The sequence below is a fragment of the Notothenia rossii genome, assembly GCF_949606895.1.
Source record: "Notothenia rossii genome assembly, chromosome: 3".
Taxonomy (NCBI): domain Eukaryota; kingdom Metazoa; phylum Chordata; class Actinopteri; order Perciformes; family Nototheniidae; genus Notothenia; species Notothenia rossii.
The window spans coordinates 72,713,986-72,858,164 of NC_136901.1; the positions used below are offsets into that span (position 1 = coordinate 72,713,986).

Here is a 144,179-nt window from a genome sequence, read left to right on the forward strand (position 1 = left end):
TGCTCATATATTATGCAAGCAAATACATGCTTGGTTCATCTCTAGTGTACATGCATGCAGGCCATGGAATGAGAGAGAAATATGTCCCCATCAACACCTTATGTGAGAAAATGGGAAAAGACATAATAATAATAATAATAATAATAATAATAATAATAATAATAATAATAATAATAATAATGATAATAATAATACATTGTATTTGTAAAGCACAAACAAAATAAACAAAAGTTTAATCAAAGGCTTTTTTTAAAAGAAAGGTTTTTAGGCCTTTCTTAACGGCATCAAGGGTCTGGGGAGTCCTCAGGTGGTCTTGGAGGGAATTCCACAGGTGAGGAGCAGCTGCACAGAAAGCTCGATCCCCCATTGTGTGGAGTTTGGTCCTGGGGGGGCAAAGCAGATGGTTTGTTGTGGAACGGAGGTTGCGTGTGGAGGTTTGTGATGTGAGAAGTTCCTTCAGGTATGAAGGAGCGTTCCCGTGGATGCACTGATGGGTCAGTAGTGCGATCTAGTATTAGATCCTGAATGAGACAGGAAGCCAGTGGAGGGAATGAAGGACGGGTGTGATGTGGTTGTACTTTCTCACCCTCATCAGGATCCTAGCGGCACTGTTCTGTACGTATTGGAGCTTCTGAAGGCTCCCGCTAGGTGTCCCGATGAGGAGAGCGTTGCAATAGTCAAGCCTTGAGGAAACGAAGGCATGGACCAGTTGTTCAGCATCTGACAGGAGTTCTGCAATGTTCCTGAGGTGGTAGTAGGAGGTATTGCACAGGTGTTTGATGTGGGTGTCAAAGGTCAGATGTCAGTCAAATCTTACACCCAGGTTGGTAACTGATGCAGAGAGGGGTATGTTTTGGCCAGAAAAGGTGATGTGGGTTTTGGGGGATGACTGGACCTGGTTTGGTGTGCCAACTAAAATAGCCTCTGTTTTGGAGCTATTTAGCTGCAGGAAGTTTTGTTGCATCCAAGCCTTTATCTCCTCAAGGCAGGTGTTAAAGAATGTTGATGGGAACGGTGATGATGGTGACAGTGAGGATGCATGTGGGATAGGGTCTGTCTTTATATATAGCTGCGTGTCATCAGCGTAGCAATGGAATGATATTCCATGCTGGCTGATGTCACGGCCAAGGGGCAGAGTGTACAGGGTGAATAGAGTGGGCCCGAGGACCGACCCTTGAGGGACACCACGGGTGACAGGGTGTGTCTGGGACCTCGCACCACCCAAGGAGACGTACTCTGTTCTTCCAGACAGGTAGCACTGGAACCAGCTCAGGGCGGAGTCAGAGAGTCCGATGGTGTATTGGAGGCGCTGAAGGAGGATGTTATGGCCGACAGTGTCGAATGCTGCAGTCAGATCCAGGATCCAGGAGGATGAGGAGAGATGGGGAACCAGGTTCAGCCGCCATCAGCAGATCGTTTGTGACCCTGACCAGAGCTGTTTCATTGCTGTGGGCGGAACGGTAACCGGACTGGAATTTCTCAAAGAGGCCGTTTAGTTGGAGATGGTCCTGAAGCTGGGCGACAACTACATGTCTAACTGTCTACCAGCATGTCATGCACTCACTGGCTGTGGCACAACAAGTCGTTTGTACAGAATAGGAAAGACAACAACATTCACCAAACTCAAGACCCATCTCAGCAAGCTAAAAGATCTGGCCCATTTTGGCCAGTTTGGAAGAGTCTTTGCCAGTTGCAAGACAATTTGCACTCCTGCTGTACATATATATATAGACTATAAAGAGAGTTTCATCCCTCCAATTATATTCTATCTATCTATCTATCTAAATCTGTGGCAGTTTAGAGAAATTGCTTGAAAGATAATTACACTTGATACATAACATTTCTTAACTATTTAACTACATTTGAGCATTATTTGGAGGTCTGTCTACAAACATTTTACTATAGTCAAACAGGATTTCTCAATTAAATTACTATTATAAATTTGAGGCAACTTTTGATCAGTTAAGGACTTAAAGCCATGCACTCACTTTTTAATGCATCCAAGTAAACACACAAAGAAAGTCCAATAGAAAAACCAAAGTCAAGAGGAATAAATTTCTCTTCATCTTTGAAATCATAATTTAAAATTGGAAGAACAATAGATATTTTAAGGGAAGAAACAGCTCCGGCTTATAGCGGGGTCAAGACTTTAGTTTGGGTGGAGGTGGGTTGTTTTAATATTCAGCAGCAGGACAGAATATACCCTGGGATGACCCTTTGGCAGTAGGTGGCATCTAGTTACAGAACATTTATAAACCAATGTGTAAAAAACAAGCTAAAAAGAACAATTGCAGCCATCATCGACCCGTTTGGGAAAATTGTGTTTTTCCTCATTTAACCTTAAAACCTTGAAATACACAACTAACAGTAAAGCCAGCAAGCGTAACAAAAACAATGTGTGGGTAATTGTGTTGTTTGTATGTTCTTCTGATTTGACTCAATAAGTAAATGTCTGCATCAGAAGTGGGTATGCTGAGTCTTGCAATGTTACCCTGCAGTCTTGTGGGTAATGATATGAAAACAAAGAGAAACAATGTTCCTAATGAGAGAGTCTACAGCTGTCCATGCATTGTGAGCACGCACTGACAAAACAACTATGGGTCTTATTTAATAACCACAGGTGAACCTGATCCATTGCATTAGACATTCCATCTTATTACTTGCCTGCTCCCTTATTGGCTATGGGTGACTAAAGAACAAAAACAATGCTAATACCACCTGACAATTTTGGAGGCATACATCACAGGATCTGTTTATGGTGTGAGACAGTATCTCCAGCTCCAATTAAGCATGCCAGAATGAGTTGCAGTGTGGACCACAGCAGCCCGGCTCAGAGTTATGGATGAGCAGTCACTCTAGCAATGCCTGACCCTGAGCACTAATTAGATATGACATTAAAATAACATGAGCCAAAGCCAGGCTTGTGCAGAAATTAAAATGCCTTGCGACTAAGAGTCTCCCAATATAATGAATAAGGACAGACTTATTCAAGTTATTGAGGGTGTATTTACACTCACGCATTTTGAGGAAATAGCAAACGTTGTATATCAGATTATATATTTTTTCTATTACTATTATTGTAGCAGTACCATAGATGGGGTCGATATTTTTGAACATCTGTTACTTACTTTACTTCTGACATACAGTATCAATAAGCTGTCTAGTATTAAGTGGCTTCACAAAACTGCATGCATTGTGACCTATTGTGCACTTAATGTCATATTCTGTTTGCAGAGATATAAAAAGTGTGAAGCTTTTATGTGCATTTGTATGTACATTGTATACTGTTGTTACTAGCAACAACAAAGGGTGGGTGGTAAAAAACACAACCTAACGCTCTTCAGAAAGCAGCATTCAAAATCTTATTTTAATTTGTATATTTACTCCATAAACATTATTACAAAACTCAGCAAGTTACCAATATTACATTATCACCATACAGGCTTGATCACAAATATTTAAAACCTTTGCAACAGTTACAACAAAACAAAAAACAAAATAATACTCAAATAATTTACATGAAAATCTATAAAACAGCAAATTGTTCACAAATTATATATTTTTTCCAGGTTTTCATTTTTTTTCTTTGCTTATTTGTGTTTTGCACAGTAACACAACACTCTCACAACAAGATCATGGTCTTATTACAAAACTCCCAACAAAATGTAAATATTTCTAGTTTTTCTGTTGATACTTTCATATTTTGGTTTTTAAAACCAGAAACTTGTCGTTGTATATCCTTTCCACTGCCCATAGAGGCGCATAAAAGGTTACTCACACACACAAATACTTCACAGCACTTTCTAAGAAAAATATACACTTACAAAATATGTTACAAATTGGCACACAAAAAATATACAAGATTTTGTAGTGTCAAGAGTTCATTAAGATTCCTTCTGGTAACAACTCTAGACAGTATATATAAAGCTCGGTAATCTTTTAATGAAAAGAGCAAAAGTAATTTCAATCAATGTCAAAGAATCATGAAGTGAATACATCAAACATAACATTTCAATATACATTCATAAGAGGGTTAGGTACCTAATCTATTTTGCATTTCTTTTTTGTTAACTCTGGGAAAACAAAAAAATGAAAACGAAAATGAATAAAATAAAATAATTGTCAGCTTTCTTAGCACCATTAACATGAGGCAGCTCAACAGTGGCACATTATAAAAACAAAAACAAGAGAAACCAACAAAGAAACAATGAACTCAGAGAAGTACATTCAATTTGACAATAGGCAGAAATGAGAGAAGGCAGACTAAATGGGCGTGCAGCCCATGAGGAGCTTCCCATCAGCAGCTTGGTCCTAACCCTGATACACTGGAGAAAAGAAACAAAGGATCATGGCAGAGAGGATAGAAAAAATAAGAGACGGAGAAAGATTGATTTTGATTCTTGCCATATGCAATCAATCAATTACTATCACCTCAGAATGACCAAATCCAGTGTGACAAGGCCTGTTTTTGAATCAAGCTTCATGTGTCCGCACATCTCCATGCAGTCTCATGTAATTACTGCTATGTTTAAAAATGATATTCAACATTCAAAAGAAAGTGTAAATAAAGGCCTATTGTTTGAGGATATATTTATAAAAGATACTCTTGTAGCAAGTTGAAGTGGCTCTGCATTTCTCCTGAAATACATGTAGTATATAAAATCAAATAATACATCTGATTTAACATGATTGTATGGTTCATTTTAAGGTGGATTTATTTCAGTGCAGTGAGGCAGAGTGAGCCCATAGTAATTCATAAAAATGGCCCCGGGAACACACTGGATCCGATAGTATCAATACATTTTCTTTTTCAACGTGTGCCTTTATCTGGCTCTGATTTTCTAGTGATATTATTTTCTGCCAAAATATTGACCCATCAACAACTGAAATGACAGTTAAAGACACCATATAAAAAACGATCTTCAAAAAAAGAAGAAAAATTAAGACATTATGTGACAACAGAACCAAAATAAATAGACTGAACACACCAGTGGTGCAACTTATAAGGTATGGCAGTGTTAAGACACAAATTACATGAGAATGTCAAGAAAAATTACTGTTTAAATGACCATCTCAGGTAAGATAGAAGTAAGATTCCCATGTGGAGCTAATTCAAAGACATGCTTTCCTTCATTTACAAGATTACTGTTTCCATTTTTATCGAAAACTGCTTTCACATTCACATTAAATCTAACTGCAAAAATGTCATGTCCATTCACGACTGATGCGTGAATCAGAATCTCGATGGGTAATAAACTGCCTTGAATTTTCAGTACAAAACAGCTATTCAGCGAGGCACAGCCCCGACTGACAAATAGTTCCCCTGCTTACCCTCAAACATCTGCACTACACTCTCCGTGGTCCACAGAAAGCTCGGTTGAGCATCTCTTCTTTTCATCGTCTTCCTCTACAGTAGCCTTCAGAGCAGATCTCCCCTTTGCCTCTTTTTTGTTGCTTCTCAGCGCCAGGCGATGTTGAGGTAAATTGAATTTGGCAAACAAAGTGGGGGTAACGAGGAGAATTCAGAGTCTTTCTGATTTGGTTTAGTGAGTGGTGGCGTACCACTGCCAGCTGTTGGTGCCTTTCATCAGAGAAGAGAGAAAAGTCCCAAATAAAGAATTCCTGTAGTGGCAAGTCTCTGTAAGGAGTCTTCAGCCCGAGCAGCCAATACTCCAATGGATAGAAAAGAGGAACAGCCAATATTCACACATATATAAGAGGTCATTTACACAGCATTGTTACTTTTGGCACATTGATTTTAAGATTATAATCATCTTTTTTTGCAAATATTGCATGTCTCTGTACAACAACATTGACAAAAATACTCTGAGGGTGGAGCTTTTATGAATTTGCAAGGCGTAAAAATGTACATTTAGATTCCTCTAAACTCCAGAGGAAAAAGAAACGCTCGATAAAAGGAAATGGGGAGACGTTCCAACTTTGAGGGGGGAAAAAAGACGTCTGATATGTCATCAATACAAAATTGTCCCATCTTGTTTATTCAAGATGTCTCGGGCTTAAATTGGGCTCATTAATCGTAGGTTTCCTTCTTGAAATGAGCCAGGCAGTGTATGAAGGACAGCAACAACAGGACATCCATATTCTGCGTACAAAAACAGATGAGGAGGAGGGGTGCGTAGATGTCACTCAATGCATTTGTGTATATAGCTACATCTTTAGGGAAAAGGGGGATAAATACATTATTCAGGGGAGCAAGTTCTGCTGAGAAAGTACAAAAACAAAGTTCCTCAAAAAAGGCGACAGAACTTTTTTCAAGGCTTATTCTTTTTTCAGACAAAAGTAAAACAAAAACGACTATAAGAAGAACAAACAAAGCAGAAACAACAAAAGCAAGAAAAATGCAGCCATGGTCGTTTCAAATCTCAATCAAGCTTGACACAATCACTCAATAGGTAGTTTGCAAAGTACAAGAAGTTTTTCATGCAGATATTAATATCCTCTTCGGGTGGGGGTTAAAAGGAAGTGGGAGTAGTCAGGGGGGAACGTAGTACTCATGCAGCTCTGGCATAGCGTCAGTGTAGGTATGCTTGGGAGGGAGGGCTGAGCAGGTAGTGGGGGGGAGAGAGAAGGGGGTGCAACAGCAGCTGATAACAAAATATTACCTCAGTTTCTCAAAAGAGGTCATCAGTGCTATGTCCTTATTTGGGTCTCTCTCAGCTCGCTTCCCCTTCAGTGTCTCAATCCGCGGGAACTTTGCACTGGTCTTGTGGCGGTACAGCTTTTTGTGTGCGGGCCCAGGGTTAATAAAGTTGGGTTTATCAAACATGTTACAGCCCAGCGCTAGTTGAGGGAATAAGGGATGAGAGGGGTTGAATTTGGCCTGGTTTTTCCCTCCCTTTCCCCCTGCCTTCCTGCCTCTCCCGGCCCCCGTTAGCACAGCTCCTTTTTTCTTCAGGTCGGCCTCTGTGCCTGCTAAGATTTTTAGGGTCTTTAGGTTGAGGTTATTGGCCTCAGAGGGCATGCAGGCCTCCGACATGGGATTCCAAAGTGGCTCAATGGAAGCCATCATGAACCTTTGGACCTCTGCCATGCCAGAGACAATGTTGGACAGAATATTTGAGGGCTCCTCGAATTCTCTCTGGTCGTCCCCAACCAGGCTGTTGCTCTCGGACCAGCCGGCGCCAGACCAGTCCCCAGTGCTGCTACTGTCAGTCAGGCCCGGGCCACAACTACCCGCCTGGTTCTTCGCTGCCTTGCCCTCTAACATGGCCTTTATCTTTTTAGTAGAACGTGAGTTCTGTTTGGGGGTCTTGACCTTTTCTGACTTAGGAGCTCTGGGAGCCCGGACTTTCTTTGGGCTCTGTCCTGCAGCTGTCTGTTTGCAATTGCCTTTCCTCTTTGACTTAATGCTTTTTGCACCAGCCAACATCTCACCAGTCTTTTCATCAAATTCTTCCTTTTTGTCTAAGTGTAGCACATCCTGACTGTTGAAGTTGTGCAGCGGAAACTGTCTGTCTTCCACAGTGTATGCGTTTGCTGTGTGCTCTTGTTGCTGCATGACATCACAGTTCCACTTTACCTCTCTGTTGCAGTCCATGCTCATCTCATTAACATCCTGGTAGTCTCCAACGTTCCCCGCCATCTTCATCTCACGCCCCACCACCTGGGGGGACAGGTTGGGGGTCTCGGGAGGGGAGAGCTCCGACAGTGATGAGTGTCTAAACTTGTCTGGGGTGAAGTTGGAGATGTCCAGCAGGTCTGAGGACTCCCTGAGAGGGGTGAGGGCGTCCACACTCTGCTGAATCACCACTTTAGGGCTGCAATGAGCTAAGAAACTGTCGCGGCCCTCCTCCTCACCCTCTCGCTCGCAGGACTTGAGGCTGAGGGAGCTGTAATTGCTGGAGGAGGCTGACAGAGAGCCCACTGAGTCATAACTGATGAGCCTGCCGTTGTCTGTGCACAGGGACCCTCTCTGGTATTGCACCTGGCCCTCCACACAGGCAGACTGACACACTTGCAGATCGGCCCCAGGCTGCAGCCCTGCCTCCGTCAGGTAGTTCTTCTCATAAAGTAGCCTGTCAGCCTCGGGGCTCAGCTGGCTGTAGTTAGACACTGGCAGGCTGTCGTTCCGGGGCACAGCAGCTGGGAAGGTGTTGGGTAAGATGGGAGTCTCAGGGGTCTCTGGCCCAAAGCTCTGGCTGTGACTTGCACAGAGCTGCGTGTGCCACATCGGGGGGAAGCTGGGGCAGTTCTGGGGGGATTGCTGGAGCTCTGACTCCGAGGGGGGGGAGAGGACGCAGCTCTGAGCGAGTCGCAGAGAAGAAAACTGTTTCTCCTCAAGGGATAGCCCCAGAGGATACTGCTGCCTAGAGGGCTGCTGGGGGAAATAGGAGATAGCTGCCCCACTGGAGGAATCTGTGGCATCTAACAGGGTCTGCAGGTAGCCCCCCGGGATAACAGGGACCCCCGTTTCCACTGCCTCTGAGGGGGGAGCTTTGTCAGGAGAGCAAGTGGATGAAACAAAGGAGAATTTATCTTCCGATGTGTGAGCGGTGGTGGTATTGTCAGAGAAATGGGGTTTGACTGTAGTTGAACTGATGCCTGCCTCTTCCAACCCAGCAGCGGGGTCCTCGATATGTGCTGCAGCAACACAGACAGTTTCATTTGTCACGCTCCTCCCCTCCTCTCCTTCTGCCTCTTTCATTTTCTTGCTCCTCAGCCTGGCTTCGCTTTTGAATTTCCTTATCCTTACTGTTTTATTTCCTCCCAATCTCCTCCCCTCCCTCTCCTCCCTCTCCTGGGAGCGGCTCTTGGCTGTGACTGTGTGTGTGATGGAGTTTGTGTCTAATGTGACTGGGAGGCCTGGGGCTGCTATTATTCCCCCTACCGTGGGGGTGGCCTCTTCTTCAGTGACACCTCCCTGGCCCCGATCAGAGAGAGGAAAGCACTGTACTGTTGCTGATTGCTCCACAGCGTGAATCCTCTGAACCTTAAGCCTGTTTGCAATCTTGTATTTCCTTTTGGGATGACTAGAATTAAAAGGGCGATGACGGCGTCCGTTTAGATGAAAACCGCGTTGTTGTTTATCTCTGGCAGCCAGCTTCAGCTGTTCCTGTCTCTCTCTTTGCCTCTCCTGCCAGAAATCCTTCAGAGGAGCCAGTGTCTCATATTTGCTCACTGTTTCTGTGCTTAAGCTCACAGTATCCACAGGGTCCAACTTGCCCAGTTTCACCGACATGAGTCTCTCTCCTTTAAACCTGTTGATGATGATGTACTTGATGACCACTGGCGGCTCTTTACGACAGGATTTCCGACGTTTTTTGGGGCACCAGTCCACATCCTCCTCCTCTTTTTGACCAACTGGAGCTTTCTCTTTTTTCTCTGCGTTCTTTTCACTCTCAAGCGAGTCTACGTCATATAAGTAATCGTCACTGTATCGAACCTTTCTCTTGGAGCGCAAACCGTAGTTGAGAGGGTTGGAGGGGCTTAGCAATCTCTTTGAGTGTCCCTTCTTGAACCTGCCCTCCTGCAGGGTGTCTGAGGAGGAGCCGGTGCAGGAGCTGTCATCGCTGAACTCGCCTGACTCCTCCGTGGAATTAAAGTCCATTAGGTAGTTCACTTTGGGAGTGCACATGGGTGAGCCTTGGGAACCATCCAGGGGGCTCCTGCCACTGCAGTCTGCAGCTTTCCCCTCCTGCCCTGTCTCCAGGATGAGCTCATCAGATTTGGTCTCCTCAGCGCTCCTCCTCAAGCCTCCCGCTCCTTCCTCTTTCTTGGCACAGTTGGCCAGGACACTGGGGAAGAAGTTGAACTGTGTCTCCTCCTGGAGCACGTTTGTTTTCTCCCTCATGTTGTCCTGGAAAGACTCGTAGCGAATCTTCAGCGAACAGACATCACTGCTCAACGTTGAATCATCGTCTTCATCGTCAAATAGATTGTCTACGTCTTCCTCCGAGAAGAGGTTGACTGAGAGTTCATTCTTTGAACAAAGGTCCAGCAGCTCCATCTTACTCTCACTGATGAAGGATTCAAAGTAGCCCCAGTCCTGGCCGGCGTTAGCCAGCAGAACCTCCTCTCCGCTCACTTTGTCCAGTAACAATCCCTCATACAAGTTCTTAGCTGTTGCGTCATCCTCCGGGTCGTCACAGTCTTCCGTTGTTTTATTTCCATCAGCTCTCTTGCCCTCACCTTTCGGCAGAGGAAAGCTAAGTAGCTGGTCAGAGAGGAGCTGTTCTCCATAGTGACTCACTGCCTCCCCCGCATGGCTCAGACACTGGATGCTGATGTTGTTGATGTCAGAGAAGTCCTCTCGGCTCACATCGCCTATCCTCACACTGAGCCCAGTCTCTGTGTCGGGGTTGGTACTGGGGTCATGAGGCGGGTTCTGTATGGAATTAGGGTCAGTAGCATCACGGGTCTCGATGAAGCAGCCGAGGCAGGTGCGGGTGGGCTGAAGAAGACACTCCTCTGTCAGTGCAGACACAGTGCCAGGCTCCATCATTGTGGTGACTGACAGAGGGAGGGCGACAGGCAGCAGAAGGGAAGTCTTCTGGCCGTCTTCTGTTGGGCCCCAGGAGCTTACAGCTGGGGAAGGAAGTGGTGTGGGAGCGGGAGTGTGCTGAAGGAGGGGGACTACAGTTGGAGAATCATCGGAGGGAGGGCAGGGGGCCACTGTCAGGCCCAAAGAGGGGTCAGAGTCGAGGGGCAGGGAGAGGGTTGGCGATGCAGGCGTGGTCCTTTGGTGTGTGGGGCCGGCCTGCTGTGACGTCTCTGCGGCAGGAGGGGGGGAGGATGGAGGGAGGGCAGCATCAACCATGCCGCACAGACTCAGATCGCCACTCTGCTCACATACTCCTGCAGGGGGACAAAGCGGAAATATTTAAAATCTTTAAAATCTTTAAAGTCTGAAGTTACATTTTTATTGTTTTTACTCTGTAGTTACACCGACATATTTTTCTTGGCTGCTGAAATTCAATTAGTGTCAATCAACCCCGTAGAGCTCAACATGTGATTTTGTAATGCCAGCTTGAACTATATTATTTCAGTTTTGGTACTGGATTCAATAAGACGAAATACCAATTTCAAGGTGAGAAAGTTTCTTTTTGATTGATGTTCAAATGTAAAAGGAGAGAAGAAACACAGAAATCCTGGCGAATTCTCTGAACACATAAAACAAGAGGAAGGTGATTTTGAAAAGGAGTCACCTCGTCATGTTACCATGGTGGCAGAGTGAAAGTTTTAAAGAGCTACTAGAAATGTGGTTGTAGTAAAAGAACAAAGGCTGCAGTTTTATCATACATTAACAAGAAACAGTGTAAAATACTCAGAAACAAAAGCTGTCTTTAAATGTCTTGAAAGTGTTAGTGATCAATGGAATTACTTCTACAATCAAGCAACATCTGTGTCATGAGATAAAAGTGACTAAATGGTTAAGTATTAGTTAAATTAACTGATTCAAAGCCGGAGGGTAGTAAAAGTCACTCTAAATTTGTGTTACTGAAAGTAATATTAGCTCAAAGATAACCTACTTTATGGAAATAATATTTGTCTTTCTTTACCAACCCAAGAGCAATATATGAGATCAAATTAATGCAGTCATCTTGAATTACCTCCCCCTCCTTTTAGCATTTAATCTCTACAGGCACACTTATCTCTAAGGTAACGCGAAACCACAAAATGACACAGATTGGCAGACACAATAGCAGTAATGGCTTAATTGAAAATAGGTTTTGGTGATTTTATACAGGTCGTTGTGACAATGTCTTAATCAGTTGAAGACATCCATCTGATGAGTAACAATCAAAACCCACAGAAGCGGGCTTGTAGCAGCAGGCAGATAGCTTTGTTTGCTCTGCATAATTAGATGACAGCAGCGGAGGCAGGTACGTACACATGGGACACGACAGGCCCATATGTTGGAGACTGTACAACCAATATCATCTACACCTGCCTCCCTCCACAATCCCATGCTGCTGCCTCACACATTTTCCTTCAAATCACGGCAGAAAGAAGTGAAATTGAAAAACATACCACAGCAATTCAAGTGGGCACTGAGGTTAACTGGCAACGTCCCCCATTTTAGAATGGATGCGCCTAATCATTATTGAGCTAGTAATAAATGCTTTAGGGGAAGGCTACTAAACAAACAGTATTCAACATGGCTGTATTGGCGGTGGGTAAAACTTTGAATATGGATATGATTTGAGAGTGATTTAACGAGGTAATGATATTTCTGAGAGCAGGTCTCTTTGGGTCTGTGGCCTGAAGACACATTGGAGTTACCACAACGCCTAGTAAATGCATACAACTGCACTCCAGTCATCCTTAATGAAGAAAACCTCAGGAGAAATATGCATCTTCTCTCCTCCTCGCAGAGTCAGAACTGTTACAGTAGCAACTTGTGAGAGGCTGCAGAAGCATCACAGCGAGGCGTTTGCCTGCCATCAGTTCCCTTCAATCTGTGAGCAGAAATGACCTCAGAGCAAAAACATGTTACTGACACATGTTCTGTGTGATGGACCAGATCAATTTTGTACTTTTGACAACTACTTTCTTTTCGTTGTTGCATGTTCAGCCAGACACGGACACAATTCATTAGTAATATTTGGGAATTATAAGTCAACAGCGGCAGTCTTTGAAATCTACTTTATTTCCAAAAACACATGGATATAAATGTATTTCTCTACATTTGTCTTATCTCTTTCATTAGCCTTACAAAGCAGCAAAGCCATAAAAATAGGGAAATTACAAAGGGGGGGTTGTAACTTCCCTCACACCCCCTTCCCCCCGTGCTCGCATGAAAGCTAAGCTGCCACCTAATATTGCCAAAAGATTGTTCAAAATTGCTGTGAAACATTAAACTCATATTGAAAAATGTGTTTCCTCAGGGTTTATACTGGATTAACAATCTATCCTATCCAATGTGTGCGTGCATGTGATTTTCTGGTGTGTACGTGAAAGAGAGAGAGGGGAAGAGTGTGTGTGTATATGTGCGTGCTTGTGTGTGTGTGTGTGTGTGTGTGTGTGTGTGTGTGTGTGTGTGTGTGTGTGTGTGTGTGTGTGTGTGTGTGTGTGTGTGTGTGTGTGTGTGTGTGTGTGTGTATTAGAGGAAGAGTGATAGAGTGTGAGTATTGGCTTGGGGGTATAGTGTTATCGAGAGGCCATCTGTCTCCAGCTGGACCATTAGCTCTTCAGCTGTTCAGAATGTGCCACAGATCAGTCAGTCAGACAGGTACACGCACACACACACACACACACACACACACACACACACACACACACACACACACACACACACACACACACACACACACACACACACACACACACACACACATATATATATATATATATATATCTATATAAATGAATATATATATATAGACTATCGATGACAAATCAAGTTTGACATTAGAGGTCAAAGGGGGATTGGCAGCCTCATATTCACTGATACAGTACAGCATAATGTTGCTGCTGGCAAACGTAACCAAGATAAACATCCAAAATACTCACTACTGCTAGAATAAATTATCAAGAGAGCAGATCTAATACTAAAAAAAAAAAACCTCTATATCCTCTGAGATCCTCCCAACATGTAGTTTTCTAATTGCGTTATTAGCAAAAGTGCTCCTTGGATAGAAACTGACGCTGGATGTGGCTCAGCTCACGCAGGCTAGCATGCACATTCACCACTGAGCATATGGAAGGAGCCCGGCGGCTGGCAGGAGGTGCTGATCTTCTGATCCCCAGCCCTGCCAAGCCCAGCCATGCTAGACAACCCGACCACCGCCAAACTAGACCAGAGCAGACCGGACCAGTTAGCACTCTCCAGCCGTCATATTCAGAGCTTCATGCACCTGAGGTAAGCCCCGGCCGCTCAGTGCCAGGAGGCTCTGCGGGGGGGCGGGCCCATGCCGATGGACACGGTCATGGACACGAGGAGAGGAAAAAGTTGGCGCCTGTGACCTCGTCTTTTAGTGTGTCAGATGCCACACATGCACACACATCCATGCTTTTTCTGTTTTTGCTTACAATCCACCTTCAGTCAGTTCATAAACAGGACAATAAACTGAAAATATAACAATGTATGAGGACCACCTGATAATAAAATAGTTTGTTAAAAACATAAAAGCTTGTACACGCATTTGACCTGTAATTTAGTCATTAAGCATGAATCAAACTTAAACCTCCATCCTAAGTTGACGAAAGAATAAAAAAAGCCAAGATATCAGAATTTGAAGTACAATGCAAATGAAAACAGCTGACATGGCTTTTTCTTTCTTTAATGGCTTTTTGAAATCACTCCTCCCTCCCATCCCCTCTTTTCAGTCCCCTTATTCTTCCTCCTTTTTGCCCGCTATCTCCTTCTCTTCCAACTTCTCCGCTCCTTATCCCAACTATATGGAGGCTTTTACATTCGTAAATTGCCGAGCTAGCCGTTCTGCAGGTCAGCCACCCGGGGCGTTAAATCATCCAGCTGGTAGGCCAGCCGCAGAAGCCGCTTTCTACCTATTGCTCCATCTTCACTATATGACATTTTGTGAATGGTTGGGGAAAATCAATCCAGCCAGTACAGGATGTTCATAATAAGTGGTGAGTAACTGCCGCATGATTCATGGCCATCCTCCTCAGAGAGCTGCCCTATTCCTGCTCAATGGAGCTGCTTTCACTCTTTCTTCTGCCGCTCGTTCCCTACTCTCTCTCCCTCTCCTCTTTCCCTCTCTGTGCCGCTGGAGGGACAGGCTAGTGCTGGGGATAATCTGTGTGATTCTCACAGTGGGAACTGGTCAGTCCCATTGAGCATGACCAGAGCTGAGACACTAAGATAAACCTCATCTGAGGATCAGTGGTGCTCGGTAGAAGGGGGCCGTAGGTAGTGGCTGAAAGAGAAAATGCTCAAATGATCAGTAGGGCTCAAGAGTTAGCGTCATTGAAATAGCATTATGATGCATTGTTTATGTGATGAAAATTCACCAAAAGAGAGCAGCATGTTACACCTACAAGAAAGCCTAAATAAACGGTGTATTCAACACACAGACAAAAACACATCAGACACACACACACACACACACACACACACACACACACACACACACACACACACACACACACACACACACACACACACACACACACACACACACACACACACACACACACACACACACAAACACACACACCTTTCTTTGTCCATACTAATGGCTGTGAATGAGTGTGAAAGAATTATGGTTGCACCCTCTTTCACATTAGCAGCTTTCTATGAGAAAAGGTAGATGTCATATTTCCGGATTGTGGAAGCATTGAGGATTAACAATAGCTTCAAAAGCTCCATTCAATGTTTCTTTTCCTCTTTTCATTTGAAAAAAGACGGGAAGCGCTTTACCTCCCCTCCATCTTGTCAAAGAGCTTAAATCTGAGGGCGAACAAAGCTAATTCTAGAAAGCTAATTCAATGGTACACGGTACAACCAATTGTCTTTTTAAAGTTTTAAGCTGTTGCTGTCATTTAATCCTAATTCATGTTTGATAATTCCTGAAAAAATTTGATCAGAACAAAGCAACAATTCAAAGAATCAAAAAGCAAAAATGACTAATTTCATGCACATTTCTAAATCAGAAACCTTTTTGGTATCATGTCAAAAGCTATAGATCAAAGAAGAAAGTGAATAGTTTGTACCTGTGCTCTCTTCTACATTTGCATTTTCTGGTTCTGAAGTCTTCACAATCAATGTGAGACTGCTGTCTGTTAACACATCCATTAATACGGCTCAACGCTTCACCTCCTACGCATCATTTTGACTGTCCCACCTGTTGAAAGAGAGAGCCGGAGAGAAACAAAGAAGACGGAGAGAAATAAAGAAGAGATGTGAGAAGGGAAAGCAATCATTAAAAGGGTCACTGCCATGTGTCTAATGCAGAATAACATCAATAGTACTACATTAGATTTCATAAACAACAAAGTCAGACCCGCACAAAGTTAGTTATTGAAAAGAAGCTTCAAAAAAAGACAGAGACATCAAAGGGGCCCTTGGGGGGCACCAAACAATCACTCCTTTCTTTTCTCTGTCAGAGAATCATGTCTAAGATTAATCTAAACTTTACCAACCAATAAAGTACACCAAGAGTCACAGCGCAGATCTCTATGGCAACTGTATGGCATGGAATCCTATTTTAGGCTTCATTTAACATTTATAGCAGAGTCGTTAACCTATGCGAACCTTACACAGGCGGCTCTGAGCCTATTTGTTTATTGTAATTAGCTGAACCCCAACTTTCTGTGTGCATCTGCATCAAGAAAACCAAGAAAGGACAGATTAAAGAGATGTGACTGGGGCGGAGACAGCAAACTGTGAACACTGACAATACTTTCTACTGTGGCAAGTGACGGTGAGGGGGCGGGGATGATTGAGTATGTGCGTAGTTGCAGGATGCAGTGCACTGAGTACAATACAAAACAATACGTTAAGGTAGAGAAGAGAAGAGAAGTGGAAGAAGTTTGTCAGCCTCCTACAATTGGGTGGGGTGCAACAGAGAAGAAATGGCATATTAACCTTGAGTGATTCCTGAAAGAATAATGATGATACAAGAGACTCTGGGCCAGTATATGATGAACATTTGATGTTGTGGCCTCCTGCCTGTTTATATTGTTTTCTTTGCTCAGCTCCTGCAGTCCTACTCTAGAGGAGTGCTGCTGCAGGATGACAAATGAGCCAGGGGAGGGGATCTAATAACACGATCTCCTTGTGGTGTGAAAACGGCGGCTGGGAGATTAAGACAGACGGCAGACAATAAGACAAAGGTATAGTGTGCAGCTGACTACAAACAACTGCCATCTCTTTTATCCTAAATGTCATTAGCTGTTCACTGACCTAAGCAGGGAGAGCTACCTGAAGGGAAACCCTGCTTCAGCTGACAGTCGCAAACACACCGGCTCAGTGGGTAATTACCTCGTGAGCCATCACATCTGCTCATGTGTGTAGCAGGTACAAGGACCCTGTTGGCAGACCCAGCCAGAACCTGTTCCCCTCCTCATAGAGGGGCGCCATTATCCGTGTTCAGGAGAAGCTATATGTAACGGCCTGAGGCAATTTAACAGAAAAATAGCAAACTAAATGACAGTTACTAATTAAAATGTTGGGGATTTTAAAAGGGTTACATCCAGTTATATTATCTTCAGTAAAAAGCTTATGTGTAGAAAATAACATTCATACTTTTTTTTCATGTGGTATTGAAGCACTTTTAAGAGAAATGTGACATTAGGAACATTTAGTTAATGTTTATTATTATATTGGATTTAGTAAAATAGCTATTTTAATCGTTATATATTTAACAGTGTAAATAGTAATCTGTCACTTATTACATTTCAAAAGCAACCATCCCAGCACTGCCTATAACCCCTGCAGCACAGGCTTAAGTGGTCATTTTGTAACAACACACTGAGAAATTGAAATTCTACATCTAACAACTGATACATCCCCTTCAACAAAGCATGAATTGGAATTGGATACCCCCTCCTGAACCTTCTGACCCAGATGAGCTAAGCTTGGACTTATCAATGCAACAAATCCTGAGACTCAGACAAAGTGAAGTCTCAGCAGCACTCTATTAGAAACAGGCTGTGGACACCGAGCAGTGTGTCTCCAGACTCCAGAGTGACGGTGACACAACACACAGCCGGGGTGTCGGTCGGGCTGCAGAGCTCAGCGCCTAGAGCTGCATGTGTGTGTGTGCGTGTGTGTGTGTGTTAGACAAAGCCCCAAGGCTGAGGATCCACAGCATCAGCATCCTCTGGCAGAGGCTGCGCATACAATCCCATGAAGAGTGAGAGAGAAAACGAAAGCCGGGCATTTCACAACAACGCCCTGCTGCCAGCCACATCCAATGCTCAAATGTGTTTATTTTCCACATTATTCATGATTCTCCTGTATGCTCCCCTCCCCTTTACCATCTCCAGCACTCTGTCAAGTCGTGACGAGAGGCCATTTCAATAATGAAGATGGACTAACTGCAATAGAGAGTGCACATAAATTGGAGCTACAGCCAACAAGCATGTCCAATTTGCCAAGCGGTTAAGCCTGATGTCTGGCGCAGCTTTAAGAGAGCGCGGCGGCGGTAGCCGTCAACAGGTTTGTGCCGAGCTGACTCATCCATCCACATCATTAATACTTCACAGAGGGCACCATCATTTAACTCTGCAGCAAGAAACCGCTCTTTAAACACCACACATTAGGGCAGGTAATCACTGTGCACTCATTTCTGGAGCATTCAGCAGGTGTAGGAGAATGGCTAGCACTTCTGACCCAGCCATTGTTCTGGAGTGTGCGCCGGAGTTCTTTGCACGACGAGAAACAGAAATAGAGACAAAGAGCAGAGAGAGGGAAAAGCCAAACAGAATGATTAGGATTTGATTCATCCTTTTAAGCCCTCCTCCACCTCCTCCACACACCATGTGTTAATGTGCAAGCTGGATAACAAGATAAGAACATGTTTACTCGCTCTATATGGAACTTATCAGCAACACAATCTAATTCCTGCAAGCCTCTTCCCCGGATCAACGTTTCTCTGCGTTTCTCCTCGATTCGATTGCATTTCTCTCCAGCGAAGCACCAACAACAGGCATGGCTGGAGTGGGATCGTGTATAATTGCCGAAAATACGAAGCAAGATCCCACAGCAGTAGTATACGTAGGTACAAAGGGCCCATTGTGTCAACAGAGGGAAAGAGTCAGGGGCCAAGGAATAGATCCCCAACAGAGGGGCTCTCAAAGAGGGCATAGCGCCACAGGGAACACTGATCCAAACAGACAGTGCTGACTGGCGACTCCTCTTTTCAGCACAGGTATACAATTTCAGAGCATCGGCCGGCTGCGGACCGGCTGAGTAACCTGCCTCACACACAACTCAAGGTGTTGAGCTTGTAGCAATACGTGTTATAGTGCAGAAACAACAAATCCAACAAAGAGACAGGTACACAGAAATACACAGAATAAATCACAGGGTTATGAGGTATACCATTTTTTTCCGAATCAAAAGCCAGAGTTCATAAAATGTTCTCAAATTTATGAACAGTAGTTCAAGTCTGAGCAGACACTCTTTCATGTCCAGTACATTTCACCTGACTCGGTTTGACATCTGAGTTTGACCTCTCCTATGTTGGGAAAAGCTACACGTCTCTATGTCGAAGGACAGTGTTCTTGTAGAAGAAAAAACAATAAAGATGCCACTAATAATTATTTTCATTATCAATTGATCTGCCAATTACACCCCCAAATAATACATTCATGGTTCCGTCTATAAAATGTAAAAAAAAGTAGTTTCTCAGTCAAAGGTAAGTACATGTACTGTTTTGTCATTCCAAAACCAGTTGTTCATTCTTAATGTAATATAAAACGTTTGTCACATCCTCTTGTAAACTGGTGGACTATCTCTCCTTAAGTTCATGCTGTTGCCTGTGTTGCGTACAGTTTATTTCTCTGTGTGTTCCTTTTATTCAGCAGGAGAAGCAGTAACTCTGTGTCTTTCTGTTTCTGCCTCCCAAACATGAGCATTGTTCTGTCGAAGGTCAACAGCTCACCACCAATATGTCAGAGCGCTCCTCTTCTGAGGGCCCTGACACAGCGAGCCACCTTCAAAGAAGCAGCCCTGTCAATGGCAGACAGATCAAACACTTTGAATCACCTCACGTCTGTTGAATGTTTCACTTGAACGTGTTGCAGGGAGGCGACAGCTGACACTCGTATATTGGTGCCTGCAATAACAAGTGAGTGTTTGTAATGAGAGCTGGTCGGCTGAAATCAATAGTGCAATATTAATAAGAGTTTTTGCAGTATCGATATACTGTATATCACAGCGAAGCACACATCAGAATTACAAGAAATACTCAGACACATTTTTGAGCAAGGACTCAAACCTGTATTACATGTTTTCTTTGCACCTTAGGGGAAGTGCAACAAGCTGTAAGCAAAAGACTGACGTATTATCAACTAACAAAATTGATGTGGTGAACTTGATCACTACACATAAAGCAGATATGGAGAAACCGCATTTATTTGGCATTATATTGTTGTCAGTCATTCACGCTTCTTTTATGTCTATTTTGGTCTCCACCAACTCCTGCTCTAAATATCTGGCTCCTTAGCTGATGAATGCTCCACTGTTTGTTTCTGTCTGCTGAGCAGGTCATACGGTACATTTATCAGAGCTTTTCTGCTGTAAGAGTGAACCAAAACGGTAATGCTTCCGGCCATGAAACCAAAACAACGACCCAATGACACTAAGCTTTAGTCGGTTAATTAATCTCTATTGGTTCATCCCTGCAAGTATATTTAATATGAATATACAATTATAGTTAATTTAAGCTAACAGTTAATAGTTCTTATATTTAAAAAATCCAATTAGCTTATTAATTAATTAAGACAAAATAACTAAATTTGTTGAATCCCCTTTTGCTATCAAAATAAAGGCAGAAACATTCTAGAAAGATTAACTGGTTTTTATTTTAAATGGCCACAAATGCTTAACAACACAGTGGCACCTGACCTAAATGATGTTGTGTGTCAGGGCCATAACAGATATAAAAGTTTTCAGTTTCTTTTTCTAACAGTGTTTATGTTTTAACCACATCTCCACTCAAAGCTCAATAAAGATGACTCTTTTATGAAGATTGCTTGCCAGGTAATATCTGTGCTGCAGCTGAACAAATAGCTCATTAAGTAAGTCTCTGGCACATGAAGGGAAAAACATCTGTATCTGTATATCTTAATGTAATGGAGTCTTCTACATTTGCTTCTGCCGCTGTGTGTCCTCTATGTCAGCTGTTTGGTGCTGTACATGTATTTGATCTAACATCCTCACCTAAAATCGCTGACATGGCCACGGTGATGGCAGAGATACGGTATCCGCTTGAGATAATCATCGCCAATAAGGAAGCATCTGATAGGTAGAGATTTACTGTGTATCAGGATTATAGAGCTGGATCTTTATCAGCACAGCACAACCAGAGCCACATGTGGACAATTGTAACCGCAGTTACCTCTAAAGTCTCCGTCTGCTTCAGATTAAAGGGGCATGGCTCTGAATGTTTGTCAAAATCTCCCTTTTTCTTAGTGGACTGTAATATAAGTACATTTGTATTTATTTCTTTATGATCCCTTTTCTGCTCAGATACAGCAGATGACTGACTTTTGTTGCAGAACTATTTCCTGGCTCAGTATGTGATTTCAGAGATGAACTTTAGGCTTACATTTCCTGACATTTTTCAATTAAATAGAAACATTTGACCACCGTTATACGAGAGTCAAGCTTTATTAACTGACTGAAGAATATTTGCAGAGTGAATATTTACTTTGCCTAAAAGGGTTTAATTTTGGTCATGTGATAACAGCAAACATTTTGGTTTCTCGTAATTTTCTTGAGTCAATTACCTTAAAAGGTGTCTTTCGTCTATTTAAGTCACGTGATAACAACTGAATCATTTCCATGACAACCAAGCTTATCCATTCACAGAGATGTGGAAACAAAAATGTGGACCTTTGTGAGATTTATTTTATTGTTCACAAGGTCAACAAGGAACCTTCAGCATGAATGGGTCTCTGGTTCATGTGGCACGGAGAGATTCAAGTACCAGCATTCATTGTGTGTGAGGCTATTTTAGGCGCCAAGCAAATTGAAATCCAGACAAAACAGGAAAAGGCTTTTCTCCGATTGATAATGTAAATGTAATTAATTTGTAAAGATTTTAAGGTAATATTTTTGCTAACAAATTTGGGTATTCATTCCTGGGTCCCATTAGGTTGGAACTACAGCAGAGGGCAGAAATGCAACACTTCATATATTGGACAGGAAATAAAATAAACTACAAAAAGGTAAAGGCCGGGCGGCTTAGTGCTCTGGCCCTGGGATTACAGCCCCGCCGCACATGTACAATATGTGCATACAATATAAAGAGCGATAGCTGTTTATGATTGAATTGTTTATGGGGTAAAACATTAACAATACATAGTTTTCCGCACAACGTTTCTCTTCACAGATCTACTACAGTTACTTCAACTTAAACATTTATGAAATATTCTACCGGGCCCCTGTAACCTACTTATGGGTTTCAGGTCCAACCACCATAGTCTATCAAAATCCTGTAGGAAGCACTGGCTTGTGTGCAGCTACCTATACACAGCTCTAGCTACAGCTCAATCTTCCATAGCAAATAGCTTTTTTAAACTACGTTTTGCTTTGCAACAACATATTGTTAAATTACCAATGATAAAACATTCTTCATAACATTGGGAGGAAGGACAAATCTAGTCACGTACACACACACACACACACACCCTGGACAAAATAAAGTATCAAGGACACCTTATTGCTGAATGGCATTGCATTTCTTTACTTAGCAAGCTATTTATTACTTTGTCTTCACAACTGTTGCATTAGATCTTATTATTCTTTCATTGTTTATTTCAGGCATGTTCATGGTATTGTTTCAGCCATTGTAATTTTAATTTAATTTAAATGTTCATCCTCTGATTCAGGTCTGTGTATGTAGATTATTAATTATTTAACAAATGTTTTTATTTATTTCCTTTACCGTGTCCTTTACACATGAACACATTCATTACAAATTGATTGAAGTTATTTTAAGAAAATACATGGTGGATACATGTTCTTCTTTATATTCATGTAGACACAACATTTAATAAACATATTTAATACATTTCCTGTGTACAATGCAGAATTTTTTTTACACAATATATAACGTTTAACCTTTTATACAGCTGATAACTTTCTCTATTGCAAAACATGAGCTTTTGAACAGCGAAGAAAGAAGAGCGAGGAGAGAGAAATAAGCAAAGGAGAGGTGAAGAGTGAGGAGACACAACCCATTACAATACATCACTGCATGCCACCAGAGACTGCTGCTGCTGCTGCTGCTGCTGCTGCTGCTGCTGCTGCTGCTGCTGCTGCTGCTGCTGCTGCTGCTGCTGCTGCATGTGTTTACAAAGCTGCTTCATTCATACAGTTCGGATGATCAGTCAAAACAAGGCTCCAGCTTAAACCCAAAAAACTAAAGTAACAGAGTCTAAATGGGGGTGGGGTCCTGCCAGTGAATGGCGGTGAGAAGAACGGAAGAAGGGAGGCAGTAGACGAGGTGTTAAAAGTTGATTAGGTTGTTAAAGGTCACATAGTCAGGCCTCATCAGCTGTCCCAATGGAGCACAAGAAGCAGCTCAGGGCCTTCGCACTGCTGCTAATGAGACAGAAGCAGTGGCACCCTCACTAACATATGGATATATCCTGCTCCCATGTACAGCAATCTTTAATGGTACATGAGCCTGCCCATGCCAGAACCAAGTTAAAGTGATGACACTGACAAAAAACAACAACACCTTGACTAGCCTGAAGTTACTGTAACAAGCCTCGCACCCCCGCAAGAACACACAGAGCACACAGAACTAAGTGAGGCATGTACAGATAGATACCTCATCTGATCACAGAAACTGTGAACCATGTAGGTTTAACATGCATACGTACCTCACAGCACAGAGACATTGGTTTTCACACCATAAACTTTCTCATTACAGAGTCATTTGCTCATTTGTTTGGTCCACCCACTGCTCTTGAAGGGTCATTCTTATAAAACCATTTACGTATTTAATGAGGCCCTGCATACACGCTCTCACACTCATACATACACACTCATTACGTGCACAGAGCTCCCACTCAGTACAGTTAAAAACATGCTGATGTATGAGTAACTGCTGATAAATAAAGAAGATGCATCCACCACGCAGAAACCCAGAGCCAAAACTACCAATCATGACCAAACCCTTCGAACTCCTCACTCACACACACACACATTTGCATTGCATGCATCAACTCATCTTTACTGCAACAATGAAAAAACATCAGCCATCAGAGATGCATTTATCATATTTCCAACAGGTGAATTTATTAAAGCAACGCTTCGTTTGCTTTGCTGAATCTAAATCAGGCTGAGGGGTTGGGGGCCATTACGCCGCAGTGATCAGAGCTAATACAGCGACATAATGTGCTGCAGGTTTACATGCATGCAGGAGCACTCTGTCAATGCCTGTTCCTGCCACAACAATGCCTGTCAGACGCATTATGGGTTGAAGTGATCAATATGTGTTATTACACCACTTTGTTCAACCTCTCGCACATAAACTCCAGAATAATTGACATTTATGCAATTCTCGGGGCCACTGCCTTTCTGTTCTTCACAAGTGAGCATGTGTGTGTGTGTGTGTGTGTGTGTGTGTGTGTGTGTGTGTGTGTGTGTGTGTGTGTGTGTGTGTGTGTGTGTGTGTGTGTGTGTGTGTGTGTGTGTGTGTGTGTGTGTGTGTGTGTCTCACTATAATAAACATGTGGCAGCATGAGTCCCTGCCTGTGCGTTAGTGAGAAATGCATTGGCCAGTGCAGGAGTGCGTTTTTGTACAGTCTCTGTGTGCTGGAGTTTGATATTGTGTGTCTACTGTGTGCGCGGCGTGCACGTCTGTTCTTGTAAGAACTTAAAGTGAGAATCCTTCATAATGAGAAGCCCATAAAGGTGATGGCGGATCAGAGGGAAAGGGCATCAGAACAAGAAGTGATGATGGTCGCTATGGTACTGGCCTCCATGATAGCCAATCACAGCTAAGAGAGAGAAAAAAAAGGACAGCACGTGTAGGAACACAGAGCTATACTGTTCCTATTTTAATTTGACTACTGCAAGAACAGATCTGCCTACAGCGGAGATGGAAGAAAGCAAAATCACACTCAATAACAGTGTTGGCTACAACTGCCATCAATGGCTAATCAATAGAGCAGTGCAACTATGGGAGACATGTTCCATTAAGTCTGCAGGTCAATGTGTTTGCCTGCAGATTGCACTGGTTTATTTTCCCTGACGCTTGTCCCCGGTCCGATACCTTACATGCTTTATTAGCTGCCCTGCTTGGCTCCATTGATGTGTATCAGTGGTCAGCCCCGAAGTCCTATCAGTCAGTCCCTCTCCAAAGAAAGAGGATCTCTGACCTCTGACCCAGGATGACCCTCAGTTAATTAGGCGTGTGTGTGTTTACCAACCATCTGCCCCCCTCACACCATTACTCCCCTGTCTGAAAAACAGCGTCCCATTTAAAATAAAGGCATCAATGCAAATGGTGAGTTGAGACGACGGAGGTGGGCAAAATATTGAGCGAGATTACTAACAGACAGAAACTGCAGCCAAATTTAAACGACCCAATATGTTATTGGCTGGTTTAACTAAACTGTGAAAATGTGGGTTTCATTTTTTTTACATCGGCGGTGATTTGTCCTTTGGCTGTTGCTTTTTTTTATCAGCAGCAAGCTCTTTTGTCAGCGCGCACATGTCGTCACTACAAACACTTACAAACACAATGTGAGAACACGCACGCAACACAAGAGCTAGTAATTAATGAAATGACCTCTGAATGCTGCACCTACAGCAGCCCCTTCTCTTCACAGCCACACACACACACACACACACACACACACACACACACACACACACACACACACACACACACACACACACACACACACACTAGAATAGAATGGCAGTCTGTAGCTGCTGGAACCTGCCAATTATTCTGTACTTTACTGGACCCTCGCTGAATCGGAGGTGTGATTGGAATAACAACCATTCTCCGAAACCACGCAATTCTCCATTCCCTGTAGGGCGGCATTGAACCGGCAGGGGAAAACTAGATGGTAGTGACGATGAGGAAGAGGCTGTGTACGAGACAGAGGAAGAGGAGAGGGATAGGAAGCAAAAAGCCAAGGATTACACAGTGAGGGAGAGAAAGGGGAGGAGGGGGAGAAGTCAAAGCCGGGGCTCCCTGGCAACATGCAGAGGCAGAGGCAGTGTGAGAGTGAGTGCTGCCTGAGTGACACTCACTCTCATATCCCCCCCTCTGGGGAAATAACCCCCTTAATCCAGCATGCTCTTTCAGATAGACAAGATCACCCTTCTTCTCCCAGCAAGGATATGAAACGCTCCCCCTTGTGATTCAAATACCAGAGATGAGGGCTCGAAATCGAATAGACAACTATATGACGTGGTGGCGCAGCTAGAGAAAGACATCAATGCTCCCGTCTCCTCTTCTCCCGCAGCTGACTCGCTGCCACGGTAGGGGGCACAAAGTCATTGGTTAGCACGGGAGGAAGTGGCCTGCCATTGGCTCTTTTGTTGGGAGGTGGCATAACATTGGTAGTAGTAAGAGGCACATTTTTAGAGAGTGAGGCGCATTTATTCTAAACAACTGCTTTTTAAAGGACAAAGAAACCACATTTTATGTCAGACTACAGTTTCCAGTTTCCTTCTTTCTTCTTTTTTAAGATAACTGGCCTATTCACAACTCCCTTGACTTGGTTTCTGAAAATCATATATTTAATCGTTCTGCGGATTGGAATGCCAAGCTTAGTAATATCCCTTCTAATAAGCACACACAATGTGACAAACACTCGGAGATGGAGTTAATTAACGGTACACAGCACTGGATAGCCGCAGAATCAATAAGGTAAAGGCGGGCCCGGTCGCAGCAGGCCGAGCGGCAGGACCCGCCAACCACGCCGCCTTTCAGTGTAAACCGAGGGAGGTCTTTTTCGCTCCTTACTGCTAAATCTCTCCACAGCCAGGCTGCTTGGCACGCAGAGCGAACTGCAGAGCTAGGCCGACACAGTGTGATATTATATTAGCATTACAAAGGCTTTCCCACCATCTGTGACACACAGAGGAAAATAAAAATCACTTTTCTGTTTCCAAGCTCAGATTGCTGATGTTTCCATAGGTTCGGTAAAGAGGGCTGCTGATAGCGTGGCCGAGGGTGACAAACGAAACATTCATTTATTACATCCTCTCTGACAAGTGTGACTCACCTCCAGTTCAGTACAGGACATACACGTAGCCTCGTGGTTATCCAAAGCCTTTTAACTTCAGCTCAGGGTTAATAAATATGGTTATTCACAGCCATTACAAACCTATCAATTTGACAACACTGCACTCTGTGGCGATTTCTACTCTGATTCAAAAAGATATGCCAGGTTTATGATCACTTCTAGCATAGTGTATGATAAGAGTGCAATGTTCTCCTCGCTGAGAGCAGATAGAGTTCTGTGCTTCACTCAGCAGCCTAGGGGAATGAATAGACTTGGCTCGTCCACACAGCTCTCCTTGCTTTCCACTGTAGCCTGTTGTCACTAGCCCCTGGTCGTACGCCAGTCGCCTACTTGGCAGGGAGAGGTGCTGTACAAAGCAACTGGCAGGTCTGGTAAATAATGCTGATGGAGTGTGATAGAGAGAGAAGCGTCTCCTTTTATTCCACACAGATACTCTATCCATTCCGGTGAGGACAGACAAATGCCACCTGCTTTCTCCCCCAATCTATTCGACTAAAGGAGCATTTAAAAAAAAGAAAGGTCCGACCTACCTAGCTCCTCTTGTGTTATCTTTCATGATGTACGCCAGCTTAAGAAAAACCAACAGCTCCCAGTCAATGGCTTACCAATATATCCAGCACTGCAGTAGCAGACAACCTGCCAACAGCTGGGATTTACTGTGAAAACTTCATGCATACAATTACACAGATGAAGGAGGGACAAGTGGACAATAGCAATGCAGCGTTGAGGAGAAACACTCATCCAGGCAATCATGCAAAGCCCTCTACTTAGTTAGCGAAACAGGATGGAGGGAGAGTGAAAGAGAAATACTTGATTTTCATAGTGACTTTATAATTCAAGATTCAACATCAACACAGAAATACGATCTCCCTCCTGTTTTATTGCCGTGACTTCTTTAACCTCAAAGGCAAAGGTCACCCGAAAAAACTAAAAATAATAATGTTCCTCTTACATGTAGTGCTTTTTGTGATTCTAGATTGTTTTGGTGTGAAGTTGTTTAAGATATTTTAAAAAATCACAGCCCGGTTTCTCAAGATGACCCACAGAATTTCTTGTGAGCAGATTGATGTAGGAACTGTTTTCTTTCTACGGGTGAGGTGTAGTTTGGTAGAAAGAAAATAGTTCCTACATGAAACTGAAAGAGACATAGCTCTTGAGTTTTTCAAATCTATTTGTTTGGGGCTTTGAGCACCACAAGTGTGCTAGTTCCATTATATTCGAGAGCAGGAAGAGATCTCTATGGCCAATATCTCTAACACTCCACAACTCACACCAAAACAATCCAGATAAAAAAGCACTACATGTAACAGGAAAAATATGTTTTTTGATTTTGGCATCAACTCTTTCAGTCATTGTAGGAAAGTAGCAGTAGATTTCCACTGTTGTAAGAATTTGCATATGTGGCTTTATGCCTGCTGATGCTTTGTCGGAGCAGAACCAAGATCAGAAATATTGCCATTAACATTGCTCATTATCCCTATTCACTAAAATGACATCTCACCATCACGGCTTCCTGTGTAGGAACATTAAGGAGCAGCTTACCACAGGCTATATCTAAAAGGAGAACGCGTGCACACATTGAGTGGAAGTGGGCAAAGGCAGCATGCACACTTATCAGTGGAAGCAAGAAATCCTGTAAATGACAGTGCATGATCTCATATGAAGGCTCTGCGCCAACCTGTAATCTGTATATGTGAATGAATGCTTTGCCCATGTGGACCCCTGTCATCTGATGTGGGTATTAACTGAGAGTATTACTGCATATAAAGAGCACATATGGCTCAGTGGCTGTATATAAAGCCACTCTCATCCATGTGGGAGTGCGAAGGGTCAATGAGGTTCCCAGCCTGGTGTAATATTCCTGTCACTGAGCCTCATTTCGAAAACACCTGTAGATGCATCCGGCATCTTCCCTTTCACTAGGAGTAATTTGCATTAGCATATGGCCCAGAATATCCAGCCTGGTAGAGCAGTCAGGAAGACAGCACGGTGAGAGCGAAGGTAGCAGGGTTAGCTCTCTTGTCAAAACCAATATCGCCCTCTTCAAGACTAGACTGGGGAGCCAAAATCATCTGCATAAAGGAGAGGCACTAAAACCACCTTTTATAAAATACGACAGGGGAGCCAGCTCACACTGGTTAAAGCATGATGAAAGGAGTGGAATCCAGCACAGCTCCCTGTCTGTGGATAATCAAACAACCCTGGCGCTAAAAGCATGGCATTCAAATTCAATTGTGAAAGCTGTGGCTGTCTGAGAAAAGGAAAAGGCGCGAGAGGAAAAAACACATCCCTGTTGTTTTGAACTCTGTGGGAGCTTAAAAGATGTGTTTTATAATGGCTCACATTAGGAATAAACATACAAACCCTAAAAGCAGAAAAATAGTTAACGGTACACTTGGTGTACGCTGAAATAACGAAATGCGGCGGTAATTGCGTCAAATGATGATTGATTGGCAATGCAATGAAAACAAAGAAGACTTATTAAAGTGCAGGCAGCAGCACGATCTCACGATATCTTTCCACCCCGAGCATGACAGCAACATGAAATCCCCAAGGAAACAGCAGTACATATTAACCAGCAGATGATGACAATACATCACATGGATTATCACAACCCGTCGATGTACAAGATATCCTTGTTGCAACAAGCCGATCACCTTGTACAGCAAGTATCAGAAAAAAGACAAAGAAGAAAAGAATAAAATGCCTAAATGTGTTTTATTTAAATGTATCTATGGGGCAAATAACATCAATGCACAAAAAAGAGCTGCACATTTTTGCTGACACGACAGTAGGCTTTTAGACTTTTACATGTAGTAGTGCGGCAGAGCAGCCAGGGCTACAGCGAGGGAGTATGAATGCCTTATTACGGTGTGTGAAGTGGAGCCGGGAGCAGGGAGGGGAATGTTTCAGTGACAGAGGCAGAGGATGATGAAAGCCCTGCACAGAGAAGTCGAAAGCGCCGACACATGACACAGCTCATAACTGCTCACCATCCAGGACAGGATCGCATTCATGTAGCCTTCTGCTTCATGTATATTTAAACACTCGCAGATCCAGTTCAATTTCAGCTAAAAAATATGTTTAAACACACACACAGATATATAAATACATATGAAATATCAGGGCCAGTCTCACAGAACCAAAAAAGGCGAAGCCGCAGATGACCCCCAAGCTGGATTTTACTTTTCTTTACATTTCATTTGAATAAATAGAAAATTGAGCAGGCTGTAGTGGCTCTGACACATTAAGACTGTGATCTTCACACACGGGTGTATCTTCAAGGCCCTTGGTGTGTTTGTGTATGGGTGTCGATGTGAGAAAGTGCGAGGGTGTATTTGCTTGACTATATCTTTGTGTAAGAGAAAAAAGGGAATGACGCGTTGATAAGAGAGACGGAGCGAGCGGGAGAGAAAGAGTATAGACATGACGGCTGAGAGTGAATGAGAGGGAGAAAGAGAACATGGTGGTGATGGTAGAAAGAGAGGGGGGGTCTCAGTGTGCCCAGGGGGTAGGTAAGATTACAGATGTATACACAATGTTCTGGAGCACAGGCCAAGGGCTGAATAACAGAGTGTTGCTGTTTCTCCAGAGCGGCTTGCTTCAGCTCACTCGGTGCCTTGTTCTGCTCAAAGCCCAGGGCAGCCATTCAGAGACTCTCCTCACTAACAGCAGACAGACCCTCAAATCCCAAATAGTTCCTCCAACAGAATGGCACTGTTGTTGATGAGCCCTTACACAGAAAAAGGAAAGCTTTTCTTCACTGCGACCTTATTTGTCATTAGCCCTTCTAGAGTACATTTTCAGCATTTTGTCTTGGTGTTACTTATTCATACATTAAAATGTAGGGCAATGGGTAATTGCTCCTACTTTGCCTACTTCCATTATCATTTTACACAGATTAGGTGATACTGCAATTATCTCAAATGTCATGTAAACACCCAGGCTAATGTTAGTCGAATTAAGGCAGTAGTAACCCGATTAACGTGGATTACATGTCAATCTTATGAATTACTGTGGCATGGTTTATAACGTGCACGTAAACACAGTCTGACTTAGTATCGTTTGCATTTTGAGTGTATTCAGTAAGTACTGTATTCAGATTGGTGTCAAAAAACAAGGTAGAGAAACCTTAAGGCTATCAATTTGACAATAATATTCTGCACGATGAGAAAAAGGTACAAATTCTATGCACTGATTTCTCAGGGTTTTAGTAATAGCAGAAGGAGTAAATGCATTTTTATGACCTTGGGAGAAAACAATGCTCTCGCTGAGCTCTTTTGCGCACAAAACATGTCAAGCAGTTTGACTTTATTAATCACCATTTTGTTTATAATGTATCTGGCAGAGTGAAAACCTGTTCTTGTGAGGAGCTGGCTCACATCTAAAAAGGAGAATGGCAAAGCTGAAAACTCATTACACAATTCAATTAGGTACTTTGATTTAAAGACATTAACGTTTCTGCAAACTACCTGACTGGAATCTTTACTGACTAAACAGGTGTTTCAAATCAGCGCAAACAACTGGAGACTTTGCCAGTCCAAGAAAAGCCCCAAACAGAAATGATCACATCTAAAGAAAACAACAAGCACCAAGTAAACAAATGCAGGATACAAGACAACTTCTGTTGAAGTTATAAAAGAAACTCAACATAATGTATTTTATTTGTGGAATTATTCAATAAAAGCATATACGTATATTCATCTTTTGTTCATTTCTTCCCTATATGTATTGATTATTATTACATTTTGACATTGTATTTCATCAAGAGGGAGGCAGTTAGGAGAAACGTTAATCCCTATTAATTTAAACAAATACTTCAAAAAAAAAAGTGTGTGGCTTTATAACTTGATTTAAGGCTTCATAATTCTGCAAAATGCAATTACAATCCAAGCCTCTGCATGCGTCTGTTCCAGCGTGGATGAAGTTGTGTTTGAGAAGGGGCTTGTCAGGGGGTTGGATTGTGTTTAAAAAGTGCAACAGGAGGTGTAAAACACACAATAAAGCAGAGTGAGCATGATCACTAGCTACTCAGAAAAAAAGGATGTCCAAGAAACCTGACATTCCAGCTCCTCCAATCAGCCTCAATACTTCCTGACTGATAACATCACCAGTCTGCACCAACTAAAAAACATCAAGTCAATTCTGAAGGGTTCTATAAAGAGAGCTTTGAGCACTCTGCGCAGTAATGCCGTTTCAGAGAGTATGCTACTGTGCAAGTTGACACACATCAGGACGTTCCTGTTCTAGCACAACATTTCACTTTCACTACTAGTGTCAAGACAAGGCTTATTTTCATGGCATTGGAGAAGTCCTGAATAGAAACCTGTTCAGAACTATTTGAAAGAATGTTAAGCTTACACAAAGTAAAATCTTTAATTTAGCAAAAGGTTAACAGGACAATCATTTTCATGGATTTCTAGCAGAGTCTGAGGTCAGGACACTGAACTGCTTATAGCACATATGGAGCATTTACTTTTACTCGATCACAGCTATCTGTCATTTGAGGATTTTTCCAAAGCACAGAAAAAGAAAAACACAGCAGAGGAGCAGAGGCATCTGCAAATCACAAGCTGTTGGAGCTGTTACGCAAATCGGGACAAGTTTTCTCAAACCACAACACTATGAAAATGGTTTTCCTATGGATAACCTGAATTATATTTCCCAACATAAAAATAGATTTGTCAAGGGAATAGCAGAAATGCAATCACGTAAACTGCTACTGTAACACAGGCAATTGCTTTCACACCTGATATGAGTGTAGCTGTTGTGTTGTCATTATGTCATTTGTTTTGTCACTGTGTATATTTATATACAATTCCCGGGAAGAATAGCTAGTGTGATTCAACCTCTATTGGGGATCCAAATACACAAGAAAAACAAACAGAATATTGTGAGTCACTGAATGGAGACTGCTTATTAATCATTTTAGTAATCATATATCTACAGAGAGAAAACTGTGCGGGCATCCCTCTCTTTGAAAAGGGTTAGTGGAACAGTACGCATAAAAAGAAAACATCATCTGTCCTCTGATGTATATATTTAGGAGGCTGTATATTTCTGTTCTCTCATAAGGGAAGCCAACCTGGACCGTCTTCAGAGCTCATCAGCAATCTCTCGCTTGCTTTTCCTCTTCCTGTTTCGAACAGCACTGATCCCTGGCCAATATTGATAAACTCATGTGTCATTTTCATTTGTTTCAAGAAAACTGGATTGTTAAAAGGTAAACAAATGGTTTCAGTCAGTTTTTCATTCCCGCTTGAGCACCCTGTATAGCACCCTTTAAAACATGAATTTCAGTTCATACAATAACCGTATGAATGAAACGAAATAGTTCAAGAGAAATGTTTTTTTACTCTAGGGGGGATGACTGCATGTCACAGTCCTCGGAATGTAGAATTATAAAACAAAAAATGAATGAATATTTACAGCTTTCTCGATCGGCTTCAAGATCTTTTCTTTCTTAAACGATCTGACAGAGGAACCTCACACCGACCTTTAGGCCCGCCCCTTGTTCATGAATATTTATGAGGAAATGGAGAGAGAGAGAAAACATCCATAATCATATCCCACAGACCTTGAGTGTGTCTCAATTTGATGTTGCGAAGTCACAAACCTTGACCCTAACCATCTCAGGTCAAAACATCAAGTCTGATGTTAGCATGTCGGTTTAAATTCACCTCTAGCCTAAAAAAACATGATAAAGTAAACAACAGTGAGTTCATCCGTTACTTAGTTTTTTATAGTTGTTTTTGGCATGTATTAATTATGCATGCACAACATTCAGTGGGTGAATAACCACAACCATAACCACCAGCATTGCAGCAGTAAAATACCTCTACAGTAAAAGCAACGCACTGACCTGGTATAAACCAACATTTCCCGTTGGTCTCAACACCGTGCCGATGCTTCCTAACTGCGTTTATCACTTGGCATTGGTGTGAAAGGATTAACGTGGATTTACATGATTATGTAAAACTTATTACAATTGATGGGAACTTTTCAAATACATTTTACTCTCGTAAATCCCCATCAATGCAAATGCACTAAGCCTTACAGTTTGTTTACGTCAAAGTCTGATATACTAACTTTTCCTTTTTGGGTTTTCGGTGTACTTGGTGTTTATGGAACCACAGCTGCTGACCTGTGAATAATGACGATATCAGAGAGCCAAAGAAGTCAAACAAGTTGGAGACTTTAGTGACAAGTATGGAGCGTTCAGGTAACCAAAACCAATACAAAAAGTGAATTGATAAATATCTTAGGAAGATACATGTGACACAACACAACTCCTCTGAAATGCAGACAACAGAGAGACCTGTTTGAGTCAAACTGCTGTTGCTGCTGTATACAACATTTAAATGTATGATTTTGCAGGAGCTATAAGTGGCATGCAACCTGTGTTGTTCGTAAAGCACAGTGATTCATTGCTGACAATAATGTATCAGATAACAACACAAAGATAGTAAAGCTATTATCCAAAAACAAATATGATGCACTAGAAATGAAAAAAACTAAAAATGTAGCTAATATCAAAATTATAATATGTTTTACCAACTGTCAGAAAAAGGTTGAGCAATAAGTCAGTGTGCCCTGATGAAAGGGGTGCTGAGCATCAACCACAACAAAACTGAAACCAGTCAAATGTTGTCACTATTTTGTCATACATGTTAGTGTTCAGTGCCTGTCAATGTAAAACATGAATTACTACAGCAAATGAAAACTGTATTGCATTTTGGTATTTTAGTAGTTGTATTTTACACAAAGCTGTAAAATATGATTATTAAATAGCACATCACCGTTTTAATTAGGATGTATGAAATGGTATGATTGTATACCTGTTCTATTCGCAGATATCCAGATACATCCTTTGGCTAACCATCACATTATCAACCAACCGATGTGAGGGATGTGAGAATATTATCCCAGTTTTCTCTCAAAGTGCATTTGCTGATCCAAATGAAGGCCACTGTGCGGTTTTGCCATTGGAACAGTGCATCAAAATCACCACAGCACCTCTCTGACCTTGTTAGATGCCCTTTTCCCCCGACAATTACAGCACAGTATTAGGCTTTTGTCCTGAGCCATGCCTGGTGGCCTTGCTGCCTGTATACAGCTTCTCCTGAGTGAATGACAGCTGATAAAAGCTCTGAGCTCTTGCTGGCGTCACCGCCACTATGTAATTCCACTGCAGGGGAGTTTGCTTTTAGCTATGAAGCACGCTGCCACAAGCGCACTAAAGAGACAGGCACAAGCCCTCGCCAAATCGCCCCTAAGCTCCGGAGACATCTCATCCGCCATGTTATTGACAGAGCCAATTGTCACTATTCTAACCGTGTGTTATTCATCGTATTGCATCAGTAGCCCTGCGCATACCACCACCAAACACTGAAGCACAAAAGCAAGAGATAAGGCGGGTAGCTGCATCAAAAACAGCCACCTAATTATGAGGGTCCGCATTAACATTTCATAACAAAACACAAGATGACAATGAAGCGGCTCAATTCAATAATGCACCAAGGCGGCACAACACTAAATTATTTTAAACGCCAGAAACCTCAAGTAAAATACTGAACCCGGCTTATTAATGCTTGCTAAAGTGTGTGTGTGTGTGTGTGTGTGTGTGTGTGTGTGTGTGTGTGTGTGTGTGTGTGTGTGTGTGTGTGTGTGTGTGTGTGTGTGTGTACATGAGTCCATGTGTGTGTGTGTAGGAGAGGGAGAGAGAGAGAGACCTTGAGTGCAATGGGAGGAGTAGATGCTGCAGCATTCAGGGAGGGAAAGCAAAGCTAACTGTGAGTCAGACTCTCTTTCTCTCTTCGGCCCTTACCTCCCTCCTTCTACTTCCACTCTCCCCTTCTCCTCCCTCTCTTAGCACTTAAGCAGCTGCCTCCACTTATGCAGGGCACATTTCAGATGACAGGAGGGGAGCGAGGGAGAAAAAAAAAGGGGAGGAAGGGAATGATGGGGGGCGGGGGGTAGCAGGAGGAGCACTGGGGGAAGGAAACAAAAGGTTGCACTATGATTGCAGAACGATTCAAAAGCTGCTGGAGGGCGACATTCCTGCCTATAGGTGAGGATGCTCCCCCCTCCTCCTCCCCCTCTAAAAACCTACGCCGCTATACGTCAAAGTGGAGAAGGTTAACCGCCAGACACAGTAACCTCTGTAATGGAACTGTTTTCTAATGACCATCAACGTGTGTTTACTACCTCTGGGCCTGTGATTAATGGCTGTATGCACGGCAACCTCCTACTTCACATCCTCTCTGCTCGTGCTCAGAGATGTTGAGAGAGATGTGGAGAAAATGACAGCTGGGAGTCTAAATGCTGCTGTAGGATCTTTTAGGACTTGAAAAGCTTGGCCTCCTGACCCCTTCTATAAGGGATCAGTGTCTAATAACAAAACACACAAAAAGAGGACATATCGAACGTCCTGCGATAAGACGATCAATACTATCCTGCAGCTTTTTAATGAAAGGATTAGGGTGCAGTACTTGGACTAATCCAAAACACGTAAAGTTGCATTTAGGTACTTTAAATGAGCTTGAACTAACAATTAACCAATAATTACTTTTTAAAAATTCATTTTCTTTGCCAGAAAATACTTTAATGTTATAATAAATGTCGATTGTTTCACAAAATAAATTGTATTTTATGAAATATCATTGCATGAATTCCCCAGTGTCTTCGCTGCTCAGCTCAACATGTTGTAGCATGAAGTTTCTCAATGTCCACTTAACATGAGTCAATGAAAACAGCCCGGTTTGACATGACATTGCTTCTTTTTTTTTATAAAACATAATAGGTAGGATAATTGATGTATCCCATTAAAAGGATCTTTGACTCTGATATGATTACATCTTTTCTAAGAGGAAAGCAGAGAAAAGCAGATTTGTGAATAATCGTACCCTCCACCCCTCCTTGAAAAAAACAGCTTTTCATCATCATAGCTTAACAGGAAAATCACATTGAGAGGGCACGATGCTCTGAAAATGCTGCTTCTGCTTGACATATCTAATATCCTTTAGGTCAAAATATTTCTTCAATTTAATTCAAAATGTAACAACAAAATGCACGATAATAAGTATTTTTGATCTTGCGCCGCTGTCAGCAGGAAAACTGCATTCTGTTATTCGTTCAAACACTGTAACAGGGTTGAAAAAAACAAGTAAATACAAAATAAATAAGGCCATGGTTTAGGTTTAAAGACTTTGTTAAGGTCAGGGGACATTTGTCGTCATGGTTACATTATAAAAACATGGTTAAGGTTAGGGAATAATTGTGGTCATGACTCAAAAATCTTTGACAGAAAGACCTGTGAGGATGTTTGTGTGGACCAGGCTCCTACTGCTGCAGCGTGGCTGTCTGCTGACACTAATGCAATTACTGTTTATAAAAGACCAAAATTAAGAAAAAACTTTTTTTACACACTACAATTCAGATTCAAACTCAGGGCGTAAAAACGTTATGCAACTTAATCAATCGATTTCATATAAAGTATAAGCCGTGCTAATTGTCTATAGGCTGCATGAAAATGGCTGGTATGTCAGCTAAATCAATATAAACTTTGAAGCTAGAATATTTTAAGTTACAAACTATCCAGTAAAATGCCGATGTGTAATCATTGGTGACAAAAGGACAGTAAAGCTTTCGTACTGTAAGTTCCGTTCCCCCTGACGACGGTGTTGATGAATGAGATATAAAGATGACTAACACAGGGTCTTGAGCAGCTAACAGCGGGTGTCGAGGTGAAAGGAGGCTGCAGGACACTCTCCTTCACTTTGGTCAGCTACAGAAAAAAACGTTTAAACTGTGTCTGAATAGCATTTCATTAAAATGTGTGGGATTTTTACTTTCATAACATAAATTAAATCACAATAGTACAGCTTATCTGAGGGGGTCATATTGGTTTGGTTAATACCATTAATCTCTTAAACACACTCACATAATATCTGGAGTGCATGTTTTGCTTTGAATTAATATTCTGCTACTCAACATTGAAGGTCGGGAAAAAATGCTAGTTTGTTTCGTAACTAAAATAATGTTTCCAATGCCTTATTATCTTGACTTTTTTAGTGCAAATTAAATGAAACATCTCTTTATATACTGTGTATGTTGAGCATACATAACTCACTTTCAAAACTTATCAATTGCATTATACTGTATTTATCATTCACAATTTCACTTCTGAAATATCAAAACATTTGTATGTCATTAAACATTGTTCAAAAGAGTAGTTTGAAAAGATCAATGCCACTCTCATGTCTGTGCAAAAAGCAACCGTGAGGTGTTTAGCTTAGCTTAGCATAAACTCGGAAAGCAGAGGCAAACAGCACACCTGGCTCCAAACTTTAAATATAGAACAAATTAATTTAGGCTAAAAAACTCTGATTAAACACAGTATGCTTTAGCACCTGCCGACAGCAGACAGTTACCAACTAGCAGGGGAACAAAAGCCATTACTCTCAGGAGTTGATGGAAACCATAGAGCTAAAAGGAGACTGAATATCAGACTTGCAGGTCAGGGGAACAGAAAGCACGACTCCAATTGCATCTGAATGCGCCTCAATGTCTGGATGTGAGAATATGTATTTGTTTGCTTACATTTCAGCAACAGGAACAATGTTTTGTGCGAGGTTGTGAGGTGAGGAATAGACCGACTGCTGGTTAAATCACTTTCACTTTCATCAGTCAATATAAGAAACATTTGTTTTACTTTCCATCTATTCAGTGAAAAACAATTTAGCCATTATCGCTACAAACATTCGTAGATTCGCTGCAGCTTACAGAAAGCCAACAAGCAATAAACTGAAAGGGGTCATTAAATGTATTACAAGCGCACTTCTTCACTTTTTTTGAAAATAATTGCAAATGTAATTTCTCAATTTTGTGACAATGATAATGGCACTCTTTCAGGTTACTTTAAAAAATACAGAAGAGTCAACAAGCGATTTTCAAGTAATGGAGGCACACTTTCAAAAAGCTGAGACATTTCTATTGTAACATTTATTTCCATCCAGAGATGGAGCTTTGGTTTTCTTGGAAAGTATTGTTGAGTGCAGAAAAAAACCAACACTGGCTATATTATGAAGCTCTGATTCCATCAAGTGGATCATCTCCGATAACTACTTCATGAGACAAGGAGCAAGCAGAAATGTATACATCAAGCAATAAAATATATTTGTTGCAGAGAGGAACGAGTAAGCGTTCAGAGAAGGATCCACAGCATCTTTGGCTTCCTTATTCCCTCTTTTCCAGCACAATAAATGTCCTGCTAATACGTCCCCAGTCTCTTGAGCCGAGACAAAAGCAGCTCATTGATAACGGCTCAATAAGTGAGCATGGAGGTCTGTCGAGGGCTTTGAGGAATGTCCGGTCAATATGTGACAATAAAGAATTGTACATGGCATTTTAAAACAGTATTTTTGTCCTGGAACTGCAGTTGCATTGTGATACAAAAACAACGACAGTTATAAATAATAAGCAGCTGATAAATAGTTAATGCACACTAGGACACACTAATGCAGTTTTGTAAAATGTCTTTAAATCTTAAAATCACGGTCCTAAGAGTGGGACACATTTCCTCTGTCATATTACACCCTTATTATGTTTTTTCCTAAATTGCGATCTTTCTTCAGTATTTCATTTTTTTCAAAATGAGATTCTATAATGAAGACAGTTTTCATCCACATCAGAAAAATCCATTCCATTACTCTCGCAGTGAAGATTTCCCTTTGTTCTCGGAGACACAAATTATTTCCCTGTTGCTTCAGAAGGCGACTCCTTTACTTGGCTTCAAAACCAAAGGACGGGGGGCAGGTGGGGTGCAGGGGAGGGGGTGGCAGAGGACAGAAGGAGAAGAAAGGAGATACACAGTGAAAAAGAGGGAGATGAAAAAGGGAGGGCAGAGTGACAAAAAAGTCCAGAGAGAGAGAGAGAGAGAGAGAGAGAGAGAGAGAGAGACAAGGCACAGAGGGATGTCAGTCACAGAAATAGTGTGTGTGCAATGTGTTTGCATGTGACGGGGGGTAATAATGAGGATGGCATGGGACACAACAAATCGGACCGTCTACAAACTCAAATCTCAATATTCACCCCCATCTCCCCCTGCTAATACCCTGCCTTCCTTTGATATTTGTTTCCCCTTTTAAAGTCATTGATGTTATTAGTTTTTGAAACCCGGCTTAGAGGCTTATTGATAGGCTGCACAAATGGAAAAATAAATGGCCTCAGAATCTCTGATGAGAGAGAACAATCATTCTTGTCTATTGCTCATGTGAGGCTGCAGCACATCTACAAAACTAACACTGCGCCAGGAGGGAGTTTCTGTGTTTTCCTGCGTGAAAGACACTCTTGCATGTCGCATTTTGGGCTACCCTCTTTCCAGGGGGCTTCACCAATAATGAAGAAAAACCCTCCGTTTTTCTGATAAACACTTAATCAGGCAGTATGGAATCAGTGAGAGCAGTAAAAGGAGCACACACTGTCACGGTTTTAATGCGAGTCTCTCTGTGTTCAGGAGGGGGGGGGGGGGGGGGGGTTAGCCTCTCTGATGTGCCACAGCTGAAATTGGCAGGCTATCAGTCACAACCCTGTAACACAATGTACAGCATTTCTAAACGGTATAAAGAGATATGACAGCCAAGAAGGCAGAGAGGCAGATTGAACGAGGGAGAGGGAGAAGACATGGAGACATAGAGCAAAGCAAGGAATGAGAGTGAGAGAAATGCCATTTTTAGAAGCCTGATGTGTTAGTCTAAGTGTTTTCTTTACAACTGGGTCAGAACAGCACATTATCCCAGACACGGAGAACAAGCGTTTAAGTCTTTTGACACCGACTGATCTAACTCTCTGTGCCGCAGGTCACATTTCTCAACAGTATTATAATAAACGCACCATGGTTAAGGTCCTTAAATGATACCATATTAAGTCCACACGAATCAAAAGTTGTCAAGATGTTTGGAAATGGGGCAAGCTCTTCTGTTGACAAACGAGAACAAAGCCCGCTCAGCATCCCTGTTGGTAATCAGGCCTATTGATTAGTGGCTGTGTGGGTCTGTGAGGGGCCGCAGGAGCCTGGGAGCCAGTGGCTGTGTGCATATGCACGGGGGTGTTAGCAGCGCTTATTCTCCCGGCCTGTGGGACAATGCAGCCTCTGAGCGAGGTGATTAAAAGGCCCGAGCTATTGAGCTCCTTCAATCAATGCCCTCCTGTGCTGCTGGACAGAGCCGGAGGCCACTTCCCAAACAACAGCCTCACACACATGCTAAAATACTATCACTTTCTCGACCCTCCATTTCTCCTCTCCCTCCCCCAAATCTTAAACCAACTTCGTTAAGTGTCAGGGCCAAAGGGGGCCAAATCCCCATTGCCTTGCTGCATGGCTTGCCTTGACCACACCACATTGCAAAGAGGCTTTCCATTTTCATCATGTACAATGGCCAATGAAACAATCGGGAGAGAAGAAGGGGGTGTGGGATAAAAGTAGGAGCTTTTCATTTAAATGGATAAGGTTAATGAGTTATTTGTATGGTTGACGTGTTTCGATGGTTGGAAAGGTTAGGCGCATCTACAGGGCTGCCCTTTGGAGTGATCTCCTCTGTTTCACACTCTCTCAAGCAGTGGTAATGAGGGGTCACTGTGCACCATGAGGGCCCTGGGAGCCAGTAGAACGGCCTGACAACCACACAGCCACCGTCATATTACCAATTCCTCCAAAGTAAACATGTGCAGGTTCTCTCTCTCTCTCTCTCTCTCTCTCTCTCTCTCTCTCTCTCTCTCTCTCTCTCTCTCTCTCTCTCTCTCTCTCTCTCTCTCTCTCTCTCTCCTCTCTCTCTCTCTCTCTCTCTCTCTCTCTCTCTCTCTCTCTCTCTCTCTCTCTCTCTCTCTCTCTCTCTCTCTCTATCCTGACAAGTGGTCTGCTCTCAGCTCGCCCTGACCAGAGAATACTCCTCCCTGACGTTTTTTTGGAAAATCACTTCCATATTTTCATAACTGCCGGATCCTAATTTAGTTTTTTTAATGGAGCCTCTCGTTTTTTTTTCTAATTTCTAAATTCCATTTCAGTTCACCCGCTGTCATAATCATACCTACTATTTTTTGCCACTTTGTTTCATCAACACCTTGGTTAATCTGGTCAGAAATGTCACATACTGCTGATAATAATCAGTCATGTGTAATTTATTGAATGCATGATTATAGAATAACAAAGCAAATATATATTTGAATATCATGGCAATCACAAATTCTAGGCACAAACTTAGACTCCTGATTGTGAGAATCATGATAAAAGGCCTGGCTTTTCTTAATTCGGAGCTATTAGTTTGGTAATTATTTCATAAACTGGTATGTCCAAATTCTCACAGGCTTGTATCGCAGGCGGCCAGGCAGCCTGGGGTGTGTTGCTGTCAGGTGTGCCAGTGTGAGCGGACAGAGGCGGTGGGTTCTGCTTAAGACAGAGTATTGGACAAACACAAACAAACGAGGCAGCGGCCACTGTGACTCAGTGCTCTAATGAACCAGCGTATTGACTTGCTGGCTTTCTCTTTCTCTCTGCCTCCATGTCTCTCTCTCCCTCTCACACACACTCTGGCTCGCTCACTCTCTCCCTCTGTCTGCCGTGTTTGTATGGATCCCAGCTGCCACTCGGAATACCAATTACTGTAGGCCCAGGAGTGGGGGAAGGAGAGAGGTAGAAGGAAAGGGAGAATGAGGGAGAGGGAGAGAGGGATGTTGGGAAAGCAAGGAAGGATAAAAAGAGGAAATGGGAAGAGAGAGGAGAACCGGTGAGGGAAGAAAGAGGAAATGGCAAACGATCCAGGAGGCTTGTCCTCACTTGGTGGCCGTGAGAAGAAGCTTTTCCGGGTGATGACGATGAGGGAAGGAGGGGGAGGAGCGAGGGGGGTCTTCATCCCTGATGCTGTGGCACCTCACAAGGAGGGAAAATCAAAAAGTGTCTCCATGTGAGACACTTACATCCCTGATGCTGTGACACTCTTACAGCAGACGCACAGGGTGGACAAATCAAAGGGGACCTTTTTCTGGTCTGCCACAAATAGGTGCACCCCCTGCACAGGAACGAAGGGAGTGTTAGGTGTTACGATTTTCCCTGAGCATTCCTGGGACAAGAGCCTGGCGCTACATCTCTTATTACAAGATATTTGTATTTGATAAGGGATTTGGACCGTTGTAAGCTTTGGGTTCCAATGACACTCTTTTTCAACCACCGCAACAATTCTCATGACAACTGTAATGAGCATGCTCACATTCTGCACGATACCACTAATTTGAGAAATTTCCAGCACAAAGACATAATTAGACAAACTAATTAGACGAAGACTTCGCTGCACAGAGATCCTCCGCAGTTCAACTCATCCGCCTACCTGCCGATGACTAAAATAGGAAGCAGCCGTCAAGCCCATCCATGCTTATTCCCCTCAGTTAGTGCGGTGAGGTGTTTGTGAGATGGCGCACAAGGGAGAATAACATGATCCCTCCCGAGGGCTGCAGCCGCTCCTCACCAGCAGTACAGCAGTGTGTTTGTTGTGGCTTTAGTGTCACATAGGGCTAACAGGTCCTACCCAGCCACAGATTGTCTTCCTATTTTATCTGAGGCAGCGGCGTTGTCTAGAGACTGCGAAAAAAGCCGTCTGAGAACATTCTGCGCAGGCCAACAGCTATATGTAAGACATATGAATAAATCAGAGCGAGTGGCAATCATTTGTGCCATGAACACTTTAAAATACACAGTTCCGGTTGAGGTGTTCATAGTGAGCTATAGGTGAAGTGGTGGGTTTTCTAATGAAGAATATGAGGAGAGTACTTAGAGAGAGTTGGAGAGGCGAGGGAGGTAGAAAGGTAATTGATTTTAAAAGTGATGGGAAAACCCACAGGTCTCAGGAGGGAGCAGCAAACCGTCTCGACGGATACAGAAATCCCAACTGCCTGCAAGAATAATGGAATTAATTCTTAGTCGGATTTAAATACATGTTATAATGGAATCTTAAATTAACATTTCATAAAGCCCCAAGAGAATCAATCAAAGATGTTAAAGTTTTTTTGTACCTTTCTCTCGACAATGGTGCATTTGTCCTATGAATATGTGTTCCTTGTACACGCTCTGTGTTATCCAAACAGCAGTGTTTGCTCGTTATCGCTTTTGTACAGTGTAGGATGAAAAAAGAATGTTATCATTATAACAATGTGGACTTGCTCGTGCATACACAAAAAACAACTTGCTAGCCCACATAAAAGCTCAGAGGACCAAATAAGCATGTGCACATGCGTACTAGGGCTGTGCAATTAATCGTATTTTGATCGCAATTACGATTTTGGCTTGCCACAATTACGAAACAACATAATCTAAAAAAACGATTATTTTGACAGTACACTGCAACATATTTGATCTAATTTATTTTAGTCTAATTTATTTTCATTTATAATATTAATATATGTTTAGTAGCTTGTGGAAGTGCGCTCCAAAATATTTGTTGATCTTGTTTATTGGTATTATTTTTTATATTATTTATTTAAATGTAAATATAAATGTATCATTTTTTTATTTATTTGTTTATGGGTTTTTCAGTTGAATTATACGTTCAGGGTAATCAACAGTTAAAAAGAGACTGTTCAAATTATTATTTGTATTTGTTTTAAAGTTCAATAAATGGATGTTTTCAAAGTCAATGAATAATCGCATTTAATATCGTGATATCAATTATTGGCCAAAATAATCGTGATTATGATTTTTGCCATAATCGAGCAGCCCTAATGCGTACACACACATTCATATTTTCAACTGCTAGGCAGTCTGTCGATGCAGAGTCAGTGACGGCAGATTTGTGAAAGAGGGGGAGAGACAGACGGGTGTTTATTTTTGCTAATTTCTGTCAGTTCACTAAATCCAGGTAGACTGGATGCACTTCGGGATTAACAGTCAGCACAGAGGGCTTCTTTAAGCACTGACTGCCCCTCGAACAGATAATACATATGCACATACACTGTAACACAAACACTTTGCACATAGATACCTTACCCACCTCTCAAGAGGCTTCATCACTGGAGCCAAAACACAGCAGTAGCATACATCTTTGATAGTGAGTTTTAAACCTATTAGATCCTATGGCTATAAAGTATGCATGCAGACTGTACACTTACTCTCCTCTGACAAAGACTTTTTCTCAATGGAATAAACTGCATAAATAAACCATAAGCAAATCTTAAGTAGTGCACACAAAAGGCAAAAAGGCGTGCTTATACGCAAGCTTATATCCACGCCTCAGAGGCAGATATCAAAGGAGCAGGTTTTATACGCAGCGTCATTTGAAAATAAAAGGAAAATACCTGCAGTTGTGATGCTCCCAAAGTATTTAGCCCATGGTGACAGAAACGCCGCTGTATGACAGTAATAGTAGCAGCTAAATAAATTAACACGCTGGGCGTGAGTGTACTGGACACAAGGATGTACTTCCTTCTGTATATATTGTAGGCATGACATGTTGAGCTGTGTTTAACATGAGGTTCAGTGCCAATACAACCATGTATTTATCTTTTTTTTTAGTATGGGTCAGTAAAGTACTTTGAGGAATATTCAAAGGTTTTTCCACATAACGGTTTTATCAATTTAACTAACATTACTAACTACTAACATTTAAACGTTTTTAGGTTTGCTTTGACTAGCTCTAAAAGTAATAATTGCTTTAAGTATTGAAGGATATGCTTGTTTTAATCAATGTAATACTTGGTCTATAAATTATGAAAAAACAGGGATCCACAAAAATAAAGAGCCCAATGTGACATCTTCAGATTGTTTGTTTTGACTGAAAGTCCAAAAGCTGAAGACAATTCACGTACAAATAAATTGCTGATTGACTCAACAAATGAATTGACACATTGTTTGCAACCACAAGACCTTTAATAAAATAAAGTCTAAACACGAGGAAATAAATTATTAGAAGTTAAGGATCTGACAAAGCATACAGTGCCAGTCTTCAAATCTTGACAGCTTAGTCAGTATCTCAAAAGGGGTTCGAATACAGGTTCATGTTCATTACAAGTAACTTACCATAATAGTTCAGAGAAATATAAACATCATTTGGTAGGGCTTCAGAAAAAATGCAAGCATTTCAACTGAGGAAATCAATAACTATTTCATATTACCTAAATCAAAAAATAATGTAGTCCGCTTTATCAAAAACAAAGCTAAAACTTGGTATAACACAAAACGCCTGCAAAGTATTTAGCAAAATCCAGACCTACTGAATTCCAACAGTATACAAGATATTACAAAGAATCTCGGAAGCTTTGTGTGACTAAATTATGAATTAGCTATTTTATCAGCGCCGGCTACGCTGCGTTGCATATTTTTACTCCTTCTAGAGAGCATTTTACTGGCTCAACTGTGATATGTGTGGGCTGTATTCTGACATTGTCGCTGAATGATGACTTGGGGAAATGGGTTAGAAGAGCAGTGAAATACGGTGAGCAAAAAAAAGTCTGTTCGCACATGACAGTGTACGTCACTGACAATAAATGTGAAGCAGGCATCCTGGCCTATCATGTATATTGTTATGCTTAAATTGGCTACTTGTGTGACAGCAGAGACTGGGTCACTGTCATAATGCTAAAACATGTGCGTGTGTGAATGTGAGAAATAACAGTAGTCACAAAGTCGAAGAAAACGCCGGAGCCAGCAGAAATTCTTACTGAGGCATGCTGGAGCTGACAGAGAAACAAGCAAGAATACACACAGCTGTACAGAAGTCAAAGAGCCGCAGTACACACTTCATACACCCTTCTGAGATGCATCTGAAATGAGAAGTCCTAATTATTATTTCCATTGTGCCCCACTCCTGTGACAAGGACCACTAGCTGTGAATGATTATAATTATTACCCGTAGTAGAATAGCAGTGGTGCTGTTGTATCATCAGCAACATCATCTAACAGATCAGGGTCAAATCCAACTTGAAATTCATGTATGCAATTCAATTCACATTCTCTGTGTTAAGATATTCAAAAACATTCCTCATTTGACTTCTTCTTAGATGTGTCGCGCATGGATTGTGTTTTGCCTCTGGCGTGCTATGGTAAATGAAAAGTAAAGCGCTATTCTTCAGCTGACTGTATCTGACAGGAAGACTATTGCAACAGGCTTTCTCATCGCGGTATGATAGAATAGCTATTCGATTAAATTATCACTAATGTTTGATTAGGGCACAAATGGCGCAGTCTCCACAAACAGCAGCACAATTAAAGTGAAATAAATTAAAGCTAATCTTAGACCCATCGCTGGCAATGCCCGTAAACACTCAACTTGTTCGCTGTGAAAAGATTTACAGCAAAATATAGCCTGTCTCATATTTGCAAAAAAATTCACAACATTGTTTAGAGTAGCAAACAAGCCCGTCTTGAATGGCTGGTAATTATGTACAGCAGCAAATAAAGCGTGGTTCCTTTCTGAGGCACTGGTGGCTTGTTAAGTGGTGAACAGACAAAACAGCATTTAGAAAATGAAAGGTGCAGGGAAAGATCCAGGGCACAGCCAGCTTCTCTCCCATTAGAGACAACACTGTCTGTCTCACGACCGTTTGTTTGTTCCAACTGGCTTTGCTGGAAGGACGCACCCTGAACCCCCACCTTCAGCAGTAACTACGTCTCTCCCTTTTTTCTGTCCCCTCTCCCTCCGTCTGTCCAGCCCTTCCTCTAATCTTCCCACATCCATCCCCCCTCTCATCTGCAGCTCCTCTGTTTTCTCCTCTCTCTCAGTACAACCTACCCTATGTTTGGCGCTCTTTCTCATCATCAACCCCTTTTTTCATCTCCCCCACCTCCTCCCCCCACCTCCCCCCCCCTGTTTCCATCCACCAAATCAAAGATAAGGCTAATGAAGGTGGCTTATTATTCCAGCATTCGGGACCCTGGATGTATACACATTTAGCACAACAAGGATATGTGACTCCTCCGGCTCCAACATGAGGAATTAGACAAGGGGCAATGAATCTATTAGTGTTATTATATAACAAAAAAACAGAGTTGTTATTGCTACTGTGTGTGCCGTTACAAAGGGAACAATACATGGGAGCAAACTGTGAGAAACCAATTAAAATCCAGCCTTGTCATATAGCTTCCTCCCTCCCGAGTCATATTGTGAATATACCGCTTTCACACCATTCATGTCAGTGCACCTGTGTTCACTGCATTAAATCCCAACCTCTTTGGGCTCCTTCTCAAATTTCCCAGCATCAAATCACACTATCTGTTTCAAGAACCCCATGAGTTGAAATGCAAGGGGGCCCGGGAGAGAGTGAGCAGAACTGGGGACATTCCACATTATCTGTCCATCTGTAATATATGGGTCTGATATGTAAGCAGGAAATGAGCTATGAACGTCAAGCCTGCGTGCTCATGGTCCCAGTGGCCACAAGCCTACATGTTGAGATCAAGTAGGCAACGCGGAAAGTGGTTTAATAGACCCCAGTTTAATTGGACTTTTATTTGTTAATGGCAGAAATCCTGATGCATTACTTTAATTATCCTGGCAGAACTAATTCATGAACACCGTAGGGCTGCTCGATTATTGCAAAAATCATAATCTCGATTATTTGGGTCAATAAATGATATCACGATTATTAAAAACGATTATCTATTTACTTTGAAAACATCCATTTATTAAAAAAAAATGTTTAACAGTATGTTTTTAACAGTTGATTACCCTGAACTTTAAGTATAATTCAACTGAATTTTTTTTTTTTTTTTTTAAATCGTTTCATTGCGATTATGTTCTTTTCATAATCGTTGCAAGCCAAAATCGTAATTGCGATTAAAATACGATTAATTGAGCAGCCCTAGAACACGGTGCAAAAACGTGGCTGGCCTTGGCATTTAAATTGCACCAAACTGCTTTTCCTTTTTTTTAACCTGTGATTTTCTGCCTTCCACTGGAATCTCTCTGATAGGACTTGTAAGGATAGTTTAACCCCTTGGCGTACTTAAACCAGCCAGCTGTCATGAATGAATCCAGAGAATGAGGAGAGGAGAGCGCTGAGGCCATTTTCCCCCTAAAAGCGCTGGGGCCAACCCAGATCCTATATGTGGGCATGTCCATGTTTGCCAGGCCCTCAGAGTGCAGAGCAGCCCTCTTCAGTTTGGCTGCTGCTATGGAGGGAGGGAGGATGGGGAGGCACAGCTCCCTCTGTAGAGCGCTGGTCCAAGACAGGCAGTCTCTGCTCACATATACACTCAGCCCCATCACACATCAACTTCTCTGTCAATGCCGACCGGCAGCCAATCCATAGAGAGATCCTTAATGTCTTTCTGATTGCGCTGTTTTTAATTCATTACATGACTGCACTCTTACAGTTTTGCCTCAGTGCCTCACACCTCGTACTGACACATATTTTCTTAAGCGGGGCATTCTTTAAATTAGATTAGCTCAGTTTGCCTGTCAGCTACAGCTGTAATTTTTGCCTCTCTCAGCCACTGTGCATTAGTGTGTGTATATACATATGTGTGTCTGCAGCAGGAAGAGTTAGAGTATATGTTTACTTGTGTATGCATGAGTATGCCAGTAGCGTGTGAGTACAAATGTGTGTGTCTTTCTGGAACAGCTCCCGTCTGAGGGGCAGAGCAGGCAGCAAAGAGCTCAGCAGCGCCTCAGTCCCTCAGGACACGCTGCAGCTCTCTCCTCGCGGCCATGAAAAGCAATCAGAGCCCAGCCTTCTCCCCTGGACTTACCTCTGCCTTTAATTACAGAACTCGGCAGAGGCAGCAGCACGGGGAAAGACTGCCTCCGCTGGGCCGCAGTCAGCAAGGCACAGCCCAAACGCAGGGCTGGGGCGGGCGCAGCAGGCCTCTGCATACAGTGGCCTGACATAAACACAATGTGCTTACACAGACACTCGCTACTGATAGTATCAGCGTGCTTCCACATAGACTGGGAAAGACACAAGGTGCTTCCATAATACTTTAGCGACACAATGTGCAGAGAAAACTGCAGAGGTCCAGACATAAAACACAGCGGGACTCCATAGGCGGGAAGCCCTTTCTGTATCCTTAACGAGATGTTTTCCCCTGTATCTCCTTTTAAGTGTTGTAGTAATCTGTCAGGCAATACGATTGAAGAAATCCATCATACTTATAAACATTTATAGTACAAGCAGTTGTATCCTCTTCTCTAAAATGCCTTATATTGATTAGAACCTTTAAGGTGTAAATTATTGACCAGGAACATGATCTATATATACGAATAATGTGTCCACTGGCAAGAAAAAAAGCATGATTGACGAGGATCAGTTAATTCGGTATAATTGAGACTCTCTCCCATTCAACAGACGCGGTAGTAGAGGCCCAACACATGTGCCTGAGGCAGAAGCAGAGGAGAAGCCATAGAGCACACATGGGCAGGAGAAGATAAGAGACTATGTACACAAGCTGCTGGTTTTATTGCAGCAACATAACGCTCGGATAACATTTTCAGAAAACCTTCCAGCGCTGTCCTTGCTACTCTGGAACAGAGCCATGGTGGTGAAATGTGTCATTGGACTCAATTTCTCACCCAATTTGAGACTGAACGGAGAATGGCACTGGAGTGAAAGCAGTGAGGCTGACCAGGAGGAGATGAATGGCAAATTCTGTAACCTCCATGGCGAGCTTGGCGGCACGTCACAGAAGAAGACACAGTTTGATATGTGAGCTTCTGTTGGGTTCTGTATCTCTGATCTTCAAACAAGGCTGCAGACGACCACAGCAAGGAGACCCACTCCCCGAAACACTTCACATAGCCTCAGGCCCAGTGACGGCACACATTATCATGTATGTTAATGACACCCACATCAACATGTCAACTCAATTTGGCCCTCTTAAAGGCTCTCTTTGACTCAATCAATGCATGGCCTTCCATCTGGTTTACACTGCTGTCTTCACATTAGAGAAGCAGAGGGCAGTGACAGGTTGCCCTACATCAGTGTATCACTACATTTCATTTTTTAAAGAAATCTTCCAATAGGAACCAAATGCATGCAGAAAAGCCACAAAACAATCCTCAAATAGGTTAATATAAAAGCTGCAAAACATAAATCAAACTAAGTCTTGTCATATCAATAATTGTCCAGATCATTAATTGTGGCGATAAATTCAGCAGGTTGAAAATCCCTTCTTACAAGGCTTTCCAATAAACATTAGCCAGGGAAATGTCTAGCCCGTTAAAAATGTTATCCAATTACAAAACCCTATTTAAAACAGAGTTAACAACTGATTGTAACACCTCCACAAAACCAGAGCACAGAGGATGTTATTATGGGCTGCAGCTCATTATTCTCTAGCCGGGCTTGTCTGGCTCGCAGTGTGGCTGCCTGGGACATCCAGTAAACATCTGTCATGAGGCATCCTTTAAGAGGAGCACAGACACAGTAAGCTACTGATCTAGTGACCCGACAGTGCAGGCATTCACACCGCGTTAGTGCACCTGTGTGTGCTCTGCCATCATGGTGTTTAGGCCAATTTTAGGAATCTGTGCTCATAAACCGTTTATATGAATCATTTATTCACCTTATCACACTGGAGGGGCCTATAGCTGTAAGATGATGTGTTATCCCATTGGGTTTCAATAGCCCATTCATGAATCATTCATTATTTTGGACTATAGATGATTCCCCTTGATTCATCTCTTATTCATTTTGGGGCAGCACTGCTCGGGATGCATAGCGTTGATTCAAAATGAAGTCCACAGGCCAGTGTTTGCCTTCAAAACACACTAACAGTGCAGGGTAACTGGCTTCAATGTGAACAACCACACGTGGCACATGTATCTGTGTTGATTTCTGAGCTTTAGAATAGGTCAGTGTACCTGCGCTTTAAATAAGTGGGGGTATTTTTCGCAGGGAATGGGCTAATCGATGGAGCAGAGAGGAATGAATGTAGCCTACGACAGCTGTCCCAAGGAGGCAGGGCAGCTACTACACCGCATGCTTGGTGTGTTCTCCCTTTGAATAAAAATGTCCGATAGATAAAGCAAAGCAAGGATGCAAATCAGTGTGTGTACAAATCGAGCTGTCATGTGCAGTGCATACCAAATAGAGCTCGCTCCCTATTCAAACATACACGGCACGCTGAATGGCAGCATAATAACGTTTTCAATGCCTACCTCCAGAGCGTATGCGCCCAAAACTGCGTTTTTCCCCCGTCGCAATGGGATCCTCCTCAGCTTCGTTGGACAGTATCAGAGATGCGTCTTTCCCCAGAAATGCAAACACTTCCCATGCATGTTCCCCCCCCACCCTCCCCGCCACCACCAGCAGCAGAAGCAGCCCGGGCCTCCAGTAATAGCAGGTGGACGCGCCTCTCAACGATGGAGACAGCGCGACTCTCCTCTCCCCCGCCGCTCCATTTTCAATTACGGAAGAATTCGTATTCCAGGAAACGCGCTATAGGACAGCCAGCGTGTCCTAATGTCGCCGCTTCTTCTCGGGACAAACAGGGGCCGTCGCCTCTCAAACTCCCGATTCGCGGCGCCCCCTCGCCTGTTATCTGCCTTTTACGAGGTGCTTGATGTTGCCATTGTCACGGCGTATTTTTTCTTCCTTTTTTTGCAGCTGGACCTCTCCCCCTCCTTGCGGCGCGCAGTCTCGTAGGCGCGTACTTTGCCTGCTCCCCCTCCGATTCTTCTCGGTCCGACCTATGAGCGCGCACAGCCAGCCGACGCAGGGCCACGCACCGCTTTGACGGACGCGGTGAGCAAATCAGGTAGCCCACTCCAAATAGGACTGTATCATAACAGGGCAACTGCAATGACATGAATAATGAATAGGCTCCTCATGTATGCCTATGCTGGATGATAGGCCCACTCATAACACTTACCGGACTGGAAGCAATATTTGGGTAGTCTCTCTCTGTCTCTCTGTCTCTCTCTCTGTGTGTGTGTGTGTGTGTGTGTGTGTGTGTGTGTGTGTGTGTGTGTGTGTGTGTGTGTGTGTGTGTGTGTGTGTGTGTGTGTGTGTGTGTGTGTGTGTGTGTGTGTGTGTGTGTGTGTGTGTGTGTGTGTGTGTGTGTGTGTGTGTGTGTGTGTGTGTGTGTGTGCATGTGTGTGTGTGTCTCTCTCTCTGTCTCAATATGAGTTGGGTCTGCAAACTGAAGAAAAGAGAATAAATAAATAAATGATTGATGGATAAAAATAGATTCAAATAATTTTATAAAATTACATTATTTGTAATCTAGTCATTCCTGTTGTATGTCCTGCTACAATGCAATTTTAACATACCGTTTAAAATGCAGGCTATATCATGTACTATACAAAAACACAAGGACTTCAATTGTATTTTTTGGAAAGCTGTAAAAGGGGATTTTTTTTCAGAACGTTTTAATGTATATGACTCAGTGAGTGAAAGGAAACATGAATGCTTGGTTAATGTATCTTTGTTAATCTGTATGATGGACAAAACATAGTTTAAAACATTTTGATTTCTTAAAAAATATTATGCCAAATCAAGACATACAGACATGCCAGATTCTTTGTTTTCTATCACTGTGCATTGAACATTAAGTTTAGTTTGGGCTTTGACTGTGGGTCAGAAAAAAACATGACATAAACATGGCTCTAAATGCTATAATGGTCATTTGTATTCTCTATTAGGCATTGGTATGTGCTGCAACAAACTATTATATATATGGTTAATTTAATATGAAAGTAACTATTAATTATCTTGTCTTAAAATGTCAGTCAAATTTGAAATGCATTTTCCAAAGTTCATGTTGACATATTCAAACTGATCTTTTTACAAGGCTTTTCTAAGAATATTCAGTTTACTATCATAAAAGAAGAAGAAAATATTCACATTGGAAAATTAGTAGCAGTTAATAGATTTCTGCTTAAAAAATGCTCTGTGTAAAATCTTAATTGCTCAAGATTACTTATTTGTTTATCTGCTGATTATCAAAAATAATCAACTTTGTGTTTCAGCTCAAGAAATATTAAAGTTCATTAGCCCAAAGTCTATTGTTTGGTATAAATATTCAGACATTTTGGAGCGACTCAGTTTCTGTCTTCCCTGATGTTAAATGTGTGTAATGAAATGTGTAATAATGCCCAATAAAACAGAACTGCTCAACTAAAACATTTATTCAAGGCTGATGTGAATACGTGTCTAATATGACAGGGACAATATCTATCCTTCTACTGCAGCACCATCACAAACTTTCACAAGTCAAGAGATTTGACAAACACACACCCCCCCCCCCCCCACACACACACACACACACACACACACACACACACACACAGATGTCTTGATCTGCATTATCTATAACTCTCTAATTTAGACCACACAAATTATCAAATTAACTTAGAAAGAGATAATGGCATTTATTTTATGAGCCGTGTTTTCACTTTTCCCTTAAAGAACAAGACGTGTGAACATAAATTATATCCACATTTCTTAAAATACCTTTTCATCTGCAGTCAGCATTACAGATGTTTATACTGAGGAGACAAATTGGCTTACAGCTTTTCTTAAAGCCAAGCAAGTTGATAACAAAACTCAAAGCTGACAAGAGCGGAATATTTTCATGCTGTTATAATTACAGAGTTTCTTTATGTCGTTGCAGTAAACAGAGGTAATCACTACTGCAGTGTGGTGAGTGTAATATAAAATAATAGGCTCAGCTATGCAAATTAACTCTGAAACTTGTTGCATATAATGAAGAGTGTGTTGAAAAGTTTAAATAAAGAAATGGTTTGCTGATGTGAAGATCCATCCATTATCTGGGTAACAAATCCCTGATCACCAAAGATGATATCATTATTATAAAGACTAATAATGTTTGTTGCATAAGATACAAATCCAACTAACTTAATGTATCAACTGTAAACATGAGGAAAATAACATCTCTGCCATTCTAAATGTGGCACAATACACTATATAAAATAGGTGTCCATTATCCTAATTAATTAATATAGCTCTCAAGAAATACAATTGTTATTAAAAGTAAAACAAAAAAAGAACAAAATAATTACTTAATTACACTGCTGTACACAAATAGACAAATATGACTTTTCAAAGGGCCAATACTAGTCATTTCCAAGTTCTAAATGTATCTTTACATTACATTACATGTCACTTGTTAGACGCTTTTATCCAAAGTGACTTACATACTCAATACTGTGGACAATCCCCACAGGAGCATCCACTTTGTGCATAAATATAAACAATACATTATTAACTGATTTTACACAACATTTAATTAAAGGGAAGAATGTATTTAACTCACATTATGTATTTGTTTTGCCATCGGGGGTTTCTCAGCCAGTCTGTTGATGCTATGATAGTGTGGGATTATGGGAGTTGTGGTCTTCAACACCAGTGTCCTCAATGGCTCAGCTGAGCGTTCGTCGTTCAGGAGTTTTTTATCCACAGATGTCTTCCCCTACTGAAACAAATGGACACGGTAATACAAAGAAATAAACAGATTAAAGCAGTTTTTGTGTTTTTCTGACATTGTTTGTGTGGTGTCTCGTCAATTGTGTTAGTTGTTTGTTTTATGTCTGTCATTTCATGTTTAGTCAGGTATTTATGTCATTCCAAGTCTAGTCAGGTTTCTATGTAGAGTCAGGTTTTCATGTTACTTCACGTCTTGTCTGTCTATTGTATGTCTGTCATCTCTAGTCAAGTCCCCATGTTTCATGTCATGTCTCGTTTTCCCACTTCCTGTTTTATTTTGTACTTACCTCTTGTCTTTCTTTTCAGACCTTGTTACTTCCTCACTTTGGGTGTTTTCCTGCCATCATCAGCGTCTGCCCCGCCCCTGATTGTTTCCACCTGTTCCCAATTCCCTCATGTTTAAATAGTCCTTGTCTCTCTTTGTCTTGTGCCAGTTCGTCTTGTTTCAGTGTGCTTCATGTGTCCAGAGACCCAGCGGATACCAGAGAGGAGAGTTTTGTTTGTTTGATATCAAGAGTTTTGTTTTGTCCTGTCCTTGAAAGAGTGTTTTTTTGTTAACACTTTGATTTATTTTTCTCATTAAAATATGAGTCGTTGCATTTGAGTCCAGTATTTTTGTACCCCGTTCTAACAGTTTGGCGGACACAGGAGGACTTGTTTCGCCGCCGTTAACTCAGCTTTTGTTTCTGACGTTTGATGAATAAAATACTTCATCAGGTTAATATATAAAGTTAAAAACCATCAAGATGTAATTCGTTTATTGTAGAATGTAGCTTCAAACTGCATAAAAAGTAAATGTAGAGCTTCTGCTAGACAACCACAATGCTGACAGTTGGGCATAAGGGATGTGTCACCATTACAGACGAGCAGATGAAACAAGGCTTTCGAAACTTTGGGGAATTGGAAGGTAAGTATACCCAAGTAAAACAACTCTTTGGGTTTGAATGTAGACATGTTGCATACAATTCATTCGAAACAACATAAAAATACTTCTTCTCCAAAATAAGATACAACACGATTTGCAAACTTTAGAAACATACGAACAGCAGTAAACAAAGAGTATATCTAATCACAAAAAGCACAATTAATGCAACGTCCAAACACCGGTCCATCACCGGCCTAAAAAAGGCCACAGATGTGGAGTAAGTTTATCGAACTTTTCACTATTCTGTTTATTAGTACTGGTAATGATTTAGCAGAATTACTATTGTGTATGAGTAATGAGTCATATGCTGTTGTTTTCTTTATTGTAACATTGTAATATTGAGTTCACATGTTCATAATAATGACAAAGTCAATCTAAGTATATTCCCCTGTAAAGTAAAATAAATGTCAATACCTTTGATTAAATGTGTCATTATCTTAAGTCCTGTATCAATAACCAAAGATTCAAACAAAGGCTCAGCAGTACAGACTACCGTGTCAGTGTACTACTTTCTCAGAATACCCCAAATCGACATTGTTTAGTGACTTTGGTTGATTTAGGTGCTTTTTATTATTATTTGATACAATGAAGAGCCATTCAGTTGAGTTTTTGTCAGTTGCAGTTATTGCTGCAGCAAGACGAAAATTTGTTATGCAACAAAAGTACATCTGAACTTGCAATTCATAAAACATGTTTGAATAGAGTTGATGTCAAGGTGCTGTAAGGAACTGCACGGAATGGCCTGAGCACATGCTGACAGATAAAATGTTTTAAACTATAAAATAAAGTGAGGTTTATCACACCGAGTAGCTGAAAGGGTAATTGTAACTGAATGTGAAAAACGGGCAGATTCTCAGAAACACAGTTGAAATAAATCTACAGGAGGTGACTGGCATTGAAGCTCATGGAAAATTAAAGGCTGCAAGGAGTTGAGAGCAGAATGTAAATGTCGAAATCTCAGGCTTTGACGCTCACCAGGTCTGACAGTCGGTGTGCAATCTCCAATAAGATTATGACAGTTGTAACCTGCATGCATCCATCTTTGTATTAGCAACACTGCGCCTGACCAAACAGTCTTGGGGCCATTTGGTGTAATTTGTCAGCTGTGTTTGAGATGGGGTGAGCTTGATTCAAAAAGGTTCACACTCATTCATGTGAATCGGGCTAAAAGTCTTAAAGACACATGAATGATGAACAAACACAAGGTGGGAACTATTTGATCCAGTTTGATAGTTTTCTCCTAATACAATCATTTGTTGGATTTTTGTGGGACAATATAATGTATGCAACTGGCCAGTGGTGGAAATTAGTAGCCTACATTTACTCAAGCCCTATAAAATATGTGGGTTACAGGCAGAGTCTTCATTTTGCAGTCTAAATATGTGGCAATTAAACAGTGATTTGATACAATTCAAATCCATTTCCGATCCGACAACTCAAGTTACTTTAGTGTGCTTCGCAGATTTAGAATTATGAGATATTAGAATATATTAAACCACCTGGCAGTAGAATAAATTAATCAAAAATAAGCTTCAACTTTAACAGCTGATAAGTTAAAGTAAACACATTAAAAGGTAGGGTAGGTAAGAATGGAGAAACCAGCTCGAGTGCGCTAGAATTTGAAAGAACGCCCCTTTCCTTCAGACTTCCTTGCAGAGCCCCTCCTCCAACACACACGAACGCGCACATGACCAATGAGGGCACGAGATACGTTTGTGCACAAATGGAAGGCTGACAGGCAGGTAGGCCATCCAGTTATTTTAGTCGTGCTTTTTACAGCGCCTTGGCTTCCACAGATACATTTTTTTAATGTGTTTATTGTCAAAGCATTTAATGTATTCAATGCTATAGGGATGTTAAGAGCATTCCATGGAATATAACAAAAAGTGTTTCTGAAGAGAATTACCTACCCCACCTTTAATGCATCAATAAATATAACATAATAATATAATGTATTCTATTCTGAAATTAGCCATTTAGCATAATGTCTCCTTTACTTTTGGTAATGATACTTTTGGCACATTTTAAATGCAGGAATTTTACATAGGAAATTAGTCATTCTAAATAGTTGTTTTACTAGCTTTCCTTAAAGGGACAGTGTAGGATTTAGCAGCATCTGTTATTAGGGTTGCAGATTGTAGCTATCTGAAAAACCCTCCTTCCACCCTTCTCTTTACAAGATTACAGTAACGAGCCCCGAGTGCAAAACTGTGTTAATGCTGGTATTTTCAGGACATCCTCTCATTCAAAGGCCTTAACACTCATTTAGGAGCAACGCAACAGTCTCAAGACATGGTGATGAAACATGGCGGAGTAAGTAGAAGAGTACCCACTCTTTAGATATGAAGGTCATTAAAGAGGACTAGTAAGTACTTTTTTTTATGTCAAAACAAGTTCTAGACATGATCTTTCTTTTGGGCTTTTAAAATCAATCACTTGGATAGAAAAACTCCAAAAGCAAAAGTTATTTTTCTCATACCTGTAGTATAATTTGAGTGATTCTTCAGAAAGGTTGTAACAAAAGACAGGCATTAGTGATAATGATGCCATCCAGGCGCAGACCCCAGAGCTGCTGTTCAGACAGTGAATGATAGAACAACTCCTGTGGGACTCTTCGACAGCAGACACAGTCATTTTTACTGGGACATGGGGACATGTTCCTTTTCACAGCTAGCAGAGTTACCTTTGAATATGTTTCGGTAACTTATTCAATGTCACCTCACCTATGCCATATAATGACATGTCCAATTCAGGTCAAACAATTGTGCAAGTGATAACAAGATGACCCATGATAGAGAACAGATATGCTGAGTAAGAGGAAGCAAGCCAAATTCTAGGTTTTCAGTTACTGATGACAATGTTTTATAAATATTTTATTGAGTCAGTATTCACCACTTCGTTTTCTTTGCTGGCAAACATCTGTCAGCATCACCCAGAAAAACTAGGAGTGACGAATGTTGCAGCAAAGTTATTGGCACCCAGCAGCAAATCTGAAGTGCACAATAAACCATTGTTAAATAAGCCATTTATATCTGACCTTGAATTGAACATTTGAAAAGTCTGCCCTCTGGTTTCCACCTCAGGGTTACATTAGAAACGTACAAATATAAACTGTCTTTCATACATTGGTAATTTACTGCCTAAAGTGTGGGTTTCCTCTTTTTGTCATTTTCAGTTATATGGTCACTTCTCTACTTCTTGTGTTCACCTTTAACTCTTGTGTATTCCATCTTAGAAGATATTATTGTGATCAGAGGATAATAAAACTGTATGGTTGATATTATTTCAAAGGATTTTCTCTTTAGGTATTCCCTGTAGAGCCATACAGGTCTTAGCCTCAATCTCTTATGTGCTTGCATGTAACATCTCACGCAAAATACCAAATGTGGCGCCTAGCACAGAGTACACATTTATTCCAAATAAGTGGAGTCATAAAGTCTTAATATAAATGATTCCATAGCTACCGTCAAAGGAGAAAAGCATGTAACCTTGCATCATCCAAAGCTAAAAGGATTCACTTGTTTGTATTGCTCTGAAAAGAAAGAAGAATTTAAAACTCATAATATATTCATAAATTCTGTATCTGCAGCAAGAATTGTATTGCACAGCACATGTGTGGCCTGGCTTATCCAGGCAGTGCTCAGAGGTTGCATCCTCCTCAGCAGCCAACTGTTCATGTTGCATGTTAATACCACTGTGTTTATTGACTTAAAAAGGATCAGCCGTGTGTGCGCAAGAGCACACATGTGTGAATATTCATTCTCATTTTGACCAGGAGCATTGATATAGTACGCAGGGATTACGCACATAAATTTACACTCCCACACAAAACGGTGGAAATAACTACATCTTCTCTGAGGCATCGATGCATATTTATCAATGCGTATACGCCCTTGGCCACATACTAGTTTCATTGTAGTGGGATGGGAGAGCTGACTGTCTAGTGCAGAGGGATGGCCCTAAATCTCAGCCCGCTCTGCCTCTTATCATGAAAAAAAAGCACGGCAGACTTCAGCAACAGGCCATGGAGGGGTCAGTGGGGATTTGACGTGTGTGGCTGAACCCCTCTTCTCACCTATGCACTCTGAACAGCTTCCATGGGACCACAGACGCAGCTCTTTTTCTTCTTTAGAAGATCTTCAAATTAAATCCATTATTGAATCACCATGCAAGATACTAAGATGTAGTCATGCATGGACAGAACTAGTGTGAGTTAAAAAGGAGATATCATCCTATCCGCATCAGCAACATCTTTGAAAATCTCTCCTTCAGTAGAAGGTTGTGGTTTGCATTAGAAGATGAATCTCCTGCTGTCGTCCATATTTAGGACGTTATTGAAGGCCTTTATGTGTTTGTCTTCCTTTGCGCCTACAGAATGCTGGTAAACAGGGAGATCGCGTCCTCATTACCTCCGAGGACATGCAGACAAACAGCTCACAACAGCACTAATCACATGCACCCCATACAGAACAATTAAGGGTCATTGGATGGAACACATTTAGTGGTGCAGTTTTTCAACATAAATAGCCAGGAAGAAAACACCCCCCTGTTTACATCCATCTCGAATTGCTCGGTAACTTCAATACTTTTAGTGTTATGTCCTTGACCGTATCAAACATACAAACACAAAGCTTTGCCTCAGCAAAGAAGAAAAGGAACAGAGAACATCCTGCTCTGTGTACGGAATAATGAGCAAATAACCTGGGAGGGGAAGTTGAACATTGTTGGTAGTTGCTAATGAAGTCTCATAATCTCATAGGTTAGATTAGAAGGACGTCATTAACATCAACTCATCTGCCTGGACATCTGACGCATGAAAGGAAGCCCCATCCAACCAGTAATCATCCAGTTGCTTTTAAGCAGAGCTCTATCAAAGTCTACTTTCATCTATAATGTGTGACTTCCTCCAGAGGTGGTGGAGGCGCATCAACGGCTAATGTCTATCACGTTATGTGAATGTTTTTGTTTTTGTCAGTTTCAATTATAATCTTGCTGAAAGGCATCATAGAAAATGCTGTCTAATGTGTTTGGTCCCAGAGGATCCAGATCTGCAGGGCTTCTAGAGGGAAGCCACTCATTATGTCCACTCGTCAACAGACAAAAGGAGAGAGACGAGACATCACGTTGCATTCATAGATTTCATTACAACATTTTAAAATGGTCTGTCTTGGAAAGCAAGATCGTTTCTAAACCTAAAATATGGGATTTACTTTCAGATAACTGATTTTTGAGTATGAATAAATTGTATTATGGTTGGCTATATGTATTTTTTTATTTGCAATACAATGTACATATATGGTGTATATTATGTAAACATACTCTCACTCCAATATTGCATACATTTCCCCATAAAGTCTTTCCCAACCTTAGTCTTGTGACCCCTTTAAAAGACAACACACTCTCACTCCATAATCGTCCAGGAGCGACGTTTGGTCAGGGTCCCGTGGCGTGCAGTTGTGACGCTCCTAGGCTCCTTCAGCTTCATAAAGGGACGCAAATAGCTTTCAACTGATTGCAATGTATTCCCATCTGCGGCGGGATTTGACGCTCATGGAAGCACGGCATTCGTTTGTGTCGGCTGCCCTTAAAGAGCATCTTGCAGGTTTTAATTTTTTTACATTTATGCTTAAACTTGCTTGAAAATTACAATTAAAAAAGTGAATGCAGGATTTGATATGTTTTACGAGACATAAGGGCAGGAATTCAGAGGGAAAGGAGCAATTTTGAGTTCTGCTCTTAAAAACGGCTTTTTTTTTTAAGGTCATACGTCAAACGCGTCATATTACATCACACAGGGGACACATCTCCGCTCTCTGACCGCGGGTATAGTACAGTTGCGTTGAGTAGAGCGGTTTTGTTTTAAGGAGCTGGTATTTTTCGGTAGTTTTACATTGTATTTCACCATTTGTAATCATGGTGCAGTATTGTGTTTGTGCAGGTTGCACAAATACCAGCCTGTCAGGACATCGAGTCCACAGTAAAAAGGACCGGAGCTAGCGTTCGTTCCTGGGTGCGTTGTGCATCCACCTCCCTGCAGCACATACTCTCCACAGCTTTATCAGGAAACCGTATTACTTCTCTTCCCCCCCCCCCCCGTATTGTGTGAAAAGAAATGTAAGATGTTTTTTAATTGCTGATATATGTATGATCCACGTCACGTTTTCAGTGTTGGCGGCAGTTCCTCATGTTTGTCTAGAAGTCTTCTCATCAGGGCTCTATAAATAGAGAACTACGGCAGATATGTAATATTTAATGCAGCCGACCCGTGTATTACAATGCCGTTATGTGATGACTTTTAAAGAGAAAAGACTCGGAATAAAGTTTTTTTTTTTTTTATGTTTTCGCTCTATTTGTTAATGACGATGTGATGTGAGATGTGAGACTGGAATTGCACAGGGGAAAATAACGTATCTTTAGATGCGGATTTTGATAAACTAATAAGTTTGCGCTGTGGACCAACACTATTGACGGGGAAGGGGGTAGCAATAAAGATAACACCATTAAACAGTTAACAGCAACATAACACAACACAACATAACAGAAAGAATATCGATAGCAGCGTCCCTAGCAACCACCTTGGTAACAATGAAAACGTTGTATGGACGCAATTTCCTGAAGTAATCTTCGTAATAACTAGCAAACTAAAGATCATGTACATCCACTGCACACATAATCTGAAATAACAACTCATTTTTCTTGCATCAAATGACATCAAAACGCATTTTAATGGCCAAACTAACTTTAAAATAGGCATTTTCCACCGAGAATAAAACGAATTCGGCCATGTTTTTTTTTTCTGCAGGGAGAAATTTGAAGATCACCTGACATAGACGCCAGCCATTGGAATGAATGGTGAAAAAAAACGGGGTTTGTCAAACAGAGCACAAGGTGTAGTCCTAAACGATAGCTGGGGATTCTGGGTAATGTAGTGTCTTCTGCCATCCTTTACTTCGAAAAAATATTTGTTTCTCCGAATCGAAGGGGAAAAATACAAAAGCATTGCACACAATTTAAACCAATCAATGTTGTGTAATTAACAAGGATAATCTGGTGTTTTTTAGTCGATGAGTAGTGCAGATATCACTGTAAAATCAATCGACAGTAAGGGGAATACTTACTTCCGGGTGTACAATTCTCCGTTATCCAATGGGAATGGACGCTCACATTGCTCACATTGGACGCTCACAATGGGCAACCGACACAAACGAATGCCGTGCTTCCATGAGCGTCAAATCCCGCCGCAGATGGGAATACATTGCAATCAGTTGAAAGCTATTTGCGTCCCTTTATGAAGCTGAAGGAGCCTAGGAGCGTCACAACTGCACGCCACGGGACCCTGACCAAACGTCGCTCCTGGACGATTATGGAGTGAGAGTGTGTTGTAAAAGAATGCATCCATAACTCCTAGTCGAAGTTCAAATTCCCCTACACCGAAAACATTTTTCTTCGAATGTTTATGACCCCTAAAATGTCTGAAGTGGATTATACTGGTGTGTATCGTGAAGAGCTGTCACTAGAAAGGAGTTTTCGCATTCCTCCAGACTTCCCTGAAATCTGACATTGAAAGTTATCCCTGTCACACTACATTTAGTAAGTCAAGAATGTCATCATAGCCAAACAATGAATAATACACAAACACCAACCGGGATACAGTTTCAACACAACACAAAAAAACTACAACCCTGAAACCCCTACTTGTCAGTATAGAGACAAAATGTTAGCATTATCAAAGGTCGAGTAGAAAACCAGATCCTGGAGCTTCCTCTATAAGCCATACAATCCCATAAGATTTTATTATATGTTTAAAGAACAGGCACACTGTCAGCTACTGCCATATGGAAGCTAACAAGCTAAAAAGCTAACAAACAACACTAACAAATAATAGAATATAACTTCACTTACCTTTCTGATTCTTCTGCAAATCCCAGGTTTTGCTGCACAATATGAGTTAAACATGTTTGGCTCGATTTCTCCATGTTTTTTATTGAAGAGAAACTCATAGACCTGTCCTCTGTAAGCATTTCAGTAGCTCAATTCAAGCCGAATCAAACGCATTGTGGGCGGGACATAGACAGTCTTCCCGCGTTTTATACCAGAAACGCATGTTCAAATGTTTTAGATATAAATGATAGCAGAGTAGCCTATTTTCGAAATCCTTTAAAACGTGCTTGAACTTGAAGGAGGACTTTAGCATGGTTGCTATGAACTTTACACAATTCAAGCAAATAATGATTTGATCAAAACATTTGTTTTGCTGTTCATCATTTGTATTTGAAGAAATGATATGGCTACTAAAAAAAACGAACAATATTGTAAGATAAAATATGAATAAATAAAATGGATGAGGATAGAATGAGGGATAATTAGTTATGCTGTGAATTGTATACTGTACCTCACCTATTTTTACAATATTTTATCGAAGATATGAACTTGATTTCTATTGCTCATGTTTCTCATTTCCATCACATAGTCTGTTATTCACAAGATACGTACAAGCGTTTTTAATACAAGGGAAATGCCAAAATAATTTTGACAGTTCTCATATGGATTTTCTCAGAGGCAACCTATACACATTACCAAAAATATAACTGGTCATCCATCTGCTCACAGCAATATATTCAGCAACTTAAATATATATTTGTTCGTTTAAATTAGGATGTCTTAAAGTGTCAAATTCAGTTTCTTTGAAAATGTTTGCAGTCCTGAATCAGGATCAGAAATCCTTTATTAATCCCACCACACCTTTACAAATCAAGTATTAACTTGTTTGTTTAATCCATAACCAAATTATTCCTTACACAAGTAAAAAGGAAAAATTAGACCTTTGTGTAGAAGCAGACATTTTTATTTAATTATTTCTTATTAATATTGTGACTCCTCTATTTATAATCACTTAGAGGGGTCCCAACCCAATACAACCTCAAAAACACATACCAGACAAATAAATAAATGTACATCTTGTGCTATATTTCATCATATGACTCAGAACAACAAAATGGAGACCTCGTTATTTAGACAAAAGTCAACATTTATTATCTTTATCCTTTCTGCAGTGTAAACACAAAGTCAACATAGTCCAGAATGCTATGAAACAGGTTTCACATTGTGTGTTTAGTATAATAACCCTTTCATTCAGAGATATAAGATACCAAGGTTCCAAACAAAATGTGTGTATCACTGCCAAACCCGCCCTCAGAAAATGAGGACATACTTTTACCTTCAGTTTTTAAATATTAAGATTTACATGTAACCTTCAGAAAGAAGTCTCCTTATTCTAGTGATACAATCCAAAAAGCTTTCTCAGCAGTTAAAACTCTTTGAATTACATGTCATTACAAGAGGCCCATCATACAAGTCTATATTTTATGAACTGTTCCCAGAGGAACCTTTCAAGTTGTTTCCTCTTAATGTGTCTCCAATTGTGGTGAAAATTGTTCATGATTTATTATAGTTACTTTTCATTCTTTGTGTTATATTTACATGAATGTGACAGTGTAATTTCACACTGGAGCAATTTTGCATGTTCCAAACATCAACATAATATTGTTAGTCGAATCAAGAAGACCTGATTATCTGCCTAATTTGATATTTTGTGAACATGCATTCAAAAACATATTGGATAATGTGTGTTATGACCGAATCCAATTTAAATACCTATTACAAACCAACACATACTGCAAAACAATCCTTCGGTCAGTTTTTTTAAACCCCAGATAACCTGTATTACATGCAGATCCTTAAAATAAAAAAAAATACATCTAAAACTGTAATCAATAAAATGTTGTGTCAATATCAAGGCATTATGCAAGTCATTACGTGTACTCTCATCTGTTTCCAGTGCAATGGAAAATGTCAATAAACCTGATGTCAAAAATAGGAGGAGAGGGGGCAACCATGTTGACTAACAGATGTCTTACGCACACGTTTGTGATATACAAGGTCTCTTATGCTTGGCTTCAGCTGAGACAACTGGCATTGAAGCTCTATCTCTGGACACCAGCCAGTGCTAAACACACTTGCTCCCTGTTCTGCTCCTCCTCCTTCACTTTGGCGAGCAGAGGCCTTTATTCATACGAGGAGGAGGAGGAGGGATTGCACATGGGTGGGGGCTTGGCTTGAGTGGGGATGTACCCCTACTCTGCTCCCTCCCAAATGTTGTGCAGCCCAGGCAGGGATTCCAGTGTAGGCCATCTGTGAGGGATGTAGAGACGAGGAGGGCAGCCTCTCTCAACAGGAGCAGTTCCCACAGCCCTTAACACTGTTGACAATCTCCTCCTGCAGTTTTTTCCTCTCCTCCTCCTTCTGGGACAGGCGTTCAGCCGGGGGCTCGGACGAGCTCTTGTCCCTGTTGAGGATTTTGCTGTTCTGTGTGTTCCACAGTACTGAGTACAAGCTGCCGGGGATGTTGAGGAGGGTTTGGTGGTTGCCTCGCTCTGCCACTTTACCCTGGCGGAGAAAGAATGGAAAAAAACAAACATGAAACCTAAACATGCCAATGCAAGTTGTGCAGCACACATGAAGTGAAAATGAAGAGACCATGAACACAGTCCTATAGTTAGCATCTCGTCATGACCACACAACACTGACCACACTCTCAGCGGAGAGTCAGCTCCCCCCTAGAATCCCTGCCGCCTCCCCAACAACTGTTGCAATTCCTCTCGCAAAAACACGACTCACAGGCACAGGCTCAGGCTCATCGGCACGCAACAAACACACATCCCTCCCACACAGTCAAACACAAATGAAGGCACCCCCTTCCCCCACCTCCCTTGAGCATGCAGAGGTGTTGGCATCATCTTTAGTGCACCCAAGATGAGCATGTGACTGCTTCCGCTCGTTATTTTAATGAGCACCCCAGGCAGTCCTCTGCTGGTGACACCAGCAAACGGCATGGCGACATCACAAGCAAACATGCCTCCTCGCCACGACCCTCTGATCCCTGCCATCTGACTCTGGAAACATGGAGCCACACATGCTCACTCGCTGCAGTTCAAATAAATCTTTTCTCATTTTATCCTATCTGACTCTAGCACTAGTGGAAAATGTCACTTCATCCGTGTTACATTTCATATTAACTCTTACTTTCAGATAATAACTGACATCCCTCTGTGTCTCAAGCCCAACCCGCTGAGTAAAGCTGCTTTTTTTTTTATATTGCCTTGATATTGCTCTGATGCATAATACAGTGACAATAATGCAACAAAAGATTTTAAAACATGCTCTTCATCTCCAAGGCACCTTCAGCCTGAACAAAACATGTTTTAGTCAAACCATTTGAATGGCACTATCCAATAAAAGACTGTGTTGAATGTTTAGTCCTGGACGAGGCCTCATCAGTGTCTGGGAAGCTGGCCCATACATTATTAGTCACCGAGACAAACAAGACACGCCATCTGACCAAAACAGCCAGTTGAGTCTGACTGCTTTAATGAGCCCTTATGGAGAAAATAATACATTCACTTCTACCAACAGGCTCCTGTTGTTGTTAAAGTTAATGAGAAAAGCTAAACAAAGCATGTCTTCATCACGTACATGGTAGAAAGGTAATTTAAATTAAATGAGTGGCAAAAACAGAGGCTGCTTGCTGAACTGGTGTTGCTGGCAGATCCAGTGCTGAAGGTCACGCAGAGTGCAGGTCATCTTCCTTCCCTTCAATGCAAACCAGTCTAATTGGACGGGCAATTAACCAAGCGCATGTTTTTATTCAGAAACTCTGAACCATCATATTATTTGCTTTTTTATAAACCCTGACATTACAATAGGAAATGTTAATGAAGGAAAGTATGAGATCAAATAAAAAAATAAGTGGAAGAGTTCTTACCTCATTGAGCACTATAATCTCATCTGCGTCTACTATTGTGGAGAGCCTGTGGGCGATAAACATTGATGTCCTGTCCTTCACCATCCCCTTCATCGAAGTCAAGATGTTCTGGAAGCAAACAAAGACAAATAAATCACGTTGTTAAAATGTACAGACGTCTCCTCTAATCCAAAAGAAAATTGTTCCACAGTTATGCAATAAGTGTGACTTGCAAACATAATGAGGAAAAGAAGGGCACGCACGACAGGATATATATGAAATGTACTCCAAAAGATTGAAAAAGAAAGTAAAATCAACAGAATGTTGCTGAGCAACATCCAGCTTCATATGCTTTTCTATCCAATGTTTACATATGATAATTTTAAAAGTACCGTCGTGATAAGAAGTAACTGAAAATCTCAATTAAAAACCACGTCGTATGCCCTGTTTTCTTTCCAGAAGTTCAGAGAGGGCATGCTGAACTTTCTCATTAAATGTAACATTTACAAAGACTGTGGGGTTTAAGCTGAGCTGGAGATTAAGCAGGAGAAAACAGTGGCAGGTGGCAGGGGAGAACATGGGGGTGGTGAGTGTGCGTGTGTAGAGGGGGGAGGGGTGTGTGTGTGTCACAGCAGGTATGTGACGCAGGAGTGAGCCGAGTACCTACAGGAGTGACTGAAAAGGATGTTTGTTCTGCCAAACGTGCATGCAGCCACTGTGAGGAGTCAACCTGTACGTGCAGCAGCCAACGGGCATTTGAGGTATGTGAGGTATCCATGAGTGTGTGTCAGTGCGTTTGTGATGATGCACTGTCAGGCTCACCTCTTCTGTGATCGAGTCGAGGGACGATGTTGCCTCGTCATACAGCAGGATGGGGGGATTCTTCAGTATCGCACGGGCGATGGCGACACGTTGCTTCTCCCCTCCTGAAACAGAAGCCCCGTCATAAATGGGAGCAAACCAGGCTACAGCCAATAGGTGTGAGGATACAGCAGGTCTCTCTCTGGCCCCTCTCATCAGATAATTACCTCAAACAGAGGGCTGTTAAAAGCGAATTTCATTTAATTGTGAAGAAAAGTCAGCAGGATGCAAAGATTTCTCCCACTGTGTCTGACTCGGACTTTATTACATATGAGCTGTGTGAGGCCTCTTGACAGCAAGCGGCGTTCAGCAGTTATAAATATTGCTGGCAGTGGAGAACAGCACTGAAGGAAGTTAGGAGCCTCACAGCCCAGACTGCCCCCCCACCCACCTCCCTCTTTCCTGAGACAAACTCATTGGCAGCTGTCACGTACCGCAGCAGTTAAAATTAATGAGAAGTTAGTCATGTCTTTATTTTGTCCGTTCTCTCACTCACTCAGTCACTCCACATAAAGAAATCTGTGCTGCCAGTAATTGCATCTTGAATGTTGAGTGAAAGTGCTCACACACTGTGTGTGTTAATGTGGGCTAAATGAGTTGCAGAGTGATGCTAGGAGCCAAATACTACACAGTCGTGTGCTATCACTGCAGATCAAATAAGGCAACGTGCCATTAAACAAGTTCTCACACTACACAGAAGAGGACAACAAAATAACAATTGCTCAGCTAATGAATGTCATAAATAAGGTCAAATTGAAGGTTTAATTAACACCTTGTTTTACAAAACAGCGGATCATAATCAAAGTCTTACAAGTAAATTCAACTGCAATAGTTTAATATGAATCCAGAGCTGTGCCATTTGAAATATTGCTCACACTATTTTGCAGTCTCTCAGTCTCATTTATTTATATCAGAGCAAACAAGATGGCAACTGCATTCTTGAATATTCTTGCCAGCGAATGGCAGTGGATAAGAATGTGTGTGAAAGGTCTATGCTCCTCTAATTTGCCTTATTTCTTCCAGTAAATGTATATAAATGACCATTTGTTTTAAATGTTGAGCTGTACAAAACTAACTCAATCAAACATCCAAACATTTAAGACTCAATAATATGTAATGCAGTTAATTTCAGCTACAACAGCCAACAAAACAGTAAGATATGGTCAGATAGTAATGTAGAGCTCGCATTACGACAAGAAAAACGAAGTATTCAAACCATTTTATGATAACACTCAATCAAACCTCATATCCCTATCATCTATTGAGTTATCTTATATTTGAGCTGAAATTGATAGTTGATTCATTTGCAACAATTTTGATTAAAAAAAAGAGTCTATTATAAAACAAACAAATCTTCCCAAATGTGAGGATTTGCTGCTTTTCTCTGATTAGTGTTTAAAAAAAAAAAGAAATTGTTTTATAGACTTAAAATAATGTCTCCATGTAGGGACAAACACGCAGCTCTTTCCCTGGCTTCTACAGAAGGGACCATATTTAAACAGGAGTCATGATGGTGCAGCAGACCTGACAGCTTGAGACCCCGCTCTCCCACTTGGGTCTCGTAGCCATGGGGCATCCTGAGGATGGCGTCATGGATGCCTGCTAGTCGTGCAACTTGGTAGACCTCCTCCGGTGTGGCGTTGATGTTGCCATACTGCAGGTTGTAGAAGATGGTGTTGTGGAAGAGAACAGCATCCTGACAACAACACGGTGAGAGAACAAAATATGAGGCTTCAGAGAAAAAAATGTATTGCAGCAGAGGCAGAAACAGAGGACTGAAGATACAAACACAAGGGTAAGAGGGAGAAAGAGAAACAAGGCAAATGACAAAAATACTGTTTATGTACCATCTGTTCAGATCTGCCTCTGAGCTCACTGCAGTAAAAAACTAAATTCAGTTTATTTCTGATGCTGTTGTTGTGCACTGTCAATGTTACTTTGTTCTATGCTGCCCCCTTGTTTTATATTATTAGCAATAATATGTTAACATATTACATTTAAACCAACATTGTTTAGAAAAAAAATAAGATTTGTTTGTTTTTGTTTTTTCATTGTGTTGGAGTGTCTCTGACCTGAGGTACGACCCCCAAAGACCTCCTCAGGCTGTCAAGGCCGACGTCTCGGATATTCTGCCCCCCGATGTAGATGTTCCCCTGCTGAGGCTCAAAGAAGCGGAACAACAGCCGCACAATGGTGCTCTTCCTGCAAACAGACGTGGAACAAATCGTCAGCATCATTCTGTCTGTGAGCTGCCCCCCCCCCACAGTGTGCTGATGATATCTGATGATAACACTGTCTGCACAAATCAAGTCTGTGAGTATGGCACAGACCTGGGCAAAGTGACGTTCCCTTTGGGGACAAAAAAGAACACCTAATCTAATGGAATAACACAAATGCAATGACACAACTGGCTAAAGGTTTGACAGTGACCTACCCTGACCCGCTGCCACCAACGATAGCCACTTTCTTCCCAGCAGGCACTTCGAAGGACACTCCGTTTAAGACTTTCTGGCCCTCCAGGTATTCGAAGTAGACATCTTCGAAGCGAATGGTGGCCTCCTGCGGTGTGATGCTTAAAAGCGGGGCGAGATCCTTCTCCTAGAGAAAACCATCAGAGGGTTGAGAGAGACGAAACTGAGAGAGAGGAGACTGAAACAGAACAGCCCCTGGCAGACGAGGCCCGGCATGATGCAACGTTACTCTAACACCTTGTAAAGAAGTATAACGCTGGAGCACATAGCCAACATGGACTGCATAAAGCACACACATTCACAGCAAATTCCAGAGGTCGTTTCAACTGAATCTTCAGACGCCGCCCTTCATGGCGACTGAAAACTTTCGGTACATACTGAGCCGAGCCATAGCGCTGAGATGCAGCCAAGGTCACCAGTGAATGCAGCGCTGTCCTCACTCTGAGAGTAAAAGCCTGCTCTGCTTCTTTACTATCTAACAACAACATAATCACCCACTATCGACCTCAGACAATTAATACAAATAACTCATAGTCCATTAGTATAAACAAATGATTATTTCACACACCCCCAACATGGGAAAAAAGCCAAAAGGATTTATTTTTTTATTTTGTGGAGCAGTTTCAAGTAAGGGGGTGTTTTAAATGATTTTACATCTACATAATAAGCCAATGTGTTCCACGGGGAAAAAAAGCATTCAGACATTAATGGTCTGCTGGGCAGTGCCATTCCACAGGGAATCACAATGGAGAGGAGTATTACTGATGGTTGGAAAAGAACTGGACAGATTCATTTCTCCTACTATAATTACAGGCTGGAGACAGAAATGGCATTCATATTGTTAGAGGCAGCAGCCGCACATTTGCACTTCTGATGCAAGATGGGCTGTTGTGTAAAAAAACAACAACAACTATTGATAGGTAGGATGACTATTGATTAACATGTCAGTTTTTGGCATATTTTTAAGTTAATGAACAGAATATTGTCTTGAATGTGGCTGTCTTTTTGTAAATTTGGATAATTGTTACATAGTGACAGCAACACCATATAAATGGCATTACATGTGTTGGGCACTAACACTGGATTGGTCAGCATTATATTTGATAATCATTCAAGAAATAAAATGCCAAATTTGTTGGTTTTAGCTTCTTAAACATTTTTATGGATTTGTTGTTTTACCTTGGCATAAAGGATACTACGTTATAGAACAAGCAATTACAACTTGCTTGTCAGCCCTACAGGCCAATAGAACAATTGCAAGATAAGATAAGATAAGACTTTATTCATCCCGAAGGAAATTGTTGTGCCAGAGTAACAAAATATAATAAACACAATAAACACAGAAGCAAAACTGTACACTAAAAGTGCAGCAAAAAGAGCAATTAAACATCCACAGACAACATGAAACGTAGAAACATAGAAAGTCACACAATCAATGCAATTATTATTAGCCGTATTTAGTAGTTAGTAGTGCAAAAATTAAAACGTAGTGGCAGTTACGTAATTGCACGTTATCATAGCATTATTAATAATACTAATAATAATATAATATAATATTGCACAGTTATATATATATATATATATATATATATAGCAGCGAGTGTATTGCAATGATGTTAATTATATTGATATGTATATTGCATAGTGTTGGTGTGGAAGTTCTCAGTGCCCTTTAATTAGGGGTGAAGAGTTAAAGAGTTTGATTGCCACTGGGAGGAAAGACCTCCTGTGGCGCTGTGTGGTGGTTATGGGTGATCTCAGTCTGTGGCTGAAAGTGTTCTGGTAGGAAACCAGTGTGGCATGCAGGGGGTGACACCCGTTGTCCAGAATGCTGAGAAGTTTCCTCAGCATTCTCCCCTCCGACACCACTGCCAACGACTCCTGATCCACTCCCAGGACAGAGCCTGCTCTCCTGATGAGCTTGTTGAGTCTGTTGGCATCAGCTGTCTTCACCCCACTGCCCCAACACACTACAGCAAAGAAGATCACACTGGTGGAGACCACTGAGTCATAAAACATCTGCAACATAGTGCTGCAGACGTTGAAGGCCCTGAGTCTCCTGAGGAAATACAGGCGACTCTGGCCTTTCTTATATAGGGCGTCAGTGTTTTTACTCCAGTCCAGTTTATTGTCTATGTGGACACCCAGGAACTTGTAGCTGTCCACAATGTCCACGATGGTAATTGGGCTTGGGGAGGTACTCCGCTTCCTGAAGTCAACCACTAGCTCCTTAGTTTTTGTGACGTTGAGCTGCAGATGGTTCTGACCGCACCACTCCACAAAACTGTCCACCACACTCCTGTACTCAGCTTCCTGATCTCTGCTGATACAGCCCACAATGGCAGAGTCATCTGAGAATTTCTGCAGATGGCAGGACTGTGAGCAGTGTCTGAAGTCTGATGTATAGACTGTGAACAGGAAGGGAGAGAGGACCGTGCCCTGAGGAGCGCCCGTGCTGCTCAATATAATGTCAGAGGTGTTATTCTGCAGCTTCACGTACTGTGGCCGAGCTGTGAGATAGTTGGTTATCCAGATCACCAGTGGAGCATCCACCTGCATGTCCAGTAGCTTACTGCTGAGCAAGGCAGGTCTGATGGTATTGAAAGCACTGGAAAAGTCAAAAAACATGACTCTCACAGTGCTGCCTGCCTTCTCAAGGTGTGTGTGTACTCTGTGCAGCAGGAAGATGATGGCGTCCTCCACTCCAATACGAGGCTGATATGCAAACTGCAGGGGGTCTAGTGATGGTGCGACCACTGTACGGAGGTGTTTAAGGACCAGCCTCTCCAGCGACTTCATGGCATGTGATGTCAAAGCCACCGGTCTGTAGTCACTGTGTATGCGTGGATGTATCTTCTTCGGCACAGGAACCAGGCATGTTGTCTTCCACAGGGCAGGGACGGTCATCATGTCCAGGCTCAGGTTGAAAATGTGCCGAAAAACTGCACACAGCTGAGTAGCACCTCCTTTCAGCATACTGGGGCTGAGGCCGTCAGGCCCTGCAGCCTTCAATTACAACTTGCTTGTCAGCCCTACGGGCCAATAGAACAATTGCAAGGGGATGCTGAAGAGCACAGAACTTAATGGCACGAGTCCATGGGTGTTTCTCAATCTCGAGTACGCTTGCTTGGTAGCACATCTTCCGAGCGTCTTGCTTCAGAAGCGAGGCAAGAATACTTCCTGGTATTCGGAAAACAAAGAGTGGAACAGGCTAGCAAGTGTGCAGGTGTGCGTCATATGAGAGGCCCCGCCTTACATTTTCCACCACAGATTTGGGGAAATGAGTCCGTGCGCAAAGCATTGTGGGGATTTTAAGACCGCGGAGTCTACACATGTGCAGCCTCGACATTTCTCCAAACGAAGTACACCAGGCTCGGTAGAATTCCAAGTATGCCGGACATTGGAACAGTACTTCGGCGGCACTCGATGACGTAGTATGCTTGAAATAGTGGCTCTGGAGCAGCTTTACTCGAGATTGAGAAACACCCCATGTTTAGTTAACAAAATGTAATGAAACAGGCCAAACTGAACCAGAGTAAGTTCAACAAAAAACAGCTGATACATAAACATACCACAACCCTACAGCCTTATCACTGATCAGCAGATGCTCTACACAACAACAACAACAACAACACCACCACCACCACCACAACTCTCATATATATTTACAGCATTTTCTAGTCAGGGATTATTTTTGCTCAGATCATATATCCCTATGGAACTATCTAGAGAAATAAAACAAGCTTACTTAAGTGTTCAGTTATTTCAATAACATCCCTCAAATCAATGATTGAGACAAACAAGGGTTTGAAAACTGAAAAAACTAAAGAAAGCAGCATTTTCAACTAGTTCATAATAGGGCTGCAACAAACGACTAATTTGATAATCGATTAATCTATCGATTAATGAAACGATTAATCGATTATTCGGATCGTTAAGGTTTTAACTGTACTACTACTTATATCAATACTGCTTATCGATCCGGTCCTTTTAACGATAGTATTAACGGTTCTTTTGACAAGAAATAAGGTAAACTAACTAAACAAATTGTGAACAAAACTAACATTGCTTTTTATTTTAATTAAATGCATAATATTTCACATCAAAAGAAACAACAATGTTTTAACAAATCATATTAAATAATGTGATGACAGAACTGTAAACCGAATAGCTGAAACTTTAACAAAATAACTCAGTTACCTCTAATCATTAACCTATGTTTTTATAACTGAGTTAACTCTGTGTGTTGCTGCTAGCATACATAACACCTGACGTGGAAACGTTACTCGTGGACAGGGCTACAGAGCTACTAGAAAGACAGTCGAACCCGGTGCATTCCTCCGTCTGAATGTGGTGCACTTTTGCTAAATGTTTAGACAAATTGCTCGTTTTACCGCCTTTATATGATAAACTGTTATTGCACTTTTGGTAACGAGCATTGTCCACATCGAGACGGCTAAAGTTTAACCACACCTCGGAGCGCGTTCTCTCCGCCATCTCCTGCTTGTGTGTGTAAACTGCCCCGCCCCCTCGCAAGCAGGCGGGGGAGAGATCTCTCGTCTGAATTGGGAAGATCGAAAATACATTATAGACGCATTTTGTAGTCATATTGCATATTAGAAACTGAGTTGGCGACACTAAGACTGCGATATAATGTTTATGTAGCAATAATACATATGACATATGTTTTAAATGTCTCCTGTACCGATAAAAAAGAGCGATAACGTTGGAGCTTAACGGGGTGTAGAACACATGTGATGACGTCACCAACGAATCGACGACTGAATTAGTTGCCAACTAATTTGGTAATCGATTTTAATCGATTAAGTCGATTAGTTGTTACACCCCTAGTTCATAATCTGAAAAAATACCCAAAAAACAATCCTGCGGCAATAACATCCCACCTGTCGAGCTGTACGAGCAGCAGATGAGGAAGCACCTGAGTCACATCAAGCATGTCATTAATATGTTTGACTAAAACCTATCTGTCAGCACATGCGGCAAAATAAGTCCTGTGTTCAAATCTTTCACAGCTTTTCTTTTTTGCCCCCATTATGTGCTGCTACTGGAGAAAATACATCTCAGAAAAATCGAGTTTTCACATTTTAAATTGAACTCCTTATGAACCTTCTAATGTCTCCAAGTCTAGTGTTCCCTCTTGGTATACTCAGGCAAAATGTAAAAAAAACATTTTTTTTGCAATGTACTGCTTTCAATGAGTGCATGTCATACCGACAAGTTACCTTGATCTTGGTGTCGATGCTGAGCAGGGTGAAGAGAGTGTTCATGTCGATCAGGGCCTGCCTGGTCTCTCTGTACACCGTGCCCAGGAAGTTGAGGGGGAGGGAGAGCTGGAAGAGCAGCCCGTTCACCATCACCAGGTCTCCCACTGTCATCGAACCTACACCACAGCCACATAGCAACTATTGTATGACGCATGTATCTTGGAAGACACAATCTAAACAACAAAACATTTCCTCTTTCAAATTGTGAAAGCAGCAGAAGCATGCTACAGTCTGAATCCATCTCCACCCGCTGTGATTTCATTTTATGCATCAAGGCTGTTATATTTCCTGTTCATGCCACTTTTTCATGCTTGCTGTGCTTTGTTCTCATTTAGTTTCTATTATCCAGTTCAGTCAGGTTTTTTCTTGCCATTTTTCATCCAACCACATGATTTACTTATACATTTTTTTCAAGCGTTCTTATTTCCAAATGCAGAATGTTTGTTTTGTAATCGTGCTATGGACTCAGAACATGGTCAGGTGATGAATGTATGCCTTTGCTTATACTACACATGTTGTTCATGGTTTATACACACACACAGAGACAGAGAGACACTTACCTGATGCAATGCCCTTGCTGGCCAGCACCATGATGGTGGTGAGGCCGACACTAAAGATGACACTCTGGCCAAAGTTGAGCATGGCGAGTGTGTAAGTGGTTTTTAAAGAGGATGACTCGTAGATCTTCAGGTATGAGTCGTACTTTTCAGCTTCATATTTTTCGTTGTTGAAGTACTGCAGCCGAGTTGAGAAACATGCAAAGAGGGAGGGGAGAAGGGGGCACAGGGCAAGGAGACAGCAAAAAGGATTCACACAAGAAAGGAAAGTTGGGCGAGGGAGAGAGGGAGAGACACAAAATATGGTTAAGGTTAAAGTTTAAGGAAGCATGTCGGGCAGATAGACACTTAAGCGCAGCCTGCCTCAAGGCTGCATTTGTTCTCTGTGACCGCTCTGGGCGTAGTCTGGGTCTCAGTCGGCCTCTAAAACTATTTTTCATCTCACTGCATCTTCGTCTCATCCCCACAGAGAATGTAGAGGGCGGTAAAACAGAATCCAGAGCCTGCTTAGCAAAGCAGCTTTGGCAGAAGATAGTGATTATGGCCAAATAACAGTTTGGAAAATATTAGGCAATTATAATTGTAAGGGAACATCGCTTGCAAGTTAAACAAGAATTGCTGCAGAGTATTCATCCTTGGCATCGTCAGCCTCTGTATTTACATCTGTTGCAGCTCACACAGACATCAACAAAGCACACACAGCTCTTCAGTGTTGCACCACACAAGCAGCACTAATTTTCACTAAGACATACAGCCATAATTTCAAGTAAAAAAAAAAAAGCCCTATGAATCAGCCAGAACACACACCTCTTATCTTCAGCTCATAAAACTACGCCATGATCATAAGAACGACCCTCCTCAACAGTGCTGCCAATTACCTAATATTGCTGTTTGTTTAGTTTGCACTATTGTTCCTCTGCTCCGCATAAGTGGGCGATTTGCTTCTCTAGCTAACGGCAGTGACGCTGTGCCGATACCGACTTGCCACTGATTTGCATATAGGGAAAATGCAAGGAGAGAGAGAGAGAGAGAAAGAGAAAGAGAAAGAGAAAGAGAAAGAGAAAGAGAGAGAGAAATTGAAAGAGAGAGAGAAAGAGAAAGAGAGAGAGAGAGAAAGAGAAAGAGAGAGAGAAAGTAGCACAAACCGAAGCAGTGCAAGGCACCGCGTTCAGGTTCTCATCCAGCCCTTTGTGAAAGTGGAACGGATTTCTGAGTGGGCGGAGATCTAATTACATATGCACACTCACAGCTCAGAGTGATGCTAAATCCGTCCGCATTGGCACAGATGACACAAAATAACACAGAACAAAACGCTAAGAAAAAACAGGACGCAAAAATAATACAGCAAGGAAAATAACATGGGTACAAAAAATATATTTAGTATAGCCCAACAACACACCCAGAACCAGATGGTAATACGTGTTTGTATGCGTCCTGTTCACAACGATGTTACCTCGAAAGATGAGGATCCAGGATAACCGAGCTACTGAGAAAAGTATAAAGCAATGTTGTGAGACTGACCGTTGAGCGGCCCGACCAAGCAAGGAGGCAGAGGCAGAACGTCCAAAATTATAACCCGGGGTGGGCATTTATTAAAACATGAACATATGACACACAGCCTCAATCCTGCTGTTCACGCGAGCCCAGCCTGCAGCCACCAGGATCTCACACACACTACCAGCCCAACAAGAAACAGCACTTAAATACACAGACACTAACAAGACACAGGTGAGGGGGAGCAATTAAACACAGGTGAGGGGGGGAAGAGACAACCCAGGGCCCCAGATGCCCACAATCAATAGCCACAGACATTCAACATATTATTTGCACCCTGATTACACTCAACCGCTGTCATCTTTATACCAGCATCAAGACGACATTTCAATAAATACGGTTTAATCAGTTAAAAAAATACTAAATTCAATAATTCGTATAAATTATGTGCAAATACCCAATGTTAACTGTACTGTGCGATCACGCTAATAAAGTGCAATATCACCCAGCCCAAAGCCGTCAGTCCATAGTGACAAAGTCGTCACAAATGTTTACAATCACACTACTTCTCATCAGTCAGATATCGGAGGGAACACTCACCAATAAACTAACCTGGCTCTCAGCAGACATTTCTATTAAAAACCAAGCCTGTGGCAGCAGACACTTCCAGTCACAACTATAACAGAGACACGGGTCATTGACTAAACCAGGAAAATATTTCTGACTGTCCGGTGATACATGTCTCATTGTTTGTAGCAACTCGAGTGACATTTACAAATGCAGTGGATATTTGAACACTTCAAGAAATGAGGAGCAGGACAGATAATAACAACACAGCCAAAGGAACAGAATCGCTAAAAAGGTGAAGTTCTACTTGATTAGGAGATATACAGACAATAAACAAACAATTGTGATAATAGATATGTCGTTTTTCATCAAATATTCTCTCGTGTTATCCTCTATTGTGGTGATTTGCAGCGTTTCTCTCTTCTTTTTTTTGTCAACTGAATATAATAAGGTTTTTGGACTGTAGGTCGGGCAAAACAAGAGATTTAAAAGAAATCATTTTGCGCTTTAAGTACTTGTGATCGGAGTTAATCAAGAAAATAATTGGTATATAATACATACATATAATAAAGACCATTATGTGCAGCCCGAGGTAAAGATATAATGACTTTTATGATAATCATCCTTTCAATATCGATGTTAAAATGTGTATATATATATATATATATATATATATATATATATATTTAGTTAATAGTGCCAATTTTTACTTTGTAACTAATTGCCAAAATGTTCAATGTACATCTATGTGAATGAAACTGAAGTAAAGTAAATGCAGTGTCATCACTTTTGGCATAATAACTGCCAACCATAGTGTCTCTACATGACAATTTCATTGCACTACAGTTATATACAAAGATGATGATTAGGGAAGCCAGGGGACCTTTTTTAAATGCCTTCCACACTCGGTAAAACCATCTGTTATTGGTACAGCTTATCTGCAGCATATGTAGGTGTGTATGTATACAGTATGTGTTTATGTGTATGTTACATGCATGTATATGCATATGTATTAAATGAACATATGTATTCATTCAACAACATTTCTGGTGAATACACGTGCGTATGAGGCTCACTGGCACTGAATGTAGGGGATTACTTTAGTCGTTATTATTGTTTTGTTTGTGTTTTCCATTGTTCTTTCTTTTTCTCTTTATACAAACCATTGTCTCATTTGTATATGCATATACTTTGCTTTTCATTGCTTAATGACAAACCCTGGTCATGCAATGTTGAAACTTAATTTAAATGTTTTTGATCTGAGAAAGATGATAATTTATTTTTATTTGTAGTCTTATTTATTGGCTTGCTCCATTGGCTTTGATCTGCACCTCAGTTCTAAAAGGTGGACAATGTAAATAAGGTTAGGGAATTTACGTATGCAATAATTTTACCAACTATGAAATTCATCTTGAAAAACAGGTTCTACGTTTGCACTTCTTACTTGATTCTAGGGACTGTACAGACTAAATGAAACTGACTTTTAACACAGACTTTTATGATCAGGAGATGTTGTGGGAGAATGGGAGACTGAGAGTTAGAGAAAGCTATTTCTTGATTAAAAAGAATATTCTGACATTGGCCGTCATTCCAGTGAAACGCTATTTTGGGGTAAATATTAGTTCACGTCAATGTCCCTGGATTAAATGAATAGAATAGAGGAGATAAAGGGAAGGATGGGTGAAGGGAGGGGGGTGGGGATGAGTGGCAAGGTGTTTGTGTGTATATGTGTGGTTGAGCGGGGGGTCGGATCTCACCTTAACAGTCTCATAGTTAAGGAGAGAGTCAATAGCTGCGTTGCCGGCTTCATTGTCGGCTTTGTTCATTTCTATCCGGAAACGAGTCCTGTGTGCAGAGACAAGAGCAACATTTACGTAGGCGTTTTTTCTTAAGCACAAATTTCAGCCTAGGAGTGAATATTGTTACAGTCAGCACAAAAACACCCAAAAATATAAAGTGAATCTTTCTTGAGCAATAACAGACACCAACAATAAGAAAATATAGACATAAATACATCGGGTGATAAAAAACATCTGCTTTGTTACCTCCACTGAGTGAAGAGAACGGTGTAGAGGCTGTATACTGATAAGGTACCCAAGGACACTGCTGCAAAGTGTCCACCACACTTCCAATACTGCAGAAGAGAAAAAGCACACACAAAACAAATCATCCTTTACATGCTGTGACTCAAAAGCTTTATGATAAAAAGTCACGGGACCACATCAGACCTCCGGACACCGACGTTGGCGTCACAAGGCATTTTGAGAACGTACTGTTTTTGACCATCCACTATGAAATTGAGTGTTACAAATGGAGGGGAAACTACAAGAACTAATCGTGCTAATGCTTTAGCTATTTGGGCAATGGAGTCTGCCCTCATTACAGGGAAGCCGACATTATAGTCCAGAGTGGAATAATACCACGGAGCTATAGACAAGCCGTTCTTTCAGTGGTGGCCAAGGAGGGGGGCATCTGGTTCAGGGCATACTCCACAGGAGGACATTAAGCTGCTACAAAGCTTTGGCATTCATCATTGACGCTAATGGGATCTGTGTTGCCACCAAAAGTTCATGGGGATTCATATTCCATTTAGAATGTAAACGACACAATATTACGCAAATTAATTTCCGGACAATCTGCCATGAAGAGTGTCAAGGTGATGGAAGGTCCTGTGCATTAAGGGATGAAACAGTAACAGCAACAAGATATTAAAAAAACAATGTATCTTGAGGCCTACTACCAGAGTTCCCGTTAACCGGTAATTACCGGACTATGACCGGTAAAATATGCTGAAGATTGGCAAATCTAAATCTCTCCGGTCAAAATAATTTCCCCTTAGCGCAATACCGCATCAGTTGCTCCACTTATGTGACAGACAAGAATAGTCAATTCTAATGTCTAACACTTAATGTGGAGAAAGAGATGTCCTGTATGGGTTGGTTGTGCGTTGATCTGTTGGTAATGCCTCCGGGTTCCGGTGGGCATGTAAATAAATGCATAATGCTGCGCAATACTTTGTGGCCTCACCCGGTTGCATAGCGACGCTTATTGTTTAGGTGTCTTTTAATAAGCAGGTAGTCCTATCATTAGCTAGAACTAGCTAGATCTGATTGATATGGACATAAACGCGAGTAAAGTTTAATCTGACGGGAGAGAGAGATCAGCTGCTGCTGACGATTCGACACGCAGCTCTGCATGATCACATGCAGCGGTGAGCGGACAAAACACACTTCAGGTTAGAATATTACACGTAGCTATTTTAATTACCTCTCAAACTACCTAAACTAGTTATAGATATGTTTAGTTTTACTGTCGGGTCACTCATTACTGGATCCGCGAGCTACATGATACTGACGGGCTGTCAGGAGAGGGAGAGAGCGCTCCGTTTATTATTCCCGTGTTATTGTAAATTACTGTACACTTTTGAAAAGTTAATCTACTATAATCTTTTTTTTTTTTTATATATCGAATCATATCAATTTGTTCAATAAATAACAAAGAAGACCTTTGACCGGCACTTTTCTAATTTTGTCCGGAAGATTTCAACTTTAACGGACATTTTGACCGGCAAAAAAATATTCTAACGGGAACTCTGCCTACTACATCTCTGCCTTGCCTAGAGTAGCAACTGGAGAGCCAAGGCCAATGGTGCATTCATATTGTAAGTCGTGCTTCAGACCTTGTGTGTTCATGAGCTTTTAGTTGTCATGTGGAAACAACACAGGGGCGGCGCCAGGGGGTAGCTTGGAGTTGCTATAGCAACTCCAACAATTGGCATAGCAACGGCTTAGCAACCCCATTGTTTTGTTACGAAAATGTATCTATATATCTATATATATATATATATATATATATATATATATATATATATATATATATATATATATACATATACACACATTCTCGCAAGATCTTTCAGGGGTCGTTATAAGTTAAAGCGCAAACTGTTACTTGGCTAATGTTGTTATAATTCTCAGTATGTGAACAAAGATTGAAAATGGAAAGATTTCTCACAAGTCAGCGTAAACGACCGCGATCTCCAACGGTGCCGGTGTGTATGTGCGTGTGCGTGTGCGTGTGCATGTGTCTGTCTGTCTTTCTGTCTGTTTGCGGTGTGGTGATGAGGTTAAATGCCAGAGCATGCCAGTTGAAACATTGAACGATTGCTATTGTGTACTTGTACGCTCAGGATGTAATGGTATTATACAAAAATATTGTAGGAGCACAGAAACAGTGTTCAAATTCTGCTTTTACAAACTTATTTTGGTTGTGCTTACCTTGCAAAGTAATGTTATAAGTGTCAAAGGAATGTTTTAATGTAAATATGAACGATAATATTGTAGCGTGTCCAAGTTAATAGTTATGTCAGTTATCAGATCACAGTTTAGTACATTTGTAAAGTTATTTAGGCAATGTTGTTGGTGGGAGTTAGGGAGAGACCGCCCCATCCAGGTGTGTGTGTGTGTGCATTTCCGGTGTGTGTGTGTGTGTGTGTGTGTGTGTGTGTGTGTGTGTGTGTGTGTGTGTGTGTGTGTGTGTGTGTGTGTGTGTGTGTGTGTGTGTGTGTGTGTGTGTGTGTGTGTGTGTGTGTGGGGAGTACGAGACGATAGGAGTTGTCTTCGAGTGTGGGGAAAAGTCATAATGAGTGTTATACGATATATTGGTTCTGTAAGGCGTGGCTGTGGCCGTCAATACCAGAAAATAAAGAGAACGTTTTCGAAATTGAAGGCTCGTGATCTGTGATCTTGAATAGTGGTGAACGCTACAATATGAAGAGGCTCGTGCTTGGCCCACTGGTATTGTTTGTCTATTTATTTAGAAAATTAACTAGCAACGCCGTGCTGTCATATAGCAACTGCTAAGCTACTGCAGCAAAAAAATCCTGGCGCCGCCAGTGAAACAACATGCAGGCTACAGAGAAGAGGTGTTGGGTTGTATTGCTTAGAGCATTCAAACAACACTTTGATATACATTTCTTAGATGTTGTTCCAATTTGAAGGTTGTTCAGGTGAAGTTGAGCATACATTTTTCTGAATATTCCGACACCACATGAATGCCACACAACAAACCTTGTTGGGGAAACCTTTTTTTTCTGTAATCCTGCTGACGGACAAACAGAGGCCAAATGTTCACCTTCTTGGCTGAGGCAATAAAGATGAAGCTTATAATAACAGTTATTGGTATCTGTGTGTGTAGATGTCACCGTGAGACTCACCAAAATGCCGCTGACGAGGAACATCTCAAAGACTGTTGGTCCTAGATTGAAGACGATGGCACTGAGGACAAATGAGATGCCCCGTGTGCCGCGGTCGATGGCCTTGGACAGCGCTCCTGTCTGGCGGCTGAGATGGAAGCCCAGGTCCAGATTGTGCAGGTGGAGGAAGACATTTTTGGCGATGCGCCGGATGGAGTTTTGGGCCACCTTGCCGAACACAGTGTTCCTCAACTCGTTGAAGAAGGCTGCACCAGCCCGTGATGCGCCATCTGGGATAGTGGAGGAGACGGAGAGTTTAGCACACCTGCTGTGAAAAGCACCAAGGACTGCTATGTAGCTCTAAAGTGATAGGAGGCAGCAAAACAAGAATATGACCCCAGACTTTCCTGTCTTGTAAGATGTAATACAGTATTGAGACAGTTGAGGCTAGCGAGGGTAAAGGCTTGTCAAATGCTCTAAAGGGAAAGCTTGTATGAGGTGGCAGGGCAGGTCTGTAAAGCACTGCAGGGCTACAGCAGCAGCCTCTGTAATTACAGAGCAGGATGCTGTCTGAAGCCTCACTACCGTGGCAGGCCAGCACACTGAGGGGAGGGGGGAGGATGTGAGTGTACACAAGTGTGTGTGTGTGTGTGTGTGTGTGTGTGTGTGTGTGTGTGTGTGTGTGTGTGTGTGTGTGTGTGTGTGTGTGTGTGTGTGTGTGTGTGTGTGTGTGTGTGTAATACTAGAAGAGGGGGTGGAGGTTTTAATAAGAGTGTCACAGAAAGATGTGACTCTGAGTTGAGTCCATGAACAGGCTCAACACTGTCTAGACTTGTGTCTGGCGGATCTGTATGATGAGCGTGGATGTAAGCAAGTTTTTTCAGTGTTGCCTATTTTTGGATTAATTTACGAAGCTACCTGAGGTACAGCAAAAACCAGAGCCGTCATGTTAGCATTTCAGTCCAATAAAAACACCAATCTAATTCCAAGAAAGTCACTTATTCTAATCCCTTACACTTCTTACAAACTGTTACACAAGCAGATGGCTAGCATGACTGTCCCAAATTAATGGTCTGTGTTTGAACGGCACGAGGCCTTCCTGTGGCGATCGCACCGACTTGTGTGAACACACGACGTGTCTGGTAAGACCAAAGTCAGGGTAATAATCGCCCTGTCTGCCGTTCTTCATGGGGCCGTAATGTGGCGTTAAATAGGAATGCTCATCTAATGAACGTGTCCCCATCTGACAAGGCAGGATGACCACTGTGCAACCTTTTCAGTCGAATTACAACCGTCGCAGTAGGCTCCAAGTGCCGGGACCTGAGTGTTGCAAAGGGGGAACAAAAAATAATTTCTTTAAGAGCATCCCCTTCATTCTTCCTCGTCATCTTAATTCATCCTTTCTGGAGTCCTGTTCATGTGCTCCAATTATTCGACAGGCAGCATTAGTGTGCGACACCTAAGTGGGCTCATTAAAATAAGTGGCTACAGGGCGGAGTGTACATTGCATCCAAGCTGATCTCACTCAAGGCCAGAGTGACTTTCAGTGGGTGTTAGGTTCACAATATTTGTTTGTTTTTGTTTTTTGTATGCATCAGGAGCTCAGAGAAAACTAATACTCCAAGACACATTTCACCCCTGACCCGTCTTGTATTCAGAGGTGCCTAGTGGACAGAGAGATGAAAAAAAGAGTAGTGCTCTGAAGGGATGAAGTAAAAGAAACAGCCTTGTAAAACACGAAAACATATCCAACCACTTTAAAAAAGGACATTAGCAATTTCAACCCCACTGCTTTAGGAATGCATTGAGCTCTGTTTGCCTTGGGAGCACGCAGATATCATTCAGCGCTCACAAGAGGGCCGCGTGGATGACAGAAGTGAACTCAGGCGCTGAACGAAGCACATAATGTAAATAATCTGAGGGAGAGGCGGGGGCTGCGGATCGGCATTGATATGAATGTTTTGGGAAAGGTCAGCCTGCAGATAATAGGCAGTCCCACAGTCCCTTCTGATGAGTGCGGCACCTGCCAGTGAAATACAAGCCTGGGACTCACAGCCAATCAGCATGGCCGTTGCCATGGTAGCCACAGTGCTTGGCGCGTCATTCAGGTTCAGCGCGTGTCCCGACATCTGGTTAAGCTCGTCCACTGCATACTTAAACATGAAGGGCACGGTCACATTGGTCATCTGGGGAAGCAGAGAGGGAGGGAGGGAACATTCAGAGAGGAGGAGACTAAAGAGAGGGGAAGTAGTTTCAAATAGCCCATTACACAGACATATGCTCTATATTTTTCTATCTCTAGTCCTCTGTACAACCTCTGTATGCATGTACAGCTCTGGATAAAATTAAGAGAACACTCAAATGTTTTCTTAAATCTCAAACTCTACATGTATGGCAGCCATTCCATTCCAAGGACTGTTGAATTCCAACAAAGATAAATGTTGTCAGTAGTTTATAGAATAATGTTTTTTTAGTTTTTTTTTTAAAGGATAGCTTTATACCCATATACCTTTAAATAAAAAACAACAGAAACTGATAATGCTGCAGCGGTCTATTCATTGTTTGTATGTATAAGATAAGATTTTGAAAACTATTTTGAAAATCAAATAGTAATTTAAGTAATTTTTCATGAAAGAAAAGCTGAAAATCTCCCATTTGGAAATTCTCTGCTTTTATTGTTTTATATCTATTGATATTAAACTGAATATCTTTGAGTTTTAGACTGACATTACAAGACAATAACAAAAAACATCGCCTTGCACTTTGAGAATCCGCGATAGACATTTTACCCTATTATCTGACATTTTATAGATGAATTGATAGATTCATCTCTAGAGAAAAGAATTGGCACATTATTAATATTGAACATTATCATTGTTTGCAGCCATTCTGTGCACCCGGCGTGGCTAGAAAGACGGATTTCCACTATTGCTAGGCAGTAAATCCATCCAGGTGCATTCACGAATGTATATGAATGGCTGTATGCAGGGTGTGTAGCATGCTGTGCTGGTGCTGATGAGGTAGCTGGCGCTTCCTGCTAATGGAATTGAAATGGTTATTATGGCTAATTAAAAGCACAGGGACAGCTGTGTGACTCAGGCGAAGGCGGTCCGCTGCACATTAGGACAGCCAGAGAACACAGCAGCTCACAGCAGAGTATCTCCATTTCAAACCTATTTCTTTTGAATCCATCAACCTCTTCACAAGGGAAGGCTTTTTTTGTTCCTTTACCCCTATTCTGCATGTTATAATTTTGCCATTATAGCAATTACATAAAAACATATAAAGAAGTATAAAAACTATAAATATAGTGTCAAAAACTAACCTATGTCGACCCTGCGGCTGTAAAAGGACACCTAACAAAGCACCGTTACTGCAAAAGCTACATCCCCAAGGTCTCCCTTTATACACTTATAATGGGTTATATGGGTATCAGACATATAAGTCCTTTGACCCCCTCAAGGAAAAACAATATCTTTGCTACCAAGACAACAGAACATGCCACAGAAATAGCCCGGGCCTATTATCATGGGGCCAAAACATGTCCTCAATTTCAGCACTAATATATGATACGGAGTGCCGTGAGCTTTTAAACTATTAACGACCAACAGGAGATTAAATTAACTGCAGGTCGATCTGTACCTAGCGATATGTCATCTCATATTAAATATATAGTGTCAAGTAGTGGAGAAAAGCTTCAGGTTACGGAAGAATTAGCCTAAGCTTTCAGTATGACACACGGGCACACAGACAGAGAGGGCTTCATTTGAGGCCAACAAAAACAAGAGCTACTATATAACAGAATTTGAAATGAAAATGTCACTGATACTGCGGAGTGCAGAGGTGTGCTGCACTGTAACCACATAATTATTCAGTTGATTTAAAAATTGTCTCCACACTGCTGGGGGTTTCAGTTCAAACAGACAAACGGCAGAAATCGAGGCTAACTCCAGCCAAGCAGGGAAATAGGAGGAGAAGATTGGAATGCACGTGTGTGTTCTCTGCCCCCTTAGCACACACACTTATTAGACATGCTGAGAGGCAGCAGTACATGCTTATTTAGGTAGCTGTGAATGTGTGATTGTTTTCCAGGGTGTAAATTAGAGACCATCAACAAAGAAAGAGGAAATACATTGTGCACTGATTGCTGCAGTGCGTGCAATTAATTATTTTAAAGTTATTTTAAAAGCATACTGTATATAGTAATAAATGGGTTCTGTACACTGTGCAACAACCTGTTAGACCAATGCTTTGCTGTGTTTTGCCATCAGTCTGTATTGAAATGGTATTACACATTGACTTGTGGCACGGACACACCAGGCCGATTATCAGCGTCGGTGGGCGTCAGGCCGACGATGAGCGTCGACACGCCCTACTCAGATTGGTGTGTCCCACACCATCAGGTCTTTTCAGCCGGGCCGACGCCTTTTCGGCCGAAAACGGCCAAACGCAGTCGGCTAAATAAATCACTGATTGGCTGTTAAGCTAGCGAATCAGTGCATGAGAAGCGAAACGGAAGTGAGGGACCCAAACAAACTATTAAGAAGGCAAATCTGAGATTTCATTTAACTCCAGCTCTCGACAAAGGTTTGAGAAAGCCCCATGAGCTTCTCGTTGTAGAGTGAATATTGAACGCACACGCTATTTTTTGTTTGTTTATAATCACGTACAGTGGGGCAAAAAAGTATTTAGTCAGCCACCAATTGTGCAAGTTCTCCCACTTAAAAAGATGAGAGAGGCCTGTAATTTTCATCCTAGGTATACCTCAACTATGAGAGACAAAATGAGAAAAAGAAATCCAGAAAATCACATTGTCTGATCTTTAAAGAATTTATTTGCAAATTATGTTGTGAAATAAGTATTTGGTCACCTACAAACAAACAAGATTTCTAGCTCTCACAGACCTGTAACTTCTTCTTTAAGAGCCTCCTCTGTCCTCCACTTGTTAACTGTATTAATGGCACCTGTTTGAACTCGTTATCAGTATAAAAGACACCTGTCCACAACCTCAAACAGTCACACTCCAAACTCCACTATGGCCAAGACCAAAGAGCTGTCAAAGGACACCAGAAACAAAATTGCAGACCTGCACCAGGATGGGAAGACTGAATCTGCAATAGGTAAGCAGCTTGGTGTGAAGAAATCAACTGTGAGAGCAATTATTAGAAAATGGAAGACATACAAGACCACTGATAATCTCCCTCGATCTGGGGCTCCACACAAGATCTCACCCCGTGGGGTCAAAATGATCACAAGAACGGTGAGCAAAAATCCCAGAACCACACGTCGGGGGGACCTAGTCAATGACCTGCAGAGAGCTGGGACCAAAGTAACAAAGGCTACCATCAGTAACACACTACGCCGCCAGGGACTCAAATCCTGCAGTGCCAGACGTGTCCCCCTGCTTAAGCCAGTACATGTCCAGGCCCGTCTGAAGTTTGCTAGAGAGCATTTAGATGATCCAGAAGAGGATTGGGAGAATGTCATATGGTCAGATGAAACCAAAATATAACTTTTTGGTAAAAACTCAACTAGACGTGTTTGGAGGAGAATGCTGAGTTGCATCCAAAGAACACCATACCTACTGTGAAACATGGGGGTGGAAACATCATGCTTTGGGGCTGTTTTTCTGCAAAGGGACCAGGACGACTGATCCGTGTAAAGGAAAGAATGAATGGGGCCATGTATCGTGAGATTTTGAGTGACAACCTCCTTCCATCAGCAAGGGCATGGAAGATGAAACGTGGCTGGGTCTTTCAACATGACAATGATCCCAAACTCACCGCCCGGGCAACGAAGGAGTGGCTTCGTAAGAAGCATTTCAAGGTCCTGGAGTGGCCTAGCTAGTCTCCAGATCTCAACCCCATAGAAAATCTTTGGAGGGAGTTGAAAGTCCGTGTTGCCCAGCGACAGCCCCAAAACATCACTGCTCTAGAGGAGATCTGCATGGAGGAATGGGCCAAAACACCAGCAACAGTGTGCGAAAACCTTGTGAAGACTTACAGAAAACGTTTGACCTCTGTCATTGCCAACAAAGGGTATATAACCAAGTATTGAGATGAACTTTTGTTATTGACCAAATACTTATTTTCCACCATAATTTTCAAATAAATTCTTTAAAAATCAGACAATGTGATTTTCTGGATTTGTTTTTCTCACTTTGTCTCACAGTTGAGGTATAACTAGGATGAAAATTACAGGCCTCTCTCATCTTTTTAAGTGGGAGAACTTGCACAATTGGTGGCTGACTAAATACTTTTTTTCCCCACTGTATATGTATGTATATGTATATCAAGTCTGTTCTTCTATCCAGTCGGTCTTCCGGTTGTTGCCTCTATTGAATGACGAATACACACTACCGCCGCCTGCTGGTAAAGAGAGTTATTGCCACTCACGCATGCGCAGTTCGTACGTGCTTCTTGGCCGTCGGCTGAAGTCTTTGTTCCAGTGCGACACATGGCCAAAACGCAGAGATGCGAGGCGACACAACAGTCGGGGTCTGTCTGTGTCAGTTCTTTGTTATCAGATTGGTGTGTCCGGGCCTTTACACTTTGACGGCAACATCTTTTAAATGCAATTTTCAAGTGATTGACCTTTTTAAGAAAAACAAGCTGACGTAAACAGTTTGTGAAGCCATGATAAAGGGCGATGGTTCATCCTTAAGGACTCAGCAACGAGTACAGCAGTTAAGAAACCAGAAATCACAACGAACAAATGATATGTGCGAGCCTTCTGGTTTTTCTTAAGAGAAACATTGGCTAGTCTTTTATAGAGTTTCCTAGAATAATACAATATGCATTTTATGAGCCGTGATCACAAATCCTCCCCTACCTGAATAAATTGTCCGTTGACATTTATTGACATGAGATATGATACCGATAGTCATTTGGGCATTTGAGTGTTTCAAAGGTCATGCTTAGAAATAGGATAAAGGTGCTGCAAATAGAAGTAAACTTTAATGCAAATGCTGGAAGACCAGATAACAGAGTGTATTTCTGAGTTGACTTGTTAAACCTCAAATGTACCATCTACTATCATTTTTCAATGATAAGATAAATGTTGGAAACATTGTATAAACTGGAGAAAAAATGTGAGTGTCTTTTGTCGTTGTTTACTTTTCCCCCTTAAGGGTTATTTTTCCTCAACAATGAATACTGTAGGTCTTGACATGAAAATTATTTTCCTATCAATCCTGTGTCGAGCAGCTACAAACTACAACGACAGACGAATAATAAATCCAGACATGATGTTTGCCTGAGCTAGAGTGATGCTGCAGCCTTCTCTTAGAACGACTCAGTGATGGAGAAATGTGTTATGCCGATAAAGACTTCTTTGTTAAATGCAGGCATTATTTTCTTGATGAAACTTCAAGAAAAGAATGTGCTTCAAGAGCTTAAAAGATGGAGCTCTTACACTCAATAATTGACTTTTAACTGGCGTCAGCAACCACCTTGAAATTGTCCCTTCTGTCTTTCATTGCAATGTACCGTTCCACTATGAAAAGGAAGGCCTGCTTCAGTCTATTTTTGAAATGTCTGATTGTCTTTGCTCTCTTATTTTTTCTAAATCCTTTTATATCTGTGATCTGATCATGATCTGAGGTACCAGGGTTTCCGACACATAGACTATACTTCAGGGGTGGGGAACCTTTTTCCTCTCAAGGGCCATTTCAATTTTTACAACATCCTTCGAGGGCCGTACAAATTATTGAACTCAACGTTTGCTTAAAAAACTAAAATCACAGCCCATTAATTTCACCTTTCTTTCATTCTATCCATGTGGACATGATTTGGGGGGGGGGGGGGGGTCTAACCTCATCTAGTGGGGTTGGGGGGCATGCACCACCAGGAAGAATTTTTAAATGTTGAAGTTAAAAGCATCAATCTCGTGCACTTTGAGAGCAACATGAAGAGATCTATGGATACATCTCTCAACACCCATATGAAACAGAACTGTAAGCAGATTTTTTTCTTTATGGATATTTTACAAATCAATTCCCTTTCAAACTGTATTGTTGTTTATTAATAACAACTTTTTTTTACTGTCATATTAGTATTGTATAGCTGTTTACTTTATTCTCTTATTTTTCTATAACTATAATGATCATATAAAGATGTGCCTTTACCTCACTGGTTGGAGAAAAAGCTTCTTATATCCGTTAGCATAGCTAGCTAACCAGATGCTAATAACAACAAAGTTATTGACCGTATGATCAGTATGACAGATGAACAGATCGACACTGGGCTTTCAACTAAAGACACAGCCACGCATAAACTGCGGCATGTGTACAGCTCCTTATGGGTATTGCAATTTGTGAAGTCCTGGCCCGGAGCCGCGTTCTGGTGCTCTCCGTCAGAATTACACCCCTGTCAGACGAGACATATACCACGTGATGACACGTTAGGCTCGTGTTGCGTTCAAGGACCCTGACCTTGGCCAGGAAAAACAGGCACTCGCTTGTTTAATTATTTTGCGGTCTAGATTTCTTGAATTGTTTTCTTTTTTGCGTGTGTTTATAAATTACCTCGAGGGCCGTTCCAAATGGTCTCGCGGGCCGTATACGGCCCGGAGGCCGGAGGTTCCCCACCCCTGCTATACTTGGACGGGCCGCCCAGGTATATTAACGGCCGCCCAAGTATATTAACGGCCGCCAAAGTATATTTCGCGACCCATTTAGTTTTTTTTTGTATTCGTCCTTGAACACGACGCCATCTGCGATTGATTAACTTGTGGACAATGATCCCTCGCTTCCTTGCTCTGATCTCGCCTCCTTCTGGCCTGTTAAGTGGCCTGCCTGACACAGTCTGACTGGCTGTCCACATGATGTGGCCTGCCGACATGGCCACTATCATACAGATCATAAATCAAAGCCCTTGATTGGTCTCTGTGTGTCATTCAAGCTCGGGATAACCTAAGCTCAGGTGAGGTAAAGGACTCTCTGAGTGTCTAGATAGTTAACTTAGTCTAAGTTCTCAGTGGGTCTCAAACGGTGTGGTCACCATTTATGTAAACACATATTTCCATTTGAGAGGGTAGTGATTGGTCTAATGCAGGGGTTTTCAAAGTGTGGGAAGGTGAGCCTCCCCTCAGAGAACATAAGAACAGCCGCGTCCCCCCTCCCAATTATTATTGCTATTATTATTATTATTATTATTATTATTATTGTTATACTGTTGCTATAATGCAGGGGGTATTATTATCCAGTGGAATGTCCTTACCTAGGCAAGGCAATTTTATTTGTACTGGCCTAGTTAAATCAAAGTGGTTACTTTTTTTTGGCTGGGCAGTGTAGTTTTACACACTGTCTTATTTTACTTTCTCAGGACTTAAAACCAGGCAAACCCCCAAAAAGAAAAAAATATATTTACACACGTAAGGTCAATCTTAACAGTTGTTTATGCTCATCGAGTCATCCGTGAGCAGAGCATCAAGTTGGCATGCCTATAACAGCTGAATGCGGCGATTACCATCTTGTTCAGCAAAACGCCTCACAAACTGATTAAGATCTAAAGCTTTAGTGCGTTTTGATTCAATGCTGAGTGCAGCCAAACTGACAGTCTCTTCTCTGTCATTGCAGACCGCAAATACGTCATTCCTTCCGTGTACTTGGGGTCCGAATGCGCCGTCCCGTTCAAATGAAATCGCCACCAGTCACATTTCCTTGCTCACGCCGGGGGAGGGGTTACTAGGCGGCTCGTGTCTTGTGCTGCATTCACTCGGACATTAGAGATTTTCTCTCATAAATGTCCGATGAGCCACAACTTTTATTTCATAAGAAAGCTGACATTTTCTGCCAGACGCTGTCTCCTCTTTCACTTTAGGTAACTTCACAAAAAATCGATCCATGTCGCAGCTCGAATAAAGTTAGCTTAAGTTACCTAGCTAGATTTCACTGTTTCTCATTATTTTTTTCTCACGCTGCGCCTCCCCTGAAGCTCTCTGGCGCCCCCCAGGGGAGGCGGGCCTCACACTTTGAAAACCGCTGGTCTAATGGATAGTGAAGTGGGCTGAAGATCGGAAGGCTGTGAGTTCTAATCCCGCCAGCAACACCAACACTAGTGTGCCCTTGAATAAGGCACTTACTTCAGGGAGAATGTCCCTGTAATTGGTCATTATAAGTCGCTTTGGATAAAAGCGTCAGCTCAATGAAATGTAATGTAATGTGATGAGAGATGTGAGGAGAGACACCGGAGAGGCTGATTCAGGAGCACAGACACAACTATAAATTAACCGAAAATAAATTAATAAACAAGTTTCAGTGTTTTTTTCATATTGGAAATGGTATGTTATTGGTTATGGCCATGATTTTATGATTATTGAAATGTATACAGTTCTGTTTAATATAGGTGTTTCCATAGATCTAGTCTCTTTATTTTCCCTTCAAAATGCACAAGATTGATGCATTTAATTCCAACATTAAAAAAAAATCTTACCGGGGGAACATGCCCCCGGACCCCCCTAGAGGATTTGAGGTCGACCCCCACTTAAAATCACATGGATAGGTTCCTAAATACATTTATAAATACATTTATTTTTTTAAATAGTAACCCATTTCCATGTTTATGTGTGGGTATTAGATTTAAACAATAGGGCTATCATTATGGGCCCTGCCTGTACCTGTTCGCTCTGCAATCGCGTGAAGGGTCTGCTAACAAGCGACCAAGAGAAAGGTTAATGTTGTTGCACGTCACCTCAACCGTCTCTTCCCCCCCCGCTACCACCACCCCCCCCCCCCAAGTATATTTCAGATCTGTGGGAAACACTGGCAGTTAATGGACCAGCACCAGAGGCGTTCCCATACACACAGATGTTGGAGCTGTTCTTCATGAAACCCAGAAGGATGAAGTGCTCTGACAAACAGTGGCATCTTTGTGCAAAATTATTATACAGGAATGAAAAGTCAATAAATAAACATGTTGTTAAAACTCACACGTTTTTGTACACTGTACGGTATTTGCAGTTTTTTTCTTGCCTTAGTTCTTTTATTATTTAAATAGTCTTAATCAAACATGTACTTCAAACATTAATTAAGTATCTACTTTCTTTATGACTTGATGAAAGTTTTTGCCATTTTTCTAATTTAAACATTCAGCACAGTATTGAAAAACAATAACTAATATAATATAAATTAATAATGCTTATAATAGTTTTAGATATAAAGAAAAAATAAGAAAAATATAAATAGTGAAACAAAGACACTTGGTATTAAAGGTAAACATAAATATATTGAATACAGCATGATTTATGGGTATATATATATGATGTTTTTTCCTTTTCAAGATATAATCTTTCTATAGTCTTTTTACAGAAATATTTTTCATATAAGGCCCCTTTTTCAGTTTCTACCAACCGCTCCTGACAGGAGAAAGCTACTGGCTTTTCCCAACACCTCAATAACGTCTGTCTATCAACCATATGGCATTTTGGATCATTTCGTCAAAGATAATGGATCACCCAGCACATATACCTTGGCGAGAGAATTCACAGCCCTTACTAGTTATGTCCTTTACAAATGTAGACCTGTTCCATATGGCTATAGAGAGTGAAGTAATGTACCCTCTGAATTATGACATTTGCAGCAGCCTGCTTTGTTGTAAGGCCTAACCAATGTAATCCAAAGTATATTCAATTAAATGAGTCTTACTTTTATGTGTTTGCTGTATTTTAAGAAAGAGAGGAGAACATTGAAGTCTGACCTGTGAAAAGCTTGTGATAAAGTATATCTTGTAAAACCATATTGCTTCAGTCTATAGGCTTTACGTTATGGTGTGAGACATAAACAAAGCTGAAGGAAGAAGTAAGATTCAGTGTGACTTAATGTAAAAAAGAACTTGAGCCTCTTCCCTAATGTTAAGAGGCGTTTACATAGAAATATCATTAGTTGTAAGGGATTCATAACAACATTGCTCATCGCCGATCAAATAGATCAAATCAGCTTTATATGATAAATAATAAGTAGGATAGAAATCATCCCCCTTTAATACTCATGAAACTGCCTGTTAACTTACCTTGGCTCCAGCGAGCAGGCAGAGAGAGATGGCAACACGGGCCCGCAGGTCCGGTCTATTCTTTGGCCACACATAAGACATCATTGCAGACAGGATCTTGGCTGAATTCACTTCCTTCAGCTGTGGACAAAAAAAAACACTTAGATCAGAATACCTGAATTACCCTTACAGTATGTCCTGGGAGATAGCAATTGTATTTTAGTAATAGTTTTCTACCCAACACTGATCCCCAATATTGGCAACTAACTTGCATTTGATTTTCAGCATGACAATCATAATAACCTCAAGATGGCTCTCTGGGCAGACACATGGAACATCAAATGTCAATGGGTGTCTCTTGGGAGTTTTAGGAGCAGCAACAACAGCAGTGTCTCCAGGTGGACCTGGGGGTCCAGCCTGACACTACAAGTCCCAGGAGACACCTGGGCTGTCATTCCAGCTGAGTTTTGAGAGCCCACTGGTGCCAACATGGCTGTTTACACACGCTCAACCACACACCTGCCACTGGGACTCTACACAGGCCAAAAAATATGCAGTAATTCCTCTAATCCACTCAATATGGTGGCACCATGTTACCACACTGCTGTATGGCAAAGCCTCCAAGCAAATTACAGAGACATTGTGCCCAACACCTGCCTTTAATCAAATACAATGAAGCAGTAGGTGACATTGCAAAGAGAGGATTAACATTAGCAGTTGAAGTCACAACTGAGGTCCCAGTACCACATGTGGAGACCAGTTAATGTATAATAAAAGCCTCTTAGTCTACCTTTATTACAGTTGTTATAAATGTGTATTGTTTTAAATTCACTTGTGTTTTTGTTTGATGTGCAAACACAACATTGGTCCTTAAGAACAGCAACGCAAAAGTTTGAATGCTCAAAGAAGGTAATGTACTCACCACATTTTTGGGATCTGCATTTAGCTTTCCTCCTGCACTTCCATGCCAACATGATCTTTTGTCGGTTATCTGCAAATGCTGTGGAAACATGCGTTGTTGTTAGTCTACTTTTGATTTGGATAAAAAACATGGTTCACAGCAATTAATCAAACGCACACTTACTTTTACTGCCTCCAAAATCTGACGACTGTTCTCCCCCCTGTTTGTACTCCATGTTGCTGTCCGTAGGTAGGGGGTGGAACTCAGCTGAAACATATGAGAAACACATGAGTCTTATTTGACTAATGTTTCCAATTTCTGCTGATACATTTGTAAGGGGGTTTAAATTCTCTGAAACACAATAAGGAACACCAGAACAAATGCAACAAAAAGATGTTATAAAACAAAACGTTTAAACAACAAAAAAACACATTCAATTCACTAATCGTTGCCTTTGCCCTTCTGTCAAAGATGATAAAGATGTGATGTTCAGAAATAGTTTTTGAGCCTGTGTAACTCAATTTAAACTAGAGCTGCTCAATCAATCGTATTTTAACCGCAATTACGATTGTGGCTTGCAACGATTATGAAAACAACGTAATCGAAATAAAACGATTATTTTTTTATTATTATTATTACTTTCTTTTTTTTATTGGTTTTTCAATTGAATTATAATTAAAGTTCAGGGTAATCAACTTTTAAAAACATACTGTTCAACATTCTTTTTCTCCAAAAAATGGATGCTTTCAAAGTAAATGGATAATCGTTTTTAATAATCGTGATATCAATTATTGACCACAAAAATCGAGATTATGATTCTTTTTAAAAGACTACATTTACATAGTCAAAAGGTCCTTTTGTTCAGCCTCACAATGCTATTGGGTAGTAAATGTGTTATAGGTCCTGCCCTCTGGCCATAAACGCCAGGGATTTTGGGCCCCATGGAAATATATTACATTGGGCCCCACCACCAGGCCCAGGTCACGCCAACCAAGCACAATTGCTGTAACCACACCTCCAGAACCCAACCCACTCATTTATGCTTTAAATAACTCTACCTGTACAGGCTTGCATCTACAGTACAGTATTTACTGATACTGAGCTGTGAAAATATAACACTTATGGGGGGACATGGCTGCTAAGTCTAGAGATGGATCTGTTGGTCCTGGCACCAGGGGGAGGGACAACTGATTTAGTATGAATAGCTGCTAAAAATGTAACTGCATTTACTAAATGTCAGCTAAAAGAGGAGTGAAATTAAAAACCTGTATAGATATTAACAGTACTTAATGTCAGCTTACTAAAAAAAAAACATAACAATTATTATTTACAATGGACTACGCATGGACACATTTCCACCACTCATAGACCACACCCACCTTTTCTTTGAAAAACTGGGTGACATACTGTCGCCCTTTAGTCCCTCTCTCTTGTCTTTCGCTCCTTTCTTTTCTTTTTGAAAGCCTGACTTTGTGAGTCGTTGAGACATGGTTCACAGTTAAGTACTAGCATCCTTGCTCACATGCTCTCACTCTCTGCTAGAAAGTGCTGGTGGTGCTGCACCGCGTTTGGAGACAGGACCAAACCATTACTAGACCCTCCAGAAAAACGCGATTCTGCGATCGCAGAATTTACCGCATAATCAGCAATATGGCGCAGATTTTTAAAAGGCCGCATATTTATCAAAAGGCCGCATAATCCCCGCATTTTTCCACACAAAGTTGAGAGAAAAAAAAGTTAACTCGTCTTGACGTGAAGTGGTGATGATGATGATGACGCGACGTCATCAGCTCGCGCATCACAGAAGGTAAACAACACCATAGAGTGAATGTGTGGAACTCACACGAGAGAGAAAACACCAAGATGAAAAAATCTGATCCATCTCATTTACCGACGAACATTTCTGCTTAAGACCGGGCAAAGCAGTACCCCGATGTCTTTCACGAAAGTGGGGCGAAACTATTCTGCACCCCGTGTAACTGTGTGTTGGAGCATAAGTCTTAGAGAAAATTGACGACGACCCACTTTGATTCATTCAAACATTCGAAAATGCTTTCTGCTGCTGCGGACAAGAAAGCCAAACAACTCACGTTCACCGAGGCATCAACCTCCAAAACCCTTTCGAGGGCTACAAGAAACAAAGTGAGTAGCCTACAAGATTGAAGCTGGTCAGATAACGAACGAGTAAATGAAAACAGAATGAGGCGTGTGTGTGTGTGTGTGTGTGTGTGTGTGTGTGTGTGTGTGTGTGTGTGTGTGTGTGTGTGTGTGTGTGTGTGTGTGTGTGTGTGTGTGTGTGTGTGTGTGTGTGTGTGTGTGAGAGAGACAGTGTGATTAAAATAGCCCAATTGCTTTTAAAATAAATAAACATTGAATGTGTTTAATTGAATAGTAAAGGGGTTTAACGAGAGAATAAATAAGACAGCTAATATTTTGAAAGAAATCTATCCTTTTTCGCAACTTTCCGCATCTTCCCGCAATTTCACCGCATAAAATCACATACAAACCCCGCATGTTTAATCACATAATCAAGGATTTTAGCCCGCATAATCAAGGATTTTAGTCTGCATAATCAAGGATTTTAGCCCGCGTTTTTCTGGAGGGTCTAAATTACATAGAACATTACAATAGAAGGGGGTGTACAGAGGCTTGGAAAATTAACTTTTGGAAGAAAATAATTTAAATGAATTGTAAGTTTAGTGAGTACATTATCAATAACGTCCTATTAATGTTAATTCTTGATGAATGATGAAAGGTTACTAAACATTTTCTTCTTAATGTTCTAAAATTGTTTGGGCTCCCGTGGTGAGGGTGTTTGGGGTGGCCAATAGGGTGGCCAGGATTCAGCTGGGGGTGGCCGTGGCCACTCCCAGCCACCCCCCAGCTCCGCCACTGGCAAGATTTAAAGTGGGTGGTTTAAAATTGGCTTACTGAACATACACTCAACCTGTGTTAGACCTTTATTCATACAAAGACATATCTTTATTGGTCGAAAGAAAATAACCAATATAAGATGATGAATGGATCTCCTGGAGGGACACCACATCAATCCTCTCATTTATGACGATATTTCATACTATTATAAGTAAAAACACACAACCTATCCCAGAAAAGCATAATTTGTTATGTGGTCATTCTACATATTTATTAACTTATATCAATTTCACACATTAATTGTAAATTAGTTTACTTTTTGTAAACTACAACGCTCCAGCTGTGTAGCGTGATAACTTCTAAGGAAACCTATATTATCTAGATAAAATACTCTCACTCGTCCGATTATTAAGTGCACCAAGCTAGAACTCATGCAATGTGTAAATTAAGATAATATAATAATTACTTTATTTATCCCAATTTGGTAAATGTTTTTGTCACAGCAGCATGTAAACAAGGCATTGCACATAATGTCAAAATTAAAAAGAGAAGAAAATAAACAAACAGAAACATCTGAAAATAGAAAATAAACCAGAACTAAAAAGTAAAATATATACATATTGACAGTGAAAGATATATATCTGAAGACTATATTTCAAGAGATATACACTATGAAGGGCCAACTTACAGATAACAACAATACAAAGGATATTATTAACATTGAGTGTGCAAGAAATACAAAAAATAATTAAATATAAGTGTACAATGTAAAGTATAAAGACACTATATACAAATGGATGAAAACACCTAGTGAAACGATGCAACACAATTCAACAGCCTTGCTAAAACTACCTCATTTTAAAACACTATAAAGATTACCATTTTGAGTTTCAAGAAAGACTAAACATTAAAACCTTACAGGTAGTAAATATGGCTGGGGTGGTATATTGCATCAGTTTGAGCAAGTTCTACACACAGCAAGTGCTGAAAACTAAAGTTCTGATACAATCAATAACAGACTGTTAACATGTGATGACACAGTTATCACATCAGCTACAAAAAGACAGTCTTATCTCTAACATGTACTGACTCTTATAACACGTGACAGAGTCCACTGACAGCCTCATTAGCTTGATAAACGTCTATATGTTTAAGCAGATAGTAGGAGTTATGATACACTGTTAACTTATTGGTATTGGGTTAAATGTAAGGAACAAAGTGCAGACCTTACTGTAACGTTAACCATTCACTAAAGCTAATGTTAACACAGATAGTAACAAGTAAGTTAGCCAGCTAGCTAGCTGTTAGCATCTTGTTGACGATACAATCGTAAATGACATCGACATTTCTTGTAAATAAACTGTCTAAATTATCTATTTTAACTTCCTTTAAACTAAGTTAGAAACACTTTGCATCGCTGCCCTTGCGTAGTGACTGTCAACCAAAAACACAGTGTCCTCTCCAGCCACCTGACCCCCCTTTACTCACCAGATATGTGCTTTGGCGTTTAGGTTCCAACACCGTTTCCCTGTGACTTTTATTCCAAATGTGATATGAGCTTGTCTGTCGAAGGAGAAGCGCTAATTGCTGTCTTTGAAAGTAAAAGCCGCATTTCAGTGTTACCAACATCGGCGCCATGTTGCTGCTGAAGGAGGAAGGCGGTTAGTCAACACGCCGGATACGTCATATCCGGTTTCCACCAACCCTGTGTGCTAGCGGACAAGCAGCTTTAGTCCACTCTACGTTACATTTTGAGGACTTATCTGCCGCTACTTTAATATTGACACGACGGGATTGAGTATCTAAAAGGTTGGTGAATGTGCTGCTAAAGGTCAGTCTACGCGGTAGCTGCGTGACTCGGATAGTTTTACTTAAAAACAGCAGCTTAAGCTAAAGGAAGAACACGTTGTCTTCTTTGTCACGCACACAGCGGTTAAACTGGGTCACTCGGTCAAGAATCGGTATTTAACTTTATCACATTTTGGGAAAGGAAACCCCTTGATCTCGCACTCAGGATGCCTTGCCACAATCAACAGCTGAACAATGTCAACAGTGGTCAGGAGCACCCAATGAAGCAAGTGCGATTTGCAAACAACAGCAGCAGCAGCAGCAGTAGTGTGCTACCCACCTCTGAAGCCTCTGATGGCAGCATACAGACTGACAGCAGCCAGGAAACTGTGGGACCTCAGCTCAAACTGCTCCCTCTCAATGACCAGATCCGGGAGTTACAGACCATAATCAGAGACAAGTGAGTCCCTACTCCTATCTTAACCAAAGTACAGACCACAGCAGATCTGTTGTGGTAAAAATCAAAATAGTTATTATGCTACACTTTTTTGAATTGCCATTTTTCCTAATTTAAATGCAGCCCTGAAGTGCTTTACAACAAAGGGAAATACAAATAATGGACATGACATAGTTAAAATAAGATTGGAAATTGGATTTGAAAAATATAAGTGACAGAAGTTGCAAAATAAACTCACACACAATAATAACGATACACATTACGTTTAAAAAGGGATCAATATTTGTAGCATGCACATATAAGTCATAAAAACCGCAGCTGAATCAAACTTCCATTAACACATCAACACTAAATATGATAGGATGATTGTTGGAAAAAAAATAGATAAATCAAGGTTCAAGGCTTTTATTGTTATATTTCGTACATAACTACATTGTTATGTCGATGAAAATCTTAGGTCACAGGCTGAAAACTGAAAAAAATAGTGCAGGTATATACAATAAAATAGAATAGAAGTAGTGCCATAAGAGTCTATATACAAGTAATAATTAATTTGTAAGTTGCAAACAGGTGAATGTTATGGATGTTCTTGTTAATGTATTATATTATGAATAAACCTCAAGACAGGGTGGGAAAAATGATCCCAATAACTTCCACACAGTGAGGTTAAGTATTCATTTTGGACGAGCTCAGTGAGATAGGATCAGTACACAGTACAAATGCATACATGTATGTATCATAAGAGGAGGGATACAGTAGGTTTGGTGCATTTATAGTCAAAAACTACATTGAGTACTTAGTTTGTAACTAAGTATTTACATTTTCATTTTCAGGACAACCAGCAGAGGAGACTTTGTGTTTTGTGCTGATCGACTGGTAAGCTTGGGACTTAATACACCATATGTAATGTGTATAAGCTGCAAGCTCTGAGCTTTTTCTTCTTCAAATAACAGATCAGACTAGTAGTTGAAGAGGGTTTGAATCAGCTCCCCTACTCGGAGTGCACTGTGACCACGCCAACAGGTGAGGGTCTCTTTCTCTCATAACAAAGTTAACGTCTAGGTTCAGATCCAGAATCTGAGCTCCGACACTTCTATTAATCCATGTAAAAGCTATCCAATTATAACAATTAAAAAAATAAGTGGGCTCACTTCCTGTGTTTTACCTCTAGCCTGTGTGACTACCAGGCTTATTCAGCTCGGCTACATTTGTGAATGTTCCCACTTCATTTTCCCCCTCAGGGTACAAGTATGAAGGTGTCAAGTTTGAAAGAGGCAACTGTGGAGTCAGCATAATGAGGAGTGGTAAGTTACACCTGTCGTGTCACACCCACCAAAATTACAGCCCCTCCTTTGTAGGTGCATTTATCATGTCTTCCATGCATATGTGATTTGTGCCAACTTGCTGTATATCCAGCCCTGCACGTATTCATCCGGTCATGGGAAGTGTGTGCTCAGGATCATTTGATTTGTATAAGTTATTTTCTCAACATGAAACTGATTGATCATTTTAATACAATAGAATAATATTACAGGTCCATGCTGTACTTTGCAGAACAGGTTCTCTGAAGGAATCACTGTCACCGACTCACTTCCTCTCTCTCTCAGATTTAATGAGACTGTCAAAAGCCAAACCTATATTATCCTTTTATGAAAGTAATTCTAGGGCAGGAATATATAAAATATAAGGGTTGGACAATTATTTTTGTTAAATCTTTCAAGCAACACACATTAGCTGCAGTGTATGACGCAGATCGAAACACATCCACCTATTGTTTTCTATCTAGTCTACACAGCGCTGGCATCTTGACACGTCAATATTCATACTTAATTACGTATCAGAATACAGGATGTCCTATTTTTTTTTAACAGCATTCTAGAAAAATAGGAACTTACGGCTAATTTGCTTTTTTGTTCTTTATAGGCAGCACGCATTGATGTAAATAATATTTTAAAAGTGCATTTTAATGTATTTTTTTACATCGTCCATTCATTTTACTTTGCTTTTTTGTAGAGACATAAGCACACACAGTGTAGTTTGTGAGACATACACAATTTAGACACATTTTTGATTTTCATCAGTGTTGTTCATTTTGCCTACTTGGCAATCGCACTTGCAGAGCCGAGATGAACGGAGGGAAATCTGGACTACTGTAAGTATTGTGATTTCATACAGTATTATGAAGTCCGACTCAAAATTGAGTTGGACTTGGGTTATACACACATCACATATTGTGAAATTAATGCTGGACCACTGGCTCTAAATCAATAAATTCATCAAAATGAACAACATCCTCTGAGCAAGATGCATTGTGTGTCTCCCCATAGGTGAGGCCATGGAGCAGGGTCTCCGGGACTGCTGCCGCTCCATCCGCATTGGCAAGATCCTCATCCAGAGTGATGAGGAGACACAGAAAGCCAAGGTCTTCTATGCCAAGTTCCCCCCTGATGTGTACAGAAGAAAAGTGCTGCTCATGTACCCTATCCTTAGTAAGTAACACAGGGCTGAGTGCAGTTAATCTCACTGATGATGATTCCAGTTAACCGCCCTCAGCAGCACATAAATGTCAAGAGATGTCCATTTTTGTGCAAATGTAAAAACGGTTTCATGTATTTATTCATTTTGAGAAATCTCCCTTGAGTTGACCTTCACCGGCAAGTCTCTGCATTTCCACATCATACCAGCCCATTCACACTGTTCTGATAATTATAGCTCTTACGGGGGAAATTATACACTGCCCGGGAGATAGCCACCAAGCTGCTGAATAGCATAATGAGAGCCAACAAAAATAGGATCTTAATAGCCCTGGTTTCCCAATGTCAGAAAGCAGCATTTTTATGCTAAAATAATGGCCACTAATCCAGGTTGAATGTATGTTTTATTATCTCAGAACATATGGTTACACTGATGCAGATAACAGGGTCAGGAATGAAATGCTACATAGTGCTCAGACTCAGTACCTACAGAGGAGATGCTAACATAATGCAGCAGTTACTTGCCAACAGCCAGATTCTAACCCATACACAATCAAACATTGTTTACTGTATATTTTTGACGTTTTTAATTGTGTTTATTCATTGTATGTACAAGTGCTGTACTTGGGAGAAGCCCCCTAGTTTTGCTCATGTCCTTCTTTTTATGTTATCATGTGGCATTATGATACAGATACAATGTACAGTTGATCGATCGAGCATGTTTCAATTTAAGAGAGTCTTTTGTATTTAATACCAAGTTATTTTTATATTTGTCAATTTCAAAATACAGGACAAAACCTCTCCCCTGCTGGTGGTTATAAAATAACAAGTGCACACACAAATAGCAATAACATTACATTGTGTTAGCTTCAATTTACACATTGTTTCTGAAACTAAAATGACATTGTAAACATTTGAATATCCGCCGCTGTTAAACCCTACATTTTCTGTGTCTGCAGGCACCGGCAACACTGTGATCGAGGCGGTGAGAGTGCTGATCGAGCACGGAGTCCAGCCCAGACATATTATCCTCCTCAGCCTTTTCTCCACACCTCACGGTATGCCACCACTGCCAGTTCACTCCAACTGCAGCTTACCACCAATTTACTTTTGTTTACCCACCAGATCACACACAGTTTTTCCTCCATCCTTCTCTCCCGCTGCATCATTATACTGCTGGTAACCACAATGCAGTTTGGTGGCACTGCTGATCTGACACAGCCGTATGAGTGAGCAGAGCAGCAGATCTTTTTTAAATTAGACCACAAATAGGACTAGCAGTAGTTCTCCCCAATGACTAGTTGCCTGATTATAATGGCATTTAATGTGGATATGTGTTGTTTTCAGGACATTTTGTTATGTTTAACCCTTGTGAGCTTTGGTTCTACATAAGGCCAAAATATACACACAAAGAAAGAAGCCCATGTTAACATAACATATTAGCCAATCCTACTGTTAATATGCTGAGAGGGTAATGTAAGGAATTGGCGCAATGACCTTTAGAATTATTTATTTTTATACTCAAATAGATATGATTCCCTAGTCGAATATGTTTTCAGACTTACTGCAAATGTGTTTTTGGGAGTCTTATTCAATGTTTAGGAGCTGCTGAAAAATAGGCAACTTTCTTTTGTTTTATAAGAGACTTGTTGTGTGAACCATACGGCTAGCTGTGGCTCAGGGTAAAATGTTTTTGGGCAATTCTCTTTGTTCGTTATGACATTTACAGCATTTTAATAACAATTCAAATACATTTGGCAAAGCTGTGCAGCATTTGAGGAAATCATAAAAGTCAGGATTAGTCCTCTGGCTACAAATAAATGGTAAATGCATGTATGCTTGTCCTCCCCTCTGTCTCCCCCTTTCAACACTCACTCTAAAATAAAAGCTACTCTGGCCCAAAAAAGTATAAGTTTGACCTTTGCTGTTAGTTTCTCAGGTTTGACATGTATTAATGCAATACATTTTACTTTTTTTTTTCTTAGGAGCCAAATCTATAATCCAGGAGTTCCCTGATATCACCATCTTGACCACGGAGGTCCACCCGGTGGCTCCGACACATTTTGGCCAGAGGTACTTTGGCACTGACTGAACCGGGGACAACATGAGGAACATGACCTACAAATAGTTTTGAGTATATTTTGTCTTGTTTATTTAAATTGTTCTCATGTTCTCCTTGTTGTGCCAAATAATGCTACCCTATCTCCAAAGTTCCTAAACTGATACAAAATGATTACTCTGAGAGACTGTATTTATTATTGTTGCTTTTTTTTCTTGCTGTGTATCCTCATGCTAAAGAAAGAGAACATAAGTGAACTGTATAAAGAGTTGGATCATTTTATTTTGCATGTTACAACAACGGATGAAAAATAAAGAATTTATATTTGTTAAAAGACAGAACAGCAAATGAAACAGTTTCAGTACTTTCAATGGTTTAGAGGTGTTGAAATAAGGAAGCGCCACAATCACATACTATACAAAGTAAAGATATAAAAAGGGACCACACTGCATCTGTTCTAGCAGTATTGAACTCTATCATTTGTCATCTTATAAATACCACGTATCCTACTATTTGATAAAAGCAAATTGCTTCAATAGTTTATTTTAAGAGTCACTTGATGGAGCAACATATGCAGACACTGCCTGCCGCAGTAATGAATCCGTAAACTCAATACACAGGAAGAGAAACTGAAGATTATAACAATGAATAGACACGAGACGACATGAAACACTCAACATCCACATCTTTCTTAGAGTTTATACATGCTTTCAGACAATGAGTTGTACCTCATATAATGTATGTTATATTGTGAATTTCTCAGATATGAGCAGCATTTTATTTGGCTTTCCCAACATAGTAGTGAAGCAAGTTAAAGTGTCAAGATCAAACAGTATCAAGGTTTGATAAAGGCCAAACTTTTGAATTGTACTAAAATGGACGTACTCACTAACAGAAGTTTTTTTTAACTAAGTTTGCTGGCTAAATATAAATACACAATAAATACCATAAACCAACAGTTTCCACCAGGAGGATCTGTTCCATTACTATTAAAATGTCAAAATACATTAACGCAGGTAGAAAACCATTTGGAACATCACATTGCAGAAGATCGCGTTCCTCTACCAACCAGTGGATGAGGACCAGTCGATATATATATATATATATGTACACTTATCTGCATGTTTCAATAGATCAAAAGTCCAAGCAGAAATAGAACCTATAAATTATTTTGTACCCATGATGAAAGTTAATTTCACTTTCCTATAACTTCCACACAGAAGTGTTACTGCACTAGGGAAGGCTGGTATGGTAGAAAGATTGTGATTGTTTTTAAATAAAAAGTCTATCACAGTTTGTTTTTGTATGCTCATCCCCGGCATTGGACTGAAACCCATCACTCGATTTCTTTAGAGCAATGTATCCAACATAATTTAAGCAATGATACACGGTATATGGACCCCACTTAAGAATTTTAAACATATTACGTTTGCCATAATACATATTGAGCTGTAACAGTGAATTAACACTTCAAATATACAGTAGTTTAGTTTTTAATACCCTTACCAGTCTGATCAGACATCAATAATGTCATATTTAGCAAATATAATTAATGCTGAGATTCTCTACATAAGCACAATGAGTTTTCTCGTAAATAGGTGCCTGAAACGTTGACAGTCTATTCACAAGCAGGGAGCTGAATACATTCTTAGAAGAAAAGGAGTCCGAAAAACACAAAAATTAATATATTAATAAGGCGGAGGTTAAGTCAGGTAATATAATACTCTTATTTGCATTAAAAAGAAAAGTAAGATATCATGGTAATATTCTGCAAAGCTCAAACTGGTAGAGGCCAGACAACTGAATCACTATAAGAGACCTGCAGCATCATAGGTGTTAAGTTAGAGCCCCCCACCCACCCAGCACAGACACTGTAAACCCACGACCCAACAATAACACAGGCATGTAAAGCAGTGCAGAGCTAGACAGAAGCTCCCCAATTAACACTTATTTATAATCCCACAGAGGCCATTGTTTTGTGATGAACAACCGGAGGGAAATATATATATATATATATATATATATATATATATATATATATATATATATATATATATATATACGACCCATGGTAATAAATACAGCCATCTTTTTGTATACAAGGTAATATTTGACAAGTTTTGGTCTGAACCAAACTGATCCTGTTGTACTGCTGAGAGGAGAGGTGAAGCTACTGGTTGTCCATTGAGTTCCTCTGTTCATCAATATGTAAAACACATGGGGACAAGTGGCAATAACAATGCAAATGCACTTTTAATCCACACGTTTGGCCTCCTTCAGGATTTGTTCAGTGTCTGAAGGTCCACATGATATGGAATGCGTTTGCCACAGTGTGTGTGATATGAATCTACGTCCTCTGAACCAGTGTATTTTGTCCTTACTTTACATTACTATTCCTCCATCTCTATGGTAACCAAAGGGTCATGGTCCTCAACTAGAATGAAAGAAGAAGAAAAAAGAAGAGATTTCAGCGTGGATACACTAGTCAACATGGACTGTGACCACCAGGTGGGGCAGAACCGTTTGGTTGGAATGCAAACTGCTGTGCAGGGGAATATTTGGGCCTCCAAGTTTGAGCACAAACATATTTGTTTCTGGTTTGTTGAACAATCACGTCTCCAAGGTGACAAAGCGTGTGTTATTTACCATTTATGGAAGGTGCTGGAATGTGACTTTATACAGAAATACTTAGTCGTGTGCCCATTACTGTGACTGGAAAGCTGAGTTTTGGCCATTACAGGGACTAACTATTTAGACTTCTGTAGAAACATCTGAAAACCATTTTTGATGCATAACTTGTTATATTTGTACATTTACTAAATCTTGACACACTCAAATGATATAAAACATCAGTACATGCAATGAATGCAAAAAGTGACTGATATCATTTTTAGGACTTTAAAATGCAGTTTGTATTCTGGGAATTGGAAAGATAATGTGGAAATATGATATGACAAAGTTAAAGTGACTCACCCAGGCTTCCCTCAGAGCCATCATCAGACTCCTCCCACAGGTCCTCATTAGCTAATAAGGGGTTGTGGGACTCAGAACTGCGATTCTTCAAGGGGAAGTAGTGGCCGTTCCCTTGGCTGACGTTTACAGTGTGCAAAAGAAAAGGGAAGCTTAGTTAGGAGCCGTGGCCATCACTCCATCAACTGATCTAATCCTTCATAGAAAATGTTAGAAAATTAAATGCTGCTACATGTAAAAACAACTTTGATCCTGCGGACTGACTCTCCACAGAATCCCAAGTGATTTTTACAACTAATTCATATTATCCCTCCTATAAACTATCCAAATATATAATTGATTATTTCGACTAAAGTTACCTGTATGTTGTTTGATATTATTGTTTGCAATAATTATATTTGATTTTTACTGCACATTTCCTTCATAGCTCAAATTCAAAACATTTATAGAAAAGCGTCTTACAGTAAGTAAGTTCCTCATGCCAACAAACTCACCCAGTGAAAACTGGGATGAACCACAGCCTTCGATCCTCTCCAAACACTTGCTGCAGATTTCTACGTATGCCAACATTAAAGCCATTTCTGTCTGGTCCACTAACAAAAACTGGAGCTGTGAAAGCCTCTAAGAAAAGGAAAAAGAATCAGAAAGTGGTTTAAATTCTCCATTATCCAAATATCTATTTGAACAAAGCTCCTACATTTATGAGATGATGAGAGCAGCTTCATGAGAAGGATCTAAAGGGGTTCCATTCTCCAATAAATACGTTAATCCTCACCTAAAGTGGATCGGTTCTTGGAGACCAACCAACAGTGGTAGCCAAAGAGGAACATGAGACTGACGAAGAACATGAGCGCCACAAACATGAGGAAGAGGACATGGAACTTTGCAGGTCCATTTGGCAAGTCCCCCTGGAAGAGAGAAACAGGAGAACGAGAAACTTGAGAAAATGGGCTTAAAAAGGTTTTACTCAATACACTTGGTTATCTGTTCCTGTGGAATTGCAGTAGTGCTGACTGTGTGCAACACAAATATGTGATATGACTCCATTATGATCACCAGTGATAATTTAGACTTATGACACTCACCACCCAGAATTTAAGGAAATACTGAAAGACTGTAGCTGCAATGAATACACAATACACCATGGAGTAGGCCAGGAAAAGCAGGAAAAACTTGTAGTTGGCAAAGCCCACACAGTTGTTCACCCTAAAATAAAAAGAAATGATGCTTTCAGAGCAAAACAAGGATACATACATTCCTCAAAAATAGGGAAATACAGGCAAAAGTTACTTACCAGGGACAGTGATGGTCCATCTTCAATACACATCTTTGAAAGAAAAATATTGTTTTAATGCATATCATTTTGACAGCATTGCAGCTTAAGCAATTAGTACCTTAAATAAAATCATAAATATCATACTTTTGATACAACCTTCTTTAACAGTTTTCTGTTATTTTACTGATGCCTTTTGGTAAACATTTGATCTACAGTAATTGATCATCAGGATATTTTCTCTGAGATATTGTGTGCCAACAAAGCAACACCTTGTAATTACCACCACAGTCCAAGGCCAACAAATATAATCTTGCCTCTTGTAATCTCTCTAGTTGAATGAATTGAGGAGGAAAGAGTGACTTACGTTTCACAAACCGAGCAGTGGTGACAGCGGTCAGGCTTCAGAACCTGGCAGCGGTCGCAGAACCTGATAGCTGGAGACAACAGGATGGCCAGTTGAATAAAGGACATTTGAGCGGAGCGTACCCTTCACTTGCTTCCTTTAGTCTACAACTTAGTCTTAGCAATCAGCACTAATGAAAGAGATGCATTGGCTGATTACTTTGGATAGGGCCTAATTCCCCTAGACTACTTATTTTCAACGCACACAAGATTATGTGCGAGCTGACTGTGCCTAAAATACCTGCCTTGTGAATCCTTTTTTGACATACGGCACAGAAGGGGTTAATACCATATGAAATGATATTACTGCAGAAGAAAAAATGTGAATTAAATGAAAGCACAAGTTACCTCCAGAATGAGCTCGACTGAAGATGGGCAGTTTCTTTGCAATCTCAACCAGGATTTGTTTCTGAGCATCTGGTCTCTCTTCAAATTCGTATCTTTGCTTGTCCGAGTATGACAGCTGAAACTAAAGCAACAAACATGCATCATTATCACATTTATATTACAGACTTGATAAATGGTCAAATCAATCCTAGCTGGATGTTCAGCCTGGCAGCTTTAACTGGGCAGGATACCTTTTTGCATGGTGAGGCAGGAGGGGTAAAAATGGACTTCCAGTAGGTCCAGGAGAACATCACAAAGCAAACATGAAATACCAGTAGATAGGCCACTGCAAACACAAACAAGTCACAACAATGTACAAAATACTACAATAAACGTAATGTATTTTATAGCAGCGCACATTGATTGTAGCACAAACATGTGTACGTAACTCACCTTTCTCCAGTGTGTTGGTTAGTGTAACTGTAAAAACAATAACATGGCATGAGAAAACAGAAGCTGGGTGCCAGAGATTAGCAACCATTTTGCCTGACATTGCCCCTAATAGTTTACAATTCAAAATAGGAACAGGATTTAATACCGGCTAACTCGACTAGCCCGACTGACAGGCAGCTAGGAGACGCAGCAACAGCCAGTCTTTGTAACACTAACCTCTAGGTGGCAATACGAAATTAAATTAAGTATTCACGTTGTGTTTTATAGCTACATAAGGCACACACCGTAAACCACTTCCGCCTATTTTGCTAGCTCCTGCTCTGGCTTTTAATTTTGTCAACACTGCTGTGCGGCAATCTGCGATGTACACAATGAAATACTAAGAAACACAACAAACGGACTGTCATACTTACAAAGACATAGCTCAAATACGTAGGCGTAGTATGACCACAACATCACGGCGGCTATTATAAGGACAGGTATCCAGGAGAAAACCCTTTGACAGCATCTCAAGCCTCTGGAGAGAGCCATGTTCGACTAGTCTCTCTCTCGATCTGCGCTTGACTACCATCCCTGGGAATCATCCATCAGTGAGATCTGCGAGCGATTCACCGCACTCCGGGAGCTAGACCTGAATCCTCTCATCCAATTATCGAGACTTGCATTATGACAGTAATACAACTTTTACTGTTATATCTTTATATAACCCTGGTACTTAATTTCAAGAAAGGTGCACTGATTTCCCTACCGGAAAACATTATGCAAAATAAAAAAGACAAAATAAAAAAACAAAACTTCAATGTTTTACCAACATCAGTCCTGATCGTTAGTAGGCCTACAGGCTGCATTCTGGTCCATCAATCAGTTTAACTTTTGTCGTAGACATGAAATAGTTTGACTCAACCTTAATTACAGGTGGACGTTTATTTTACTCCATGGCACTGGCATGCAGACTATACATATAGTCCCAAATGTATAAAGATTTACGTTTGCTGTATGAGCTCTGGTATTACTTTCTCCAACCAGGAAAGTAAGATCTTATGTAAAATCCTATGGATTATTTCTTGAATGTGTGCCTAGTCTTCCAGTGAAGTTGTAAGTACAGCGGCATTACATTACATTCATTTGGCATACCATTTTTCTCAACAAGGCAGTTTAAGTTTTATTCCCACGCATACATGGTGTACATTGGGAGCAATGTGGGTATCAGTGTCTTGCTCAGGAGTACTTTGCCATGTGGCCTGCATGGGTTTGAACTAACACCTCAACAAATATTGGACAACCTGCTCCACAGCCAAAGCTTCAGCCACTCAACTTTACATGAGTCTTGTATGGTCCAGCACATTGGAGCATTAGCAAACTCACCATTTATCAGATAGTGTAAAGCAGAGGGCTGACAGAAAACGAGGGGATAGAGACTTGACGACAAGCAATAACTAGCTTTAACAGAACCTTTTCAAATAAGTGCTCTTGTTTATTCTGTGTACCTAATTTGTAAGTCACACACACACACACACACACACACACACACACACACACACACACACACACACACACACACACACACACACACACACACACACACACACACACACACACCTAATTGTTTGCCCTCCCAAGAGCAAAATTGGATTAACATTCTTTGAGTAAAAGTCATTGCAGTGCTGTTTTATTTCTAAGTTAAAGATTGATGTTCACCTTCTACAATAAAAGATTGTGAATTACATCATCATGGCTGATTTCTTATTTTATGTTAAAGTGATAATACTGTATTTCCTTATTTCCACCTGTAACTTACAAAATGTACAGACTTAGTTACATTTGTTGAGATCTGACTGGGTTTAATTATAATGATTTATTTGTTGCATTGAAACAAACAGTAACATGATGAATTTAAAGGAACATTTAAAGAAAAAGCCTTTTTTTATGTTGAAAAGGGAGCTGTTGTGACACAAGAAACATTTCCAACTTGAGTATAATCATCATATATGGACTGTGTGAGCAGTATCATATAATGCAGTAATGCAGATCAGCTTGTAAAAGTTGTGTATTGTGGGTAGCGGCTGCCGTCCCACTGGTTGCCTTAGTGTGAGCCTCTTTGCTCAGAACGTTCAGGAAGTCGTGATGGATGCTGTAGGTGTTCACAGAGGAGGTAAAAATGATTGTGTGTTACTGTCTGCAGGGTGTCAGGTTCCCCCCCTCCCCATGAACCATGCCTCCCCTTTCTTAAAGCCCCCTCCCCTAAACACTGAAGCTAATAATGGTAAAGGAACGATTGATTACATGTACTGTTAAAGAGAAAAAAAGTTTGTTTGCTCAGTGCCATTTGAGGTTTATAACAAGACGCTCCTTCCAGATAGTGGCATATGCCAGTTCTCTCACTCTGTTAGACATTTACCAACAACGTCTTACCCTGGCTGAGCTGTGAATTATTTCACTGGAATTAGGTGGAATTCCCATGTTAGGTTGTCCTGTCTCATGGGTTTGTTATGGTCTGTAATGTCAAACTATCACCGACTACCCAATTATATCACACTACTTTTAATTCAATAAGGATTATAGTGGCAAACTAAGAAAAACTTTGAACAAAACACATTACAAAGCATCTACGTGCACTATTTGATATCTTGGTTAATGTCTGTGCTCAATTAAAAATGAACTTTAACACATTTTGGGGTAAAACAGCATCAACAGCCCATGCAATTTGCAGCAGTCACCAATGGGAGGCACTGTGACACCAATAACTTGCATCCTTGCAGCCACATCATCCTAGCAGTTACAACACACCTTTTAAAATTGCCTTTCGGAGAATCTTAAATGTGAACATTAATAGGTTAAAGTCAAGTGTTAGGTTAATGTGAACTCATTAGCAGTGTTCATACCACTATGCAAGTTTTTAAATCTGAAAGCAAATCAAAAGCAGATGGAGATTGTTTGAACATCAAGGTGTCCAATTAGACTGGTAATTAGACTGGTTACAACACAGACTGGTGTTTTTATCGTTCACAGTTGTCTTTGTAAAACAAAAAAAGAACTAATCCTATGCCGGGAAGACCAACATGGCTGATGTCATTATAAGCACTGATGTCTGTTTATAATGAGAGTGCATCTTATATTTAACATATACCATTAACTCCTTGGCCATCCCTTGAGAAAGGTACTGCTTGCTTTTGTTCTGAACATTTATAACATGCGGTCATCCTCTGACGTGGCCGTCTGACACAATGCGTAAAACAACCGCTGTAATAGTCTCCCCATTACTGTATGCCATGAAACTGGTCATGAGACCCCAGAGTCACAGAAGCATTTAAGCGTGGACTCTCACAGCCCAACAGGAGAGTTGATCACAGACGTCGTAGAGAGGCTTTGCCTGCTTCACAGTACCACCTGCTATCCCCCCTTTACGTAATGCAGACTCCCTCTGCAGTGCCTTCTGGGATAGGGGTGTGAGGTGAGCTGCACCCAACACTGACCTCCTCTCTTCCATCACACATGTTCCTGCTTCTTATTCTCCAGGCCTGCTCCTTTCCCTGACATCTTTTCCCACTTCAACACATCGTCTGTCGCTGGCTCTCCATCCAATTCCTGCTCTCTTTGACCCCCCAGCCCCCCTCTGTCTTCCCCTCTCTACAGGCAACAGTGTCGGCAGCGGAGTGATGACAGCTCCCCTCTCATTCAACCGCTCACTGGAGGCAGGGAGCGGCCATCCATCCATCAGCACGGCAGCAAACCCCTCCACTACAAAGCCATTGTGACTAGCAAAATAGTAACGGCTTTTTTAATCAAAACATTTACTTCTGTGTAAAAGTAAAACACAAACGACTAATATCAGCAGTTTGAGGCAGACTCCTGGTCTCAGAGGTGTGTGTGAGGTGCATTACATGCCGCCCTGGTGGTAGTCTACATAAACAGACAGTAGGGGCTGGAGGAGAGCCCGTTTAAGGAGAAGTCATGCGTGGCGGCAGAAAAGTGCCAAAGGACCCAGGTTCACAATGTGCCGCCATGCAGGCGTGTCATCCGGCGAGAGGAGCACAATGGCAGATGCAATCCGGTGTTCTTTGAGTTTGCTCTTGAGCTGCTGCTCGCTGTTATGCCTTGAAGATGAAGTGGCACTTAGAGTGTGCATTTCATTTGACCCCTGAGACTCTCATGTCATGCAGTTGTGCACGGCTGATTCAGGGAATGCTGATGATGCTAAGCACTTGGGAGGGTGATTCATTTGGGAGGTGTGTGTGTGAGGGAGAGGAATAGAGGTATTATTTGTTTTGCAGACTGTAAGCGTGTCTCCATTTTTTTTGCAACACCGCAAAACATTGATTTCCATTTCATTCCCTGCATGCCTCAGTGTCTGGACGGTAGAATTCATAATGTGTGTATCCGTTTGAAGTCAATATGGTGCACATATTGGAAAGTCTGCATTCATCTTAACATATATTGTCATTGGTGTGCGTCCAGGTGATCAAAGAGTCGCTGTTCAGCGGTTGCCCACATTTAGACAAAAGGTATTTGTGCAAAGATCAGAAATTAGCACTGGAGTAATTAGAGAGACAGACCAGTACAAGAAAACACAGCTATGACTTCACAGAACATGGTCACACACGTCTTTTGCAATTTAACTTAACACAACACAGAAAAAGACTTAATGCATTAGACCATTAACCTATTAACAGCAATGCATTTCACTGACATCTAGAAACTTGTTTTGGTGCAATATTCATGTATGAATAAGTCATGTTGGAATCAGGGAGAATAATGCATGCCTTTTTATGCTTTTTCTTTTTTAATACGTCATACAGCCAAATGTTCTGACTGAGGCAGACTGCAGAGCCTCAAGGTCTGGTTCTCACCCCACTGATGGACACGGCAGAGCACAGACGTCTGGAAAGCTGTTGGGTTAGTGTGACATCAGCAAACGGCACTCAGCGGAGCAGGAGAAGCCCTTAAACAAGACTATATTTCTGCCTGGACTCTGCTCATATTCACACTTAACAGCAGAACAAACAATGACAGGGCGGGGAGGAATTGCAGACACCTCACCCAGCATGTGTGAAAATAAATCTGCTCAAGGGTGGGGACCTGTGTGTCTTCAACAATCATGGAAATTTCAATGGCCAATGCTATACGCGTTTTAATAAAGGCATTTTGTTACGCTGTCTGCCTGTCACGCACACATGGGAGATTTCTGTATCACATGCTGCCTTGACAACCTACGTGGAGCTCTTTTCTTTCCCTGTTGCTGACAGGATCTAAACTGAAAACGTACTTCATCAGGATCATTGTTCTTGATCCGCGCTTGTCGTCAAACAGATTAATTGCATTTTGCCAAGTGATAAAATAATACATTGTGTCTAACCACATGATAATATTTGTAGTGGAACATCAAAGGGTGATTGTAGCTTTGTCGCTTCAAGGGCCCTTTTGAAAGCTCAAATACTGCCTGTGGTCTGTCTAAACTTAACCTCCTCTTCGCTGCTGAAAATAACTCATGGAAAATCTGATCTGGAGATAACCCTTTTTTTCCTCGGAGATAGTGAGAACAAAAGGCAACGCTTTCACTCAGACTACATTTCATCACCTCAGGATGACTTTCCATAAATACGATTGGTTGTATCAATATGTGTTATTTTGCTGAGTGAAAAGGAAGTGGTTGTTAAGTGCCATTGGTGAGATACAAACAGAGGCTGGGGAAAGGAAAGAGTGCAGCAACTGGACACAGAGGGCAGCTGGAAAGTCTATCATCTCACAGGTTTAGAAGCATGTTGGCCTTGTATTGTACGCCAGCCTCCAGTGTCCCTCAAGGACGCTAATCTTTCCATGAAACACAGACACAGTCACAACATACACAAAACCACACACATGGAAATGTTTCACTGATGAGTACAAACCGCCCCACCCCCCTTTGGTTGTTTTGCTGCAGGATATGAATTTCTTATATCAAACCCAGCGGAGACGGAGCAGGCAATGAGAACAGCAATAACTGGAATATTTGGACATCCCTTTTTTCCCATACTGCCTCAGAAAACAGATTACTCACTGATGATGGTGCAGCGGGGAATAGATGGAGTTAGACAGGGGAGGCCTCATTGGGTTCTGATGATCCAGTGCTTATGATGCAACCATTTCAGGTTCACATGGGATCAATTCTGTCTTCTTCCACCATGGGTGCCTGTGACCCATCCCCATGAAAACACTCATATGTGCCTATACACACAGAGAATAGCAGCTATATATCAGTCAGTCCTGATTAATGAATTGGAACTATTTAAGCATACAAACACTTTAAGAATGATGTTTTCTGATTCAGAATGATTTCTTACCCATTACATTTACATATAAGGGAAATTTGTCTTTGGCACTGGCAAATACGATTAAAATAACTCTCACTATACCCAGTACAACGTACAATTCATACACACAAAAATATTGAAATTGCATCATAAAGTGGCAGTCTTAATAAAAGTGGTTTGTTATTCCACTTACTTGGGTCCATTAAAACATCAGTTGTCTTAAAAATCATTGACTATACATTAAAATAAGGTGATGGTGTCGGTGGCAGAAAGTCCAAAAAAGGAGCAGGTTTTAGAAATGATAAAGAAAAATGCATGTGGCAATTATCAACATTTTTCTTTGTTGTACCTGTCCTTCCTTTGATGGTCGTCACTGTGTCAGTATATTGCAGAGCTCACCCTCACCTGAGGACATGGCCCTGGAGTTGTGAGGCTAAGTCAAGTGTTAGCACTCTGGCACCAGATGTGCACAACTCTATAAGAACCAGGTCCGCAAATAACCGAGCTCTGACAGAGCAGTAATGTGGCATACAGAACATCTAGGTGACAACAGCTCATCTGTCTCCTGCTATGGTAGCTTACGGTAATTTACGAGCACCCTGTTTGAACCGTACACAAATGAATGCTTTCCAACATTACATGCTCATAAATATTCTGAAGAATGCCTCGAGAAAAAGAGGTAACCCCACCAGTGACAATAATTTACATTTCAAAGGTTGCAAAAACACTTTAATGTTTTTTTTTTTTCTTTTCCCGTCTGAAAATGTGAGTTTTGGAGTTGACTGTTTTCCCAGGTCTGCATGGAAAGGGTCTGGAGTTATCATCGCGGAGGAGATTCCAGAGCAGGTACTTAAGGGAATCTGTTTCCATGCTCCAATGTAACACACAGAGGAGGAGAGGCAGACGGAGAGAGTGCAATAAATAGAACAGAGAAAGGTGAATGTGGGAGGAGATGGAGAAAAAGATGGCTGGGGAGTAATGAGGGCAAGGGGCAGCAGAGAGGAGGGTAAACAAAGCATAGGTAGAAGAGATTAAGGAGATACGTGAATGTGGGGGGTGCTGACAAAGAAAGATCCAGCTATAAGGAGCTAATAGAAAGTGTATGGGGGTTGAAAGTGGCTTATTGAGTTAGGATCCAGCCAGCGTTAGCACTGGGAGAAAAGGTAACCAAAGGTGGCCTAGAGTTGTAAACAGTAAATAAGCTCAACATTTTTTTATGCTCGGGGTTACCAAAACAAACGGGGTGACTGTGTTTTGTCATATTTTGCGAGGAATGTAACAGATGCAGTCTGGAGCCGCAGGGGGCTGGTTGGTAGTCATAGCACATGTTGTTGAACTTGTCTGCACCCCCAAGAAACCTGGACAGGCCGCTGTATCTGATACATACCTTTGAAATGCAGGCAGACAGGCAGACAGGCAGATAGACAGACAGCGAAGAGACAGACAGACGGAGAAGCAGCTGAATAAATCAACTCAAATCAGTGCATATGCCAGCAGGAACACTTCATTAGCTGACAGTGCTTATAAAAATAGAAAAAATAATACATAAACCATGTGTCTTGCAAGTTATTGCAAGACATTTCCTCTCAATTTCTACAACTCCAGATCACGCCTGAAGTTCCAGTGGTGATGATTGAAATGAATACCAACTAAAACCTCTTCGTTGCCATTATAAACGGCAAGTTGCTGTTTCATCTTGAGCAGTTTCTGGATTTTGAGACTTTTTCCCCATGGAAACAAAGAGTGCATTCAGGTAGATTCAGGTAGGTTTTGTATAAAAAATATAGAGGTGGTGAAATTGGAAGACAGAAAGTCTACAGCCATGCTAGTGGCTCTGGCACAGCAGTGGTTTGAGTTTAATGCCAACATGCTCACAGTGACATTTCTTTAATTCTGATGTTTAGCAGGCTTAATGTTTACAATGTTCGACATTGTGCTCTATGGCAAGCTCACATGAGCTTATTATGACTACAATGCACATTTGAGGGAATACTTTTTGCTGTTATTTGCTCATAAATAAATGTTTTTTTACAAATTGAGGTTTTCACCTGTTGATGGTGCTAAATGAAAAGTTGCAGAATTACCAGAGTTAATACATTTCATCCTATGAGGAACATGAATGTCTGTACCAGATATTATTGCAATCCAAACTTTTCTAATAAATATTAAGATAAATAACCAAAAACTTCACATTTCAGGACCAAAGTGGACTGAATGAGCTGCAATTTACACAAGTGATTATGTTATCAAACATAACCGTTACCAGGACAGAGGATTCTAAATGAAGCCCTTCCATCACTTTGATTAACAATGCCACTGGAAATATATAAATTAATGAGTGAGTCAGATCATCCAATACGTGCCAGTACGTGCTAAGAGCTTTTTTTGTCAACAGCCTCTTTTATCAGTAGGGGAAAGCTGGTTTCATTGAAGGTCTTTCCACTGATGTATTTTAAACGCTCCATCTTTCCATTGGCAGTGTCATGTTCACCCTGGCAGCTGACTTTGTCTCCCCTGCATTGGATCCAGTGTTACAGTCCCACTGCTGTCAGGAGCCACCGGCCAGACCGACAGCTGCCTGGAAAGAGATTCTCCCGGGTCCGAACAGAACCGTAGTCGGGGTCCCTTGGGGCTCAGCGAGAGTGTAAATCCTCATCCAGTCCGTGAAGCTCCCACTGTACACACTGGACGACACCTACAGCCCAACGCATACTATGGCATGTCATTCAAGAGACTATTATGAATTTGACAACATAAGTAATCACTGTCGAAAAAAGTGCGAGCACAAATACTTGTTAATGTGCGTGGATGATTCATTGGTGGGTAACATGACTTAACAAGTCGAAATATGTTTCTGTTGGATAATCATGTAAGGTTAATATTATGAGCAACTGTTCAACGTCTGGCCTGAATAGAAATCAGGCTTAAAATAATTACACTTCTGGTGTTTTCCTTCAGCTAACCTTCAGCAGATTTTTGGTGACATCAGTTATAGTTTTGGAGATTCACCCTGATGTAGAATATTTGAACATTTGTTCTCAATTTAAGTCAAATAATTGTACTATATTGTAAAATCCCACAGCCTCCCTGCAGACAGACATGCATTGTATATATAGCAGTGTTACCATCTCCATGACTACAAATTCAACTCACCCGCATGTCATCAGGTGGCTGGTAATGGACAGGTCTTGCAGTGGTGATGTCACTAACTCCACACAAAGGGGAGCTCCTTTATTAAATAGCGTGTGGAAGAGACTTCTCATTTGCAAAAGAGCTCTGTATTGAGTTGGGGATTACAGAGGAATTAGAGTGCCAGTGTCACCTCCAAATAGCCCCTCCATCCTTTAAAGTCACATCAAAAGTTAAATCTAGGCACTTGGGCAGCAACAGGGACTTTGTTACATTGTACTTTCCATTTGGATTCAATAGCCAAGAAAAATATGGCATTAGCAGGAGCGCTACATCAAAGTCAGGGGTTGCAATGGGAGGAGAGGAAAAGAGAAAGCGACTGAGAGGGAGGAGGGGTTTGGTTCTGCTCCTGTGTACCCCACTACTTCTTCCCACCCTCTGGCGAGTAACAGGCAAACACTGCACCAGCGCTGAAGCCATGAGCTGGGACGGCAGCCTAACTATTTAGCCCTCGCAGCCATACAACCTTCACTCTTGACACTTCCCCCTGCAGTCCCTCAACACATTAGCATAACAAACTTTCCACTTGAGGTAGTTTTCTCATAGTTCTTTTTGGTTAAGCAGGCTCGTTGAGGAATGTCTGTTTTCTGGTAGATGAACGGCCACTGATGTACTGGTGTGTGTGTGTGTGTGTGTGTGTGTGTGTGTGTGTGTGTGTGTGTGTGTGTGTGTGTGTGTGTGTGTGTGTGTGTGTGTGTGTGTGTGTGTGTGTGTGTGTGTGTGTGTGTGTGTGTGTGTGTGTGTGTGTGTGTGTGTGTGTGTGTGTGTGTGTGTGTGTGTGTGTGTGTGTGTGTGTGTGTGTGTGTGTGTGTGTGCGCGTTACTGGAGGCCAGGCTGGCTTACTGGTCTGCAGGGTTCTCATAAAGTCCCGACCAGCTTGTGAAGGGCCTTTCATGTTCCACGCTGGCTCAGAGCAGTGCTGGATCTTTCATGTTCATGAGTTTTGCTTTTTTCACACTCTTGCCCATGCTCTTATACAAGACCTGGTACTTATTTATTGGAATCATATATCATAAATCATTACTTTCAATTTGAGAGCAGTAAAAGGATATTAAAGCTGCTATAATCAATATTTTCATATTTACAATGGATCCTATGACTTTTTGTATGTGAAAGCGGTTGCTCGTAGTGATGAAACGCCAGAGAATCTATGGCTCCCCTCGGCTATAGAGAACTTCTTAGCATCTCTGAGTTCATTCCATTGGTTTTCTGCTTCTCAACCTCACTGTTTAGGTTAACTTTTATCGATGTACAAGCATCATTGCCAACCTGAGGTAGGTCCACATTTCTAGAACGAACAACAGACAGACCAAGTAAGTATCTGGACAAACCAAACACGTGCATTTTTAAATCACCTGAAGCCCCCCATGGATCTCTACACGCTTGGATACACAGTTGGTTGCCGTCTGCAACATCAGCCCTCTAGCCACTAAATCCTACAAAGTGGACTTTGTGCAACTCAATGTCCTGACTCAAAGCCATAACTTATAATGACCCGGTTAAACTACAAACAGCAACCCTCACAGCTTTGTTTAAAGGAGGATTATTATGTCTGTTTTGATATTGTCTGCACTTCAAAGAAAGAACTTCTGCTGTGTCTAAAGCCTATGAAGACACATATCTCCTCCTGATAAATACTATGGATATAAAATGGCCTTTATACCCCTTTGTTATTCAAATCTTTATTTTTGCGGTTGCACCTGCAAGTGTGTGTTGTAATATCCCCTTTAACCTTGACGGATAGAGATGAGGCTGTTTTGTTTTTTGGTTGATGACAACTGCGAACTCTGCTGCACGCTCTGCTTTGAACTTTAGTGTCTGGTCTCTGTGAAGGCAGCCGGGGTCACAGCAATGGCCAAATAATCCCCATCCCTGAGCTAATGTCTGTGTTCGGCCTCTAATAGAAAACAGACACCATTAATAGCAGATTCCTGTCTGTGATTAATGATATTGATTCAGTTTTCCAAGCCTGTGTTTTTCTCCTTCTCTCCTTCTGAAATGTTTCATCAGTGTTGCCATGGCCAATTAGTCTGATTGCTCTGCGCTGGCATCAAAGACCGGCTGGGAGAGAGGGCCTGATGGTCCCAAGTGTTCGACATGCAAAAGAACAACTGAAAAACAAGCCTGATGTCTCTCATTAGAACCGTTCTCATGTAATCAAACAAGACTTAAGAAAAAAGGTCAGCTATGTCAGCTATGCTTTTACGTCTGCTTGCATAAATGGTTACAAGGACTAAGATCTGCAATAAATAGCCAACAGAGGGTTGAAATTAGGAGAAGATGCTGAGGGATGAGGTTTCCTCACGAATCTCCTTTTATTACGTAAATCAAATGAACTATGGCCAATTATGAGAAATCATCACCTGGCTGGAGAGATTACATATTTTTTAATGGAAATCTTTTCATAATTAAATCCCAGATGCAGCGCCAATAAGAACCAGGAAAAAACTGACCAACAAACCACTAAGGAAAAAGATATTGGCTGGACCGGCCTTGTAAATCTGATATATGTAAACCTTCTCTTACGTGCATACGTTTCCTGTTAAATAAAGTTGGAAATATGTATTTTAGATAAATGTCATTAAAGAAAGATTTAGAAAGCTGAGAAACACAATACAATTTGATAATATCCCAAATATTTTACACTTTTCTGTGCAGCGAATACAATACCTCAACTAACTGGCCGAAAGTAGGAACCACTGGTGCTTCTATTTCCTAATCTATTAAATAAAATATAGAGGAAAATACAACAATAAACCTTCACTTTATAACATCCAGTCAAATACTAGGAAGAAAAAATGCTGCATACATTTTCACATGAAGTTGTAGTGTATAGAGTTACCAAAGCTGATCTCCTCTGACATGATTATATTTGTCAGATTTTACGGAAAAATGCTCCCCGTAGCCTGTTGTGCTATGAAGGCAAATGTTGTATTCTTTTCTTTTGATCACTTCTCCTCGCTTATATTTTGTTTACTGCTCTCTGTTGCTTCCCATTACTTGACACTGTTTCACAGAGACTCTCATCAGAGATTTTGCTTCTGTAATGTGCAACCAATTACTCTGAATTACCTTAGCACACAAGCTGCAGCACATGGCTCGGGAGCTGTTTCTATTGGCTGTGTTGAACGAGACTGAAGAGCATGTTTAGTGTGTGAACACAGACAGACAGGGGAGGCTGGGACTGTACAAAGGAAAGTTACTGTAAATGTTCAAGGATTATTCGGGCGTTAGGGCAGTCAGTAAGTAAAGATTTCAAATTAGTTTTGAAAGAAAGTCAAATCAGTTCCAAATATATAATAGCTGTGAGTAATTGTGTGTGTCATCTAGCTAATAACCCCCAAGTACTGGAGATGACCAAACCTGCGGTTCCTTGCTACAATGATCTGTGCTTTACAGGAAGAAGCAGAGAGAACTTTAATGGAGTTGAAATTAGTGCAACATGTGATACACATAACATACGAGAAACAGGAGCGGGGGCGGGGTGAAAGGGTGGAAGTGGACACTTCCCGAAGGCAAAATGGAGCACAGTCATGGTACAGAGGCTGAACACTACCTGCATCCTGAGGGTCGAGTGTATGTTGCACACTGTGAGCCCAAGCTGCTAACGAGGGTTTATCGATTCAGTAATGACATTCCCGTCCGCTCTATCTCCACAGGGTGCCCCACCCTAACTCAATCCAGATGAGCTCCATCATGTCATACTTGGAGGCGAACCAATCTTACATGACAGAAGTGGGTGGGTATTTCTGTGCTTCTGATAAAAATGGGGAGAGTTGGAAAAACATTTCTAAGGGGACACTCTATTAAAGAAAATGCATGAGGCCTTTTCCACAGCTGTTTTGCACATTGGCCTGAGTCAAGCGGCGTGGCTGGTAATGGAGTGATAGGCACAGTTCAGGGTGTTGAAGCAGTACACTAGCAGGACCGCACACACTCACAGCTTTTCTGTTTGTCTCTCACAAAAACTATGATACTGTCATGACACACACAAAATCAGAAAACAACTGATACACAAGCACATGCTAGTTACTTAAACATTTATCAGTGAAGAGTACTTCAACACCCTCTGAACAAAATGTGGTTTTGCCTCCTGTGGTTTAGGTGAACAGACTTCAGACCACAACCAATCACATTCAGTAGAGATGCTAGTTAGAGGTTAGACACAGGGTGACATGATACCAGAAAATTAATGGTCAATACCAGTGAAATGTAATGATTGAAATGAACTGTGAAACATTAAGAAAAAACGATATATTCCATGTACTTCAACATACACTCTAATATTCTAATAATATCTGAAACTGCTGTGAAAACATCTCCTTACAACAGCTGTTTTTAATCCAAGTTTTTGGCCAAAAACTACAGTTCACAAGACTGGATTGTACACATGATATTTTTATATATATAATAATGTTTAATGAAGAGGGCATGAATGCACCATAATGCTACTCAATGGAACATTCGTTTACCAACAGCTAACAGCTAACTAGCTCTCCTGCTGCTGATTTCAACCCGGATTTGTTGTGTACCGTTGCTGTAGTCATGCTGTATGAATGTGAAACCACCTTTAACATTTTTCTTGAACATTATCACTTGCTGATAAAGTCACAGTAAGTGTTTAATGAAAGTAAAAAAAGTAGCCAATAAGCATAGCTTAGCTTAGTTTGCGTTAACAAAATGAACACTGTTACATGTTGTCTTGCTCTCTGTTGTTAATTAAATGATTTTGAGGACTTCTACTTTAAGTCCAGTCTTCAATAATCTTTTTTGATCATAAGTCAGAGATGATATTATTAACCTAAAAACAGAGTCTAAAATAACAATAAAAGAGAGTCACTTTTAATGAATTTGTGACTGACAATGAGTCGTAGCGTTGTTACGCTGTAGCTCCAGTCCATACAGTCACAAAACCGCAGTCAGGCAAACAGTTCAGCCTGACACACCTCAGACAGCTTGATGGGCTGCATGGTCTCGCTCTGTCCACCGGCTCCCACAATTTAACTGCCTGGCGTGCGAGAAAACTCATTACACAAATGTACACTTCAAAGTTCATTTGGATTCCTGAGCTTCACGCGCACTGGTTGCATCACTCCTACATTAGAGTCATGAGCAATACTAAAACAGGCTGTAAAAATTACAATGTGACTGTAATGTTTAATGCAGTTTTTTGTGTTTGCTGTGCAGAGTAAGACTTCATGTTTCCCTTCACTACAGCCAAACTTAAATTTCAGTCCATGCTCCAATGATCACTTTGCATTTACACTCTGCAGCACTTCTTTGCAAACGCAGACAGACATCTAAAATCATCGGTGACACATGTGATAATGTAGCTCTAGCAACACTTGTAGAAAAATGATCATTATTTGGCAAATGCTACACAACCTCTGAAAGCCAAAACGTTAAAGAATCACAATCAAATTGTTCTTCATACAACAACTGCAGTTTCTGGAGTTTTGACCCTTTGAGAACAAAAACAGGGTAGCCCTTTCTAAAAACCCTTTTGGCGTTAACAGGTTGTAAAAAATCCTCATTGAGCTTGACGCTTGTTTTTTCTGTTTCGGCATCCCTAAATTCATTATAAAAACACCTTAAATAGAATTAGTGCATTAACTAAATAGGCGGAAAAATGTATGCATACATTTTGGTGTTCAAAGGGTCCACTACAGGGGGCTTTTGATAAAGACGATCGGCTATTAGCCTGACAACGATAAGCCTGTAGGGGAAACAGCAAACATTACAGGGTCAGATGTTTGCCAATGGGTTCCAAAATTACATTTCAGGCAATAAGTTCTGCCTCTTTTGCTCTCCACATAGACTTTTTAGATGCATTTAACCAAAGCCCTCTCAAATGTGATTGATCAAAACTAATCGGACAACAAACTTTATTAAACTTTATTAAAACGGGTTGCCGAAATTCAGCCTTGTTTAAAAATGGCAACTCTCAGTCAAACTCTGATGTTTCTAAAATCATCTTTGTAGTCACCTTAAAATGAAGGATTTGTACAACTGGCAATTTCATTGGACTTCATTGTGCCTGTGGGAGAGCTTAGAGTCAATGTATATATCAAACAATAAACAGCTTCACATAGGCATTTTAAAATAAACGCTATTGGCCTTCACCGGTCCAGCACATAAAACACCTAAACAGTAGTTTTCATAAAACACTGACTTCTCCTGCGTCAAAATAACTGACAATTATCTGCGGGGGTCAAGGTCCAAGGGTTCACTTCCAGTTTGCTCTGCTGCCAAACACTAACTCTATTAGTTCACACCTTGTAGTGCAATGAAACATGCTTGTGCTAGTTTTACGGGTTTTGGCCAAAGGTGCTCTGTGTCCACACTGACCAGTAAAAGTCTCAGAGTGCACAGTGGAAAGACAAGGTAGTTGGCCCCTGTGTGCAATCAGACAAAGACAGCCGGGATGGGAGAGATACAGGCTCTCACAGCTCACAATAATGTCACACAGCGGAGAAATGAATCCATGGAAAAGACACATAATCCTCATTACAAAGGGTTTGGCGTGTCCTTTTATGACACATGTGACTGGCGAACAATTATGTATTCTCTAATCCCATCATCCAGTCAGAAGCCAGCCTTCTGGAGGCTTAACCTTTGCGGTAATAATGGAATCTCCCGATCAAAACAGGAACATGTCAGGTTCCTCTCTCTCGCTCCTGCTCACACCCGCTCCCCTTATTACGTTACATCAAGCAGCAGTCTGGCAAATTAGTACATGCATAGACCAGTATGTGGGGAACAATTCATGTGTGAGTGCTCCACAACAGGATAATAGCACTTTTTTAAAAAAGCACTTTGAGCACCAGGAAAAGCGCTTTATAAATGTAATGCATTATTATTAGTAGTCGGGAAACAGCTTCCTATTTGATGTTGACTTGTTCCCAGCTTTCTGCTTTTTAATATTTGATTGGTTACTATGGCCACAGATAAAACATATCTTGTCAGAGTAATGAGGGGACATCAGTGAGTGTGTTTTTTGGTTTTAAGGTGCAGTGAAGAGGACAGGAAGAAGAGGACAGGAAGAAGTGGGGAGGTTGGCAACAATGGTGGAAAGAAAACACAGTCGCTGATGAGTCTCTGCACAAGATGACTAAATGTACATGCAGGTATAAAGGCGAGTATTTTCTGAGAGGATGGGGTTCACTCAGTAACCCCTTGCAGGGCTCCTCCAGCAGCTTTTCAGGGTTGGCGGCTCCTTCCATGGGACCTCTGGCTCTCTTATCCACATTGCAGTCAAGCTTAAAAAATAAAGAGCCCCTGAGACCCATTCGCCTGAGCAGGCAAACCCCGCACCGACAATGCGTCACAAACTCCACATTGACACTTTCATGGAGGATTCTTTATTCTCTTTTTCATCTCTCCCTCTTTTATATTTATATATATATATATATATATATATATATTTTACCAGTGCTTTGACCTTTGGAGAAATTTTTACAATTGTTTCCTGCCTCATTCCCTGTTTTCTTCTTCTACATTTTCTCCCCATTACAGTTGTTTTGTTTTTGTGTTTCCCCCTCTTGATTTCTATGGTGACAGTGCACTTCCCAAGAATAATGGAGGCTGGGGGATTAGGAGGCGTGAAGGCGGATGGATGGCTTTCTCATAAATAGGTAGGAAACTCCTGGAGCTGGGTGGATGGGATCAGCAGATGTGTGACATGAGCTCAGGCTCTAATTGGAGACGTTTCTATCACTCAAAGGGAACCAGGAAACATTCACAGAGAAACCCTCTTACAGAACTCCATATCATCTCATCTGAACTGAGAGGCCATTCTGAAACGCCACTTAATCCCTGCTATAACCAAACATGAGGAATACACGTATTGCACGCACATCTGCAGGCACACACACACACACACACAAATGCAAAAACATACACTAAGCTCATACAGGTGATGACATCATCAGATGCCTCTTGCAGGCTTCATCGCAGCGAGCCTCCATGCTGACAGGATCTCATCCAGTGCGGCTCCAAATGGCATGGGAGCCACACACACCGCAAAAGCCTCAAGTCAAAACACATCAAAACACTCAGCACACACACACACAGGCAGCAGAACGGGAGGTCGAACAGAAACAAGCTCAGTGTGTTTACAGTCTGATTTGACTTGTTTGGAAGATAACTTTGGGCCAGTGGTGGGATGTTCTGCTGCGGCATTCAGCAATTCTAACACGGTGTAATGAAGGAGTTGAATTTCGACAAGTGGTTTCATCAAAGGAAATGCCCTACCACTGTGGTACAGCACTCTTGGCCTTTAGAGAGTGAAAGAGAGAGTGCAGTTGCTACGTGTGTGTGTGTGTGTGTGTGTGTGTGTGTGTGTGTGTGTGTGTGTGTGTGTGTGTGTGTGTGTGTGTGTGTGTGTGTGTGTGTGTGTGTGTGGAAGCTTAAAACATCCAGTGGCTGCTGCGCTCCATACTTCCCTGACCGCGGTAACCACAGGCGAGCCACAGCTAAGCCTCCAAAGCCAATTAAAATGTTATGAAGTGGAGTTCCCTTTATTTATTTATTTATTTATTTAGTCCTCCTGGCGGGGAATAGCCAGACACTTACTGTAACTGCACAAAACTGGCTGCGAGCGTCAGGCCGTCTCCTCCTGCTGCTGCCTGTGGGAATCGTGTGAGTGGAGGTCCCTTTGCGGCTTTGCGGTGCAGACCAAACCTCCAGATTTTTGGAACAAGCCTTTTGACAGACTGACAGCAAAAAGTGGAGAAGGCGTAAGAGCCTGGCTGCCCTGATGCAGACATCAGAAGGCTCTACAGGAAAGGCCTCGTCGCTGCACTGAGGCCGACCTACGTTCTTGCATACCAAAAATATTGCGCATTGACGCATGGTGCAATGACCACGTAACCCTGCACAGTCACAGCTAAAGCTTGTACGCACCTGTGTGTGTGTGTGTGTGTGTGTGTGTGTGTGTGTGTGTGTGTGTGTGTGTGTGTGTGTGTGTGTGTGTGTGTGTGTGTGCGGTGCAGAAGGGGATCGCCTCCCTTAAAAAAACATCCTGCAGGTCCAGCTGAACACACACCAGGGTCCCCAGCAGCCCTAAGCGCTGCACACTGGGCTGCATGGCAAACACCCCACCAACACACACTTCTACAGGCCTCACACACATCCCCACCCTTGTCCCCCCAACTTCCCCATGGGAACCACAACCATGCTTTTCCCAGGCTTTGCTCATATCGTGTGTCACAGGTGTTTAAGTAGAGAAACAGCGGTGAGGCTTCGGAAATTCTCCCGCTGCCAGTCGCAGGCGTGAGGGAACACGCTTGATATCACCTTGACAACATGTTTATTTCTTTGCCTCGACAGAATGCCTCTCCCCAGAGTTCGCTGCATAAGTCCGTGTACAACACTAACAGCCTGCAGATGAAAAGGCATCACCTGAAGTAATACCCAACTCCTGGTGTAATCCACCTGGCCTCGCTCTGCAGCACGAGTCTGTCTCTGCTGTGTGTGTGTGTGTGTGTGTGTGTGTGTGTGTGTGTGTGTGTGTGTGTGTGTGTGTGTGTGTGTGTGTGTGTGTGTGTGTGTGTGTGTGTGTGTGTGTGTGTGTGTGTGTGTGTGTGTGTGTGTGTGTGTGTGTGGGGGGGGGGGGGGGGTGTGTGTGTTACCTGAATTGCAACAGGACTATTTACAGCTCATTATGTCAGATGTCTTGTCAGGGAAAAAACTGCAGTGAAATTACTCCTTTGTCTCTATTCTTTCTCTCTCTCACACATACTCACACTCTCTTTCAGGGCACCTCCACCTCCCGACTGAGGAATGTTTTTCTCGCTCACCCATCAACACAGGGGGAAATTGTTTGTGCACGCGCCTGTATGTGCAGTCTCGAGGGAGACAGCTTTTCGAATACCTGAGAGTGGGAAGACAATATCTCACGTCTTAGCAGATTGAGAAGACAAAGTAAACAGAGAGTAACATGACAAGCTGTTCCTAGATCAGTCGGAAAGTTCCACGACATACGCATTATTTTCCATCGGCGACTCTCGATTGCTATCAGATTTTTCAGTCATTACCGTTCTACCTTGATATGGAAGATGCATGGCATGGAAAACCTTTTTTCCACGTCTAATTGCTGAAAAAACAGTTCACATCACGTTATGTTGTCTGGTAACCACTAGAGGCCGTAGTTTGCTCTGAAGTAAAATCTGTCAAAACAAAAACCACACGCCCAAGGACGAGGTTATGAGGGGGATGCTCTGAAAGGAATGAAGGAATTCAGATTGCATGTTATGAAAGAAAAAATACAGCTTGAGCAATACGCTCTGGCCTCGGCTGGGTGAAGAATGACGATGTTAATGGTGCTCTTGTGGGATAAAGGATGTGTGAAGAGTTGTGTTTCTCCAGGGTCCAAGAGGTGTGCTTCCACACTCACTAAACGTCCCCAGCCCTTTGATATCATGTCTTCCCTGCAGCGTGTTCAACCCTGGCAAGAACAGTAACACTTATCCTCCCCTCTGAAAGGAGAGGGAATACTTGTATTTGTCAAAATGCTGGAAACATAGAAGCCAGAGAAAGAATGATTGCCACAGATATGTTAGTTCATGGGCGTAACTTTGTAAGAAAAAGTGTTGGGGACACTTTTTACAGATTTAAAAAAACAATACTGCATTAAGCATCCCCCGCAAACAAAACATACACACATACATATGCTTACAATACTTTTTGGACAACTACAGTAACTATGCTACGCTGCTGCAAAGCGGAAGCAACTATTGCTTCACTATTCTCTATTCAAGTATTGCAAATATTAAACATGTCGCAGGTTCAAATTGCACCACTTACTACCAGAGATACACCTAAAAAGTGTGAACAGTCCTCGAGATTGTACATGTTCTCTTGTGCAAATAAACGTTTCTCAAGGTTTAAAACTCTTTGTGAAAGCTATATTTAAAACATTTTAACAAAGTATCCCAATGAAAGGTGGTGGGGACAAACTTGACCATTTCCAAAAGTGGTGGGGACATGTCCCCATAGTTCTCAGTATAAATGTGTGCACGACCAACCTTGTAGAAACACTTCTGCAACATCTAAAAACTGAGTGCATTACTGAACTTTATGAGCATATGTGTGTTTGTGAGTCAATAAAGATACCACTGATGAAAAACAGTCCTTAGGCAAAATGATGGATCATGCCTTAAGAAGGATGGGAGTTCTTTGGGCTTTGGGAGGAATTAAAAGAGACTCAGAAAGCTAGCTAAGATAGCTAAGAGGAAATCCAACTACTGTAAGACAAGTAGTAAGTTGGAGAGGAGTTGAGAGGCTTCAAGTATTATTTACTCAAGCTTGTCCACTTTTGATTTAAAGACCTTGAATGGAGGGAATATCAAACAGAAGTTAGGTTTTTTTTAACCGAATATAGGGTTAAACCGTACCTTTAAATAAAGACAGGCAACGCAGATATAACAGCTCGTATTTTCTTCACAATTATCAGGGAAACAGGGGGTCGACGTAATTCACTTCTCAAACGTTTCATGCAAGACCATGTCATATCGCAAAACCTCTTTGATCTCCAGTGGTAAAAGAGGAGGTTTTTTCCTTTGCTTGAAAAAATAAACAGTGGCATTCTTTCCAATTGGGTCTACTGTATGTGCAGGCACATATTTGTTTCCCCCTTTCCTTCTTTTTTTCCCCCCAATCCCAATCAATTCCTGTTGGAATTACTGCTTTATTCCATGGAAACTGCCTCACATGAGCAGGTGTTTCAGACTCGCGAGCTGATTGCCAGACTGAGCAGGCCGGGGTGCAGCTGACTGTTAGCACTAATGTGAAGTGACAGGGCCTCTGAAGCCGGGGAAAGAATAGAGCATTGTTTTACTTTCCAGAGTTATCAGGTTAACCACAGGTTAAACACAAATCAGAGAAAACACTTGGATCAGGGATTAATTGTATTTCTACTTGACAAGTTCAACTGCAACTGAATAAATAGCTCTGCATTTTATTGATGCTAAAAGAAATTATATCAACGCAATTACACTAATTATCAATGTATAGCCTCAACCGTATCATATTGTTTATTTGATACAGATTCAACATTTGAATGGGGTTGAATCATTAGGAGATGAAAGTACAACATTCTTTGTGGCTGAACTAATAAAGCTAAAATATATATTAGTGATAATTCATCACTGAGTATTCTGTGCTGAAGATTGTACAATCTGTCAAGATAACACTTTTAATAGGGCGTAAATTAATGATGGATGCTGCATCTCCTTCATGTTTAATGTAACCTCTACTCTACCTTTAACACATTCATCTGTTTTAAGAGTGTTGCAAATCACAAATCAACTCAGAGACATTTTTAACATCTTTCTTGTTATTCATATTTAGTTTTGACTTTTCTTTCTCTGCACTGATTTAAGATTCAAGAGAGAATAAAATGATTTACCCTCCTCCCCAGTGCAGCAGGTGTTTTGAAAGCGGAGAGACACTCCATAAATCCAATGAAGAACATGTTCACAGGCAAACAAAATGTCATCAATCCGACCGTCTACCAAGTTTTTCGATCAAAAACAGAAACCGGCAGGAATCTCACTCACATCTGTTTCTTGTGACGCCAATGGACAAAAGTCATGAAATCACTCACTAGAGGGATGAGGGATGGAGGGAGAGAAAGAAACAAGAGTCAAGGTGGTTTCAATTAGAGAGCTATAGATAACCCTTCATTTATTTGAGGCTTGGCCCCAAAGAACAAACGTTAAATTCACACCATTGGCTAATAGAGTCTTCCTTAATGAAAGCAGATACCTCCATCAGTCCTGGACATCATCAGCTGCTGGCTGCTTTTAGCCAAGTATCCAGCCATGCTGACAGGATGAAGGGTAAACACTGGGAAGGGCGCACGCAAGGCCCGAACCTGTACTCCCCGGCTGAACCTCTGACAGAAAATAACTGAACGACTGCCACGGCAGCCTGGACAAGGAACAGAGAGAGGGCCACATCTGTTAGGCTCATGACGGGCCGATCCACATCGCGTCTGTGCCCCTACGCAGGAGCCAAGACTAAAAGCAAAAGTCAGAGCCACCTTCAGACTTCTTCCACACCTCGCCCCCTCATCCCAGCACATCCAGATCAAATAATCCCCCAAAAACATGATATCTGCCAAAGAGGGCCATGCTTTTTTAACATCTTACTGACTGCTCACCCTGTCCGAACAATAGCACCTGATATTGTACCAGTCTGCTAAAAGACGACAGCACCACTCACTTTAACTTTTTGTCAGAGTTTTAATATTCTAAGGCGGAGGATGTATGAGTGAAACCTCATGGGCCAGGTGCATCCGCATAGCTGCCTCAGAGTTTCTGATTGAGACGCAAAGAGAGGAGGCAGACAATAGACTGGCTTTGTGAGGACAATGAAAAAGCCATGTGTCCAAATGGGCATTTCCAGACCCCAGGGTCAGAGATGTAAAGTTTCATAATACAGTGATCACTTGGCAAAACCTAAACAAGCCTGTGATTTTAACATCACTGCTCTCCACCTTGCCTGGAAAATGACTTACGTCTGGACCTCTGGAATGTGTTCATAGACAGCCGTCCACCTGACAAAACCATCGCCGGATATATGAACTACTGTCACCAATCACTTCAAAGGTTATGCTCATATCTTCCTAAGAAACTGCCGCCGTGTGTGTTCTGTCTATCATCCTAATACTGACGTCAACAGAAGGAAATGTACTTATTGCCACCAGCCCCATTTCCTGTTTCCAACAACATATTAAATGCACCCTCTATCAGTACTTTATAATATTGCTACCTGACTGTCCATAAATGTCTTTCTCCAAACAGGGATTGTCCAATCACATCTTAGCAACTGTATCCTGGCATGGCAGGGCAGGTCGAGCTTTTTTGGATTTCTCCACATGCCAGGGGCAATTCCTGGATACTTGAAAGAGGTGGCACACGTTGGATAAAGAACCAGTCAGGGGCAGGGATCCATGGGAAATCAAAAATGTCTATCATAAATAAATGCATAGTTGAAGATGTGCAGGCTCACAAGACCTGGAATGGCCCCTGTAACCCAGAGCTTGGTGGGGGGACCAGACAGGGACAACAGATGTTCCCTTAGACACGGCCCTGGATGAAGAGATCTGAGTGTTGTGTACAGAGCTCTAGATTCCCATAGAAAGAAAATCTGTATATGAATGCACAAAAATTCACAGATAACCATTGGGTTTCCTCCAATTAGACTTCAGGCTCATGAACAGTGTACTGTATGCATGCTAATAATAATAATAATAATAATAATAATAATAATAACTTGCGTTTAACTGGTTACGTTCTTCAGTTCTGATTTGTTCATTGAAACGATTAAGTCAAGTACTTGCCTGATTCATGGGAAAAGGAAGACTCCATTTCATTTTGGAGCAGATCCAAATCAAGGGGCATATACCAAATTATTTTACTTTTGTCATCATTGCGGGTTATTATATTTGGCCTTAGACTGCACTCTCTGAATACCATTCCAGTTGACTACTGTTTATAGTTTGTTTAATAATAAGATTATTATTATTATTGATTCCCTTAACCTATTCTGTTGTGGAAAAACAAGATTAGTAAAAGTAGCCATACATCCAATAGTAATAAAAGTTTTTAGGATGTTGTGTGATGTTTATGCACATTGAAATACTAAAGAATGAGTAAATACAAGTAAATGTTTCAATCAATAAGGTGCTTAATCAAATTGATTTTCACTTTTCTCTCATTCACATTCGCTCTCGGACGGCAGTTTGTAAGAAACACATCCCTCTGAAGGTCTATTTCTGTCCCTCTCTTTATATACAAAACTGCCTGCAAGTCCTCTGTGAAATGTTGCCTTTACTAGAGCTGAGACGACTGTGATAATTAATAACCTCACTTGTGCCTCACACGCAAAAGCCAATTACAGCATGTTTAAAGTCATAATATGCACAATGCCATGACAAATTGTTCCATATTTCATCCATGTTGCTGTTTTGTCTGTGATGGCCAGCAGAGTCTCATATCCAATCTGGTGTGGCTGGCAGGGGACTCATGTTGTGTACTATTATATTGATTTGTTCTAGCTTTTTGGAAACATCAAATAAAGTCGATGATATCAGAGGATGATTTAAGCGAGATGTTGTCAGACCCCTGGAGACACAATGGAAAGTCAGAGTTTAAGCTGCATTCACATGACATGACATGGCAAAGCGGCTCTGCGCTGACGTTGCCTTTATGTTTCTATAGAGAGTGGTGCCGTCCTGCAAGGCAGAAGCGTTACCCTCGCGGTCACAAAATTGTCGCTGGTTCAAGTTTCGGACACGCAACCAATCAGATGACAGCTGTATGTAGCAGAGCAAGCTAGCAGCGGAGGTAACAATAGACCCTAAAGCAGCTTTCACATGATAAGCGATTTTCTCTTTTCTAAACACAAGGTCGGTAGTAAAGAACTTTCAGTGAAAATAGCTAGTTTGTTTCGTTGCTATGGTTACCCACCCTGCCATGTGCTTCTTCTTAAGTGGTCATCTGGCTGATTGGTTGCACGCCATAAGGTCGGTGTATTGTAATTGTAAAATCAGATGTGAACATGCATTTTTGACCACAAAGAAGAGGAGAAGAGGCCAAAGCTGTTTAGAACAGGAATTCACTCATTAACAACCCTAAATATTGACTTGAATATTACTTCTGAGATGCAAACGTACCCAGGTCAAACTACATTTGGTAAGTAAAAAATGTAAAAGCCAATCACCATCTTATAGCAAACACCAACACATGGAGACATGGAAACACGGGAAACATTATGCAGTCAAAGAAACCTGCTCACTTGACAGTACAGAGAACAAGAGTTAGCATTAGCAACAGTAAAAGTTTTGCCAGCAAAAATAAAGAGTATAAAGTTTTAGATGTAAACTGGACACTAAAGCGTATTTGTCCTCCAAATTATCCCAGTAGATGGTAAATTTTTTTGCAACAAGATACCCTGTCAGCTACTGCCAGTTATTTAAATGCTAACCTAGAACATAAACAAAAAAAGATATGTAATACACTTACCCTGTTACCCTTTAGAAACGTCTGCTAGTCGTCGATTTTGGTGCACTACAAGTTATCTGAGGCTGAGGGTCTGACTGAGGCTTCAACATGCGTTATGGCTGAATCCCCCCAATGTTTACATCGTCAGCCATCTTGATCTGATGCGCATTGCGCTAACCTGGCGCACCTGGCGGAGCCGCAGGCCTATGTGATTTGCACAATTACATATTCATAGATCCAGAAACAAAACATTTTTCATTAATATCTATCACCAATTACACTTTCGTGATCTCTTGTTCCAATGTATTCGCACAGGGACCTTTTGAATTGTGCTTAAAGTTACTTTTAGGGATTGTATTTATAAATCATTTTGTATTTTCTTATTCTCAGAAGCTCAGGTATTGCTTTTTGTGTATGAATTGTCACCTGTGCAAAAGAATACAAAACTTGTATACAGCATGACTTGATCCCAAATTGCATAAACATTTGAACCCTCTTTAACTATCAACTAAACCAATGGTGCACTATAAAGACACTGTACAACCTGCAGGTAAACCAAAGAGCCTTTGTTCAGCCACCCTGTGCCTGATAACATTTTTGCCTCTTAATCCGCTGCAAATCGACTCAAACAAGGAAATAAAAAACTCCCATTTGATTCGGTAAATCCGTTTGGCACGTAAACAAGGACTTCTCTCATTGTGTGATACCAAAGAGAGGCAGAGTCTCATCAAATTACCAAAGCTATTCATATCTACCTCCCCTCTACTGGAAAGATTTAGGTAGAAACCAATCCCATCTTTCCGCAACAATCTTTAGTCTCTCTTAATTGTCCAGTGTTTAACTACTAGATTAAATAGCTTCAGACGTACAGCCAGTGCATGACATTAGGCATTCCAAATGTAAACTAACTCCAATAAAAATAACCTCAAAATACAAACTTCCCTTTGACAGTCTTAAGACTTTTGTCTCTGTGTTAATCTCCATCACTGTTGTTTTCTTTGTTGTCCTGTAAGCATTTTTTAGACCAGAGAGAGGCAGGCACAAAGTATAATCCTGGATTAAAACCCCCTGTTTATTGTGATACAAGTTAATCATGGAAGTAGAAGAAAGACGCCCTTTTCAACTGTATAGTAAATATATGCATATCCCCAACACAAGATGCTTTTACAAATTACCAAATGTTATGCTGTTTAATTATTTTTTTTTTAAAGAAAAAATGTGGGTTCAATATGTTTGATTTAAAAAAAAAATAAAGGTTGGCCTTCAAGAGTTAGCGAACTGCTCCCCCGAGTAGAAACACGATCAACCAATGTTGTCCAAAGAAAATGAATGAATTATTGCGTGTGTCATTTCTCATTACAAGTAAGAAGTCATAGGGAGAAGTAGCCATGAACTACGCATCATAGTCTCTTTGCAATAGCAACGAGAGAACATATTTGCAGTCTAACTGAGAAATGAATTACCCGGTTTGTTACAAAAAGAAATAAAACATCTCAGAGGAAACAAAATGCTTGCAATGGCAAAATATTTTGAAGTGGATATCATTCTTCATTTGGAAACATCCTTGGCTTGTTCAGTGTGGACCACAGGGACAGAGCAGCTAGAAGTTTTTGGAAGACTTCGTTTTCTTTGTGAGTAGCTCCAAGCTGCTGTAAGGACATGGCTTGTGCATCCTGGTGTCCTCCAGCACTGACATGTTCTCTTTCTCTGATAAACTATTACCTCTCTATAGGCGACCTACAGCCAAGCACTGAAATATTGTCTTCTTGATGGTGTGGACTGACTGTGAATGGATATGTATAACTGGTAGAAAAAGCCTCACCATAAGATGTTGTGTAATCAGTGCTTTGGCATTGTTATCCAATTGCTGCAACATAGCCAAAAGCACAAACATGTACAGTTCTTGCTTAGTCTCATGCAACCTAACAAACTCAATACAAAATGGCATTTGTGTGTGTTTGGCTGCAAACACCTAGATTGATTAAGCCTTTGTATGATAGTCGAACAACAGGTGTCTTTGTGCATATATGGCTGCAGAGAGCGCCCGGCGCTTAGGGTTTCACTCTTTGAAACTGATATGGGTGAGCTGCTTTTCTCAGGCCTAACCCCAAATCTGCCGTTGATGGACAGACCACCCAACTCTCGGCTCTTACAGGCGCACAGTAAAGGCAGCCCCCTGTCATTCTCCTTTGGGAAAGAAATAGATCAGTCGACTGTTTGTCAAGCGCACTGTCAGGGTCTCCTTCGCAATCAAACAGCCAGATTTCCTAAACAACGGTATTACACTAATGGATACCTCTGGAATACATGCAGTGCTTTACAAACCCAAACCTCTACATCAGTCTTAAGATGGCTTAAATGTGACAGCAGCAGCACCGACAGAAAAAAAGGTCATGCCTTGCTCTTTGTTGACGTACAGAAATGTATATTGTAGGAAAAATAAGACAATGGGATCAGTAAAAGTAAAATCCCGAAAGATAAATTACATTTTTATGGATATCTTTCCTCTTCAACTCTCCAGTAAAGTCTCTGTTTCACTTTATTGTTGGACTTTATAGGAAGTTTCTGCCCTGTATTCTGATCAGAGAAAAGATTCCCGCAGGACGTCGCAGTGCCAGAGACGAGGATGCCAGAGCCATTGGTCAGAGGCGGAGGGGTTAGCCTCGCTGGGCTGCTCATCTGACAGCGCTCTGGGGCCAAAAGTGGACTCAGACTGAGACAAAAGATTCACACCCATCCTCTTCCCTCCAGAAGAATCCTTTCCAAGAAGTCCTACTCATCAGGTACAGGGCATACAAAGCCTCTAAGTACCAATTTACAATTTGTTATATATTTACAGCAAATGGTCACATATACTAGAGCTATAAACATAAATAGAGTGGGTATTTAGTTAAGGTTTCAAATCCTAAGCCAAAGGCAAGCAGACCTATCTCTTTATCTCTTGTCATGGCACATCACACTCAATATCTTCTTGGACACAAACTCTACATCTATCTTTTTCCCAGTTTGTTTTCTTCTGTCAAAAGACATGCTGCTACATGGTTACCAATATTTGCAAAAGGATACAAGTCATGTTTGGCTGGTGAGGAGGGCAACCCTGTACAAGTCCAAATCCTAAACATGTGTTCCCCCCCTCGCTGGATGAGATCTGAGATACTGATAATTACTTTCATGGCTTTTCTGGGTAGAGCTCTTTCTGAGGGAACCCCTCCCCAATTAAACTGGGGCCCCATGTGTCTCTCCAATCCACAAAATGGGAACCGGACCGAATACCTCGGCCAACAAACAACACTATATAAGCCACACAAATTCAACACTATTCTCAAGAGGGAACAAACTCAATAGCTGGCCTCTGTTCATGAAGTTAAAAAAAATAAGTATAATCCATATGCTTCTAAAAGCGTGAAATGTTAGAAATATTTGTAGAGGCTGGAAGTCGTGACTTTCCGAGAGTAATCCAGCATCCCTGCTCTGAAATAAATCAATCCATTGTCACATAAATCATACAGCATATTAAACAATGTGGGTTGAGAAGAAATTAAGCCCATGATTAATTTTTCTTTGGACATTTTTGTCAAAACGCTTACTTCATCCTACACGTTGTTCATTACTCAAACACATCTGGCTGACAGGTGCCCCGTCTGTTAAATGTTTCATTCCAGCAAAGAGGAGCAAATGGAGAGGAGTGGAGGATAAGGTACTCCATCTTGTATCTGTGATGACATCAGGGCTCTGAGAGCTTGTTAGAGGTGGAGAGCGGCGTTGCTCCGTTTCTACAGACAGAAATCCAGCCCACCGCTGTCAGTGCCCTTTCAAAGCACTGATTACTCCATTTCCAAGGGCCTAATCTCTGTAAACAATCTCTGTTTTCATTATCTTTTAAACTGATTAGCCCTATGAATATAACTTTCCAGCGCTGGACGCAGACAGAAAAAAAGCCCTGCCATATTGATGCCAGCTGTAGCTGCATGACCTTACAAGAGGAATAACGCTGTGATACAAACACAGATATAGAGGAGTGGAATGGGGAAGAGCATATGTGACTAAAACTAGCTGAGAAGTATGACAGACATCGGATAAAAAACGGATTACTTGAGAACAAATCCTTAACCTGCTTGTGGTTTTGCACAATTTGCAGCTGGATATAAAAGTCAAAACCTGAAAATAAACAAAGTCCCAACCATGTTCTATCAAACACAGTTACAACACAGATTGGTAAAGAGGTTTTTGTAGTTTCTCTACTACTACATGTGATATGCAGGGTTTGGACTTGGAAATAATCAAATTAAATGTTGATTGATTCTCTCTTATCTTTCTCTTTCTTTCGATCTCCATGTTCTTCGTGCCATTGGAAATTAAGCATTGCTTTCCACCCCATCTTTTTCTCTCTCCCCTCTTTCTGGACAAAGTGATGTAACGTTTGCCAGCACATGTCTCCATCTGTTAACAAACACTTTCAATATGTTGAGAACAACATCTTGGCCCTCAACGTACTCCATCAGGATGTGATGAACGCTGTGCACCTGTCTCAGCCTCCAGCCTTGTTTCTGGCAGCGTAGACAGTGTCTCAACTTAACAACTATTCGCCCCCATGACATCAAAGACGGAGAAGTTGAAGACTTCAGATGAAAACAGTGGGTTTGTGTGCTTTCTTTTCCATTTTAGCCTCCCAATACAAATCATCAACAATGAACCCAATGCCCCCATTAATTCGTTTGGCGTTTTCTCATTTGCCAAAAATCACTTTAAGTCAATTAAAATGTCTCTGGTGGAGAAACTGTTTAATGTCAAGGAGCACACGAGAGACATGCCTTCTGTTAATCTTATTTGGTAAACAAACGTTAAGCGTTCACATGCACAGGCCCACAGAATAACCCCAATCTGTAAATCACTCTAGACAGTAAATTACCTCCACTAATATACCAGAGTGTTCACTTAAGTCAACAACGGAGCAGAGAATAGCAGCAAAACGACGTCAGAAGCTGAGGCGGCCTTGATTACAGAAACTGAGAAAGAACTCATCGGCTCACGCCAGCAGAGTCAGCGAGTTGGACTCTGCCTTTGTTTCGTGACACGGAGGAATGTTTAAGAATGAAAGCAACAACAACAAAAAAAGGAGGCCCTGTGTCACCCCGCTCTGAACTCCCCACTTTAATTAACTAATGTATCTCCATTTGTCATAGCGTGACATTGCATGATTCTGAGGCAATCTGAGATGTTGGCTGGGCTCTGAGAGGGGAAAACATCAGCACCCTCTACTGACGGGGCCGGCCAGCTTCACGGCCCCAGCGGACTTTGATTTAATATATTTCGCTTACATGAAGGTTGCTCGTTTAATTATCATCTTGCGGTAATGCTGCCACTGAGCTGCTAGCTAATGAGGACCAGATCCGTCCTCTGAGAGAGAATAATCTGTGCTGCTTTAGTTTAAGTCATTATGAGCGTTATTAAACACTAAGGGTTACAAAAATGACAATAAAGTAGAAAAGAAAAGTGTCAGAACCACACAAGGGGCTACACACTTAGCATCTGGCCCTATATAAGTGGATAACTACAGTCTATATACACTTCTTTTATGATAAGACAACTTGGCTCTTGTTTTTAGGGACTGTACACAAATTATTAGAGAGAGGGCAATATCTGTATCAAGCTAAATGTATCAATGTTATAATGTAATGTAAACAATTACAAATGTTTAAAGACACTATGTTAAAATGATTCTACCATTAGCATAGTATTTCTTATCTTAGATTCATAATCCATTTTAAATGATGAAGCTGAATGTGTTGTACTTTTTCTCTCACTCAATAGTAGGTTTAAAAAAGTGTAACATTGGGGAGGGCCTTTTTTTATAAAGAGAAAAGCTCGGCCCCTCTCCCAACTCTTATCATTTCACTACAGTCCCTTAAGTACACGTGATAGATGAGGTAAAGCAAATCAAATCAATACATTTAACAAATGTCTTTCCTGTAGCTATGCACATATCAAAGGCTATGCTGACTAAAATAGAAGTGCAAAGCATTTTCTATCACATCACAAGATTAGTGAGAAAGCAAATATAAACTCTGATTCCAGGAAAGGTTGTCATTATAAATCCTTCCCTCCCACATCTGCTTGGACTATAGGGGACAATACGTCAGTATGGCAGGTAGAAGTTTTAGACATATTTGGCTTTTTCTTTAAAAGGGGAATGACTAAATATAAAGTGTGGGATAAAGGTTTGCGTCAGCACCGAGATATTCTGAGACACGGGACGCCTGGCCTTTTTCATC

At 41.3% G+C, this 144,179-nt stretch overlaps 4 protein-coding genes and 1 long non-coding RNA gene across 7 annotated transcripts in view; 2 read left to right on the forward strand and 3 right to left on the reverse strand.

Annotated features, from left to right (window-relative positions):
- Positions 1-6,114: 6,114 nt before the first annotated feature.
- On the reverse strand, positions 6,115-52,185 carry nexmifb (neurite extension and migration factor b). Of its 2 annotated transcripts, XM_079669725.1 has the most exons (3): positions 52,011-52,126; positions 15,637-15,767; positions 6,115-10,815 (listed from the first exon to the last, which is right to left on the reverse strand). In XM_079669725.1, the coding sequence occupies exons 2-3, from the start codon at positions 15,716-15,718 to the stop codon at positions 6,620-6,622; spliced, it is 4,278 nt and encodes a 1,425-aa protein (XP_079525851.1). In that variant the 5' UTR covers positions 15,719-15,767; positions 52,011-52,126; the 3' UTR covers positions 6,115-6,619. The 2 variants fall into 2 exon arrangements, with proteins under 2 accessions (XP_079525851.1, XP_079525852.1); XM_079669726.1 differs by lacking the exon at positions 15,637-15,767 and having other exon boundaries at positions 52,011-52,185.
- Positions 52,186-65,231: 13,046 nt separating this feature from the next.
- abcb7 (ATP-binding cassette, sub-family B (MDR/TAP), member 7) lies at positions 65,232-101,857 on the reverse strand. Its single transcript, XM_079673101.1, has 16 exons — positions 101,704-101,857; positions 97,525-97,608; positions 97,363-97,440; positions 96,462-96,581; positions 86,507-86,639; positions 84,475-84,743; positions 81,305-81,393; positions 81,017-81,104; positions 77,202-77,376; positions 76,600-76,757; positions 71,320-71,483; positions 70,958-71,087; positions 70,410-70,581; positions 68,847-68,950; positions 68,046-68,153; positions 65,232-66,670 (listed from the first exon to the last, which is right to left on the reverse strand). Exons 1-16 carry the CDS (start codon positions 101,851-101,853, stop codon positions 66,452-66,454), a joined length of 2,241 nt encoding a protein of 746 aa, XP_079529227.1. The 5' UTR covers positions 101,854-101,857; the 3' UTR covers positions 65,232-66,451.
- Positions 101,858-102,230: 373 nt separating this feature from the next.
- Positions 102,231-107,346, forward strand: uprt (uracil phosphoribosyltransferase (FUR1) homolog; the record flags this gene model as incomplete). The annotated part of the gene is made up of 7 exons (XM_079673103.1): positions 102,231-102,463; positions 103,294-103,336; positions 103,414-103,483; positions 103,702-103,764; positions 104,788-104,949; positions 105,894-105,992; positions 106,920-107,346. 7 exons carry the CDS (start codon positions 102,231-102,233, stop codon positions 107,024-107,026), a joined length of 777 nt encoding a protein of 258 aa, XP_079529229.1. The 3' UTR covers positions 107,027-107,346.
- A 1,678-nt stretch (positions 107,347-109,024) lies between these two features.
- zdhhc15b (zDHHC palmitoyltransferase 15b) lies at positions 109,025-113,018 on the reverse strand. Its single transcript, XM_079673102.1, has 11 exons — positions 112,835-113,018; positions 112,422-112,448; positions 112,220-112,314; positions 111,990-112,110; positions 111,604-111,673; positions 111,258-111,290; positions 111,049-111,169; positions 110,739-110,871; positions 110,458-110,584; positions 109,967-110,082; positions 109,025-109,427 (listed from the first exon to the last, which is right to left on the reverse strand). Exons 1-11 carry the CDS (start codon positions 112,950-112,952, stop codon positions 109,384-109,386), a joined length of 1,005 nt encoding a protein of 334 aa, XP_079529228.1. The 5' UTR covers positions 112,953-113,018; the 3' UTR covers positions 109,025-109,383.
- A 24,255-nt stretch (positions 113,019-137,273) lies between these two features.
- The window catches only part of LOC307030921, a 10,947-nt gene continuing 4,041 nt past the window's right edge, over positions 137,274-144,179 (forward strand). For both annotated transcript variants that reach the window (XR_013805823.1, XR_013805824.1), the window contains exons 1-2: positions 137,274-137,598; positions 140,466-140,690. This is a non-coding gene — a long non-coding RNA (uncharacterized lncRNA). The remainder of the gene's footprint in view (positions 137,599-140,465; positions 140,691-144,179) is intronic.

Bases quoted from the DNA above. Each gene is read 5' to 3' on its own strand.
- nexmifb (XM_079669725.1), bottom strand. From the start codon at position 15,718: ATGGATGTGTTAACAGACAGCAGTCTCACATTGATTGTGAAGACTTCA. The intron at 10,816-15,636 runs GTACAAACTATT...GTCCCCCTGCAG, and splicing joins AAATGTAGAAGAGAGCACAG to GAGTATGTGAGCAGAGTGGC.
- abcb7 (XM_079673101.1), bottom strand. From the start codon at position 101,853: ATGGCGCCGATGTTGGTAACACTGAAATGCGGCTTTTACTTTCAAAGA. The intron at 81,105-81,304 runs GTAACAAAGCAG...CTCTGCACACAG, and splicing joins GTTCTCTTCACTCAGTGGAG to GACTCGTTTCCGGATAGAAA. The intron at 77,377-81,016 runs GTGAGATCCGAC...ACTCGGCTGCAG, and splicing joins TTAACTATGAGACTGTTAAG to TACTTCAACAACGAAAAATA.
- zdhhc15b (XM_079673102.1), bottom strand. From the start codon at position 112,952: ATGGCTCTCTCCAGAGGCTTGAGATGCTGTCAAAGGGTTTTCTCCTGG. The intron at 112,111-112,219 runs GTATCCTGCCCA...TTGTTGCTTTAG, and splicing joins CTGCCTCACCATGCAAAAAG to TTTCAGCTGTCATACTCGGA. The intron at 110,083-110,457 runs GTGAGTTTGTTG...TGTAAACGTCAG, and splicing joins TTCATCCCAGTTTTCACTGG to CCAAGGGAACGGCCACTACT.